Source organism: Leuresthes tenuis, unplaced genomic scaffold, assembly GCF_036924035.1.
Source record: "Leuresthes tenuis unplaced genomic scaffold, fLeuTen1.0.hap1 SCAF_3, whole genome shotgun sequence".
Classification (NCBI taxonomy): Eukaryota; Metazoa; Chordata; class Actinopteri; order Atheriniformes; family Atherinopsidae; genus Leuresthes; species Leuresthes tenuis.
The window spans coordinates 25,953,747-26,097,925 of NW_027325357.1; the positions used below are offsets into that span (position 1 = coordinate 25,953,747).

Sequence of the window (144,179 nt, forward strand, 5' to 3'; positions counted from 1 at the left end):
TACAGTACACTAAATACAAAGTAAGCTCATTTCCATGTGCTTCTCATTAACTGTGCGTTTGGGCCTGTGATGGTTCTGCGTGAGTGTAAACTTGTTAAACATAGCCCGTATTTAGACGCATAATAAATCCCCGCTGCTTGCATGTCTCTTTTCACCACTTGAAAGAGGTGTTGATGCAGTGAGCCTATAGGCGGACTAATTACCGCGCGTTGACTCCGCTGATTATAAGGCAACGGTTTCTGTGGCCTAGCTTCTGACATTTACTCTTTTCTTCTTGGTGTGCGCGGGGTCCTGTCCGCGGGGCGCTCCGGACTCATCACCGCGCCGCTCCTCCTCCTCCTCTTCCTCCTCCTCTTCCTCTCCTCCACACCGCGTCTGCTCGGCGCGCGCAGGCACAACAGATGGTACAGTACTACAGACTGCAGGAGCGGCAGAATTTCAGCGCAGAAGTACTTTCAACCCTCTAAACTTCACAGAAGCGTTCAGTTTGAGAGGAGCGGCGGGGTTCCCCGAGGATAAACTCGACTTTTGGACAGTCACTGGATCCTACACGTTTAGAGAGCGAATTTGCTGTCGAGGTAAGTTGTGATGTTTTTCAGAGCAGCCGTTCAGATTCCGACTCGGTGAAACTCTGTGCGCACAGAAAACAGGGTGAAAACGGCTGACAGTCGTTTTTTGCACCAAGGTATTTTTCTAACAAATTTATTTTCTAATTTAAGTATGTTATGTAGCTGGTATTTTGATGAGTGAAATTACATTACATCTAATGTGCGTTTAAATGGAATTTACATCACTTGTTTTTTTTTTTTAATAAAAGTTGAACCGTGGCATGCATTGACAAATGTGTTCAAAATAGTGCACATCCGCATTAATGATAATAATGACTTTAGAATAGCTTTTTTTTCTTTAATCACCTGACAAAGTTTTCTCGTTGCACTGTGGGGAATTCAGAATGACTTGAAACGTCAGCCCTCATTAATCCCGAATCCCGATCCGTTTTATCTGAAGACAGTAAGTTTTCAGCTCCACTGGCACCCGTCTTTTTTCTTTGAGAGGACACTGCTGTCACAACTCTGAAACTCATGCTCCGTTTCACTTGCTGTGGCTTCAGTGTCAATCTTTTGCAACAAAAAAAAATAAAAACCCAGACAAAGATTTCCATGTGAAAGGCTGCCACCGTGTCTGCTCATCATGGGTGCCTCACCGTGAGGAGTGATGACACAAGACCGTTGTTTCTGATGATAGTAAGAATTGGTGCTTGAGGGGAAACCCCCCCCCCCCCCCCCAAAAAAAAAAAAAAAACTAGCCTCAAATGTGTAATGACGTGAAAGCACTGAGAGGGATGTATTGCTTTTTGGGAAAGTATGGATTGTCTGCTGCAAATGCTGATTATAAAGAGAAAAACCAACAGCTTGAAATGGAACAATGAGCCGTTTTACTGTAAACCTGTGAGCCAGTGACACTCTCAATTTATGTCTTATATTTCATTATTATGAATCCACTTTTGTGACAAATCTTTGGCAGCCGAGTAAGCCATCTGAGCCACATATATATATATAAAAAAAAAAGTCAAATAAGCATTTCCATGATAGATCAATGCCATTCATCCAAGGTTTTCCCTTCAGGCCCTTTAACATGAGCGAGTTCCATTGGGTCACCACTGAGCTGTTCATAATCAATCTTAGCAGAGGTTTAGACCTCCCCCGGACCCCAGGTGGCCCCACAGCAGCAGCAGCAGCTACAGGAAAGAGCAGCGGATGGCCTCACAGCCTCGCATTTAGTACACAATTAGATCTCTGGGGAGAACCACTCCAACCTTGATTCTGTGTGCGCTGCTGGGAAGATAGTGATGCAAAACTGTGAGGACAGCTTTGTCAAGAAGACGGCAAAGCTAGAAACCTGCAAATGCTGGTGAAATAACGAGGGTGACAGGGATATTTTTCATTTATGGAAACAAATAGCCTAGAGGAGAGGGGAGTAGGTTTTGCACTGAATAAACAGCTGTGGGATCAATTTGCAGAAGTCTGCTTATTCACATTTAAGACACAAATACATCCAGCCACGTCTTCATCAGTGCTGTGGTTCTTTGTCTCTAATATGTTTTATTTGGGCTCATTTGAATATTTACAGATTAGAGAGAGCCACTAATGTGCAGGAGCAACATGGAAAGCTAACTCCACTGTGTGTGCTCTTAAAAAGTCAGTGTGTGGAGATCTAAACACACACTGAGCGGCAACATTGGGGCATACATTTTTGCTCACCACAGTGGAGATATCTTGCAGAGCACAACAAGAGACATTATCCAGTATCTAATATGAATATCCTTTATCAACCATGCAGACACTGTGGATGCAGTGATGCATCTCCAGAAGTTTACTCGTATGTTCATTTTTACTGTACGTTTGCCCGACTTGTGCGTGTCAGATGGGGAGGACAGGCTCTGTGTCACTCTCTGGAGGATGAACATTTCAACACAACAGCACAGGAGTTGTCACTTGGAGGAGGCCATGTTGCTGACAAAGATGCTCCCGAGTTGGTATTTTATTATATTTTTGCCAGTGGTGTGAGAAAATAAGTGGAGTAGGCTTTAGAGGAAGTGTGAGGGGACCTGTGTAATTCCTTACAAGGGAAGTTTAATGACTAGAGACAGGAAGTGTGGACGGGTTAGATCTACAGTAATAAGACAGGACTGGCTCTTTTTATGGTACTGTAGTGTGTGGACTGTGAGTGCAGTCTCTTGCTTTGAAGAGTGGAATCAAAAGTGTGTGGATACTCAGCCACTGCAGAGGCTGACTTCTATTGACTTTACATAACCACATGTAAAGTATATCTACATGCAATCTGTACACTTCATTTACCAGACTAAGTGGAAGATCTAAACTGCTACATTGCAGCAGAATAATGTAGTATGTGCTCATTAGAAGATATTTTCAAACAGCCTGCAGATGTATTCTGTCTAATAAATGCGTTGGCATGTAAAAATGATGTGACGCTCGCAAACATCTCACGCAAACCGCAGCCAGTAAACTAACAAATTAAATCATGTTGACTTCCAGTTCCACGCATGTTGAATTATGCCGCCATTATCTCTAATTCATTAGGGATTATTTTAATAAACAGGCTCCTTGTGATTGCTTTTCCGATTTCACTGCTGCTCCAGCCTTTCACCCATCAAATCGAGTCAAAGCTGTCCTCGCGTGACCCGAGCAGCCAAGCAAAAATAAGTGACACCATAAAATCTGAGAGTAACTGCACAGCGACAGGTGAGATTTTTTTTCTTTCTTTTTTGTAGCGTTGCTTGTAGCACTCCATTTACAGCGGATCGATACCCTGCTGTGTGAAGTGAGTGAGAGTAAAATGAGGGGGATTCGACGGTGAAAAACCCTGCAGTGATACCTGTGGCAGCCATAAAAACAGCCTTTCCATGCAGCATCTGGCTGTAAACCTGCTAATCTCCACATGAAAGAGAGAATGCACAGATAGTATATGTTGTGAATGAAGACTGCATTGAAATGGAGTTCCTCTCATTCAGGTATGACAGAACACAATATGAAACCGGATTATCCATTGGATATTGCCACACAATAGGAACTGCAACCCACGGTCATTAAAATATGTAACCCATAGCGATGTGTACTTTTCTGAGCATAACCATGTGTTTTTCATTCCTTATGCTCAAAACCATTCAAACCAAGCCTCTGTTTAATATGATCATATAGGTCATTTGTTCATACCCTGCACATAGCTTTCAATTATTCATGCATTCATGACAGGAGCAACACATACCCACATATGGGCTGCTTCACTTCTGAGTTCAGTTAACAAGACAACAACGCTTTACTGGTTAACTTTCTTTTGTTAAGAATTTGAAAAAAATCACGGTTAGAGCTAAAATACCTTATTTTCCCCCAGTGAGATTGTCACCCTCACGGATGCCATTTTGCTGGTTGCCATGGTGCCATGCCATGCCAAGCTTTGTCACTTCCAGGCTGGGTGGAGACAATGACTTCACTTGGTTAGGGTTAGAAATCAAAATGATCTGGTTAAAATAGAGTCGTGGTTGAGAGGGAAGCTCTTTTTACTTTTTATGAACTCCATCTCTACAATCCACTTGCAGCTGCCCTAATGACCATTAGAGCTCACATATTCTACAGGTGTAATTAGAGGCTGTTACAGCCTGCATGAAAAAATGCTCCGTGGAGTTGTAATTGGGCAGAGAACAGTCTCACTCTTTTGTGGGTGAGAGTGAGGAAGCAAAATAAGAAATCACAAGTTGGGAGGGAAGGAGGATTGAAATTGAGTGCTAATTTGACACTAGTTAGAGACTAGTAAGCTTACGCTTGCTAGTCTTGCGAACTAGTAGTTTCTACAAGCATACTTAGTTAGTCGTTTGCTCGATGGAAGTCAGTGGTTTAACGCCATCTACTGCCCCTTCTCCTCTAATAAACAACAAAACCAACAGTGTGCACAGCATTGTCACATGCAGGTGAGCAGTGTCATCATGCAGCAACATGAAGCAGCTGAGCGTACTCATGCAGCAATAACACGGGTAGACGCAGAATGCATATGCGTTCATCACACAAACTGCGTCAAGGCTGAGGGACCAAGAGGGAATGTGTTCATGAAGGAACCATTTTAGAGCCTTTTTCTTATGAAACGGTGATGTCCTCTGCTGTGGACCAACATCAGATTGCGAGAGGGTGCATTTGCAACAGCAAGCATCCTTCATGATCATCTATGAATCATCTGGCTCTGGATGAACACGTGCATTTCCCACAGAATCTGTGTTTAAAGTGGACCAGCTCCATTTGAAGACACTATTTTTGCCCACCAATCAGGATTCAGTAACACCTGAATTTAGGCTTTGATGACAACTGAGGGATATTAAAATGAAACACTGACCCATCAAATATTGGCAAAATCCAAATATTGTGTATCTGTGTCCTTTTTTTTTGTTTAGTTTCAAATAGAAACACACGTGGCAATTTTTTTTTTGTGTAAAAGTTGAACCAGTTTTCTCATGTTTCTCAGGGAGGTAAGACCTCAGGAAACGTTGACATCAGTGCGTCAGCGGAGGATCATCAGTCTCTCACCTTTGGACCAGGGGACTCTGTCGTCATTATGAAGTTGCACCAGGGGGCAGGATAGAACAACAGTTATCATTTAAACGACACGTCGGACTGCCAGTGCAGTTTATGAGAGGCAACAATTAAAGTTCTTTAAAATACACGGAGGCAGAAATGAGGAGGAACAAGAAATGTCTCTAAACAGAGGGCGTGTTTCAGACCTCATCTTTAGAGAAAGGGTTACTTATGGCACCAGGCTGCATGAAAGAGCCACCCTGTGTAGCGTCCACAAATAGAAAATTTGAAGGGGAATTTTAAATGGAAGTGGATTAATATTTCACCTCAGCATTGATTCATGCTGCCACTGTAGACATTTTCATCTGCAAGTGAGTCGCTTATACAAAAGCATGCGGCGACATCAGCGTGGTCTTGATCTGGCACATCCTCTCCTTTCCGCCGTGTGTTTGAAGGAATAAGCTTCCCACAGCTCTGTATGTGGAGCATTGCTGTCATCAGCACTTAGTTCCATCCCAACTGCCCGCTCTGTGTTTTCTTATTCACAACAGTAATAGAGTGAGGGGTCACTGTGATAATGGAAGGTATCATTACAGATATGGGATGTTTTCAGAAAAAAATAGAAATTTCAGTGATAACTGAGGTAATTTCTTGGTTGACATTTATAACGTGCTCAACACAAAACTGGTGGATATTCCAGTGACAGCAATATGGTCAGTGGACAGCTAACAGTTGTTTTCTGAGTGAAAAATAAGATTATTACCATGTTCCAGTGTTTGTCCTGTTTTGTGTGTCAGTCATGTTATTGGATTCTGAGTCTCTTAATATTGCCTGTTGAACTGGTCTCCATTGCAAGCAGCACAGGTTGAAGGATGGTGGAAATCAATTTTCATTAAAGTTGCATTACAAGGCTTGAAGACAATGTACTGTTCCATCACTACTGCCAATGGTGCTCTGCCACGCAGAGGTAGTTTGTTACTGTGGTGACATGGATGAACTTGTTTGGATTTGATCCATGAACTGAGACTCAAACGATCTGACATAAGCCTGAGGGATAGACAGCATTTTTTGATGTCGTGATCGATTCTGGCTTGTTTTCTGTGGTTGTTGGTCTTTTAAATGTAAAGGTAGAGCACAAGCTCAGGTTTAACAGCTGGTTATTTGCAAAAGTTCAACAAAGAACATTTTCAGCTGAAAAGGAGGAGAATAAAGGGGGAAAGTGCACAGTGATGTAAGTGGCAATTTTTCAGAAAGTGTGTGCAATTCAGAATGTTAAAGGAGGGCAGAGAAAGCAAAGAGAGTGCCTTTTTTTCTCTCTCCGAAGAAGAAAAATCTAATGCGCTGCATGCTATATGTTATAGAGTAGACTGCAGATGAGTTATTTGTGATGGCAACAGAATTTCAGTTTTCAGTTGCTGTTCAAATAGCACGGCAAAGCGATTTTAAACATTTCTGCAATGATCTTTGTTGCCCGTGTAGATAGACTGTTGACTGTGGAGTCTTTTTGTACACTTTGAGGTCACCAGAAACACATGTGCACACGTGTTTTCACATTTCATTACCCTGATAACCAGATGTAACATGTACGTAGCAGAACACTGAAATGCTGCTGCTTGCTTGGGACATCACTGATAAAGTTATGGCCTGGAAAAGTAAATTAATGAGGGGAAACTCACAACTATATAAACCTCTGAACAGTCAATTCTCAGGTTCTCAGATGAGGATTCTCTGTCGGTTCAACATGCACATGTATTCTTGTGCTGTTATTATTGTATGAATATGCAAACGATAGCTGGTTCGAGGGGACAACAACAACATCTTAATGATTCTCCGGCAATTACCTGGAATTGTAAATTAAGCTCTTTTCAAACATAAGTTCTGCCTCTGTCGGTACCACACCTGAACCCTCTGGGAGCCTGGAAGAAACTCTCAGTATTAAAAGTGTACTGTGGACTGTTCTGGGTACTCTCTCTGTATCTGCAGAAATGATTGCTTTTTAAATCCAAAGACGACAGATGAATGTTTCCTGGATACATGAAGACGCTTCACTAAAAAGCAACACTGTGGTTTGAATGAGATGGAGAAATTTCACATTGAATGAAATCGACTTTGCAAAATCTTTAAAAATACATTAAGGAGCAGGGAGACAGAGCTTGGGGTGCAGATGGAAGACATGAATGAGCAGCCTCACTAAAATCATTCAAAACAGCTCATTTCTGCTCATCTTGCATGAAGAATACAACAGATGCACTAATTCATATGATAATGTACCTCTGCTAAGTGACAAACCTCTTGGACAAAAGGAGAACCAGAACAATAAATCTTCTAAATTTAGCAATATGCAGCAAATGACATATACCCTCCTCCAAAGCCATGGTGCACTTCTCTGCATTGAGCAGGAATGGTACTGTACTATGATGCCACACTGGCTTTGTAACCACGGCAACCGACAACGGAGCAGTGAATGGTCAGATTAGCTGGTGAAGTGTGAAGAAGAAACATTTCACATAAAGCAAAACAGAAAAGCTGTCTTACATCTTTACAGTCCATTACAAACTGAAACTAACAATTTCCCCTTCTCGGTATATATATCACCTGCAGCCTTTGTGGTGTTTTGTGCACCTCATCAGGTTTTGCAGTTACATAAACAAATGCCACAGCTTTTCCTTGACAACCACATCTAAATATTTCTGAATAAATGGAGATTTTATGCAAAGTACAAAATTCACAAAGGAATATTTAAACACCAAGCTGAAGGGCTTAAAGCATGTAGCTGGCTGGAGATGAGCTAATCACAGGCCTCAGGATAGGAGCTGGGTGGAGGTGGATGCCTCCATCAGCAACAAGGATTCACACCTCTGTCATTCATCTCACTCCCTCCTACTGCACTGACCCCCTGTCACATGTTCTTAGTCACCTGGCTCCTCGCCATTCCTTCCTGCTCCTTCTCTCTGCGTGTTAAGTCAGATTCACTCTTACATGTTCCCCTCGTGGAGCGCAACACCACACCAAAAGCTGATTAACTGTATCAGTGCCTAGACAAAGCTAGAAAAGAGAGGAAAGTATATTTAGGTGCAGACTGCTACTATTGACTGGAGAAAGGCCTCAGAGATAGACTTTTTTCATTCACGTAGGAGGAAAAGAAGCATGAGTCCAGCTTTGTGGTGGATACAAGGTTTTTTTGTAGAGCAGTCAGCCTACTCTTCCAGCTGCATTAACTTATACGAGGAGGCCAAGCAAGCATCAGAGGACCAGTCCCATGGGTTTTCATGGTTAACACCTCTTATTTAGCACACATCTGTGATTTGGTTACTTGCGCGCTGCCACTTAGCGCATGTTTAAACTAATCCGTAAGTTCCGGCATGTGCCTTCACAGTTGCATGTTATTTCTGCCAAGAGCGTTGTCGTCATGAGGTCATCTCATTCTAATTCCCAGGGAGTCAAATGCTGTCATTTCTTCAAAGGCCGTGGCATCGCTGACGGACACATAAGGAGTGACTTGGCATTTTTAATCAGCAAAACAGTAGGATGTGCCTGATACTCATTGATACACAGGAAGAAGAAGAGTGTTTGGTCAGACGTAAAATAAGCATGTGCTGTAATGATGTAAGATGTAATATTTTGTGCTCTGTTTGTGAATATACAGCATGCAGGTTACATGACACTTTAAAAAACAGTTATTGTGTCAGTTAGGCCAAAACCAGATTTTTAAAATGCCCCAAAAAAGAAAGTGTGACCAAAATTGTCTCGAATTTAAGCTCTGCAAGCTGAACTAACACACCCAGATATTTCAGTCGGGGATCAGATCACTCCTTTCTGTATATGTTCAGCTGAACACACAGGGGCCTTGGTGCTCTGCACATGCTTCAAAATGTCATCCGTTGGCATCTCGTTGTAACAACGGTCAATTTTTCTCGAGTATAAATACAGCTAATTTCCCAGTAAAGCTGTTTCTTTTGACAGAAGGCTTAACACAGAGATTGTGACAGAAAAGCAACCCATTAAGTCTGCATGTAAATAGTCACTTAAAACATTTCCAGACTGTTGCTCTGCTTTAATAAAAGCTTGATTTTATAAGTGCAGCATCATGAGACAAAAAAAAAAAATCACCATTTAAGACATCTGGGCAGTGAATTCGGTGTGTACTTATATCTACGATGATCTCCCATAGACAAAGTTGGAGGTCCATAACTCTATCTCCTTCTTGTGCATTTTTAGCTTTGACAAAGACAGGGCTCAATTAAATGGCCAGGTTCAGCTATAACCGTGCCTCAAAGCAGTGTTCACAAAGAGGATATGTTTGCATTTGAAGTTGACACAAGGACAGCAGTACAAACTCAAAAATAAATTTAGAAATGTTCTTTAGCAGTTAATCACAATACTTTATCAGTAGCCTACAGCTATGCTAGCACGTCTAACGAGGAAGAAACTCTTGCTAACATCTTGCTATTCTTTGGAAGGCAGTTTGCTACGTATGTGCAGTACTTTCTTTTATCAAAGACAGAGTATAGTTGACATGGCAGAAATCTGATTAGTTTTACAGGAATTTGAAAAAATCAACTGAACTATTCTGGTGAATAGATTATCTTGACATCATTATCTTTCATAATTGCTATGAACACAATATTGCATGCGACTGTATATGCTTGAGGTGTTTACTGTTAAGTAACTTGAGCCCATATATGAATTATATATCAAGGCCATGAACATACACTCAGCCTGTGGACCAAATATGAATAATGTGTAACACTAGGAAACCAAGAATTAATAGCTGACATTCACTGTAAAATTCTACGAGCTATGTAATTGTCTTTTTCTGTGTATATGCCACAGAAAAAAGCAAGATGTCGACAGTTGTGTTTGATGTAGTGAGCATCACAGCGTTTTTTTGGAATTGGAGGATAATCTGCTGAAAGGGTGCATTTACACATCCTGCCTGAACTTTTGCTGAGCGGATGTGAAGCATTTGGGAGACAGACAACTTTGTCAGTACTTTTTCTCTTTTTCTCTCTTTTCTGGTTTTAGGCATGCTTTGCCTACAAAATTACAAGTTGTTGTGTGGCTCTTTCACCTAAGAGAAAAACAAGTCTACAAAAGGATATCTGCTGCAGGGATTTGTTAGGTAACATCCTTTAGAACAGACTGAATAAAGCAGCACACTAAGCTGTGTTGGAATGCTGTGTGGGACCTGTAAGGGTTGGACCATGCCCTTCTTCCTTTTTTCGACTGGACAAATGTGATCACACTGTGGGTGTGAAACAAGCATGAGTGCCTCGAACGATTTAAGCATTGCCTGAAATGCAAACTAGATGACGTTTTTTTTAGGAGGCCCGGTGTTTGCGTGTGTGCATCAGGAAATGTAGCCAGCATGGGGAGCGAGTTTTGCTTGGTCTGCTGATGAGCAGGTGGGCTAAACTGGTGGGCAGACGGTGCTGTGATTCCACCAGGACTGTCAGGGCCACAGGCGGGACAGCTCACTGCCCCTTGCTGGGTCAGTGCTTACAGTTGGCTGGAACACATGCACTTGCCTGGTTCTGAGGAGTGAAAGCACGCCCCCCCCCCACCTCGACGCAGTTCTTTCTCCATCACGAATGTGTCATCTGTTATAGATTCAGATCTCCTTCCGTTTTTTCCCATGTGACCACTGTGTAACCACAGAGACTGCACATATGCTCATTTGACACCAGACCGCAGTGCCATCCAGCTTTCCACTATATTTTTGGTGCGCCTATGGTCACCCAGCAGTGTCTCCTAAATCATTTCAATTTCATCGGCGCATCGTGAGAAATACAGCTGCTCAGATCTACTGTCATTTGTAAAGCAGCGAGGAAATTCTGGCTGTAAGTATTAAAAAGCACACATAGAAAATAAGCTTTAATATTCTCCAGACTGAATTATACTCACAGTTAATGACAGATAATGTCACTGTGTGATTGCAATCAGCAGATTATGACAATTTTTCAAATAAATTTGAATGTCCAGAAATCCAGGACATTGATGTTAGATGTCATCTGAGTTAGAGCACCTAATGTCTCGGCCTTATCCCATTAAAAAAGACAAATACCTATAAATATACTGTACATCACAGTACACACAAACAAATACAACAACTTTTTTTCCTTAAAAGTAATGCTGTCTTTCACTGGTTATGTTGAGTTATGTTAATCTCTACAGAGAGTTCTAATGAATCCTGTCAAGCATGCAGATATGCCTTGAAGGGGATATGCCTTCCTTTAAAATGCAGCGCTACCTTAAAAGAACCTCTCAGGCAATCATCATCAGAATGAAAATCAAATTATTGTGTATCTCCGGTTAAAATGCATGGACTTTTAAAATGCATGGAAACACGTCAGCCTGGCCAAAATCTAATCAAATTAGAAACAAAGTAAGACCAACATACCCTGATAACATGGTTTGGAAGAAAAAAAAAAAGGTAAAGCATACCTTGTGTTTGAAATATACAGAGATGAAAAGCTAACAAGCTAAACAGGTAATTGCTTTGATCTGAGAAATAATACAGCTGGTCAACTGGAAAAGCCCAAACCTTAACCAAATACCAAATCTGTTGTGGCACAGTTGGATATACTTCAGGTCAATAAATTGATTCTCATGCAGTGCTTGTGAACAAGGTGAGTAACCCAGTTAAGTGGTCTGTTGGAGCACAAGTTGTATTGATGAGTAAATACGTTTTAAATTTTAAAGCCTATTCTATTCTATTCTATATTCTAAAGCCTATTCATTTGATTTTAAAGCACCATCGATGCTGCCTGTATGTTTATTAAACAGCTCTCACTCAAAGAGTGAATGCAGTTACTGAGAAAAATTCCAAACTAAAAACGGAACACCAGCTTAAATATTATATTTGTGGATTTTTACAAAAAAAAAATCACAGATTGTTTTACTGTTGATTCAGATTAATTTCGATATTCCACTTTTGTTATTCATAATTAGCTTGAAATGTAATGCTTGCGTCAGCTTCTCTCTGTTAACAACGCATGTCGAGCCACAGGACACACTCTCACTCCCCCACACACAGCATTATTGTTCAGACGAGCCTACTCATTTTCTTTGGTTTATTAACCTTATCTCTTTCCAAATAGCACTGACTAGTAATGAGTATTTTCTGCATTCATTTTTCAGGATGTGCGTCTTCTTTCACGCATTATTTTTAATTTCACATTTCATAATTATGATAGCACCAACCAGAGTGACCCATTCAGTCATGAACAATAAATAACAAGTTACATTAAATCAGTAGATTGTATTTCTGTTGCTACACTATACCTGAGGGACTTTATGGATTATTGAAGAAAGCTTTAAAGCATGACCTACTAATTACACTTCCAAATCAGGCAGAGACTTCCCCGGATGTCAGTGTTTGCGTGCAGCAAATGTAAACAAAATTGAATAGTCGCAAGGCTTCAACTGTATGGCTTAATGCTGACCGTACTATGAGCATCTTTTAAAACAATAGCACTGAGATGATGTCATATTTGGAGCAGACATTGAAATTCACCAGCCAATTTGGCTGACATTTCATTTTTAACTTTAGTTGAATCAGAGCAGCATCAACATGCTGCCAAAATCTTTCACACCAGCCTGTTGTTTTTGTCTCTGAAATAAAAGCAGCGCCATTCAAAACTACTGCACTCTGACGACTGACTGAGAGCCTGCAAACTGAATGCACAGATGGAAATGTGTTCACTCTTTATGAAGCCGTTTCATGCTGAAGGATTGCCTGTGGTCGCAGCTAAGAGGCTGCGTACATTAGACTGACACAGCCCACATTAGACTGATACAGCCCAGTTGCAAACTGTTCATTAATTTCACCTTTTTTGTTTGATGTGAACACTTGAAGTAAGATTCAGAAAGTACACGACGTCACTATTCCTCATTCCAACAACTGTGCTGCAATTTTTAAATGTGCCATTGCACTAAATAAAACAGCAAGAGGAAGAGATGAACATCACATGAACTCAAACAAACCGATTAAATATCCATTTTTTTCAGCCATTTTCCTACACACAGAAACTTCTGTTTGATTTCACATCAAGCCCTCAGACTGCAGCAGATCAACTCATCGGTCTCTATCCCTTCCAAGAACCCCGTGACATACTTCTAACACGCGGCATGGTGCCCTAGCCATGAAGTCTCATGCTGCTCAGTTTTTTTCTTTTTTTCTTTTTCTGCTCCCTCCAAATGAAAGCGAATATAAATGCACACGTGGACAGATTTAAAGATTGGGCTCGGATGGACAGCAACAAGAAGTCTAAATTCTGAACAATAAGGAGGCCTGTGCATGAGACTGAATCAGTACCTCCTGACGGTTTTGCATGTTTTACACTGCATTGTGCTAATTTGATGACAATTTTCAACTGAGAAAGACAAAGGAACATTAAAATGTTCACTGCAGTATTGCTGATTTAGCTGACTCACTATTTTCTCTGCGAACCAAAGAGCTTGTTTTATGGCCGGTGGACAAACTGCTTTGCTGTGTAGTGGAGTATATTTTAAGTATTAGCTTTATATTATTTTTAGAGTTATAAAAATATATCAGAATTCTTGCATCCTATTTTATCTTTGGCAGTCTTTTCTCAACACCTGTATTCTAAGGTATTGGAATAAAATCTGCAGTCTTAGTTCTGCAGATTGAGGCTATTTTATGAGCAAAACACATCACACAGAATGAATTCAAACCATGCAGATACCCACACATGCGTTGCCTTTGAGCAATTTATTCATCATAGCGCATTCCGTTTTAGTTGTGCTGGACTTCAGATGAAACGCACTAGATCTGCTTTGTTTTAAGCATCAGGCTCTGGGTGAAGGAGAAGCCTCAGCCACCCTCTGTCAAAGGCTTTTTCAAGCTCTGAACTTCACTATTTTCAGCTCAGTGAAACAATGATATGAGAGTGCGTGTGTGTGTGGTGGTGGGCTTTACTCTCAGATGGAGAAAAGAGCTGCTTAAACTGACTGACAAGAGAGAATATGCAATGCTGTGTAGACATGAAGCACAGACTAATGAGAGCATTAGACGCAAAGTGTTTACTTTACGAAGAGGAGGGAAAAACAATAGATTATGTGAGAAGACAAGGAGATGGTGCAGGAAACATTTTGTTCTGGTAAAGCTAAGGAAAACTGTTGCCTTTTTGTGCCTGCAGTCTTGGTCTCTGCCGGGAACATGACGTCAGTTTCGTACAGACTACTATTTTCTTCCGTACAGGAAATCTTTTATTTTTTTTCCCCCCCATGTAACACTAATGATGCCACTACCTTGAATTAAATCTCTCAGCAATAATTTTTTTTTTTACAGCACTCTCATGGCAGTTTATGAAACTATCACCTAATACAATCTACGTATCTAGAAACGAAAAGGACTGAATGAAAAATGAAAGTGTCACAGAATCTTGTGAAACTGTCAAGTAAGGAAGGAGTGCTTACCAGTTTCAGCAGGCAGAAATGTCAGGATTATCTCTTTCAGACTGACAGTCGCAACATAGTTTAGAAGAAATTGATTTTTTTAAAAGTAGTGATAAACACAAAAGCAAAGTCAATGATTAACAATTAAATGATCATTAAATTAACTTCTTAAATGGTTTCTAGTCATTGTTCACTTTTTTTTAAAAAGAAAAAAAAAAGGCTGAGAAATGAACCCCTTAACAGTTTTTTGGAAAAAAAAAAAATATATATATATATATATACACACACACACACTCACATCTCCAAAGTAAATTGAAGGCGGTTCTTGAACCACTTGGTGAACAGGCTTGGTTGAAGTTTATTTTGAAAGAGAACACTCTTAATTTTCACCCACAGTAGTCAGAATCTCAGTAAGTGCTACTGTCAGAGTAACCAGCTTGAATACAATGAAAAAGATGGATTTTTATGACTGCCTAATTTTTCTTCCAAATATGCATCTTAAAAGGGATTTTAGTATAGGGCTGTGGACAGAAAAACAATGGGACTTCAGCCTGCAGTCTTACATCAACATACACTGTTGACTGGGACTGTCTTATCCCACATCCAAATCCTCTGTCAGTATTACTGACAAAGAGTAACAGAAGCACAAACACATTTGGTCTATAACCAGAGCTTTGTGCATGCAATAAAAGTCCAAACAAATATTATGGTCTGAATGCAATTGGTTTATGAACATAAATTACATCAGATCCTCACCGTCACTGATGTCTAGTCATGCATGTATAGCCAAGTTGTCTTTCATGTTGTATCAGGTTTGTTCTTGTCCATGCCAGGTTTTTCCCCTCATAGTCATGTTTTCGTTTGTTTCAAGTTTTGTCAGGTTCAATTTAGGGTTTGGGGTATTCCGGCTCAGCCGCCCTTTTCGTTCAGATCTTTGAATAAATCAAGGAAAGTGAAAACATGGCAAAACTCAAGACTAGACAGAAACCTAAAACATGACCAAAAAATGGAAAACATGATACCTCCGAGGTGTCTTCCTTTCTGTATTTTGTTTTTTGATGTCCGTTTAGCCATGTTGTAGAAAAATAAACTAATAAACCGCAGAATCTGAAATTATGCACAACCATGCGTAATTTGCTACTCAAGAAGCTAGACTACTATGCTTTTTTATGTGTTACATTTGTCATATATGGAAGAAGAGCCCACCCCTCAAGCAGCATATCGTTGTTTTCAGAATTTAATTAGCTAAATTCGCCGCAACTGGTTCAAGCCTCACACATAAGAAAAGGTGCATATACTTTTGACCTATCAGCGAGTAACTGACTATTGTGCCCCAGCAGACAGAGTAAATAGTCATCTAGTCAGATGTTAATCAAAAGTTTAAAGACCAGAGCTGTTTCGGTATCATGGTGTGGCTAATACATGCATGCTAACTGAAGTCATGATCAAGAATATGCGGAAAAATATGCATCTGACAGAAATTTTGGAAGACTATGTGTCTTTGTGGGCGTAAGACTTGCTCTCAACTGACTATTTTACTGTAGTACATTTACTGGAGCCAACGTAACAGGACCGTTTTTTGTTGGAGTTGTATCTGTTCCTAGAATACTGGAGGCTTTATAGGTGACTTTGACACTTTTTTGTATTTACGACTGGTTTGACATAAGTTTTTACTGTGTCCACAGTTCTGATTGTATCCTGGATTGGTATACATCATTCAAATGGCAAGATCCTTAGCTTTCCAACGGTATATAACATATTTCAATACATGTAAAGGGGGGCTGAGGAAAACCCCAGATTTGCCCCGAAGTATGCAACATCCTGCTGGCGGGACGTAAAAACGTTAAGGGGTTAAACGTGTTATTAGGCAGTTTTACTTTATCCAGAAAATGTTCAGCTTCTGTAAGGCGGCTTTGAATTAAGCCTTTGGCTAGAGGAGGCTGTTATGGAGATGCACACAATTACGATGCAGGATATCTGATTTTGTTCTGGCCATTTGACCCTCATTGCAAATCTCCTCTTTCTTGTATACCAGGTGATGAGTCACATCTCATTTGACTATAACTGAAATACATGCCTTTGAAAGTTGTGTTGAATGACACGAAAGAAAGTTACAATTTATTCATTTATTCATTAGCACTAAGATTTTCATTTTGTAGCTATATCACATTTTTCAGTGAGACCAGGTTGTCTCTAAACAATCAAATGGCTTGATTGTCTTGCTAATGTGGTACAAACATTATTTTGCTCAGCATCAAAAAGCTGTTAGCATACCTCAAGACACTTGAGGTTTGTTGAAACAAGAAAGTAAAAGGAACTTTTCCTACAGTCTGTGCTAAAGTGACATGTTCATTGTGCAATCTGGCCACTAAGTTTTGTTTTATTTTCTTTGGTGATAGCTAGCACATCAACTGTGCAAGCTAGCTGTAAGTGTAGCCTTTGACTGAACTCATAACTGAGCAGAACTGTGGCTTTTCTCCTGTTAATTTAAATTTAAATTAAACATCCATCCTTTTATATAATTTATCCAGCACAAGTCCCAGGTTTATGATTTGTTCAAATAAAAACTTTTTAACTCTTTAAAATTCCTCCGCACCTCAGTTTGTGTTGCCCTTAGCAAATTGGGTCTATGTGCACATGTTTTAGTGACTTTTTATTGACTTTGTTTACATCCTCTAATAATAAGTTGTAATAAGAGGATGCACACAATAAATCTTTTAAGTCTTGGTATAAGTTAAAACTTGAGGCTTCAATATGTGATTTAAAAAATGCATTAGCACAGATGCAATAGCAGGAGTAGAAAAATGAGAGGTTTTAGCTTGTCTGCCTTCCAGAGACTGGTGGAAGCAGATTTAGGAAGGGGATCAAATTAGAGTCAGTGTTGACAGTCACTGCAGGTCACAACCTGTAGGAACAACAAGGTGTTAGACAGACAGATAGAGACAGAGAATACAGTACAAGTGTTAGGGGCAAAGAACTTGGAGATTTCCCAATCAGATAATCTGATTTAGCATATTTTCAGTATCAAGAGATTGCTAATATTTTTCCAAAGTACTAGTATTCTGAAATCTCCCACACCAGCGCTCCGTATTTTGCAGCGAGCCATGCTGTAATTGAAGCAGCGTACTGTCAAATATAGCTGATAATGATTATTATCTTACAAGATATAATTAAAATTGATAATGACTTGAGATGCACGGTGATGTTGCATCACAGCAAGAGGTGTTCCTGGTTCCAATCCCAGCTGATGGCTTAATATGTGGAGTCTGCATGTTCTCCCCGTGCATGCGTGGGTTCACTTTGGGTACTCTGACTTCCTCAGACCATCCTAAAACATGCATATTAGGTTAATTGGTAGTTCTAAATTGATCATAAGAGTGAGTGTGAGTGTACATGGTTGTCTCTTTGTTGGCCCTGTGATTTACTGGCAATTATATCCAGGGTGTACCCTGCCTCTTGCCTGATGGAAGCTGGATGAGATACAGCCCCCAGATGTTACCTTGAATTGGATTAAGCGGCATAGAAAATGGATGGATGAATGTGCTGTGAGCTTAATTTGATCTCTAACTAGACAATGTAAGTGTAACACCAGATGTGCTAGAGAAATGTTATAAATGTGGGCAGGTGTGTACATATTGGAAGATGGAGTTGGACTATAGCCTAAGGTTGCCTTCTGCTATGTAGTGCAGTTTCTCTTGGCCACAGGAAATGGGCTATCCTACACACATACTGTGGTATAGAACTGTTCCCACTGAACGTTATCCACTTACTGTCTCCTCATAAATGGGATTTCTTGAATTTATTGCTCATAATTTGTCTGTCCTTTGCTCTATCAGTTCCGTGGTCAGCATTCTGAGGGGACTTTGAATTAGTGAGTGTTCGACATTAAAACCGTACTCGCTTTATTTATCCCCGCTTTTAGATAATCATTTTTCATGTAATGCCGATTTTATGCGTGGCAATTAAAGTTTCTGGCCACTGAAGCAGCATCGAGGAACAGAAAGTTAATGAGGTTGGCTCACACTCTGCAGAAGAGCTGTGTTTCTTAATGTACAAGCCTTTTTCCAAAAAATTTGAGACAATGTGAAAAATAAAAAAACAACATCTGAATGACTTGCAATTCATTGGAACAGTTTCTCTATTTATCAAATTGAAAGTAATACAAAGACAATCAAATATATGTCCTTTTACTAAATATCCATAATGTACTGATACTACAAAGAAAAGATTATACATAATATCATCAGTTTGTTATTTAATGATATTAAGTAATGTTCTGATATTTCGTCCAAACAAGTGAATTCTCATTTACTGCAAACATGATATTCAAAATACCTAAACAGGGAGAGTAATACATTGAATCATATTACTCCAAATTGATATTGACATTTCTTTTACTACTGATGTGAAGTCCCCTGCAGAATAATTTCTTATTGAACATTACACGGAAATATAGGTGCCATGCACAGTAAAAGATGTGAGAAGCGTATTCAGTCATGGTAAAAAAAAGAAAAAAAGTGCACCGTCTTTCAGTTGTCAGGTTTTACGTATCAGGGCATAATAAAAAATCACCTGGTCCTGATCAGCTTTTAAGATGAGGTAAATAAAACCTCACAACAGGAAAGTTTATGGTTTGGATCTTGGCGATGGCCTTTCTGCAGCAAGATTTGGGTTTGCAAATTTGCATCTGAACAAACCACAAGACTTCTGTGGTTCAGGGGAGGTCAAATTGGAGACATTTGGTTATAATTGGATGCACAATATTTGGTGGAAACTGAATACAGCATGTGAGTGTGAGCGTGCATGGTTGTTTGTCTCTATGTGGCCCTGTGATGAACTGGCGACCTGTCCAGGGTGTACCCCGCCTTTCGCCCGATGACTGCTGGGATAGGCTCCAGCTCACCCGCTACCCGATTAACGGATTGACGGTATAGAAGATGGATGGATGGATGAATACAGCATATCAGCACAAACACCTCATACCGACTGTCAAGCACGGTGCTAGGGGGCTGATTTCGACTTGTTCTGCAGCCACAGGACCTGGGCCCCTTGCAGTCATTGAGTCAAACTCCTCTGTATACCAAAATATTTTAGAATCAATTGTGAGGCCATCTGTCTGACAGATAAAGCTTGGTCGAAAGAGGGTCCTACGGTCTGAAGAAAAGAAAATAATCAATGTGTTGCAGTGGTCCATTTAAAGTCCAGACCTCAGTCTGATTGAAATACTGTGGAGGCATCTTAAGAGAGCTGTGCATAACACTCTTACACGGTGATGTGAGAGAGTAATGACATCATACAGAAAACAGTTACTTCAAGTTAACTCTGCTGCTAAAGGTGGTTCTACTAGCTATCAAAACATAGACTGTATAATTAGCTTAACGGATGTACTTTTGCTTTCATGTTTGAAGATGTCCTCATCTCTTTGTCCATATCTAATCAAGTCTAAGGGGTGTTCACCTTTGTCAGACTTATTCTGATGTACAAAGAGTCACAGAGTACTAGCAGCCTTTATTTAAATAAATTCATTACAAATACATTCAACAAATCAATAACTTGAATCACTCACTCATGTCACTTAATGCTGATCAGAGTTTCTTTACCTTTTGAACCTTGCACCCCTTTATCAGATATTCTTTTAACTGTATGTGTAAGTGGGACATCCAAACAGCGCTGCTACCTGCTTATGTTGCAGTTCACAAGGCTCCTGACACTTTAATGCCTCGGTCTGCAATGACGTGAAGGTACAGGGCTTTTGACAGCACAGACATTTCTGGGCCTAAAATTAGAAACAGTGGTTGTATTCTTCGCTAATAGGAAAGGACACGGCTGCTCAGAGTGCAGCACAATATGGATTCACTCCGCAATGCACACATGTATGTACGCATTAAGGCGTGTAGTCATGACCGCACACGAAACACACCGTTATTCTCCCTGAGGACCAATTGTCTGCAGCTGTTTCATAAAAATAGGCAGGCACTAACTCTCACGTTTTTGTTTATCTAAAGGAGAGACACTCAAAAGTCACTTTACTTGAAGAATAATATCCTTTATTTTCCCACTCTTCAGTGCAACATATATATGAAAAAACATTTATAGAAAAAAAATGCTATATAGATATTTACATATGTGTATTTGTATTTACAGCAAAGTGACCTCTATGTTGTAATGAACTGCAGAACCCCCAGGCAGCCATACTGGAGGTCAGCAGTGGCTGTGCAGTCATAGGTGGTTTGAACATAAACATACAGACTGGTCCTCTCAGCGGGAATCTGCTCCTGTTGCAATTATTTTCCTCTCTGTCTGCTGAGAACTGATTACTAAACTACATAGGGACTGAATCAGTTTTATTGCTTTTAGCTACTTTATAGCAATTGGTTCACTTTAATGGAACAGTTGCCATCAACACTGTTACAATCATATTTATGTGCAATAGATTTCAGTCTCATCAAGCTGAGAGTGAGTTTTTTTTAAAAAAAAGTTGAGGTCATTCTCTCATGTACATATATGATTGGTGCATTCTCAGAATAAGTCCAATGAACCACACTTACCCAAGCAAACTGCTTAGATGTGAAACCACAAATACTTATATTTAATGTTTTGGCCAAATTCCAGCTTTGGACTCAACATGGTTAGATAGTGTAACTTGCATTCTCATGGTGGATGTGTCCTGCTGAGGATTCAGCAGAAATACATCGGCCAGCAGGCGAAGGATTGGCTCATTCGGACAGCTCAAGAAATTTAGTGATTTTTCTGTTAATCCATGCTGATAAAGGTTTGTAAAAGCACCAGGTGAAAAATCTGATGGGTCTTCCTCGTGAGCCTCAACTCTCTATCACTGTTTCACCAAATCAAGCCACTGAGCGTCCAGTTGCCAGTTAGTTCTAAGACTTTGGTTCTAAGTTGGTGTGCAGCCCTCACACCTTTGCGCTGCTGGCTCTTCACATAAAGATCCAGTGTGCTGTAACTCAGTGAGCACATGCACATGTAGTCCCATGACAACTGCGGAATGAAATTGTTACCTTGGCTCTTAAATCTGAACATGTATTATTTATATTTACACCGCTATATGTCTGAACTATTACTGATAGAATTTGTGTACTTTTGGTATGTTTTGTTCATATTTAAATGACTTATTTCATGCTCTAGAGTCAGAGAAATTACAAACTAGTAGGAGATCATGTCCATTAGCAGCTTCCACTGAGCCAGGAAGAGCAATGAAAGTATAGTAAGAGATAATGCAATGTTTCCCTGCCTTGTACATTTCAGACATTTGCCTGCTCTAACAAACTGGATTCCAATGAAAAGGTCAGCCTGCCAGCCTATCCCATTCATCACATGGAGACAAACGAGACACACAACCATCCACGCTCATATTCACTCCTAAAGTCAATTTAGAATCCTAATGTGCTTTTTTTCAACATCTGTAGTTTCAGTATTCCAAGCCCATATAATATATATGTGCACGTTTGCATAACTCCTTATGAATGTCCCTTTTTCCCCTTTCCGTAACCTCACAATGAATTAAATCAAGGTTAAAGAAAAGTGTTAGGAAAAGATAAAATAGGTTTAAAAAGGATCAAAGAGACCCGTCACTTCGTTCTTTTACCCTTTCAGAACAGATTTGTTCAATGCATTAGACTTGTAAATTAACACTCATCATAAGCAAAATTATTCAAATCACATCCCCAAAAAATTCCGTATTGAAAACTTTTAAATGCCTTCTGGCAAACGAAGTACAGCCTAAAACAACTATTCAAACACTAGTGGCAGAGTCAGCTTATCTGTGAGCTTGAATCACTTTAATAATTGATGTGACCAAATCAGATTCACAGTCTCTGCATGACTTGCAGGCGGTACAGGCAAAATGCAGCAAAGAGCTGCAAAGAGTCAACACAGAACCTATTTAGGGGGTTCTGTTGGTGTATTGTATTGGTTTGACACTTGTGACATGACTCTTAAGTGACACAATTCACTTTAGAAGGGCTGTGAGGAACTGATGACACAGGAACACAGGAGGGAATGAAGGAAGTGAAGGGTTCACTCTGCCACCGCAGTGAGAACGATTCAGAAACAGCACAGCACTGTAAGTTAAATACAAAGTGGCCTTTTAAATGATAACTCTTTGTTTTTGATGTTTCTTTAAAGGTGACCAAATGATTCAGGTTCATGATTTTGAATAAGCCCTTGAAGAGTCTCCATTCCTCTGCGATGTCTGGCAAACAAATGAGAGATAATTATTCTTGAGAGATTTGCTCTGTGTGAGGCCCACACTGACACTGACAAAAAGCATAGCACACTGAGATGGGTTTCGACGAGGACGGGTAATTATTAGCACTCCCAAAGCTGCCGTGCTTCTGCTCCTAGCACACTGTTAAGCAAGCACACCCGGGACGCAGCGATTCTTCGATACAAGAAAAACATGAATCACAGGTCCAGTGAGACACTCTGTGGAAAAGGAGACTGCCAGCCATAGATAATTAACTGGATCACGTATGCACCCGCTTTTTGAAATGTTTTTATTCTGATCCCACCTCACACTTGCTGCTGATTGATGCAGCTTTGCATCTCTTCATGTGATGCTGTTGTTACCCCCCCCCCCCCCCCCCCCACATGCCTCTGCTGCCCCTCCAAAAGTTGAGCGAGCCTTATATGCTGCTTTGCAACTCTAATTAGTGCGATAAAAAAGCCCCAGAGACTTAGCTTACAAACTTTTATGTCAACATTTCCAAGAAGCCAATTCCCCTTAAAGTCAAAAGTAACAAGATCTAATTCTTATGAACTACTGTAATGAGGCAGAATGATGATGTCGTTGAATGTTATCTCCTCTTCCCCGGTGAGTTTTTGAGAAATGCTTCTATGAGTGCACTGAACAACCGCTGAAATAATGCATTTTACACCAGAATGTGTGGGAAAATGTACGTATAAAGGACAGATGTTTTCTGCCAGTGTCACATATTGACAGATTTATGTATTTCTCTCAGTCATTGTCAGACTTTACATTAAAGAATATGCTTGTTAGGCTTTTCCCTTACCTCCCATGTGTTGTATTGCATTCTGGGCTTGTAAAAAATCTGGAAAGTCACAAAACTCAAAGTTCTCAGAAAAGGTAAACGATGTGTCCTAGAAATGATTCTGTTCACTGGTGGCACTTCCAGATATTCTATCAAACCACATTTGACTTGGAAAGGATGTCTTACCTCTGATTTGTGTTTCACGTCATAAATCGGTTTTACTTTCTCTTAATGGCCGCCGTAATCCATATGATGGATGATGTCATCATTGCTTATAATTGTAAGCTGCTGAATTTTGAACTGATGATCGTCGACTGCGGTCACAAAATCTTCCTTTGCTACTGACAGAGATTATTTTCATGTTGATGGGATTTGAAAATTAATCTGAATCATATGCTGAAATTAATCTTAAAAGTCAATTCTGAACAATCAGATGAGATTTTTCTGCTGTCTAAACATAGATAAGCCTTCTGTTTGCAGCCGGACCACCACAGTATCTGGTTTGGACTTTCAGAGTTTACTTGCTGCATTCCGGTATTTACTCATTTATCTTCCCTTCCTTATGTTTGCCAGGAGTGCAATAATTACAGTACAGTTTTCTCGCACTATATAGTTGCAATAGCGGCGAGACGAAGGGAGCTGCCTCTCTTATAGCATCTTACAGCAGCTGTTAAGAATTGTACGATTGTTATGCACATCTGTGTTGACCTTATCTTCTTTCAACTGAGAGCAAAGTGTTATCATAGCCTCTGGGTAATACCAGGAGATCAGCAGGGATGAAAGAAAATGAATGTCAAGGATGTTCATTTTCTAATAGCTGGAGAGACTCTTCCTGTGGGGCTGAGGCTCAAACTAATCTCCGAGACAAAACTGTGAGAGAAAGAGAGGCGTTAAGATGATATTTAAGATGGCTGAGAGGGGGTCCATCAGATTACCAGCTCGTCCAAAACACTCCATAGTACTATGTGCTTAAAGGAATCCACACAGGGGGTTGTGTTCAGATTAGAATTGGAATATTTTTACCATTAACTTATAGTAATTACTACTCATCTTTACCATTTAAGTACTCCTTAAGACTCCTGCTGTGTTGGTGTATGCAGAGCTCAGCAGTAAATAGAACCAGTGACATATTTTTGAATGCAAGCAAACAGTTTAAGGGGTACATTAAACTCAGATTAGTTTAATGCAGCATTTTTAAATTGTTGGGCAAACTTCTGTCAGGCCAGCAGAAGTTCACGCATTTTTGGAACATTTAGGGGCAGCTCAGCTTTCGATGACACTTGCTTACTTACACATCCAACCGACTTGGGGAACCATTTATTCTGATTCTGATTCTGGTCTTTGGTTTTCACTAATCCATGAAGAAATTATTTGATTCTTCAGCTTCACTGTACTCACCAGTTAGTTGCTAACATTACGAGCTGTATCACGAGTGAGATTGGGAGCTGTAACTGCAGTTCACCACTTTCAGGCTATCGCAAACCAAGGCTATCTTTGAGCTAACATGAGCTCTAAGGATGGGACTTGAAGTACTGAGCCAAATACCTCTTAGCATTTCGAATGTGGGGCCACTGGAGTACTGTCGTAAGACCCACCCACAATATATTGCAAATTAGAATTTTCACACACAGACTTTAATTTGACAAATTTTGCTCCTGGCAAAACAAATTATAGGCAAAATAAATGGCACCTCTGCCACCCCAAACCTCACAGAATCGAAGTGAATCCAGTGGTAGATTCAGTCCCTTCTGTCCTCAAAATACCGAAACCCACTTTCAATTGCCATTGTGTTTTTAAACTGAAGAAAGGAAATAGCAGGTCAGTTCAGTGTGGCCCAAGGGTAATTGTTAGGCCAAAAAACGCTATTACCCCTGGCATGCACTCACTTGCCCACTTTTTTTCCGATAGTATAAACACAACCAGCCATCTTAAACCTCTGAAGCGACAGGAGAGACACTTTCGACTCTGGCTGGTGGTCATTCACTTTGTTTTGACACAATGATATAAATCTGCATGTGTGTCTGTTGTTGAAATGGAACAAAATAGTTGTGGGATCTAAAACTTAAAAAAAGAATGAGCGAAAGCAGAGGGAAACTTGGACACCATTTAAAGAAAGTGATCTGGAGGCTTCCTCCTGTGGCAATGCCCCACATCTCAGTCAAGTTGTAAGAAATATCACTTGATAGATGTGACACTATTATTGTTGCTAACTCATCTTCAGATTCAATAGAGGGTAACGTTTGTACCGAGGCTAATGCCCAATCTCTCATTTTTAAATGTTCGGCCCAAGACATTTGAAACCTTCAGTTAGCAGCAAACAATTATCTAATATGTGAAGATATGTAGGTGAAACTTTGTATTTATCAAGAAAGAAGTTACTGTTTCTCCACGTGTGTCCGAGCCCTTTTTCCATGTTTTGGCAGCTTGTCCGGCTGTACATGCATGTTAGCGTATGTGAGTACATGCAGTGTGGGATATATTAACTTTCCAGTATTTTTCCAGTGTATAAACCATGTTTTTCAGCTAAGAACTCTTTGACTCTCCCAAAATGGACGTACGTACAAACTGCTTGAAGGACTCCAGTCAAGGTTTTAGTTTTTGGTTTATTTTGGACTCAGTTACTTACAGCCTTAGTCTTACTTATCAAGAAATGGGATGATATGTATAAGCACATCAATGACAGAAAAGTAAGAAAATATGGTAAAGAATGATTTTCTTTTAGGTGTGTAAAGTTTATTTATTTTGTTCCTCAAATTAAATGGAGTTTATAAATATATACATAGAGTATTTGTCCAATAATGTGTATCAGGGAACAATGTTTTCATAGGTAAAAACTGTCTCCTGGTTTGCGTCAGTAAGTCTGTAAGTGCCTAGTCAGCACAAGTGCTATGCAAGGGCTGTGCTCTTTACAGTGTATCCTTATCTGCTGAGCCTGAGGCAAAAGCAATGAAAGAAAGACAGAATCACAAAGTAAACAGCAAATGAAATAGTTCCAAAAACAAGGAGAGACCCTTCTGTCCCTGAGGAATTTTATTCTCGGATTAGTGCAGATGGAAGCTCCGTCGCGTGGCAGCTTACCATACTAAAGAGGCACCAGTTATTTCTATGAGGCATAGCCCAACATTACACCACAGCTGCAGGTGAAATAATCCCCTTACTACTGCTTTAAAAAGTGATGACACAGGGCATATTTTGAACCGCATTTAACCTAATCTGAAACTTTGCAGAGCACTTCAAGGGTTTCTTTACTTGTTGTCAGCAGGCACAAAAATAAACCTGTTCATTTCTTTATTAAACATGAGAAATGCTGGAGGAGGGGCTGTGTTTGCCCAAAAAGCCTTCAATATTCCCCACCATCCACCCTCTGTCCTTTAAATCACCACTGCTCCTATAGAAATCCAGCCGTGATAAAGCCAGGAAGATCAAGCTGGCCCTGCTGGCAGACCAGGTGACACTGGGCCGTAAAGCATCACAAGCCATTGAATAATGCTCTTGAGGGTCAGATAGCAGTCAGAGCATGGGGTGATAATGGGGGAATATAGCTGATGATGGTTAGTCCAAATGGACCCATTACACTGCCTCCATTATCTGATATGGCCAGCATTCTGCTATAAGTACTCTAATTTTAACTGGCTTTATTTTGAAAAGGACAGAGTCTCTTTGCAGAGTTATCATATGTAGCTTTGGACTTTTATGTGGAAGTTTATGCTGTTATACTTCCTCTTTAAACCATCTTCAAAGAAGTTTGTGAATCTTAAAACGGTATGCTTTTGATGACAAGCTGACATACATTATGGACATTTCTGTGCCTGATACTGCCCTGGAGCATTTACTTACAGGAAGTATATCAGAGCAAAAACTGACTTGTTGATTTAGGCTCTCATCTGTTGCTGTAGTGGTTGGTTTCTATAATATAACATCTGGAAATAACGGAAGAGTGAAACTCTTGATGTCCATTTTGAATGCATAACAATGTTTTAATGTAAATGCAACATTTTGATTTACTCACAGATGATGCCTCAGTCAGCCACCTTAGTCCTGCCCCAGGCCTTCTTCTCATATAAAGCTGTTTGGTCACTTTTTGCACATTTCACGTGAAAATCTTTGAAGCTTCAGAGGGTTCTGTGCTTGTCTTCAGTGCACAATACAGTAATATATAGATTCTGAATTATGTTGCACAATGTCTTCGTTACATTCAAATACTTCAGCGATGTAAATCAGAAACAGCAAACTATTACAGAAAGACTAAAACATTTCAATTTTTTTCGTTGTTTTGTGAGGGTGTTCATCACTGATATCGTATATAAAAACAAGCAGTTTTAATCTTCCTAAGTGCTGTAACATTACCCTACAATGTCGCTTCTGGTGGCGTCTTTTCCAGCCTCTTCAGCATGACAATAGATTCACAAGAATGGCTGTTCCTGTGTAGGGCTCACCAAGAGATTTTTTTTTTTTTTTACAGGAATGTTACATCCCACCACTCTAGGGGGAGCCAAAGAGCAAACATTGCCCTGGCTAGTGCTGCTTTAACTTTACAGAATCATAGTAACCCTAAAGTCTTTGCTGAGCGGGTGTAGGTAGCTTTGCCAAAACCACAAAGATTCTGAAAATGTCTTCATCATTACATACAGCTTATCTGTTTTCATTGAATTACACTTTCATTCTCTTATTGTCTAAACTATTTCTGCAGTGCTTCTGTTCTGGTCAGTTAGAGTTCCTTGCTGATTATTGATGTCTTCAATCGCAATGCATTTGTTGATGTTCTCTAATGCATTACTCTGCCTGCCTGATCTACTCATAATTTCCCCCATTAGAACCACTAGCCATGCTGAACTCTCCTTTTGTCTTTGTAGAAAAAATTTGCAGACCCAACACATCTAACATCGAAAGACATGTATGTGTTGAAGAAATATCAGCTCCTCACTGACTGAACAACACAAATTTGTGCCTGATGTAAGAAAAGGAGTTTGATAGAAAGCGAGATCCTCTCTCTCAATAATCTGAGACTCTCCATGCTGAGCCTCGTTCATCAAGATTGGATTATGAGGCAGTTTGTGGAGGCCCAGTGAACAGATTGCCCCTCTTGCGCATTGTGCTGTATTCTCATGCTGGCTGTGCTCATCTACATGTGGGCATCCATCAGCAGGAGTGTAGTGTAGTGTCAGTGCTCGTGGTTGTTGTGAGACTAGTCATGAATATATTTATTTTACCCCATATTATTGTTGGTACATTTTGCTGTGAATTTATTTTCCCAGGATTCCCTGCTTTGAACTCACAGTTTTATATACAGAATATTCACACCTGTCCAGGATCTGTCAGCAAGGATGTTCTGCTGTGCTGTTGGCTCCTGAGCGGTGGGACTGGATCGATAGATTCTATACCGCCTCATTCAAGGAGATATTAGTTATATTTGATGGGAGCAACACAAGCGTTTTCCCACTGGATTTCATTAATATGTCCAGGGATTTGAACCAGATCAACACTGAATCACACCCTTGTTTGATGTAACTGATTCCACTCTCTTTAAGTTTTTGTGAGTTCAGATCTTCTAAAAACAGTACTAGTTGGTTATTCAGTGAGTGCAAAAGAATAACCGATTACAATGTGGATTAGAAAGATCACTATGTCTGAGCTGTATGAGGAGGTACACCACGATTTAACACAATTCAGAATCTTACTCTTTATATCATGCGGGACTGTTGTTTGGAGACGGTCTCGCCTTACAGGCCTTAGTTAGTGAATACTGCTCTTTTATTGAGCTATTAGATTTAATGTCTTAATTTGTGAGATATTTAAATCCCTAACAAAAAACAGTCCTTCCCACTTTATCTGTTCATGGTTTTTTAATTGCAACTCCGGGCTGTGGCCTTTCTGTGTGGAGTTTGCATGTTCTCCCCCTGTATGTGTAGGTTCTCTCTGGGTACTCCGGAGTACTAAATTGTCCTTAGGAGTGAAGGTGAGCGTGTGTGGTTGTTTGTTCCAATTTGTCTTTGTGTGGCCCTGTGATGGACTGGCGACCTGTCCAGGGTGTACCCCGCCTCTCGCCCAATGACTGCTGGGATAGGCTCCAGCCCCCCTGCGACCCGATCAATGGATTAAGCGGGTATAGAAAATAGATGGATGGATGGATGGTTGTTTAACTGTGTATCCAGAATTACTATTCAATGGTGTATGTAAAGAATTTGGTTCTGCTGGAACTGTATTCCGGTAAAAAGGGAGTTCACCTCTTCATTGTTACCTACATGCATGCTGAGGATGGCTGATTGAATCTAATGCTCAATCTGTGCATTGTGGAATATTTTACAGCAAGCTCACATTGAGTAAGTGAAGCAATCTTTTGATTTGTGAGTCTTTCTGAAGACATGGGAACTGATATATTAACTAATTTTCCATTATGGGATATTGCTGTGGTAATTGTTTAGCACCGTCTCCTCACAGTTGACGTTTTTGGGCCAGTTTTAGGACTGTTACCTTCATTCTTCATCTCTGGTTGTATTCACACCACAGAAGGAACTTTGAGCTCCAGCATTGGTCCTTTCTACCATGTTTTGTTGCAGATTTTAAGGCTCGATTATTACTCATATGGGAAATGTTTTACATGTATTTACAGCTTCTTTTTTTTCAGAGATATATATCTTCAAATTCATTTTTTCCTCTGGTAGCATTTGCACTGCAGGTATGAACTCTGAAGTGGCAAAAAGGCCATGTGGCAGATGCTAGATAACTCTAAATGCAACATAATTCCTCAGTCGCTTAAAAGCTTTATTAAGACCGGGCATTTTTGTTCAATCTATTCTTCTGTGTTTAATTTAATCATTCCAACTGATATGGACAACTTTTCACAGATGTTTATAGGATTTCATGTAATGGCAGCTTCCAGTGTCACATTTGTACGTTCGACCAGTCACCATACAGTTACGTCGCAGATGGTTCCCCACATGTTGGGAAAGCTATGGAGTGGGAGCTAAAAAAAGACCCTATAAAAGCCATTCCATGAACTAAGGTTGGCTGCTTTGCCTGAAATGCAGTTAAAAAAACAGAGGAAACTTTCTCAAGTAGTTAGAATTACTATGGAAAAGTTCCTGGCCTTTAAAGGAAACTAATATGAAGATTCCAGGTTCAAACTTCAGGGGGAGTTAGAGGTTAAGTTGAAAGCAGGAATAACTGAGTGAACCAAGAAGAAAGAAACTGTTAAGATGTCATTAATTTCTTCTTGTATTGGGTCAGTTGCCAGGAGAGCAGAATGCAAAACTGTGGCCTCAGATTTAACCTCCTCAAGCATATGCTCTCATGTAGCCCACAGCACACCTTGATAATCTATTACTATTTTTTGGACAATTTGCAGATTCATGCAGTCCATCTTATTGGTTTACAGAATAAACACAACAGATCCCAGGCTTCACACATACACAAGTCTGTGTCTATGGACATATATAAGAAAGCACTCTTCTGTCGTGTAGTCGACCACGGCAGGTATATTGTCACACAGTCCAAGAACAGTGAGATGTCTTCCTCTTTAGGATCAGGGCTTCTGATTGAGCTGCACATATAAACACACAGGAATGAAGAAAAAAAAAGTAATTACACAAAAATACCGACTCACCCATGAATGAAAATAAATCTTTAAAAAAAACAAAAAAAAAAACTGCACTATATGCTGTTAAAGAGATAAAACAGAGAGGCTGCAGCACAATTAGGTGCAGAGTGTTGATGCAGAGCTCATGTAGTACTTTAATTCCTCTTCCAGTCCCAGGGTGCTCAGCCTGTAATTGCTAAATCCCTCTTCTTGCATGGAAACGATCCATTGTTGCTGCTGTTACATCTCTGTGTTGTCTGTTCGTATTAGCCTGTGTTGTTCCTGCTCCCAGGCCCCGTGTGGTTTGTATCTCTGAGCCCACTAGAACATACTTGGGCCAGATTTTTGCGATTTAAAATCAGGTGATAGATAAAGCCCGAGACTGGTCCGTCTTTTTTTGGCGATTTCTTTAGTTAATATGGGATCATGAAAAGCTGTCGTACAGAGAGTGAAGTGAAACAACCTGCTGCACTCATACTGCCTCTGGTGGCTCTTAGCTCTCACATTTTAGGGCCACTCAGCATTACTGGAGGAATTCTTTATGACATATTTCTGCTAAGTCATCGTCCAGTCTAATATGACAACACTGTGGGAGGATAAATTGAAGAGATAATCAGATGGGACACATTGACAGATTAATGAAAGTGTTATGCCTGTCTTGTTTTTTATTACAATCTTCTGTCTCTGTGTTTTAATACAGTTCAGGAGTGGCCATGCCATTTGGCTGTTTAACGATCGGGGAAAAGAAGGATTACAACAGTCCTTCGGATGTGACAGATAAATATGACCTGGGTCAGATTGTTAAATCGTGAGTATCTGAATAGCTGAGCGTAAAGCTACTGTAAAGCAATGATCTATAGAACTGAATGATGCTTTGCGTTTTATTTTTTAATTGATTGAAGCTGAACTTCCACTAAATTCTTCTTTTTTTTCCAGGGAGGAGTTCTGTGAGATATTCAGGGCCAAGGACAAAACCACGATGAAAATGTACACGTGTAAAAAGTTTCTGAAAAAGGATGGGAGGAAAGTCCGCAAGGCTGCCAAAAATGAGATCCTCATCTTAAAGATGTGAGTCATTGTGCTTAATGATAAGTTCTGCAAAGAGACTGTCAAAATCTTTTTTATTTGCAACATTTTTCTCTCCTCCCCCGATAATCTTATTTTCAGTGAAACCGGCATTATCATAATCTTATCTAACAACTTGTTGCTGACAGCAGTGAGACGAAGGTGTGATTTCTGTCTAAGAAGCCTTCTGAAACACTTACTCATACTCCTCTGAAAAGAAACACCTCAGCTGCAGGGATGTTGCCCGCTCCTGCTTTTCAAGCTCTAAAACATCAAATGTGGATTTGAGTATAAAATCCTTGAATATAAGCAGAAAACAAACAAAAAATACTCATTCATGCATCACTATTTTAAAAAATGATTACTCAGTCGAAAAAAAGTCAGTCATTGGCAGTTCACATGCTTCTTAGTTTCAGTTTTTGAAACTACTGCAAATATCAATGGTTAGATATCACCTTGACTAAAAAAATGCATTTATTTATTGTGTGTGTGTGTGTGTGTGTGGTATTAGGGCTGTTTTCCTTCCCTTGAGCAATTACTCTGGAAGCCAGTTCTGATCCCACTAGTATAACATGGAACCCAGAAGTGATAAAGTAAACACACCCTGTGAAACAACAGTGTCTCGAACCATCTTTTAGCAACAATAAGTTAAAGCAATCATTCTCTGTATGATGTTATCAGTCTTCTCCCACTTTTCTTTCCATCACTGCTCTAGTTCATTGAAGTTTGCAGATCCATTTCAATCAGGTTGACGTCTGAACTTTGACTGGATCACTGCAACACCTTGATTTTTCTTATGTTATGTTAAAGATTTGTTGCTGTGCTTGGGATCACTGTCCGATTGCATGACCCAGTTTCAGCCGATCCGCACATTTGACTCTAGAATACTTTGGTATACAGAGGAGCTCGTGGTGGTCTCAATGACTGCAAGGTCTCCAGGTACAGTGGCCAGATGTCCAGATGATTTTTAATCCTGCCATGATGTGTCAAAATGTTGTGCAACGTTGTGCAGTAACTGTATGTGCTTTACACTTTCCTTGCTCCTGATGGGTCACACATGTAAATTTCAGTTCTGAAAAACTGCACCTGTTTGAGGTGACGCACAGCTATAATTGATATACATGTCCCATATCTCAGTTTTCTACTCACTAAATAACTCAGGCGTATTGAATGAAAAGGGAAGCAATTTTAGACTCTGCTTTAGTCCTTTTAGATAGCGTTTCGCAGTCACGAACTGACTGGTGAAAAACAACCCCTCTGTAGTCACTTCCCTCCAGGTGATGTTGTTTTGGAAGGAATGATTGGCTGCTCAGAGACATCCTGCATCTTGGTTTTCTTTATGCTTCAGTAAACATGCGATCACATGAACCTGCTCATCTGTAGAGGAGCAGAAGATCCGGTCCTTACTGTCAAAGGAAATTAAAATGTTTTTGGTTTTGTAATTTGATTTAATTTTCTTGTTGGTTGCTTCTTCTTTCAGCTTCCATGATCACCGTGGTGTGTTATTCGTGCTAGTGACATCACTTACTGCGTGACTCATGACATCAATCTCTTTCTGTCTTGTGTTTTCTGACACATCTTCCCCAGGGTGAAGCATCCCAATATTCTTCAGCTGGTTGACGTCTACGAGACCAAAAAAGAGTACTTCCTCTTCCTTGAACTGTGAGTTTAGATGTCTGATGAGCCGGGGGAAAAACCTTGTCTTTATTGTTGCTCGGGCCTGAACAGCCTCTGATGATTGTTCGCTCGTGGGGAATTAGGTGCAATTGATGCTCAAGGCCCTGCACATATGAGAACAGCTCAGAGCTCCGAGTTATTTGGTATTCAGATGCGATCACTCACAAGCTGCTCCAATCTCATCAGCATGTGCTCTTTGGGAATTTGATGCATTTCCATGGAAATTCTAAATGTAGAAATGTACATTTCTCCTCCTTTGAGCACATTTGATTTGTGGGTTTAGGGATTCTGGTTATTCTGAAACTCATTAAACACAAAAGAACTTTATATGGGGGAATTATAATCATTCTTTTCCTCATTATATTTACTATTCTTGGAAAGAATTTACATTTAAATGTAAATATACAGTGTTCAGCTTTTTGCCAAATTACAATCACTTGTCCCTACAGTATATTATAAATATATATATGTATGTGAATGTGTGTATGTGAATTAAATGATGCTGCCATTGGCTCTGTTGTCAAATTTAACAGCAAATTTCAAACATAATTCTCACCATTTTCACATTTCCACAGCGCAACAGGCAGAGAGGTGTTTGACTGGATCCTGGATCAAGGCTACTACTCAGAACGGGACACCAGCAATGTGGTGCGCCAAGTGTTGGAGGCCGTTGCCTATCTCCACTCCCTGCGCATCGTTCACAGAAACCTGAAGGTAGACCCAAATAACCCAAGCCACCTTTGCTTTGGTAGTATCACAGTAGTACACTTCTGCAAAAACACAGTGCTCCTTCATTTCTATTCACTTTTGCTGTAAATGATAGAGTCCACCGTAAGGAGAGTTAATATCATGTGATAACATGAACACAGTTACCATTCATAAGCCACTGCTACATTAAATCAATTGGCAGAGTCATTGCAAAGAGACTATTTAATTGTTTAAGAAAACTGAAAATTTTGTTAAAGTATCAAAAATGACTTCTAGGGAAAAGAAAAAAAACAGCACAATGGTCAAGCGAGAGACATTCCTCCATGTCAGTCTTTGGTGCAGATTGAAACCTGACTGATGCTATAGAATATCATACGGGCATGTGGCCTTGGGAGGAGATGATGGGCTCTAAACGTTACCAGTGACCAGTGGGGTTGCCCATTATCCCTGGCCCACATGCCTGATGACGGTGGCTAAGATACAGCTGATCAACATTAGCATGTTAGAATTGTCTTTGTTAGCATGTTAGCATGTTATGCTGGCATAAGTCCTGGTGCAGTCACCAAATGAATAGAAGCAAAGCGTGAAAAGTGTGGATGGCTCCACCAACACCCAGTTTTATTGCAAAGAGTGTTCAGGAATGGCTCTGAAGACTCAGAATAAGAGACCACCGTGTTAGGCAGGTGGTTTGAATGCTTGGTGCTGATCCTTGCGTGGTTACTGACGTTCAAGTATCTGCTATTACTGTAGGATTTTAATCTAATAAGCTTCCAAACCGAGCTGAAATGCCATGTATCATTTGAATGATATTCGACCACATTCACACAGAGAATAATTATTCTTAATTCTTAATAATTCCAGTTTTACTGTTGCCTTCTCATTTCTTTGTTAGATTATAATCTCACACTGAGGTTTAAACAGCACCTCCATCACCAATTTTCTGTAAATTGATGTAATTTTCATCAGCTGGAAAACTTGGTGTATTACAACCGCCTGAAGCACTCCAAAATCGTCATTAGTGACTTCCATCTTGCCAAGCTGGAGAACGGACTAATCAAAGACCCCTGTGGGACACCAGAGTACTTGGGTGAGATTACTTAATGTGGGAAAAAGAAGACAATGTCATGTGTCAGCATGTTCTGGCCTGTTGATGAAGTCTGTGATCTCATGTGCAGCTCCTGAGGTGGTTGGCAGGCAGCGATACGGCAGGCCTGTGGACTGCTGGGCAACAGGCGTCATCATGTACATCCTGTAAGTTGTGTGCATGAGATGCTGTAGTATTGTTCCAGTTATAATATAGGGGATGTTTCCATGGTTTAACTTGTAGTTTAAAGTCCCTTGATGGCATGTTTTGAGTTGGTTGATCTATTATTATCTTTCAAACTTTTACTTTTTGCTCCTTGTTTACCTCAGGCTGTCAGGCAACCCTCCTTTCTACGATGAAACCGATGATGACGACTATGAAAACCATGACAAGAACCTGTTCCGAAAGATCCTGGCAGGCGATTATGAGTTTGACTCTCCGTACTGGGATGAGATCTCTGACTCAGGTACCTCTGCTGTTCAGAAACATACTTCACTAAGTAAACATTTCAAGTTTGGATGACTTTTCCCCTTTTCCCCCCTTTTTGAGTGCTCAAACCCATTATATTAATCTTCTAATTCATCAGAGGAGTAAACCCTTCCTTGTTGAGTTTCCTCTGTATGATTTTTCTGACAGCTAAGAGTCTGGTTGCTCGTTTGATGGAGGTGGATCAAGACCAGAGACTGACAGCCCAGGAGGCTATAAATCATGAATGGTAGGCAGCAGAGCTTAGATATATTTAGCAGACTAAACTGAAATCAGAGCAATGATCAGACTGTGCTACTATGATCAGAAAGGCTGCCTTAAAGCGCTGTTTAAAACAAAGAAAAAAATGTTGCTTTAACAGGCGAATCACAGTTGGTCTTCAGGGAGAGCTTAGACTTTAGTTTGCCACAATTCCAGGGAGAAATGCACAAAATATCAAACAAATATTGGACTCATGCAACATTCAGTGTTGAGATGCATTATACTCAGATGACGCAGGTTTACTTTTTAACTCTGTTGAAATGTCAAATGTTTTCTGTTGTCAGCTTCCAACAAACTGTGTATGTAGAACATGAAGTGGCTGTAGATCATAGAGATTAGAAAATAACCTCAAAAGCCAATTTGTCCAGGCAAAAGTTTGACAACAAATACTGTTTGTCATGGGTAAGAAAGCACAGAAACACACTTGTTTTCTTTGTTTGTATGTTTCTACCAACAGGATCTCCGGAGGTGCTGCTTCAGATAAGAACATTAAGGAAAATGTGTGCGCGCAAATAGAGAAAAACTTTGCCAGAGCTAAGTGGAAGGTAAGCCCTTTAGTTCTCTTTTTCCAGAAGCTGGTCCTCTCACAGCTTAACTGTCCTGTCCTTGAACAGAGAGGTATCGCAGTACAGTCGAGCCATATTGCGGTAACAGTGAGTTTAGAGATAAGAAGTTGATCACTTTGTTCTGCCTTCTCCCACAGAAAGCTGTGCGGGTCACCACCATCATGAAGAGACTGAGAGCCCCCGAGCAGAGTGAGTCGAGGCCGGCCGGCCCTGTAGCCGGCGCCCCAACAGACCCTGCGGCTCCCCAGGCGGCCACCGACCCGCCCCCGTCATCTGCCGCCGCGCCTGAGGGTACCTCTGCTGTGGTAACAGAGCCACCTGCCGTAGGGGAGACAAGCAAACTGGCGCCAGAGGCCGAAGCCATGGTTGCAGCCCCAGCTGAGGAGCCGAGTCCTGATCCGCAGGGGGGCGAGCCTACAACGCGCTGCAACGGGGAAGCTTCGGCTGCGCTGCACACAGCTGCCCAGGATGGGGGTGAGCAGGGTTAAACATCCCCACATCACTGCCCCTGTATGACCTCTGCAGCCCCCACCGACTCCTGCACACTGTACATTAGCTGCTAGCATGGTGACACTGACTCTGCTTCTCTCACTTGCAGCATTAGTATCATCTCATGGAGCCTGTGTGCTATCTTTCCTGAGAGCTGCATTGCATTGGCTTTTTTTTTTCTAATATTGATGTATTGTATTTTCACTGACCCTCCAGTGTGTTAAACAATCAATCACATCTCTCTCCTCAAACTTGAGCTTTATGGGCAAAATAGATCTGCTGTCAAGCTTGTGTCCTACAGCTAAAGTCGACTTTTAGATTTCTGTCGTGGTGATGAGACAGTAAAGGAAGACAAAATTGTGGTGAAAATGGCTGTGATCACTTTTTAATAAGCCTACTTGGGGAACTTCTCTCTGCCAGTATTTCAATTACACCGTTTTTTCTTAGAATGGTTAGAACATTCTTACCATGTAGACTGCCATAATATTCTGTTAGAGCTGGTCCTCACACATGGAGATGATTAAATGTATTCCTTTTACATGGGAAATGTAATTTTACTATCTATTGTTGTATACACTAGCAGTTATTGTGTATTAAACCGTGCTGAGATTGGTTGAGATTTTTAAGTCTAGTACTGGACTTTTTTTGGAGGAGGCAGCTTCACACTTAAGCACACACAAACACTTTGTTCATTTGCTATGTTTCTGCTCAGGAAACAATCTCATAGCTGTATGTGTAAAGATTCTGTACATAGAGACCTTTATAGAAGTAGCTAAAAGAGCATGCGTTCTCACTTTTTGCTGTTCATCTAACACGTACTCCCACTTGGTGGATGAAGATGCGTTACTGCCAGTCTCGTCTTATCGTGGGCCACAGCACTCTCGCCTGTTGCCACAAGCCTCGTCGATCCTAATGTTCTTTTTCGAAAGCACAGTACACTACATCACCGCTGTTCTTTTAGTGCCCTTTCCCTAAATGTAAGTTATATGACGTGCTTTTCATTACATCGCACTTCTATGCATCCAAATTGATTTGTAGCTTTTCTTTTCAGATGCATCACAGCAGACGTCGTGACATCTTTATCCAACTCGTGAAAGATTTTTAGTTTTGTTTGGGTTATTTTTCCTGCTAGAATATCTGTCTGCCTGTGTCTACTTTGACTTAAACACAATATTTGAGTTCTGGTACTGACTCAGAGGCCGGTCATGTCTTAAGATTTGGTTGAGACTTCAAACAAAACGTGCATTAGCGGAACGTAGGCGGATTTTTAGGGGAAGGCAAGCACCGCCTGTGCTTTGAGGTAACTTTAAGGTTATCATTAGTCAGCCTTGTTGACCTTTCTAATACTGAAAAGAAAAATAAAGTTTTGATATTTTATGTCATTTATTTATTTGATAGCTTATTTAAATTTTTGTGTTTCTATCAGTTTATTTTTCCAGCTCTTTCAGTCATTTTTTTCGTTCATCACTGATGAACAGTAATAACCTTTTTGTTCCTGTCACCGTCCCCTTGAGCGTTGTTAATAATGAGCTACAGGTGGAGCTCGTCTCTGTAATCATTCTAGAAGAAATTTAGCAATATTTGACTGGCTGCAGAAACTGTGATTCCTGGTGTCCTTTCGATACAGTCCACGTACCTGTAAGTAGAAGTCTGTTCCTCGCCTACTGCCGGGCCCACCAGTGCCACTGATACACAAAGCCACCAACGTATGACTGACAAGTGTGTGTCTGTATTTGTGGTATACGTGTGTGTGTGTGTGTGTGTGTGTGTGTGTGTGTGTGTGTGGGTGGGTGGGTGGCCTGTTCTGACACTCACTAAAATGTGAGTTTTTATTCCCTGGCCAAATAAAGACAGCAGCCAGACTGTCAGCACAATTATCAGATTATTTATTAAAGTGTAATAGATCTGTGAATCTGTGAATTTTTAAGTAAAATAGAGAAAAATCATATTTATTCTCAAGTTTGACTTTATTGTTAAAGTATTTAATTTGTTGTTGTTTTTTTAAATTTATTTTGCATCAAATTATATCAGTCTCAACGCCAATCATTCAGACTATGTCGCTGCGTACTTTCCTACTATCAGAAATTAATGTGAGCAAATTTCACGGTCAGTTTTCTTTGTTTAGATGGCAAATAAATACTGTTACATTTCCAAGCAATGCTTTTTTCCAGTGCATTTCTCACTGTATTTATTATCTTGCGTCTGTTCATTTTTGACACGCACTTCCAGGTGTATTTGTTGATGTGATGTTTTCCAGGACCAGTGGTCACCTGTAGGTCCTGTCCTGCATTTGTGAGCTCTGTAACGTTACTCCTTGATCGAGTTGATGACTTTGATGGTAATAAAACTGAATTCATCTGTTTATTTCGTGTGGATTTGCTCTCATTTCTCTTTCACGCAGACGGAGGGTGCACAGAGTTTTTTCAAACCAATGAGGATTATTTTGAGAAAATGTGGGAAACAGCTTGCGTCATCCCGCTCTGCCTCTCCTTCTAACCTGGAGGAGAGCATCTGTGTTACACTCGCTCAATTAGCGCGAGCTTAGCAGCCACCCTCGTGGCGTGTGAACTCATGCTTCGAAAAAATCCCAGCAGTGCCGTTTGGTGACACTTTCCAGGATACTCGAATTGCACCACATTGGAATAGTAATGCAGAGACCTCACTTTGGAGGCTCTCTGGGGTTTGAATGGGCTTCCTCTCGGGATCTTGTCTTTTTTTCAAAGCCATTTTCATGGCAACCGTATGAAGCCATCCACACAGCAACCACAGCTCAGGGGGATCCTAACTCTCTCTGTCATCGGAGGACTTCATTAAGACTCCTAGGGTGAGCGTAGGGTCAGTTTTCTGTTTCTCCCAACAAGTTGCATAAAGATGAAAGACCAATGATCAGAGTCTGTCCTTGTCAAAAGGGAGAAGCAAACTTTACAGGGAACAGAAATATAGCTTATCCTGTGTGCACAGCTTACATTAACTATGCTAAAATAGTTCAAGTATATCATGTAAAAAGAGTTTCCTTTTTTTCCACTGATGCTCCTGTCCTTCACCCTGTCGTTCCCAAAGCCCACATATTATGAAAGGGTTCAGTGGATGTTTGGTAACGGTTCACTGACATGCTGGTGTTGAGAAGTAATTAAAAACAACAACTAATCCGGAATGCTTTCATTATCAGTTTACTGCCTCGTCGTACTGCATACCACTGAAATCCTGCAGACAACATGCATACTGAAAACACTTTGGTTCCTCACTAATTAACTTTAATCAGTGGCTCTAGCTGTGCACACAGCCTCACACACTCTGTAAAAAAACTTCACCATGAAACACAGACATGCCAGTGATTTGCTGTTATTCATTTTACAGCAAATTGCTGTATTTTGTACAGCACAGTAGATTTAACAGTGCAGGTTTTATGTATTTTCAGTTACAGAGGACGATAAATTATGTTTCTCGTCTCTCATTTTTTCATAAATCCCAATGAACTAACCAAAAAAAAGGAGAACAGGATGATCAGTTGCTGACATGCAGATTTCTAATTCAGTGTTGTCATTACAATGACTAAAATACTTACATGAAGGTAATACAGGCGGCACTTTGGCCAAAACCTGGTAGGGATGAACAAGAAAAAAAAATGCAGGATTTAAAATGCACAAGAAATAAAAGCTGTTTTATAGATGTTCGATGGGGAATTCAGTTCATTTGGGATGTTTGCATCCATCTGCAAGGCAGGAGCTGCAATTACTCCTGAAGTCTGTCAGGATACATTTAGAGAGGAGAGCTAAAGGAATGATCACCTAAAAAGGTTCACTTATGCATATTCAAAAAACAGAATACTCAAACATTCAAGGTGAAAACACAGAAAATTTCAATCCGAATCATATCAGACTAACTTGCAAATGCTAAATATATTAAATCTAAGAAATATTAATGCATAATAAATGGCTTTTTTAACAGAAGGTCAGTAATACAGATTCCACAACCTGCTTTTTAATAGCCAAGTGAGACAAGAGCTGACACTGCCCTCTGGTGGACAAGTTTGTGAACAACATCCTTCATTCATTTACAGTAACTAGAACTAATTGAGCGAGAATAAAAGTCTGTGAACATTTTTATTGTATGACTGTACCCTCACAATACATATTGGGAATAAATAAGCTTGTAACCTGAATATGCACAGTGCACAACACAGAGTAGCACAAGTCATTATTTCAACGCAGAGACCTCAGCTAAAAATTTAACTGCAATGAACAGGTCAGTTGGTTAATTTTCAGCTACATACAAAATGATCAGCCCAGGAAAGAATGACAAGCCATAATATCATCTATTCTGAGAAAGTGAAGCCCAGATGTCAGCTAACTTTTGCCAACTTTATTCAAACTTTTATTCACAAATGAGCGAATGGTAACAGAAAAACTACTCCTTGATGTGAAAGCTAGCTACTTTTCAGATTAAGACATGGATGTTTCACCTGTGCTATCTTTCAAACAATTCCTTGACAATGTAACTGTTTTTCTGTGGAACTTGTACTTTTTTAATTTTAGAATTATATTGTCGTACTGGATCTTTTACCAAAATGCAAGATATACACACTTCTTCCACTTTTTGAATGATTTACTGAATAAATATGTTTTAGATATTTTGCATTACAGTGTGAAGCATCACTGTATTACAAATTCTTACCTGTAGTTGTGTGTACTTTTCAGATTTATTCTGACAGCATAAAGCTGGTCCTTCTGCACGGCCAGCACAGCGGGCTTCTCTCCGTCTGCTGGTTAACAAGCTTATAATACAGCTGCAGTCTAGATGCCTCTCAGGAATGCATAGAGGCAGCAGAGAGCAGTGTTGCTCCCTTTTTTCCCTGCCTTACTTCGATGGTCACTGGTGGTCGATAACAGTTATTCCACACTTTCCCCTGAGCCTCATCAGTGCGTGGTTACCGCATGAGAAAGTCTGACAAAATGAAGATTCAAGTTTGTTGAGGCCCAAATGGGGTGTGATGCATAAAATAAAACTCCCAGTTACTTTTGGAGCTAAACTTTGTAACTCTGTTTGTGAACAATCCCAGGTGGAGTCGTTATGTCGGTGTCAGTTCATCATCTCTTTTATGGACTGACCTCAGTTCTTAACTCTGGCCAAGTCTGTGGGTCCTCAGAAGGAAGCCTCTGAACAAAGAGCTGACTTCATGCCAAAGTTCTGCCTTTCACTTACTGACTTCTAAGTCTCTCTACTCCAACAATGTGGTCAGTGTCAGACAGCTTCTTCTTGTGAGAGAGACAGAAAAGAAAGCCACGCAGAGCCCTTACTGCCTCTGAACACCAGATCGGACTCTGTGATAAAACAGAACGGAATTCCTAACTAAGAAGTCAGTAAAACGATGTTAGTGATGCCATTATGTGGCATGCTGCTATGTGTGACAATTCCCTACTGTAACACATTTCCATTGTGTTGCAAAGAATGGTGCACAGAAATGTCTGATCAGATTTGGATGGGACAACCTTTCTTGTGGGTCATTTTGCATTTCTGAACTGTGGATCAGCTTTTTGGTTTCAAGCCAGGTTCTGATTAGGGGGCAGAGGCAGCTAGATCTGAAGAGATCTGTATGATGATGACTGATGTCATGTTAACAGTCACTTTGAGAGAAGCTGAACATTAATTTTCTTTTACTTGGAATGGTCAGTCTCCCACTCTGACTGTTGTAGGAATCAGATAAAGAAAGCAACAGAGATTGGTCTATTGGGAGAAATAGAAAAGGAACAACCAAGTTCTCTAAAACCCGGCTGTCATCCAAAGTTCTGAAGGCCCTCTGATGACTTTCCAAACCATTTAGCAAACTGTCTCTAATGTCTTGAAATAAATCAATGCTGGGGTGAAGAGATGTCTGCAGACATGTTCTCATTGTCAAACTGAAAAATGTGTCAGTGAGGTCAAACCTAGCAGATAAAGCTCTCATTGTTGAATGACCAAGACTCCCTTTGTGACAGGCATCAAACAAAGTAAAGCTTAAATAAAGTAAAAGTAAAATAACTGCAGTAAAAGAACCCCTATGTTCTTTACTCTGACCTTATCTGATCCAAATTTTTTGCCTCACTGCTTTTTCCTCTTCTTCTACACTTATCTTTGGTTGAGTAAGTTTGCTGGAAACAGTTATCATGTGAACATAGTAATTATTTACTGTATTTTACAAATAAAAATTCATTTTTCAATGATGTACGTATTCTGTGACACAACATAAAGTCTCTGGGTATACTGATGCAAATCTGTCCAGGGACATCCATCTTTTTTCCCCCACTTATCCAACATGGTGTCTTTTATTTGTTCATTTTGATTTTTTACTATTATACACTGTATCAATGTTCATTGATTTTATTTGATTTTATTTATGATTTAATTGAGGTTTTATCCTCTTATAGTTGCACTACTGCACGTGTACTTTCCTCCCCTGCTCTTCCCCAGTGGCCTTTTGCCACTATCTCCCTCCTTTTCTTTCAGACACTTTTACTCCTGACCTAGATTGTTGTGGAAGAATGTGACTCACTCTTGGGCTGATCAAGGATCCGAGCGTAACGCTGCCATCTCGGTTCTTATGAGGTGCAAAGACTCTGAAATGACAGTGCTCTGACCAGACAACAGCTTGTTTCCCCTTGGTGCTGTGAGCTTGCCTTCATAAACATCCATCACCGGTTACATCTGGAAACAGTGCTGAATAAGGGGTCTGGAGAATAAAATGTTATTTGACAGATGAACATATGACATCAGAGACAGTCCATTTATGCAGAAAAGGATTGTAAGAGACTGGTGATAAAGTCTACATGAATTCTGATGTTGGGTGACATACCAGTGCTGATATTTGATAAATACTTTAATGTTACTGATTATATTTGTCTTAATAAAGAGAAATAACTAATAAAAAGTGGAGTAAATTCAATCTCAGTTGCAAAAAAAGAGGGGAAAATGTCAGTAAAATGTATGTAAATTAGTGTAGAACATAAATAAAAATAGGATCTCATAAACCAATATTCTATTCACAAAAGTACATAGAAAACATACAATTTTGAAAGTGAGATATTTACTATTCCGCTCAAAATATTGGCTAGTCTTTAATTTAATGACAGCAATGCACCTAAACAAAAGTTGGGCAAGAGCATCAGAAAGCTGGAAAACCAAGCAGAGCTAAAAAGAAACAGCTGGAGGAACATGTTGCAACTAATTAAGTGAAATGGTAACGAGTCAGTTACGTGGTATCATCACGAGTATTAAGAGAGTCACAAATTCATCCACAAAAGTAGGTTAAAGCTTTATTGTGCAAAGAAGAAGCATTGGGTGGACATGATCCAGAAATGCTGCGGTCTTTTCTGAGCCAAAGCACATTTCAATTGGCCGAGACAAAGTGGAAAACTGTTTTCTGATCAGACTAATCAAAATTAGAATTTTTTGGGGGAAATCCCAAATGCTACATTCTCTGGACTAAATGCAGCAACGTACCCAGAGAGAATCCACACATACACGGGGAAAACATCCAGACTCCACACAGAAAGTTCCCCAGCCAGGTTGTGAACCAGGAACCCCCGAAGCTGTGAGGCCACGGTGCTAACCACCATTTTCTGATCACTTCAAAAATGGATGACTTTCAGTTTCATCTGTGATTGTTTGATATGACCACAAAGTTATAATGATTTAAAATAAGTTAATAATTATAAATGATTTTAAATTAAATGAAAGCCGAGGAACCACTTCATATCCAAAGTATGCAGCCACTCTGTGTTTTTCCTATTTGTTACAATATGATACCTGGAACCAAAATGAATATTTTTGTATCTTGTGTTATAGAGGTAGAAAAAAAGCATACTTGACTCAAATGTTCCTGTATAATCACACAGGTGCTGGCCAAAGACCCTAACATGATAACCGCGAGTGCCCACAAATAAGTCTTACAATGACTTCGATATTTCAGGGCAACAAGAAAAGCCAGAAACACCTGCTTTGAAATATTGACATTGTTATTAACAGTATTCCTTTGTGTTATTAGTGTTAATTATTACTGTGACAGTGTCAGTATGGGGCTGCATGGCGGTGTGGTGGTTAGCACTGTCATCTCACCTGGGTTCCAGGTTCAACTCCCGCCTGGGACCTTTCTGTGTGGAGTCTGCATGTTCTCCCTGTGTATGCATGGGTTCTCTCCATGTACTCCGGCTTCCTCACACTGCCCAGAAACATGCATGTCAGGTTAATTGGTGTCTCTAAAATTGTCCTTAGGAGTGAGTGTGAGCGTGTGTACAGTTGTTTGTGGTCCTGTGATGGACTGATGAGCTGTCCAGTGTGTACCCTGCCTCTCGCCCAATGACCGCTGGGATAAGCTCCAGCCCCCCCGCGGCCCGAGTGACAGATTAAGCGGGTATAGGGAATGGATGGATGGAGTGTCAGCATGAAGTAACTACTAAAGTTTACTTGCGTAATAGCATTTTTTTTTTTAAATCTAAGTATTTACTAAAAAGCTTTCTAACAAGCTCAGAAGCCAAGTGACTTTTCACTAAAGTTTAAATAGGCGAGAAAATCTGCAACATTATCAGCTGTGCTGATAGAGTTAATTACCACATTAGTTTTTCATAGTATTAAAGACAGTATAAGAAACTCGAGTTTGAACTGTAAATAAACAAGTAACAAGTAAATAAAAAAGTGTTAATAACTCGTAAAAGAACAGTTTCATATAAATAATTTGGACAAAAATGCCAGACAGACCCCTGAAATTTCAGTTGTGACAAGTTACGGCACTATTACAAGTTGGAATTTGTCAGTTAATTTTGGTAATAAAGTGTTGAAGATGAATTCAGCGTCACGTTTGCACAGAACTGTCGCTTTTAGTATTTGTCATTCTTGACAGACCCTCTCTTTGCATTTCATATAAGCAGGTTTGTCTTCAGTCACTTTCCCTGTGGACTAAAAAAGCTTAAAGTCAGTGCCTGCGCCCAGTAGAACAGGGTTGTTTATCACCCAGCATTGTTGCACAATACAATATGAGATAATGAGCCTTTAAGATTTTCTCAAACCTGACCATACTAAACTGATAGCACTGCCTCATCTATACTTGTAAGGCCCTTAGCTTCAGATAACCTGACATGAGGCGAACACATCTTCTGTGTCCTTTCAATCTGCATTTAAAACAGTAGTTTCGCTGTAAAAACTAAAATGCGGTGTGGTTATTTTAGAAAAATGTGCATCCGTATCTCTTTAAACAAGTACAACTTTATTCCAAGGATCCAAAGGTTTCTGGGCAGAACATGGAAAACATTCAGCATCAAGTGATCCACAATGAAGGGGGAGCATTCCATTCTTATAAAATATAGAGCTTTAATATTTTTTTAGTCAGCAACAACAATGGAAAGGGAAGAAGGAGTCATTTACACAAGTCAATACAATAACATCACCTCTGTGCATTTTGTGTTTTCATTTTTAATAAAATCTGACGATGCAAAGAAAAAAAATACAAAACACTTAAAAACTTAAGACACGTTTTTAAAAATAACAACAAATTTTACAACCTTTCTTTGCTTTTCTTTATTTTTTTTTCTTTTTGCTCTAGGACCCTGGTCTCATTTGCACAAGACAATCAACGGCTTTGTTTGCTTCTGGGAATGCTGTGAATTCCACACAAAGGAGCAGATCCAAATCCCCCTGTATGAATTAAAGATGCATCTTCGCAGACACCTCCATGCTGTCCTTTAGTCAGCCCGAAAGGAAGCCTGGCAAGGTGCACCCAAAGCCCCCATTATATGAAAATCGACATTCATGTTTTTCCAAGTGGTTTGTTTTCTATCATACATTCTTACAAATAAAAGTGAAAAAACACTCATTTTATTTCCTGTAGCACTGCCATAATGATGTTTTAACTGCATGGCTTACTAAAAGGTGAGTTAAAGAGAAGGAAAAAAAAGGGGAAAAAACCCCAAAAGGGATTAATTTTGATCAGTTCTGATCTCACCCTTCTCTTTGTCCGTGTAATTATTATGTGCTGCTGTTTGTTTGTTTGTTTTGCATTTCTCTGACATTATGTCCTACCCAAACACAAAAGCAAGATCATTTCACTTTATACAAAAATCTGTATTCATGTCAATGGAAAGATGTATCATGCTTTACACACAGGAGATATTTGAAATTTTAAAGCATTTGTTTTCCCCATTTTTGCGCCATAAGAAAGTACGTCAGATCCTACTGTACACCCACAGAGATAAAAAAAGCAAAACAAAAACAGGGAAAAAAACAAACAAAACTACCACGCACTATCTTATTAGAATTACAGTACAAATACAGGTTCATGCACACAATGAAAGCCAGCTTCCCGATATTCAATATTTTGGTTAATGTCACGATATTGTTACAATGCTCTGTTGCGTATACGGGCCTTTTTTTTTCCACACAAGTCCAACAGGAAATAATAATTAAAAAAAAACATGTAATGTGTGCTCAGAACTGCTGACGCCTAGCAACTCTTTCATTGTAAACTGATTGTGTTCTCCCACAGAAATCCACTGCACTTCACCCAAGTGTGCTTGTTGCTTTTGGCCCCTGCCAATATCCCCTGAAAAGAAAAAAAAGAACAGAAAAATGCCCTTGTGTGCAAATATTTGACCCTTGTTGCACCTCAGTCTCAGTTCAAAGGATTTTTAAAAACAACTGACGCTATATTTCTAAGTAGATTTTAGAAAAACTAATCTGATGCTTCCTTTGTTCATCCACCCAATACAGATGGGTGCCCCGTGTTGCACTCTTGAGATAACAACCAGAAGAAGCTGTAGCCTACTAAGAGGGAACAGATCAAAAAGTTGCAATTCCTCTCATAATCAAATGTAAATCTCACTGATCATCATTAGTGTCTGGGCTGGCTTGTAGCAACAATGCTCATTATTTTATAATAAATCCTCCAATCGACGTGGACACAGAAGGAAAAAAAAACAAAACATAGGACTGTTTCCTCACAAAAACCGAGACCATATGTCGATGGTCCTCTTGTGATACAAAGTCTCTGTCCATCAGGAGGTTGCATCGCAGGTGCTTCTGGAGAGTCCAGAAATGAGTCCTGTTCTCCAGTCATTGTAAGCAAAGAAGAAAAAAAAGAAGAACAGAGATCCCCTCACCTCTTAACAAACACTCGCTACACTGACACCTCACTCCTTACAGCTTACATGCCTCTCAACACATTCCTGACAGTCAGTTTTACATGATGCTGACAAATGAGCTTCGTAATGACAGTAACAGCAACAATAAAATTAACAACAATAACAATATTTGCCCCAAAGGTACCTATACACAAAGAGCACGTTTTTTTCTATAAGTACAAAGGAATCCACAGAATGATACTATATACAACCTACAATAAATACTGTGTATCATATATTTTACTGTTTGAGGGGATGTATGTATGATTTTGTTTGCAAGCCTCTTTCTCTCAGTTTGCTTTTTTTTTGTTTTTTTTTTCAGGTTCCTACTCTCATCAAGTCTCTCCCAGTTTTCACGGGGTTGGGGAAGGATGGGGGAGGTTGTGTTGAAGGTGTTTCAGACACAAAGTCAGTGTCCTCATGTCTCTACTCCCTGCTGCTCCTCTTCCTCGTCCCCGTCCCCGTGATGCCGGCGGTTGCGAGGTTTCTTCTGCTCCTTGAGCTCCTTCAGGTCTTTGCCCTTGAGGGCGCCCAGCAGAGGGTCTCCGAACTGCCAGTAGTCCTGGCAGTACTGATTGATCAGGTTCATCTCTGGCTGGCTCAGAATGGTCAGCAAGTCCTTGTACTGGCCTGCGCTGGGGGTCCACTGGGTGCTGCTGGAGTGGAGAGATGATGACACCAGTCCTCCGCCGCCATCCACCAGCGCGTTGTTGACGGCCCGGTTTGACAACACCACGAGCTGCAGCTTAACCAGTGTGTGTTTGAAATTCTTTTCTGTGGCCGTGCATTGATACATGCCAGAGTCCGAGGGCTGGAGAGACCGCAATAGCAAACCCTGCTCTGTTTTCAAAATCCGGCCATCAGAGCGCATCTGTAAAGACAGAAAAACAGCTCATGAGCCATATGTACCTGGAAGTAACAGATGAAGACTGTCCAGTGAAATAAAAGATGTTGGTAACAGCAGAGAATTACCACAAGGGAAAGCCTGTGTTGGTTGTTGCTGATAGTTTAGCATTCTGCATGTCAGGTCAAGGCTATGCTGCATTTAGCTAACATCCGAGCTGATCAACAGCATTCCATGTAAAATTCCAGAAACTATCTAAAGTATCTCAAAACAGCTTGACAATATTTATATGGGAGTTCTCCTATGTAACTTGTAACGAGCAGGTCTCCTGTACCAGTTTAGTCATCCGAGGCTGCAGTTTGCATAATCATATGTCGGCATGATGTACGAGAAATTAAACAAGACAAGTAAAAGCTTTTTTATCTTGTGCTTTATAAGGACCAACTCCATTAATAGACAGCTTGCATGTGAGCCTGAGCCACGTGGAAGAGCTACGGGAGACAGGCTTTGTTATCAAAATTCTGGCTTTTTCTCTGGTTTCCAGGATCTTTATTGCAGGAGTACATGTTCTTGTAATCATTACATGTTGGTATAAACCATTTGAACCATTTGCTCTTTTCTTCTAATAAACCTTTAATGTGGTATGTAGAGGTCAGTGTCTCATGATCCACAATACACCTCAATCCACTCCCACATCAGTCTGACTTTCTGCAACAATTGGCAGACCTTTTGGAGCTATCGAGTAATAGCAATACGTTCTTCTTCACGGGACTACAAAATAATAATATTACATATTTGGCACCACAAATATAAATATTAAATGTACCGTATGCCTTTGTCAAAGTTCCTGAGAAACAGGCTTCACTCTTAATATTGTTTTTGGACAGAAGCAGTTCAAATTATATGTTGGTCTATTTTATGCACAGCCGACCTACAAGTTTCTGTGCATCCACACCCAGGAATCTGACTGGGTGATGACAGCCTTTTTTGCTCAGAATCCAGCAGCAAAGTCGATTCTGCCTGTGGGAATAGAGACCATCCAACAGAATAGTAAATAAAAGAGAGGCAGCGGTGTTACATTGCTTCACAATAAAACTTTAACTTGGGCCTCAGGGTTGTATATCAGGGCAGAGGGCTTTCTCACAACTTCCCTTTATGTGTTCTTCCCTTGGGCCTGAGGACAGTCGGAGGTCTGAGTGAGTATTCAGCCGTCATCCAATCACAGCCTGAATCACCTAATCATGCTCGCAGATACTCAGGAATGATATGCAATGAAACAGAGTGTTGGGTATGTCCATATGTCTCATCTTATATGAGTTTATGGAGTTACTTGTGTGTCACATTCTCCATTTATTTTTTAGTGAATGATTTAGCCACACTTTTAAAACCAGAAACTTTGAGAAAAGCAGTTGGGCGGGTCACCTCTCTCCTGCGTTCACTGTTGTCTCTCTGCAGATGCCATTTGATGACAGCATGTGGAGAGCGGGCCTGACACTCCAGGAAGGTGCTGCTTCCCTCCACCCCATACTGCACCATCTCCAGAGTGTTCTTATTAACTGCAAGGGCAGAGACAGAGAGATTTCCATGGCAACCAAAACACATTACCTTGAGCTCCTCAGAACCAAAATCTCATTCATGTCAAACTAAAACTTTCCATGTTTTTTTTTTTTTGCAATATGACTTGCACAGAATATAGTTATTGCAGCTCTAATTGTCTGTAGCAGAAACAAAAAAGACAACAACTGCCTCAGTTAATTAATGCACAAGTAGTGGCTGAATTACCATTAGAGTTGAAGCCCCTGCACTGTCGGATGGGGTTTCCGTACTTGACGTCCTGCCTCCGGCTACGTCTAAAGGGGTCAGACCAGTGTTGCCAAATAAGGAGAGAAAAACATCATAAAGCAACTGCAAGCCATTCGAAGCCATTCAACAATACATGAAGCCGCTAAAGACGTTAATATAAACAGACAGAATCAAAAGCCACCACTCTGTTATCTTGCTGTCACTGCATCATGTAATTTTACAATTTTTACTTGTTAGAAGTGTAAATCTTAGTGTCATCAAGCTCAGTTCACCCAAACCCCATCAGGATTTGACCTGATTTAGTCATTCGAACAGCCACTCAGCCATTCAGGCAGTCAGATTTGAGCATTATTCATCACACCAATTAAAACGTTGGGTTAGTTGAGATGTTAACGTAGCTCAAGCTAACACTGCTGTTGGTGCTTACCTCTTCTGTGAGGCTGAGTACCGGGAACATGACTTGCCATCCCAGGCGCAGTAAGGATCTCTGGCCAGACAGCAGTCAGCGCAGGCCTCACCGTACATGTCGCAGCGATGGAGAGCCAACTGGGTCAGGCCCACAGCAGACGATACATACAGCTGTTGCTGTTGAAAAAGAAGAGGATGGAAAATAAAGTTCCACACAATGTTGGACAGCACGATTTCAAACTGAGGCAGAAGCCTTTTCAGGACAACTCACTGAGCCAGGCTGAACATATGGAGGGATGAAGCAACTACTTTAGAAATGATCACATCGATGTGAAATTGTGCAATTTAAATAGGTTTATGAGAGGTGCATCTTTTTTAAGTTCACCCATCAAGATGGAAAATTAAAGTGACTACGTTCTTAACACATGATCAAGTTGTCTAATTTTGATAGACACAAATTAGATGTTAAAATTGACCTTGAATAAAATCCAAATCTAAATTATTATTCAGACACGGGCAACAGAATAGTGCTAGTCTCTCTGCGATTTTGAAATATCAGCAGTTGCCTTGGCTGCCATCTGTTGGATGGAGCACCACCGTAGCATGCCAAGTTTATGTTAGCAGGTGTTCAAAATCAAAAAGTAAAAACTGTTGACTAAAACTTGACTGTAACGCAACTGTTGTCAATAAAACACATGGTCTTTTTACAAGATGACTAAGTCACATGATGACTAAGTCACATGACTAAGATCAGCAGGTTTTGTACACAATACTTCATTTAACTTTAAATATATGTGGAATCAAAAACTCTCAAAAGATTAACCTGTTTCAAACATTCTCTTCTTTCCATGCTCATATTCTTGTAATTTTCTTAAGACCACTTATATTACTTTTATTATAATGATCATTTTTATAATTATTATTATCTAATTATTGGTTGCTCCAGGTAATTACTGATAAATAATTCCAAATTGGAATTGTGAACCTGAAATTTCACCCGAAGATTTTTTTTCTTGTCTTTTTTGACTGTCTTTCATGTTAAAATGTTACTAACCCATATAGGCATAATGAACTAATTACTAATGAGGTAAGCACAGATCTGGGCTGTGGACCTGTGGCGGAGGCTGTGGCTCATTTGGGAGAAAACTGATTTCTTATGAGGCTGCCATCCGAATTTTCTGATCAGCTCTTCAAGATTCATCAGTCTGGCAGGCTGTGTGTAATCCTAACTCTCAGTCTGCAGACTGATGTCATGACTTGCGGAGGAGGCCAAGTATTTTAATCACTTTAAAAGACGACTCAGAGCTTTTGATGTCTTTTCCATATTTCTCTCTTGATTGTCTCTTTGACTTATGGCTTTTCTATGAATTATGAGGAAGGAAGCAACAGGGAGATACAGCTGCGCACATGTAGCTTGTGACCTTTTCCAAACTTTATCATGGATTCTTTGGTGGGAGGTTTCTTTCCTGCCTGTGTTGAGCAAAGGTTAAGAAAACCTCTTGTGCGGATAAGCTTACCCTTTTGGATGAGATCTTCATCGTTGTTATAGGAGTGGGGACCTTGACGGAGAAAAATAAGGATTGTGAGGACAGGAGGCAAGCGGTACAACAGACACATTAGCAAAAGTGAAAATGAGGAATGTAATAGAAAGGGGAAGGGGTGTAAAAGGAGGAAAGTAATAAAACGCTTACCTTGAAAACCTCAACCTCCTCCAGGACCAGCTCCTCAGTTTGCAGGTCATCTCTGGGCAGCACAATCACTTTCTGAACTGTTCCCTTGTCTGTGGATCACAACACACACCTGTCAGCTACACACCTGCAACCACACATCCCTCCACCCGTCAACAGCCCCTTGGATTCTTCTTTGACTCTCTCAGCGGCCTCAAACAAAGATAATCCTCATATCAACAGGCCGCACTGTACTCTTCATCTCTATCGCACGCTTCTCTCCAGTTTAACCTTTCCTCAATGACACGAGGCCCCGCTCCACTTTGTGTGCACACGGCCGCTCTCCGTGACAAACCTTTTCTGTCACTCTTGCCTTGACCTATTCGTTTGGATGCCATAAGACATTCTCTGGCCTCTCCCTGTGATTTCTGTAAAGAATTCCTGTGAGCGGGATACCTGAGATTTATTATGTCTTCTGAATTGCGCCGTGCAGGGCTGAATAGCCGCTTCTGACAGCAGCTGAAAGGACACGCATTCCTCCACAGTGGCCGCTGTCGTACACAAGCCCATTAGCCTCCTCCCCGTGATGCACAGATGAACAAAGAAGCCGGTTAAGAGGCGTCATATGCAACATGTGAGTGCTGCATACTGTGCAGTGGTTGCTGTCACACAGGGGCCTTATTAGAGGTTCAAGGTATGCAGGCAAACAGATAATCTCCCTTACACCAGTGGACAAGATTAAGGTGATAGATATGCTAACTATAACCCTCCTTCCTCCTCCGCTGTTTCTCTTCTCTCCCCCCTGCTGCTGATCCACCCTTGCCCTCCAGGTACAAATCTCCTGTTGTTTACTTCAACAGAGCAGAGCGAAGCTCAGACCCTTTGATTGGTTAAATTTCCACTCTAGCACAAAAGGAAAGAATGCTTTTCTCCTGATGATAAATGATTGCAGTGGAGACAAGTCCACCACTTACATGGGATTTATTTCCACAGGGGGATTCTGTCCTCCATTATTCAGCTGCCCACTGACACTGTCACTCAGCGTGCGGACTCTGATCAAAGGGTTCATGAGTTCAGACTGACTTCATGCACTCACCTTATTAGATAAAAAGGACCTTAGTGAAGCTGTGAAGAGTGCTGGCTCTGTTTGTACGTTCTATCACACATTCTATCAAATAAAAATCACATTTAAAGTTTGAAAAACAGAAAAACACTGACCCGTTCCTAAGAAGAGCACTTCATAGCTGCCATCTGCAGCTGTCACCTGGTCCACTGTGACGGTAGTGAACTCATAGTCCACATTAGTCCGAACCACCAGGGGGCGCTTGTGCACTGGGTACACTGCATTATTCATGGCAGGGTGATTCCGCATGAAGTTAATCACTTCATCTGGGTAGTCCTTTGTGGACTTCATGTTGGGGGTGAAAGTTCCTCCGGGGCACTGGGAGGGAAACATCAACATTCTTGAGCATGGGTGCTGGATGAAATCACATAAAAGTCTAGCAGTAATGTTTTTTAGCTTGGTTATGCTGATGCCTGGATCTTGTTCAGGTGGTTTCTGTTTGAGGTTTAAATCAGGGAGAAGCCCCTGTTGTGTCAGCTCTCTGTGGGATTCACGCATGAGGTCAGAGCGGGGTGAGGCTCACCGTGCCGGGGCGAGGATAGGGGATCTTCCCGGTGTAGGCCACCCACTGGTAATTGGGACCCTCCTTGTGGGCGAAGGGTCCATTGAAGACCATGCGGATGTCGGCCATGGAGTACACACAAACCGCTGAGCCTTTGAACACAGAACTGTGGGGTAAATGTACAAATGGGTCAATTCATCACACAGGTACAAAGGCAGAAAATTCACAATCTGTTCATGTGGTGAACGTACCCGGACACAGAGAAGACTCCATATATCACAGGATTTTTTATATCCTGAGTTGGCTGTATGTAAACATCTCCTATAGAGGAGAACAGAGAAGTCAGATCAGTGTACAAAGAATGAGTGAATGATACGACACACTCCCTGGAAGCAAGAACACACAAAAAAAAACACCTACACCCTACTGGATAATGATGAACGGGGGAATCTCATCTTTCTCTGCTTTTATGAACGTTCTTGAAATCCATACATACACCCAGAGAATAAAGGTTGGGGTCCATATCAGAATTTCTGTGCTTATTATTAGATCTCATGTGAATTTGGGTAACTTCAGTTTGGGTATAATTAGTAATAAGATCAAAGCTGTGACCAAATGACCCCCTTCTTCCCTCATACACCACTCCTCTTCTGAGACAATAGTTTACGTAATCATAAGAAAATCTTTTGTGTCATTACAGTTATTTGTGTCATTACAGTTATTTTTAGATGTACAAATTGCATCTTGAAAAGCATGATAGTATAACTGTGTTCATGCAAATTCTTTAATCCTACTTTGGAGGCTTAGTATGCACCTTATAGACTATAACACCCTTATATGGGACTTTATGTAGAATAGAGTTACTTTACTTATTGTAACAGTAAGACACTTCACTGACCAGCTGTAACGTTATCCAGCCTTCTGTCATATCACACCAGTCGTATGGCACTAGTTGTACTACTGGGCTTCCTTTAAATATTCATAGGGGGACACTCTCAGAGCTGGGTAAAACTGCTTTCTCCTTTTTATGCTTCTTATGGATAAGACGCTTCATATTGTGAATAGCTCTCAAACACTACCATCTTTACATACTTTTAAGAAGTGCCACACAAAAAAACCTGTTGCTGTTTCATTTAACTAGAGAAAAAATGGTCTAGATTTAGTTGGTTTGGTCAATGCTTTACAGTTGCAGCCTCCCCCCATCAAGACAGCAGTGGGCCCCTAAAAATCTGCTTAGGAAGGATACAAATGACAAGACAAAGTTGTTTAGCCGTCCCTTAAAACTATAGATATCAATCTGAGGGAATGTTATGACATCTGTGGGAAGTAAGCTCAGTTCACTAAGACCCCACCCGACATCCCACAGGGCCTGACGAATGTATTGCTATTGTCCTGGTTCCACACTCCAAGAGAACCCCCAGATGTTCCTTGTCCACGCTTTGAATGGTCAGAGCTCTTTTTGTGGCATGAAAAGAGACCAACACAATATCAAAGCAGTGGTGATAATGTTAAGGCTGATGGGATGTTGGAAAATTCCCCAAATGAATTTACTGATGAAAAGTAAATCAATTTGAAGAGGAACATGACATGAACGGTTGGAGAGCCATGGATAACCTTTCAACTAGCCATTCTAAAGGAAACAACCCAGGCGCCAGACAAGCGCAGTGAAATGTTGAGCTGTTAAATCAAACCTTTTGGCTAAACTCCTTGAGATTTCGCAAAAATTTCAAATGTAGTGTGCAGGGATTCTCCTCTTCCTGCACCCATATTTCATGTCTTGCACTTTGGAGGGACAGGAAATATCTCTTCTTTCCCCGAAGGAGAACTGCATCATATACTTTTAAGTCAGGTCTTGAGGTCTTTAAATCACAAACACTCCCATTAGTTGTCCTGCAGCGGCTCTGACAACAACACTCCCTGATTTAGATTATCCTTCGGTTGATGCCAAGCACAGGTGATAAGTCTTTCTGCTGCCAGTACCTGACCTAAATACTAGTCCCAGGAGACATGTTCACTGCCTACAACAAGACAAGGGCCATCACCATGAAATACTGTAGAGAATGAGCTCCAAACCTAATTGCGAAGGGGAATGACGAGGAAAATGTGATCGGTTAGAAAATCAATAAGAAAAAGATGAAGAAAGAAAAGCTAAAAATACACTAACAGAGTTTAGAAAGTGTGGAAACAAAAGGTGAACTGATCAAATGCTGGAAAATAGTTAGCATACCAATTAAGATTTATGTGCCCACAGTCCCATATAGCATATAGACCAGCATGAGAAATTAGCTGTCAAGTTGCAATGCAGATATTATGATACATGCTTGGAGTGAGAATTGTCTTTGAATTTGAACTGCTGGGTTATGGTCCGTCCACATTAGTGAGGCTGTGTAAGTCTTCCTCTGGGGACTGTCTGCAGTCTTAAGCTCATCCCCAGAGGATTCAGCTCACAGGAAGAAGGCACGTTGACTGTACTCTTGAGTGGCAACCAGGTTCACTCTTGCATTTGCATTTACACACCAGCATGCCATCTCCCACAGCTGCCACGAACCGGAGCGGCGGAACGGTCACGGGTTAGCATGGGCACAGCCTAATGGGCGGCTGCCATGGATGTCACCTAACATATGATCCTTGTCATGACATACAGCTGTTGTACCACAAATACAAGAGATTTGCACGCATGAAGACACAAGTGTACACTTCCAGACTTGCAGTACTGCAGATATGAGATATCTGCAATCAAGAAAACACAAGTGTACTCTTATAGAGAAGACCTGGAGGACGACTAAGAAAAGATCCCAATTCAACTATCTTTCTTATGTTTTACGGCCATAAAATTTTGGTAGCCATACATCCCATTCCCTTAAAAAAGAATTCTCTGCTTAATCAACCTTTGCTTTTTAAGATTAGCCTATTTCTCTTTGGACGCCCTCCTCTTTCTGCACTTGACTCTTCTCTTTCAAGTCTTTTAGCGATTTGTCGCAAATGCATATAATTTTGTATCCCTCTTACAAAATATCTTACTCATACAAAAGATCTCTTACTATTTTTTCTTATGTAACTGCATAAAACAGTTTTTTTTTTAAGGTATAAGCTGTCACGTAGGGCCAATGCTACACACTGCAAAGCGCTGCAATCTATCTTTTCTAGAAACTCTACAAGTGTTTGGGAACTGAGGACAACTGCTAAAACAAAGATGACGCAAAAGAGATGATGCAACACAGCTTTAAACATGTCACTGCTACAACTTTTTAGTGTTGCAAGTGTGAAGCTCAAAAAGAGCAGCACAAAACTAGTGCATATTTGAAAAAAAGAAACAATCCTATTTCTGAGCTTTGATATATTCACAGTCTATTTTTGCATTTTAAAGAACATTTCACTTTTTTTTCTTTTTAAACTTGAGTTGCACAGTGGAAATTAGATCAGATCAGAACATTGAAACCACTCTACAGTCTGTACAGTAGGGGAGAGTAGTATAAGCCATTCTTTACATATGTGATCCTTAAGATAAGGCCAGATTAGGAAGAAGTAGAGAGCAAGCATCTAGCCAAATTTCAAAATGTTTCCTGTAAATGTAAACGATCAAAGGATGACTTTTTAATAAGTTTGATAATTATCACTCCTCATTTGTGCATTTACCTTTCACAGTCTAAAATTTACAGATCCCCAGAACAGATACAACATTTTAGATAGGTGCTAGAAGGTGTATTTGTTATCAGACGAGCCATTTCTTTGTTTTACCAGCATCTATGCAAAGTTAAACTCCTGGCTGTAGCTTCGGGTCTAATAAACAGATATGAGAGGTTTTCATATGCTCTTATGTAACTCTCAGTTAAGGCTACCTTTAGATACCCAAAATTCAGTGTCCTCTGTAGTGTCAAACGCTCCTGAAAAAGAGCTTTTCAAACATTCAAACCAGACAGCAAATGTGAGGCTATTAGCATCAAACACAATCTTATTCACTTCAGTCCCTAATAGGAGACCTTGGCAGGGATTGCTGCTTTGCAATCTGGCATGTGTACTCTTTTCTTCTCTCTCCCCCAGAATGCCTATTCCTGCTCATTCACCAGCCCACACCACTACACATCTACAGCCTCATTCAAGCAATATCCCTAAATTCATCAAAGGTGCCAAATGCTGGCGAATATTGAGTCTTCTCACAGAATAATACTGCACTGCTGTGTCTATGTCAACACTGACCTTACCAGTACAGACCAAACCCTTATTTGCAAAAGCCAAAGCCAGCCCATTCCCACTCGGATCTGCCTTCTCATCATTTATGTGAAGTTGCTGTACACGGACGAGCAATGCGGTTTTTAAGTGTGTGTCACTTTTCACCTTGTTCAATTTTGGATGAAATATTCCTCACCTATGAAAAACAAAATTGGTGCTTTTAGAGCTGAAAGCAGGCACAGAAAAAGTAAAGTATGTCTCAGTGAGATAAATGAGACAACAAAATCTGTTACAGCAAGCCACTTTTCATTCTTAAGATTAGTTCAAGAGCAACAGTAGCCTCATGCATCAGTCCTCTATCACTTTTTGTCTCTATTTTAAACCAATGGAGTCAGGGAGGGAAAGAGCTGTCCCCAAAGAGCCAAAAAGTCTCACAGTCGCATACATTCCAGCTTGGCGATCTGATCTGTCCACCATCAGGCCACCTCCTCACATACATGCATGTGAAAAGAAACCGACTTTTTTGTTCTTGAAAGATCATGACACTGCTGGGATTATATGAGTCTTTCACATTACAATATGCTGCACAAACTGTGTGAAGGGAGTGGGTTGAGCTTTACTGTACCATGTGTGTACATGTGTGTTTTTACTCTTGGCAGGTGCTACAGTCAACTGCTCTCTTCTTAATATTTCAGATGAGATCATACATAAAAAAGAAAAATAAATAAATCCAGTGTATGTGTGTGTGTGTGAATGACAACAATATTCAATTATCTACAATATACTATATATCAGCTTTTAAAATCCAGCTCTTGACATTCTGAGGACATATCAAATAGCTGTATAAATGTCCTGTTATCACAGGATTAAGTCTCTCCCTCCACCACTGGTGGATGTTTGGTAAATGTTTGGTAGTCAGGACTTACTCGCCATGGGAATGTAAGTTGCACAACTGAACAATATTGATTTGTCTGCAGCTGGAAGTTGGTTGAAATATTCAATAGCTGCACTGTGTATTAGTGTTTTATATCTGAATAGTTTAGTTTAGTTAAAACCAGGTCTGCTTTAACTGTCATATAGTGTGGTGGATTTGCGCTGATCTTCAGTGCACATGGCCCCCCTTTATTTTATTTTTTTTTTACTTAGTGATTCTTTTTATTATTAATATTTGGCTGATTTTTTTTAACCACGAAAAGACTGATTTTTGACTGAAAACTGAAGTTCTTTCCTTTATACCATGTCAGCAGATATCTGCATTTATTCATATGTAGAAGTTGGCTTGGAGTGTGGATTTCTTTCTTTTATAGTTTTTCCTCTTCCACATTCCTTTATATGTCATAGTGAAAATGATCTGCTGTATAGTCAGTAATAAATCAAATAATTTAGCCAATTCTCCACATTCGTTGGATGGAATCTGGCAATAAAGGGTTGATGTACCACCCACAGAAAATGCATCACACCTCCGCCAAGGACAAGGAAGTCTATAAAACACCACCCCACCCCCACTAAGTAACCTAGACATTACCATATCAATTAAAAACAGTGGAAGGAACCCCAGCAAGATCTTAGTTTACAGGTGTTAAGGCCTTTATACTCACTGAGCTCGTCAAAGTGCGTTTCCATGCCGTCGGCCCCAGGCACTGAGCAGATGAGCCTGGCCTTCAGGAAGGTGCTCCACTTGTTGACCAGACAGCAGTGGCCTCCATCGTCGTTCTGTTTTTGAGAAACACAGTTTCTCCATCAATTGCATCCTCCTCAATCCTCCCTTATAAAACAAACTAAGGTGGAGCCACCCACACACACACATATCCACTTGCGCACAGCTGCACTACAAAGTATATAACTTTGCAAATCCAGGACCATATAAAGGGGGTGAGGGTCGGCTTGATAAACACTACTTCATTCCATCTGTGATGGAGTGACGCCAGAATCTGTCCTAGAAAGGATGAGCTAGGACCAGCCTGTGCTTCTCCAAAATCTGCATCTCTAAAAGAAGAGTTGCAATTTAATTTTCTTTTCATTTGAGATTTCTTTTCAAAAGGTGGTTTTCACATTCTTCATGCAGTCCCATTTGGGGAGTTGAAATGTTTTCATAATTTTCAGCGTGATTACAGCGAGTGTATTCTTGGGGGTGTGCAGGGTGCAAAGAACGACAATAAGAGCATCCAGATGTGCAGCGAAGCAGGAATGACAGGACTGCATCTCTGGAGGGCTGCGATGGAGCCCACTGGGAGGGGGATGAGCGTTTGTGTGGCAGGTCAGCAACTGACCCCCTCGAATAAATACAACAGTGAACAGCTGAGACGACAAGCACACGTACGCAACTTTTTCTCACTCACTGGCTGTTCTCATATCCCCGCTGTTATGAATGTACAAGCACGCAAACCTGCAGAGGAAAGCCACACACGCAACATATAAGCACGATCAGTTAAGAAAAATGCCCCCACAAGCTTTTGGTGACATTCATTATGATTTATTTTTATCTTGCACAGTTTACTTTAGATTTCTGGGGTGCACAGGGTGTATGTGCAGAAGGCAGGAAATCTAATTTCACTCGGAGGGATGTTTTTTTGTTTTCTTTGGGGGGGACACTTTTTAGCCACACCATACACCCAAAGCTTTTAGTATTTCAGGACTACCAGGGATAGAAGGCCACGAGATCACAGGGTCAGAGGTTAGAGAGCAATCTCTCAGACAGAGGGATGCATTGTAGACAGGAAGGTTAAAGACACATGTGGATTCCAGCATGTTAGCGTTAGCCAAATACTAGTCCTGAGCGCGTAAATATTCAAACACAGTGGGTGACTTGCCTCGGGACACTCCAGCCTTTTCATATAGATGCTGTAGGTTTTCTTTTCACTAAACAAAGCAAAACACTCCTCACTGTGTACACACCAGGCAGATGCGTCCTATGCGGGACTGGGTCACAGGACTTTGGCCCATCTCTGAGGACTTCTCCCGGAAAAAAAAATACAGCTTGTCATCATTTCTCTCCGCACTATCAGGGATAAGGTGCACGTGGATGAAGGTGGGGTCTGTGAAGAGAAGAGATGTTGAGATGTTTAGGTGGAAGAACGAAACATCTGGTTGAAACGTTTTCTTAAACTTTAGTGTTTCCTGTCGATCGATTGCTTGTTGATTCTAAACTTATGGAAGAACCAGAAGTTATTTCAGCCATATTACACAGTTTTAACCCTGGTTTGTTTTGTGCACAGAGAAGTTATAAAAGAGAGATACATGAAAATAAAATTCATAGGGCTAAAGACAATGTTACCGTTCAGCCATCTGGAGTTGTACTGATCTGTTCGCATAGCAGTCTTTGTCCCTAAAGTACGGAAAATGGCAGAGTCTGTTCCCATGAAGTCAACATAAACCCCAGCATACAGTTCGCCATCTAAGGAAGAAAGAAAACAGTTAAATTGAGTAAAATTGCTTGACTTTGACATTATTCTAGCACCGCCCTTGGCATAAAACACAGACTTTTAAAAACAGGATATTTAGAACCATCTCAGGGGTTGTCGCTCTGCTATACAGCAGCTCAGCTACCTATTTGTCTTCCTGCATACCAGTAGACAGGACATGATTATGTCTTAAATTGCAAGTAATTGCATTTTAAATAGCAATTACTAACTGAACTACCTTGGAATCTAACATGTTCAAATCCAGATATGGGGCTACACTTTATTGCTGAAACTATTTTGGATCTACACTTTATTAGTAACAAAGTGTTACTTAAAAATTCTGAATGAAGAAATGTACATTTGTGCCTTTCTGTGATTTGCTACATGTTATCATGTTTCTTCCTGGGTCTAAATTCTGATTAATCTGTCAGATCATTAATTTGTTTTCTATAATCGCCTCATTATACAGTGTCACCAGGGGGTGGGGTCTATTCCAGCTCCACCCCCAGCTGTCATCAGGCGAGAGGCAGGGTACACCCTGGACAGGTCACAGTCCATCACATTACCACATGGCCATTTGCTAAAATGCCAGTGGTTGTAATTCAGTAGAAGAAACAGTAGAAGCAGAAAAAAAAAACAACTAGAATGGAAATCCACAAAAGAAACATGAAAAGAGTCCTTTATTCACTTTCACATCTGGGAATAACAGATATTGTATGATATCTGGGAAGAAGTTATTGTTTGCTCTGTTATCATAATCATACCATCAGACTCACCTGCATATTTAAACATAAGTATCTTAAAAGGAACAAGGTAAAAAAAAAACATCATAAATGGTTCCATTTTCAGAAAAAGCTGCACAAACTGGCTCCAACTATACAACCACTGTAATTTTCTAATCTCGTTTAAAAACTCAAACAAACCTAGATTGTGTATGGTTCCAGAGCAATTACTGTCCTAGGAAGCTTCCTGAGAGGAATCATAAAGGAATTATATAACACATAAAAAACAACAGCACTCAAATGTCCTCAAAAAGTCTTCACATGCACTTCATGAAGACAAAAAATATGAGCACATCCATGTGTGCAGCCTGAAAATATGTACACAACAGTCTTGTTAAGCCACAGGAAGGCAAGGTGTCGGTCTTCCAGCTGTCATATGGGCCCCACAAGACAGCAGGTGTGACTCTGAGCATGGAGACAGCAGGAACAAGAGACACTCTTCTACCACCATTATAGTCAATGTCATGGTCTCCGGCAGAGCTGCCAGGAGATTGATGATATATCATTAAAATGTCCACGCATGATTGGATGTTTAATGTGGTGAGGAACTGAGCACTCAGTGGTCAATGGTAAATCTCCTGTTGTGACACAGGATTCCAAATCCTAATCTCCCTTGGATGATGCTAACTGTTTGAGGTGGGAGGTAAATCCATCTTGGATGACAGTCTTGGTTCCATACTGGTCAGCTGGCACCGCGCTAATGTGGGAAAGCAGCGCCAGTGATTCACACCCACTGTCTTACCCCACAGAGAGAAGATCACCTTTCACTGGTGGCATCTGTGTGGCCTGAACTTGACTAAGAGACCTTGAGTAAAAGGACAGAGGACTCTGGCTTCATGAGTGCTGTGACAGATGATATGATATGACATCCAGACTGAACCTTATTAGAAATTTACAACAACCAGAGGGCTGGATACTTAATAATGATAGGAGGATACAAACAGTACTGACGCATTCATGTCATAATAAAACCCACTGTACAATCAGGTCCAGGTAAATGAGTGTTAATTCCTAAATGATAATAGAAACATTCTTCTGAACATTCACTTCACATTCATTCACTTAATTTCACTCAGTACTTTACAAGCCCCTAACTCATCAGTGGAGGATTCCCATATCAATATGCACATGTAACTGCACCCGTCACCACCTTAACAAGGCAAAGTTCTAGGAGGATTTTTGACTCTGTGATGGACTGTGATCTGTCCAGGGTGTACCCTGCCTCTGACTTGATGAGTGAGTGCTAAAATGTCAAATGTAGACTAGGCATCAATGGCCAAGGGTAAAATACATTTTGCCTTGAAATTATGACAAATTCATAAACTGTGAAAGGACATGAGCACACAAAGAGAGAATGGTGAAAAGATGACAGATTCAGACAGTATACATATCTGCTGTTGTAAGGCTCTGGGCTGGACTGTACCAATGTCTACACTCCTACGTGACCAAACCATATAATACTCACTAATCAAAGCTGACACACTGTTGAGCTTCGGGTCGTAGGAGCACTTTCCCTTCCCAGATTCCACTTTGCCCGGCTCCAAGTGGAAGATTTCTTCCTGAAATGGAAAAATCATATGGAGATGGCAATAAATTCAGTACTCTTCATCTTGTCACTGTGAGTCCCTTGTGTTGGGAAAATGAGGGAGCATATGTGCTGCCTCTGACTCCTGTGGGACCTAAAGGGCTTGATGGGGGATGAAGTATTAGAATAATGAGCGTATGTTCATACAGAAAAATACATGCGGGGAAAGCGGGGAATTTCTAATCCATCTCCATGCCACTCTACAGCGGGAAACAATGTGTCATGGGCTGTGTCTCTCTGAATAATAAGTTGCAGGCCAGATATCTCTCAGCTTCTTGGTGCCTATGGGTGTGCAGGCTGACTGCTGACACCTGTAATCCAGCAGAGCGAAAACAAGCCAAGGATGGAGGCTGAATGACTGATGCTCACTGCTTGTGGCGTCCCAGCACACAAGCTCTGAAAGGCGCTTGGCAGGAATTTGCGCATGAGAGTAGGGAAAATGAAACAGTGGCATGCAATGACATGTCCTGTGGTCCTGCCTCATAGACCGGAGCGTGTCCAATCCTCATTTTTCATTCCCAGCGGGGACAGAAATGAAGACATCTCTGTCACTGTCCATCAGCACTTAAGCAGGAGAGACTATGGCGCTCTGCCAAACTCACTTCACTGGATCACACATGCACTCTTTTGAAATTCCCTACTCATCTTTGATTAAAATCACCACTCATGCAAATAAGAAGGTGCTGGCAGTTGACTCAAAGCCATGCCAGACAGTGACGTGTTAAGAAAACGTCACAAACATTTATGTGTACCAGAGGGAAACTGTGCCCGAAATGTTCTTTTACGACCCTGCCATGAAATATGACTCTTCAGAAAAGTAGCAACATGTAGATAAAAAATTCTAAGTGCAACAAAACAAAAAAAGAATTTACCATTTTCAAAGTGCCCCACTTCACACAAACTCCTAACATCCTTCAAAGGTTCCTTTCCTCAAATAGAGGAGACATGTTCAAGTATGTGGCCCTTTTCTTCCCTTTGCGTCACAGCTAGTTGGCTGCAGATGGCTGGTGTTTGCGCTGGGCTAACAGAGCCTGCTGTGGGAGAGGGTCAGATGCTGACTAGTCCTGCCGCCTCTGTGGGAGAGCCTGTACCACATTCCTATAAAGGGTGGGGGGTGTTTGGAGGCTCTGGCTGATGAGTGGGAAAAGCCACACTGACTCAGATAAGCAAGACGAACGATTTGAATATGAGTGGTTCATGGTGCATCTGAATATATGCGAACAAAAAAAATGTCATGCATTTTTGATTAAATTAAATTTGCGTCTTGCACTTTTTAGCAACCTAATATGCCCTTTCCATGTGATAACCCAGCTCTCATGCAAAACATGGCATTTAGCACACATACAAAGCACCAAAATAACAATGAGGAATAGGACAGGGTGCTCAGACGATGAGATTAACACAAAGAGAATATAAATGAAACACTGAAAAAAAAAATCAAATGACAAAGCATTTCCAACTCACACAACACTACAAGACTGTGCACGGACTGAGAAAGATGCATGCCAAATGTTACAGAGATAAATTAATGATGGCCTCATTAAAGATGGGGTTGACAAAACTGTGACAATAATGTGCACAGACACAAAGAATGGGAGCATGCTGCTGATGACCACGAGCCTGGGCAGAACGCAGGGCTGCGGTGCAGACAGGGCCCACATCGCACCTTCAGTCCAAGTGTCTCGTGCACCGCACTGGGTTCAGCTGCGCGGCTAGCCCTTCCTCTGGCCTGGGCCATCTGCAGATACATGGATGTCTAAAACAGGAAACAGCAATACAGTCTGGATGTTACGCTGCTGAGGAGGAAGGATCAAGGCCTTTCCTGACCCTGATGCAGGTTGCATCATCCTGCTTTGATTCCCAGACATGATCAGAAACTGCTCAAAGCAAAACCGTTGAGGTAAATATAATGCATACGTAATATAAAAACCCCACTTCCATAAAAGTTTGGAAATGCTTTGGAATGTTGGAACTTTCTGGTCTACACTGAGCAACTTCATTATATCTAGAGAATAAAATTTAAAAATTTGATGGAAGTAACAGACACACAAATTGATAAACATTTAAAAACAAAACTGGGAGAGAGTTTACTCCTGTGTTACATCAGCCTTTCTTTTAATTACATTTTTAATACTGACTGTTGCAGTTTTTCAGAGGCATATCCACACTTGCTGAATAAAAGTTTTTAGCCGATCGATAGTCTGAGGTTGTAGTTTTCAGATTGTCCTCTTCATAATGCACCATACATTATCAACAGGTAACAGATTAGAGCTGCCGGCAGGCCAGACAAGCGCACGCACTCTGTGACTCTGAAGCCATGCTGTTGTAAATCTGCAGAATGAGGTCTGGCATTGTCCTTCTGAATAACCAAAGACCTCCTGTGGAAAGAGGTCACCTTGATGGCAGCATATCTCGCACCTTTGATAGCTTTCAAATGTGCAGACTACACTTCATCCATGCCATGGGCACTAACACACCTCCATACCATCACAGACACCAGAATTTGCTCATTTTGCTTATAACAGCCTGGATGGTCTTTCTCATTTTGCTGTATTTAATTAACTTGAATATAATACTTTGTCCTTTTGGATACACTCAATTTTCAAACATCAAACTTAATTTAAGCTGGGTTTTTTTAAGTGTACACCCAGACCTTAGTAATTCCCCTTAAAGGAGGGGAAACATGGACTCATCGACTTTCTTTGCCTCACTCCCAACCTTTTTTCAGTTTGTTACCAGCAGAATCTTTTTTAATTTTGATTATATTTTCTAACTTAAGTTCTGTCAGTGAAGACAATAAGAATAATTTCTTTGGACTTGTGTCTGTTAAAATTCATTGCACATGTATATATATATATATATATATACATATATATATGTATGTGTGAATGCAAGATTATTCAGGGAATGTGTGTAGTTTTATTTAACCAGATGGTGGAAAAGGCAACAATAACAGTCCTCTCTCCTGCTGTTGAGTCAATAAAGGCTGTCACAGTATGGTGGATACTGTACATAGCCCTAAAACCTGCAGCCAAGCAAAACGTTTTACTATTACAGTTTACAAAAAGCCACAAGACTCATACTTGAAGCAAAACACATTTCCAAATTTACACTGCACTTCTGAAATAATAAAAAAAGTCCAAATTTCAAATGACACAGGGTGTGTATTTATGCATTTGTGCGTCTTTTATCGTTTCGTGTCTTTTGTCTTATAGTTAAAACCCCGGCCTGTCTGAAAAAGGTGTTATCGGGGGTACGACTCGGACATGTCTGTTCAGCGTTAGAGAGAAAATAACAGCTGTCTCATTAATGGACTAGAACTGGAGCATTCCACTTGCACCCCATAACTAGAGCTCCCACTTCCAATTACCCGACGTCTTACATGGTGGATTCTGGCGGGTAGCCTGGATGGATGCATGAAGGGGTGGACGGATAGGTGAGTGAAGGCTCTGGATGGAAGCCCTTCGTTAGTAGGTGGGGGGGGGGGTCACAGAGGACCAGCGAAGGACTGGTGCCAGCAGCGCTTGGCTTTGAAATCTCTCTGCGACCTCGAGGGAGAGCAGCAACGTGATATTACCTCTTTATTTATTGCTCTTTATAAAAGTCCCCTGATCATCATTAGGGAACAAGTGTGATATTTAAAAAAGAGTGAGGTGCTAAAGGGGAGTGTGGCAAGGTAGTTATGCCTAGCTTGGGAAATTCAAGAGGTCCCATTAACAGTTGAGACTAAACAGAGTAGAATTAACCGTTCACTGGGGACAACAGCTGTGTGTTGGTGAGGCTGGTGTGCTGGCTGCTTTGCCATATGAAGACACATGGTGCCACAAGCAAGCTTAATGATGGAGGAAAGAAAGTCATCATCATAAAGGGAGGCGAATGTAAGGCGGGTGGAAGGCAAAAACTTGGGTAGGTGAGAGAAAAAGCAAAGGCAAGCTATGCTGCTAATGATGCAGGTGGAGGAAGCAGTCTGTTCAATCAGCACCTAATTGGCTTACATATTCTTCACGTAGAGTGTTTTCTAACCTGAGGTTTGCGCCCACGGTTGACAAAGGTACAGACTGGATTGTAAGCTCCTGTTCCACAGACGTACAGTTGAGTCCGGTTCCATGGCTCTATTAGGCGGATGAAGTTTGCGCACTCCTCCTGGAAACAAGATGACTGCGATAAATGAAACTGCCACTTACATCCAAATAAAAAGAAATCCACTGTCTTATTTTACTGCTGTATCTCCTGAAGATTTACCAAATGTGGACTGAATCAAATAAAAAAAAAAATATATATATTTGGGTTTGTTTATCAAAAATAACAGCCCATGGTGTTGTGCTCTCCACCTGGCGCTGGCAGACAAGAGGATAGTTAGACTAACTGGGCTGCTCTGCTCCAGTACACTTCTGTGTTCTTGGCTAGACAGGAGGGAACCAGTGTTTTACTGGGCCAAGTTCAAACCTACAGGTGACTGCTTTTTGAACAAGTTCTCCACATTGAAACCAGAAGGAACAATAGAGGGAATTGTGTACTTGTGCAATACATAAAAAATAAAATGAAAAATGGGAAAAAAAAGAAAAATCAAGCTGAACGACCCTGCTGAGGTCTTCATGCATACTTACATTGGCATCTTTCCCACTCACAAGGCATTCCATCCTTCTTCGTTCAGACACTGGCCAGTGGATCTGTGAGGAGAGAAACAGAGGACACTTTATTGCTACAATCCAACCTGCTATACATCAGTGGCATTTATTGGATTTTGGGGCTAAAACTGGGAAAGGAATATCAACCCAGGATAATATTAGTCCTTTTGGGATTGTTACAACCCAGTTACAGGGTTTTAATGAACCGACACCAGGAATCCAACAAAAACTACATGTGAACGAACCGAAATAGGTGGTGCAGGGGCCACAGAACAGAACATTTTGCCCTGGGGTGCAGCTGCTGCGACTGCTGAGGTAAAGGCGTCTGCTTCATCCCACTCTAACAGCCTATTTTAGAGGTGAGGGGTCACAGCGAGGGGAGACAAGAGAAGTCTTACAATATGTGGGCTCTTGTTGATGTCATGGAGGTCCAGAGACAGGATGTGGTCCTTGCTGCCAATGTACATTCGATCATGGTCCTCATCCATACGAAGGATCCGGTAGTCGGATGTGTTGAGCAGGTAGGCGAAGTGATGAGCAGTACCGGTAGATCTCAGTTCTGTGTGGGGACAGAAATGTATCCGTTAATGGCAGCTGCATCTACAAATGCATGTTCTCACACACATACACACAACTGACATATTACTCATGCCACTCCTGCATACCAGTGTAGACTTATCTGATGGTTTTCCACCTACACTGCTGTAACTCAACACCATACATTAGAGACTGTGTTGATGGCTTAATACCTCCTGAGTAGATCAAAAGGGGGGGGTGGGGTTCTCATCAGTGGCAGTCTTCCAGTGGAAAGTCAGGAAACATGGACACAGAAGTTTGATTGATATGGCACTCAAAAGTAATTCATACCACATATGCAGTAAGGTTGGAGGGTTACGCAGAGTTTTCTTTCATTCCCTGCTTGGACACCACCCTCTAAAGGTCAGAGGAGTTTTCGCCTTTGGTAACACAATGCAGCTGACACGTCTTCACATGTCGAGAGTTACCCAGTCTCCTGTCAACTCTGTGTTGGAGTGTTTGTTTGATATGTTCTTCTCGGTTCAGGAGCCACGTTCAGGCGGAGCAGAGAGGCCACCGCTCCAACAGCAAAGGTCACATGCCCCACCATAGACAAACACACTCCTTCGCAATCCATAGGGCTGAGGCATTAACGGGTGGCATTTACACATTGTTGGACAAACAGAGCATTAACTTAAGGAGCAGGAAAGTCCCATTTCACAGCTTAGATTTACTCTACAGCCAACATTGAACCACACTTTGAGGTAAGTCAGAGTCCTTTAGGGCTGATTGTGCAGCCAAAATGTGGTGGAGCGAAACCAGAGGATAAACTGTCAAATACAGTTAGCTGTGTTTGACTCTTGCGTACATATCCGAACAGCGGTCTGCCAGAGTATAATGAAAGGAGCCAAGCAGGAAATGTAGTCAATGTGGGGTGTCAGGTCTGAAGGGCACCCCCTCAGAGTCTTACACGTAGAGGTTATTTCCAGATTTGAAAATGTTTCAAAGCAGAATTTTTTTGCAAGCTCTGTATGTGCAGTCATCCTTCATGCATTTAAAGTTACTTAAAAACATTCCTGTGAGGCTGTAAGGTGTTTCTGAGGAAGAGGTCTGGACACCCAAGCATGCAAAGCCATCAACATGTCCAACATTGGGCCTTAAAATAAACACCATCTCCGGCCTTTTTTAAACAGACTCCCTATGGAATCTGATATTACCAGTCTTTCCAGCCAGATCCAAATTTAACATGGGGTTACGTCAATAAGCAGAGATTAATAGCATTAGATTTGCTATATTTGTATAATTTGATTTAATAACTGTGACCACCGAGGGAATGTTTACAGGTCAGCAGAGTGATAGGCAGCTGTCACGAGTTCTGCAAAGAGAAGCTGCAACATGTGGTTGTACCCTGTGATTATTTGTGTTGGAGACTTAAGCTGAATGATGAGTCCCCGTGTGCACAAATAAGAATGCATTGTACTCGCACACGCTTCCCGAGGGCCAGTTGAAGCCCTTCCTGAAACAGGTTGTCAGCAGCTCCTCAGTGTTTGTTGTCAGAGAGAAGCTGGATGGAGCCATCTGTCAACTGAGGAGGGAATGTAAGCATAGCAAAGCAACAGCACGCCCCGTAGAGGGCTGTGTATTAAGAAACAAACATGTGTAATCTAATCTCATGGTCATCTGATAATATACAGACAGTGTGGTTTACATGTACTCCGCAGCGTGTCCGAATTTTATGCCATGGCTAAAACATGAATAATGGCCTCTAATGATACATCTTTCCTCACAACTTAAACCACTTGCAATGCAGACTACACCACAGAGAACCCCTCCTTTTAGATAATGGCATTGCCAAGGAAATCAACCCCTGCAGGTTGTTCATGACAACTGAATCAGAGCTCTGCACAGGATTTACATATCCTTTATTTAACTGTAATAATAAATCTGTCAAAATTTCTAAAAGAAATCTGCTGCAAAGAAAGTGAAGTCATTCCAGCTATTAGACGTCATTTCCTATTCTGTCAGCTTTTTCTCTGCTCAACCCCAGAGTCAACCTTCACCTCAGGTGCGCCCTATGGTGTTGAGCTCATTCAAAACGTTGACCAGGGATGTACAGCAGCAGCAGTCTGAGCTTGGCTGCTGCTCTGCTCCGGAGTCAACCTGCCCAGGAGGTTCACAGGCTGACATTGGTCCCAAATCACTCACTCTTTTCTATAAAGAGGACTTCATAGTGAGCTTGCCACTTTGTAGAGCTGGCCAAATTATCATCTTTAACATCAGTATCGGCCCAGAATTTCACATCCTTAGTATACATTACAGAAGTAAGAAGCTTTCCTGAAAAAAAATAACAGATTAATCAGTTTGTTTTTCCTTTAAACAGCGGAGATGCACATGAGCAAGTTGGGGGGAGGGGAGGTGTTAATTTAATACGCTTAATGTTAACAGAGGCATTCTGTGTTTGCTTACGTGGGGGGAAGAGTGTTGAAATGCACATAAAGTACATCACATAAATGCATACTGGTATAGCTGTGGTCCTTTTGTGTCCTAAAAGACCAAATGACCTGAGTAGTGTCCAAAATATTCTTTCACTATGATGAAGAGCTGATGAATATAGTACTCTGCATACAACTTCCTGAGTAGTTATTACGTATAAGTGAGTGAGTGTGCGAGAGACATGCAGGGGGACTATGCTCCTCAATAATGAGACAACAAATAATGAGACAACAAATTTTCCAAGTTGCAAAGATGATAAAATAGTTTGTGGGGTTGTGTTAAAGTGTCTTGTTATTCCTGAAGGGTAGCAGAGGCATATCTTTGCTATGTGGATACTTTGAAATGCTGGCAGGTTAAATCAAATTTGCAAGTGATCCCTCCTCTGTTCAGCAAGTTACATTTTATTAAGGTTGACATATTAGGCTGCACACTGAATCCACTGTTTCCCAACCTCATCTACTAACTTGTAGAAGCAGATTAGAATTACAGGAAAAGCTCAGAGAGGTTGTACTGCTGTGCTCTTTGTCAGCCACATTAGAGCATGACAGGACACAGAGACTTATCCTGGAGATTTAAAGGCTGGAAGCAGAGTACCAGTGTGTCTATTAAAGCCAGATAAACTCTTAAAGTAGCCCATTACTGTTTGTAGGTTCACTCTGGGGGGTCTGCACACACACAGCAGGAGCTTTGTTTCAGGAACACATTGCTTCTTTCCCTTGAGGAATGGCAATGGCTCTATTAGAGGTGAAAGTAAGCCAGTAAGGGAACATGATCCCCACTCTCTGAGTCTCCAACTTTCCTCATTCACTTTTCTTTATTCACCCAAGCTCTGCAGGCATAAAAGAACATTTGTTTCATAACATTTTACACATGTTTACTCTTTCTATGTAGCTAAGTAGTGCAGGTGAATCTGTGCAAAGAAAAGTAAGCGATTACACAGAAGTGAGGAGTGAGTGGCGATCTGGTCTTAAGATGCTAAATACAGACAGTCCTCTCTCCCACCATCTCAAGGTGATGTTGTCTGACACAGCCCACAGCCTGTTCCCACAGCTCGACACTCTGCTCACAAGAAAGGTGTTCGCTGATGTTTGAGAACAGCTGGATGAGTTCTGCAGACATTCTAGCTTAATGCTAGCATCAGAGCCACATGCTACATGTTGTAAAGACCTGCACATAACAACATGTGGGTGACTGAAATATAGCAGCTTCACATGGGCAGGAAATAAAATGTACTCTATTCTCAAATAGATCAAACTTTCTTGTTGAACTCTTTTTCAGGAAATGTACTTTTAACTCAATATATAAGTCTTATCTTAAAGGCCAACACCATGGCAACCATTTTAGGGTTGATTTTTTTTCAGACGTTGTCATTGAGCATTGTTAATACTTGCTTGCTTCAAGAGGATCATCATGAGTCTCTCTGCAAACTTTAACCTACAAAAAGCTATTTATCCCCCCAGACACACACCATCACAGCTAGTTAGAGGTTGCAAGGATGCTTATATTATTTCTCAGCCTCTGTGCACATCTGTTACATATCAACAAACAGACGTTTTACATAAATTCAAAGACTTATCCTGAAACAAGAAGTCCAATAGCAAAGAGAACACAGATGGTTTATCTTATACCGTATTCAAGCCAAAAAGTTTTCATTGCATGATAATTCTTTCCTGAAATACAATACAAGGTGCTATGACTAACTACCTAAGTTCCTTATTCACAGAGAAACAAGACAAATAAGTGCAACACAAGTAAGGTTTCCATCCACAAAACCAAGTCAGTCTGAAGCAATCGTTTGAAAAGCTGCAAAAAGAAATGCAAACATTCACCAGACCAGGATTTACATGATTTTAGGATTAATACAACAAAAAAAACAATGTGTTATCAGCTTTACAGCCTATCAAGTAAACACGTTTTTTGTTTCACATTAGAAAGGCATGGCAGTTTTTTTTAAGCACCTTTAAACAGAGATGGCATTCAAAATTTGGTACAGAAAACATTAAAAGCATTAAGAGGAATCACAAGAAGTTACCTGAAATCATGTTCTACATAATCTTGTGGCTCTGGATAGTTAATAACAATTAATTCACCCCATCAGAAATGTATTCTGAGGTGTAAACCAGTCAGTACCGCGTTAACCAGCAGTAGCATTTTTAAAAGGAGTTCTTTAACAAACGTCGGGCGAGTAGAAAGACCTGAGAGCTGGACTGATATGATCTTCTTTTTTTATCTTAGTGAGAACAGCATTCTGATTCAGCTGCAGTACAACGCAACTGTTGAACTGGAGGGTCATGAACGCATTCTGTCATCCAAATGCAAACCTTTTCTAACACCATTACAAGCATGAATTTTAGTATACTATTAGGTTTAAATTGGATATAGAAACATAGGAAAGACACATGTCTCACTGTCAGACTGAGCCAGCCCCCCTTCATTCTGAGAGAATACTTGGCTGCTGACGATGATCTCCGGGACTGCAGGCCTGCATGTTATAGCATATCTCTCCATCTTAAATTAATAGCCAACGGGCCGAGTTTACTTTAGAAATATGTTTGGACAGGAAACTTTACTGGCACAGAGCGTGCTCTCAAGAACACATATGCAGAAATAAGAAAGCGCACTGCATTACAGTCTTATATGAAATTATTTCCCACCATGCATTTACACAAGGGAAAGAGTAGACTGGATTTTATGTATCACATTTAGCTGTTAATGCATCCTGCCCCACGGTGTGCATCGGTAATAGCAGAACTTCCTCTCATTAAGGAAAGATTACTGCATCCAGCGTGGTTTAACAACACACGGCCCATCCCACTCAGAGCTCTCTTGGCAATTTTTCAAGAAGCATCGGGTTGGATCACAGAGATTTTTAGACTTTGTGTTTAAACAACTCACAAGCACTTTTCATGCTATCCGTTAAAGGTGAAACTGTTATGCCTTTATCTCGCCTCACTGCTCTATTTGCTCTATTGTGGAGTGTGTGTAAGAGAGAAAGAGCACTGGTGATATAACATGGGCGTCTTCTTTGCAGCATTAGTGTACGGATAGGCCCACTGACAGAGAGAATCAAGAGGCAAATGCACATCTTGGCACTCAACAGTGCGGTGTGCACTCGCTACATGACACTGATATGGGTGTTCCACCCCACTGCATATTTCTCTGGTTTCAAATTGGGTAAATTAAAAGTGCAGGCCACTGCCAGAGTCAGTGCAGAGCATGCCCCTGCTTGCTGTACTCCCTATGGAGAAGTATGGAGGGTAAAGAAGGGGGGGTGGGAGCAGAAGTTTGTGGTCTGTTTCTTTGACTCTCAGCAGGAAGGGAGCAATGAGCAAAGTGGATGAGTAGAATGTGTAGCAAATATCTTCTCAGTTCACGGCTCTGTGGTTTTCAATTGTGGGCTGTGTGGCTTAGAGTCAGATCCTGACAGAAGATCAAAAACAGCCTACGATCCATTCAACTGACACAACAATTCTAAATTATAGGCTGCTCTGGTAAATAAGGTTAGAATCATTGTTACAAGGTCGAGTAATAAAGAGATAAAAATACCCTGTTAGCCTCTGGCACGTCACAAACAAGCTGCTCTACCTGAGCAGTGCCCCGAGGCACTTTCCAACCTGTCAGAAAGAGGTGTGTGAGCTCTCACACACACCAGAGTGGCAGGAGTGATAATTAGGGTGTTTAAGAGAAGGCAGGAGAGGTGACATGCTGTCACACATCAAAGGCAGCACTTGTCAGGAATCCTCGCCAAATATTTTGAACGCTGTCAATGCAAAGAAGCAAAACTCTACTTAAGTGAAGACTTATTACTCGTCTGAAGGTCTGAGGACACACTTCACTGCAACAGCACTGATGGAGCAGCACAAAACAGCTTCTGAGACTGTTGGGGGAAAACTGCAATGCTGGCAGTTGGGTCAACTTTTAATAAGGTGGAGTAATGAATTGAGGCGCCACAGGCGACAGTGCCACAGGTTTAACAGACTTGCTCAACATGACACAACTCTCATTAATTCGTGTGAGCCTCAGTCACTGAAATATTCATAAGTGTCTGCCGCATGTGAACCTGTGCAAAGGTGCATTTATTATCTTGGGTACATGTTTGCCTATAAAGTGGAGATTGAGTTGGGGGATACAGATGGCTGCAATCTGCGGTGTTATCTGAAAGAACTATTTAAATATCTCTTCATTCATTCTCTATCATAGTCTTTTAATATCACAAAAAAAAAACGATGTGCTTTTTTATTACAAATGTGCCAATTCTATTCTGTCACAATAATTCTTGGTTTGTCAGCACGTTACGTTTGGGTGTAATTTCAATATGTGCAGCAATTTACTGCTCAAGACAAGCAAAATACTTTTTATTTGAGCATTAACTCTTTAAGATGCAACATAAATACTTTACTTTTGACTTGCCGCGTGGTATTTCACCGATGGGTGTCAATGGTTGTGTGTTTTCTGACAAAGTAGCCTGACAAAGCCAAGAGAAACTATACTATAAACGTTGGGAAATTTTCTTAATGCAATAAAAACTTATATCCGTGGTCTGCTCATTTATTTGAATTTAACAGACACAGGTCCAATAAATTATTTCAGTGACAGTTTCAGTGTCTTCAGTGACAAACTTCACAGTCCTTAGAAAATATAAACAAATTCATCAAAGTGATGCCAGCAACACTTTCAAAAAAGCTTGGAAAGAAAAGTTTATAGAATTTGCAAGTGACAGTGTGCTGGGAGATCCTACAGTCAGCAGAATAATTAGTAACAGGTGGGGGTGTCAGGATTGGGTATAAAAGGAGCATCCACCAACGGTTAAGTCTTTCCAAGGAAGCATGGGTTGTGGTTCACCACTTTGTGCCAAACACCATCAGATTTTCCTCAAAAAGTTCCACCCAAAAAAATTATTTTAAATTAAAAAAAATTCTTAATGCAATATTGCAAAGAGGTTTAGTTTTCAAATATATACCATGCATGATATTGTGAAAAGATTCAACAAGTTTGGAGAATTTCAGTAGGTAAAGGCCAAAGATACCTTGGAAAACCATTTTCACCAAGTACAGTCCACCATCCAGAAATGGAACCTGAATCTATGCAAGAAGGATGCCATAACACAACACTGCACAGAAACACTGCTGAATTCTCGGGACATGAGCTCATGTTAGATGACAGAGGACAGTGGACACGTGTTCTGTGGTAAGAAGACTTCCTGTTTTAGCTGCTTTAAGGAAAAAATTGATGCTTGGTAATATGTGTCAAAGATGAGAAAGAATAAACAGGCTGTTATCAGTGAATAGCATCAGTCCACAGTAGGAGTGACCTCATATGTTCATGCTTATGTTTATGCATTTAGCAGACGCTTTTATCCAAAGCGACTTACAAATGAGGATATAACATTACAGCTAACATCAAAGCTAACAATAAACTCATATGTGTGAAGGTACCACTGATGCAGACATGTATATTGGGATTTTCAAACAGATGTATGCAACCATGAAGACAAAGACAGTGAAGTTCATCATTAACAAAGTCAGTTATACCTTGAACTTGTGTTTATTAAATAAAGGTTCAAACAATTTTTTTTAAATTTCCAGACTTTTCTGCAAATGAGGTTTATATCTTTTTGAGTCTTAGTTAAAATGTGGCAATGTTTTTCTCCAATGAGCTTTCTGCATGCCAAAAAGTGCATGCCATGAATTACTATATGAAATCAGGTACTGTATCTTCACAGTAGGAGTGGCACTGGCCTATATTCAGACGCCTCTATCTGAAAGCGGTTGTTTTTCCTTTCTTATCTTAATCTAACACAACTTTCTCACAACAACTTCCTGTATAAGCAGGATAAGGAAGCACCTGATATAGGGGCAATCACTGAGCACACCAACAGGCAGGGAGATTAAAGAATCCTCTTGTGCTCGTGGACAAGTGTGTGCCCGCTGGATGCCTGAGTTACCACCTGCACTGCTTTCTTGTTTAGCAGAGCCACTTCTAATCAGCGACTTTCGGGGCCCACAGCGTCTTTCCTTCGCTCTCATTCAACAGGTTCTTTCAACACGACTTGTCCTCATGTCAAACATTTACAAGAGTTATTTGGGTTTGTATAAGCTGTACGCTTCAAAGCCAGCGGATAAGTGACAGAGTTGCTAAAGAATGCCTGTGTGATTACTGGAGAGTGGGCATGGGGTTAGCTGTGCTGCTAAATGAGAAGGAACGATAACGGCGTGAGAACGCAGCAGCTGTTTGCCTCAGTTTAGTCACTTCGTGGGGTGGAGGAAAATAAAAAGTGGGCAGCAGCTCGACGTCAGCGGATAAGGACGAGTCACTCAGCAGATAATAAATATGTGAGGGCACGCGATTCAGAGTTGTGGTCTGACCTGCTGGTAATGCCAAAAGGCTTGACCTCCAGGCGAATGGTATTCTATTGTGATGTGCTCCAAGCTTTGCCACTTGTGTGTGTGTGTGTGTGCGCGTGTGTGCGTGTGTGTGTGTGTGTGAGGCTTGGTAGAGCGACAAGCTCGATAGCTTAGCGCTTTCAAAGTAAACACAGACATAACAGCATGCCTATACCAACACCTGCCCCATGTGTACAAAAGCATCAAACTTTGCTTGCTGTCATTGCACTTCAAACTGACAAGGCTTACAGTGGGATATTAACACAAAACACAGTTGTTGGAAAACTATCTCATTACCAGCAATGATGATCTGCTATGTCATTCAATGCATTTTTTAAAATGTAGAGCCAAGCTTGGTTGCAACGATAGATAACAACAAACCAGTTTACATGATGTATCATCCATCCTTGTTGACATAAGATGGCCGAGGTGAAACTATTGTTAAAGAAGAGATAACACAGGAATTGATTTTTCATAAAGGCATTTTACTTCAAGCGCAGTATTAAGGCATCACGAAAGGAAAAAAATAATAAGAATAGGTCATTTTTTTTCTGTTTTCAGATTTCAAGAATAAAATCAGTTTGTAGAGAAAATAGCTGAAATGTTGTGAATAAAGTTGAAAATGCGATGAAAAAGTTACAGGTTTTAGTGACAAAGCTGATTCTCTTTTAGCACACAAACACAGTGCAGTAATAAAAATGAGTGCTTGGAGGAGGTTGTGCTGTAAATTGCATCTGTTCTGAGGAAACCACACTCAGTGGGGTTACATGAGTGCCGTCGGGTCGGATTAATGGCTAAATTACAATAAGACTGAACTCAGTCTTATTGTAATTTAGCCATTAAACTCGATCCAAACGTACACTAAACGTGCATGTAGACGACAGAAGCACGTGGTGGATTGGATTGAGCGTTCTGCTCATGCTCAAGACTTTTTTCCAGGCTCATCTCCCGGAAATCAAAGGAGACGATATTACTGTTGTTGTCGCCGCCGTCGGAAAGAAATAAACAACGCGATGGAGAATGCACCATTCGTTCGCCATCTTTCTCGAATACCTGAGTTTGTTGTTGTTGGTGGTGGTGAAGAGGTCAACCGGAAGTGGCTCTATTAGCGATAGTTGAAATGGGTACAGCGCCACCTATCGTACTGGGGTATGACATGCTGTGTGCCAGTGATTCAATTCATTCACCGCCATATATCCAAAGATAATTATCCTTGCTCAGATAAGGAGCATAACCCAACTATAGCTAAAATCGAGTTCATTTCATCATGCAATCCCACTGACTGACTTGGAGGACAGGACTGCATTCCTGCAAGCTCAAATAGCTGTTAAAGGAAAGATACAATGACACAGATGGTCACACCTGGGTGCGATACACAGAATATGTAAACAAGATACAACAAGACAGCTCACAGTTGCTTCCTAAACTCTTTTCTGTATATTGTGGGGTTTTGGCAGCTGGCATAAAGCCAATCTATTAAATTGATCTGACAGATCAAAGGAGTTTATTCTTGACATTTACCTTTAGTCTCATCATTTTGACTGCATTCTTGACAAAACAAGGTTATTCTTGAAAATACTAAATATATATATATCTTTCTCTTTGATGCCAATACTCTTTCATAAATACAATCATCTGAAGTTGTAGAAAAAAAAGAGAGCTTTGGACTGAAATTCAAACTTCTGCCTACCTGATGAATCATTGCATCATACTAATATTACCATGCACAACCCTCACCAGTAAAACAACAAAAGGAGAGGGTGTGAATGCTATAAGAGTCACAAAAACAATCAATCTACCCTGTGGTAGATGTGATCATCTAACTGATGATTGCCCATGTTGAGAAACAAAGAGCATTTGAAAGTTCCCTCTTTTGTGTAGCGCTTTTTACAAAAACATGGTGTCAGACGCCATGTGGAATCATCATATATTCATAATCACATATGAATAGAAAGAGAGATAAGTGTATGTGATTTTCAATGCTAAACCATAATAAAGTAAAGCTTCTTGGCTATTTATGACCTACTGTTTGTGCTTCGTCACCCTGAGTTTACACATTGGGGGAAAGGCGTGACCTTCTCTTGTCTCAGCTCGTGTTAAATGTAAGCCGTCATAATGGATACGCACTGAAAGTGCTCCTATATCACACATCATTAACCAGCACATTTGTCCTCACAGTATCCACGATGCTCTGTGTCAACGTGAGACACGACGCCTTGCTGTTCACCACCGCCGCCACCTCGTTACCACTGCATCCCGTGCCCTTACACTCTCACTGCCGACCTGGGGGGGCTCACCCACTCTATAATTAGGAGCCACTGTAGCGCCCCACCCTGCCTGCATCTACTCCCCCTCCTCGCTAATGGCACCAATTTGTATTCACTGTCAGCTCCGATGAGCTTTCATGCGGAGAGATGGCCTTATCACAGGGGCCTCTGGCTCCCATCAACTAAGCCTTCTCCTGTTGTCTACAAAGTCCAGCGCGCTGATGGACAGGCAGAGAGGGTGAGGGGGAGGAGGCACACATTTGTCTCCATTTTCATGTAAACCCTTGTAACAGCAGACAGATGTGCTTTGGTGAAAGGGGCAACAAAGAATCAAAATATTAAGTCTATCAACCCTTACATTGCTGTATCTTCATCAAAATAAGACCATCAATATATTTAAGGTCAGTAACGTGCACTGTTGGATCTGCGGTCATTTGTCAAAACAAATGAATGTCCTCCTCTCTAAGTCTGCTAGAAACATATAAAAGCAGACATCCAGCTGTAGAGGATGTGAAATGTGGAGAACTGGTAGGGAAGGAGATCCTCCCTTGGGAGTCTTGATCTAATAGCACACATCTGCACAAACATGACTCTGTTTTAATGGACATGTGTTTTATTAACAGTCTGCACCTCAACAGTGACACGCCTTGCCCCATTCCCATCCCACATGTCTATTCCTGCAATTCTTCTCGTCAGACCTGCCATTATGTTTGAGTCTCCCTGAGGCCCTAAGAAATGGCACAGATGCCATTACATTCTCTGGATGGCACTTTTTTTTTTGCAAGTGCTGGACAGCGGGGTTAGTCAGACCTGAGCTGGGAGACACGGGAAGGTTGCAGGTTACTGGTCAGCAGTGGCAGTGCTTAATGTTCTGGTTTAATCTGGGATTAGCGGAGGGTCAGGGTTATCTCTCCTCAGCCTGAGTGGAATCAGGAAACAGGGATTGCCTTAGGTAAAGTGGCATTACTGGCTGGTCTGTCCAGAATCGCAATGAGCCCATGTTCAGTAAGGGTAAAAGGAATTAGGGAGAGCATACGTTGAACGTGGCTGACTGGGTTTATAACTTCTCTTCCATTGCTCCATCGCTTCCAAACCGAGTTCCAGCTCAGCAGAGATCCACATGAACTTCAACTGTAAATTACAACACCACATTACTCAATGAATCACTGGTATTTCTCTCTAGCCATAGTTATGTGCAAACCTTCTGGTTTCCTGAGTACATTTAGTATGGTTAATTCATTTTAAAGCTGATTTTATACAGTTTGGAGGAGATAGCGGAGCACTCCAAAAAGACTAAACATAAAACCTGGCTCAAAGAGCTGTGATACCTTTAGCCTCTCTTATCTTAACCTGGCATGCTTAAGCCTCATGTCAGACTATAATCCGCACGTACTGGACGCACTTAAGAGGAAGACACACACTCTACCATTGACCAGATAGTGTGTGCACATGGGAGAAACAGTCAGCAATGAGAACAGGATTGTAATGAAGTGGACCTCTCTCACTCTCAGTCTCTGTTAAATGTCAGAGAAAGTCTCTGTGAGAATGCTGAGAATGCTTACTTAAACCTTATTGTGCTTCACCTAAAAAGAAAATCAAACAAATAAACCAAAAAAAAAAAAACTTGCTATAAAATGTAGGTAAAGTAGGCTACTAAATGTCTCCAAGGGTTGATGGTATGAGATTTGCTGGTAGTGGTTGTAAATCAGTAGAAGAAACAAACCTTGATTAGGCAAAAAACACAACCACTGCAGTGGACATCCACAAGAGGAAAATTGAGCTCTTCTTCAAAATTACTTTCATCTCTGGGATTATCTGGCATATAATATTATATCTACTAAAATGCTGGTCAGTCATGTGAGTTAACCGCTTCCCCACCTCAAACCAGAAACAGCTGGTGAGTCACATCATTTTAATCTTTGTAAAGCATGTATGTGCATTAAGTCTTCAAAATGACTTAGTGAGTTGTATTTTTAGATGCATTTTTTCTCACAAGGTGACAGTAGCCAATTAAAGCTCATGAAATCCAACAAAAAAATTGTGCCTTTTGGTTCAAAGCCGTTGTCAAATTCCAGCCACAAAGGGATTTTTTTAATACCAGAAATGACTGTGGATCTGTCATTTTTATGGGAATCTCCCATGAAAAGATTTACTTTTCATCATGAAAGACACAGCATCTCATGAATACTGCTAAATGCTTACCTTTGTGATATTCCTGGTGTAATAGCCACAATCACTTGCATCAAAGGGCATCAAAATGAGGTTTTAAGCTGCAATGAGTTTAACTCTACAGCAGGTTTGAAGTTTCCTTTAAATTATAGTGACTTTATGTTGACAGATTTTGATGGGGGGGGGGGTGCTGTCTTGGCAGCATGGGTCCACCACTGAAAAAAGCAAGTCAGGAAAGTATTTCAGGACAACAATACATCTCTGTGTTTCTCAGGTGAATCCTGACAGGCCGTCGGTAGATTTACAGTTGAAGAGACACCGGATATGGCAACCGAATGTAGCTGACACCAGTGGCCTACTATCGTGCCCCATGGTTATGAATGCCTTATTTGTTAAACTGGCGTGGGGTCACAGTGTGGGAGGCCAGTTGTTCAAGCCCCTTCCTGAGAATGACACGGAGGCACAACAGATTGTGACAGCAGCCATTGTGGCTCAACTCCAGGTCTCTTCCTCCCACCAGTCTCCCACTGCTCTCTCATCCTGGCTAAGTGTGCACAGTGCCACCTCAGCACTCATCTTCCTGTTTCTTGGGTGGGCAAGGTAAAGGAGAAGTTGTGGGCAGGAAAGCCATATTTGTCATGTGGAGACTCTGTGGTCATCAGTCACACCTGACATGAGGCAGATGATGTTGACAGAAGTAGAAGGTCCCTCTTCTCTTCACCCCCTTTTTGAAGGGGCAGCCAATCAGCTGAGTTCCAAAGCTTCCCCGATTTCCCAGGCCTCGGGGACAGGAAGTAAGATTAGAAGACAAATCCCATTTTTTCGTGTGTTTGTCAGCAGCTTCATTGCATTTTGCCTCATCACTTACTTTCTCTATTCAGAGGGCGCTCATCTGAAATGAAGATGATTAGCCTTTTACAAACAGCTTTGTGTTTTTGGCTGCTACCGCCTCGCTGAGCCCGTCTGCCACGGTAAGCTTGAAAGGAGTCACATCCAAAACATGTTCACCCATGGGAACAAAGGGTCACATGACCAATTTCTTCTAAACACCACCAGTACAGCTCTACAACTACTATGGATGGCCCATTTCAAAGAAGATGGCAAAGAGTAAAAAAGTCACAGATTCCATCACAATCTCTGATGCCATAAGCCTGCTGTCTGTAAACTGTGGTTGCTTTAAAGGGTCTTCTAGGGCTCTGCAATCATATCCTCTTTCTGAGTAAGAATGACATAATAGGTTCCCCTAAGAACCGAGGAATCAATCCAGTGGGGTGGGTTGTCCCCACTGGACCAATTTAAGGTTTGTATCTCTTTAAAAGTTTTGCTTTAGTGGATGTCAAAGAAAAGAACAAACAGAAACAAGAGAAAAAGAGATCAAGAACATTAACTGCATGTTTTCTATTAATTTAACCATGAAAAGTGGCATTCGCATCCAAGTCCAGTTATTTCCACTACGCAGCAGTTCAATTTGTTCTGTGTAGTGTAAAGTTTGGCCTAACTGAGTTTTTTTGAATATCTGCTACTATGCAGTCCTCTCCCTGATAGCTCCTCAGAGCTTTATCTGTGTTAAGACTGTTATTTTGGACGACCACACGCTATGCCCATGTAAGGTGGCGATAAGGAGATATAATGGCTCAGGGGGTGGGTGGCGGTTAGCAGGGTCAGCGAGTTTACCGAGCCGATTTAGCCATCCCTGTTTGTCACTGGTAATCTCCTGGCAGCTAATAGGGTGATAGAATCAGCCTGATAACAGCAGGAGATGGATAGAGAGAAACAGACAGAGAGGGTGAGAGTGAGATGTGTTTGTGCGCAGGCCCTCTTACACCTCATCTCTGTCTCACACAAATACTGATAATATGCACAGCATGCATGTATACACAAGCAAGTGGCTGTGATGGTTTAGACATTTGGGCGCACAGTCATGGGATGCAACATGTGTCCATTAACAGAAGTGCCTCCACGTGCAAATTAAGCAGACATGAGGTAACTCCGGATGGAAGGTAGAGAATAGGTGAAAGCAAGAACCCTGTGAAAGGTTCACATTGGTTCCTCTGAGGTGGAATATGGAGGTGTTTGCTTTGGCAGAGACAACCAAAACTTTAGCCCTCCAAGAAAAAGAAGAGAGATGTGCAGCCAAAGCATCCCCTCTCTTCCTCTCTAACCCTCCAGTCCGGCCTCTTTTGGCCCCACCATAAACACTTAATTTCTTTCCAAAGTCAGGAAATGTGCTTTCTATATCATCAGAGTCCACTCCTGTTTCTCTCACATTCCCAGCCCAACAGAATTAATCTAAAGAGGTGGAATGTTTATGAACAAAGCTCTACCGGCATGTCACCTTCAGTAAGGAGCATATAAAGGTGAACTTTAAGGGTTTTACGTTTCGCTCACAGCCCCGCAGGACCTCATTTAGCAACTACCTTTTATTCAAATATGTAAGAGGGAAATGTGCATGTCAGACTGTATTTATTGAGTTCAGGTGCAACCAGGTCGAACAGTAACATGTAGCAACTTCTGAAGGCAAAATTCAAGCCCACAGGTAATTTTAGCTGAGCTCTGACGAGATGGTTATCCATCTTCTTTTCAACAATGAGTATGCATTCCAGGAATCAAATGGCTATGAAAAACATACTCAGAGTGCAATTGACTTACTTTGACTGAATTTAAGTGCAAAATATTGCTGTGACTGTGTCCCACCTGTAGCTACAATTGCATGTCGAAAAAGCACATACCAGCATCGTCTAGAGCAAAAATCCTTTTTTCCTCTTATCCTTTTGGACATGTTCTGTTGTCCTCTAAGAGCTGAAGTACTGCTGTGCTTCAAAGTCATTCTTACAGCTTAACCTCCCTCTGGTGCAGCTAAATCTGAGGAGACAAAACAAACGCTCTGTCGAGCTCATCACTTGAGTGTCCTGCAGCTCTGCAACACGCTGAAATTGGCAAGGTGACCTCTGTGAGGGAAATAATAACTGCCAATCAATGATTACCAGGACTTTTTACACATTCACTCAGGGGCTCCCCTTTCAACTTTGATCAATATCAGCTAAAATGTAGTCAGGGACTCACAAAGAGGAGTGGCGATTAAGGGAACAGTATGCCTCTGGAAAGAAAGGGCATTTTAAATGTGTAGCCTATGAAGCAGAATGAGACTGAGGATAGTCTATAAATAAAAACAAAATACTCTTTTCTTGAGTTTTCTTGAGTCTAAATGAAATCATAGTCAACGTTTTGAATTTTAGCAGAACTGGCATGAGATTGTGGGCAGGGCCTGATCAGGCCATTGTCACCGACCTATCAGAGCAAACTGGGCCTTTTGGGAAAGAGGGTTTGCCTCCCTTGCTTCTGTTTTACAGGAAATTTGAAATGTGCTTCGGCAACAAGCACCTGCGATTCCATGGAGACATGGAATGAAAAGAAGCATATGAAGTATAGTAACTGCAATACTAATTGTGTTGCTTTAATATTTTCATATGCACTCAAGGAGGAAATTCAGCTATTAATAAGACTAAACTAGGAGTAAAAAAAATAGTAAAAGAAAAAAAAATTGTTGTTTGTTTACATTTTACTTATTCTATGTGATGTCTTGTTTATCAGTTGGACCTTGAATCTGTAAGAAAGTATTCAAACTGAATTGAACTGAACAGGTTTCATACAAACTTATGGCAAATTAAACTTTTTTTGGGGGGGTACAGGGAATAGATCATATATAGGCAGTTTAAGTTACTATTTTACATTTGTACTGTAACTGTGAGCACCCATGATTTCCAGTGAACCAATGGGAATGCGCTAATTCTTTGTTTTACATTCAAATAAAGTGACTGTTCGAGATCTCAGCAAAATCCTGATCAAATTGTTCTCACGACTTAATGGCCAAATCCACAAAAACTAGACGTGGATAGCAGTAAACAGGAATTATCCCTCAAAATCCCATTAGAAGGGTCTCAGAGAGGTGAAAGCGCTTGTTAAGTATCTATTATTTAGCAGACAGTTTTCTTTTCGGTGGAAGCTAAATCCTCTTCACATGAAAGAACACCTGACACCATGGAGTAAAGGAGACTGCCAATCCTCATGTGCAACTACTACATTCCATTGAAGAGCAGAATCCACAAATGGGAAATAAAGTAAACCACATGAAGGAAATAAACCTACTGAATGTCAGGTAAGAGGGTTGATGCCCTGTCTTGTTATTCATGGATGGTGTATTTGACATGGACTCAACAGTAATCCAGAGAAAATCCTGCTGGGTTTTTCTATTGGGATGGCCTCGCCATGGGTTGGTGGGTAGCAGCTGAAGGATTGCTGGGCGGTATTGCTGCTAAGCCATGACTGTAGGCATCCAGCTCTGGCCGCAAACACTCTGCGCTCCCCATAATTACTCATTGATCTGAGCTTCTCAATCCCTGCCTGTCTTATCTCAGATAATGTGACGGCATCATGGTATGTCACAGGCTGCAATCTGCCTCAGACACTGAGTGCACATAGAGGTCAGTGCTGTTGCTGTTCGGTAGTTTTGCACTATAACCAAGTTAGAAAAAAAAAATCTATATCTAGACATTTTTCCTCCTTATTTGACAAGTCCACACTCCCTCTAACACACATTCTTTTGCTTTTTGTGGAGGGCTATCTTTGACATACCATCCCTAAAAGACTTCCTTTTATCATTTCAATAACAAACTCGCACTTCACACATCCATAATTCTTCTGGGTGTATGATAGCCTGGCTTTGACACTAAACATTTGAAGCTTACAATGGGACTCCCCAAAACAAACCAACAAACAGCCTCCCAAATCCACAGTAATTTATAACTTTTGAGGCTGGCATGACAGCAGACACAGCAGGCAGTAGGTGGCTGGGGAGGTGGAGAGCGTGAAAAGAAAAGCCTAAGTCGAGGAAATAAGGTCACTGTACCACAAAACATGCCCTTTAGCAGCGTTGGTTTGTCAGTTTTCTCCCTTGACAAACACGAACAAAACACAGGATTATAGGATGTGTGATTTAAGATAAAAACCCTGTTATATTTTTTTCTCTCAAGATGTTAAATGTCACACAAATCACTTCATTTACTCGATTCAATTTTGTTTCATACCACGTTCATAAGGGTCTTATGACCCTTGACTGAACTTGACAGAAGAAAAGTGGTACATCCCCAGAAAGTCTTATCTTTCACTCTAAATCATGTGGTTCATCTTCTCTGAGAAAGCTGATTCATTTAAAGGTCTCAGCATTCACCCAAAGTCAGAATCAATCCCATAAACTAGAATGAGCACTGGGTCACAAGCTTGACAAAGTCAACTAAAGTTTACCAAAACAAACAAACAAAAAAAACCCACAGAAAAGATCACATTCTACCTACAACTCCACATCTCTGTCCCTCCATCATTATTCCTCATTAATCCAGGGGAAACATACCTCTCTCGACTCAGTCATGCCTGAGGTGACATCTGTACATGGCAGCAGACATACAGATACTCTGACAGCTGAGGAAATACACTCACACTTGGTAAAATTCTAAACTTGACCTCCTGGAGAGATTTTAATGACCAGTGAGTCTCTGCACTTGGGTTTAAATCCGACATACCTGACAGCCCTGACGTTTGACTGACAGGCAGGATATCCCATTCTGTGACCCAGAAGCCCTCCTCCTGAGTAGCTCTGGCAGAAGGTAATGAGCTAAAGGAGAGGTCAGAAGTATAGATTGCAAAGTGGCTAAAATACCTCTTTTGTCCAGAGTGAAAACCTAGATGGTTAAGACAAGAAAGACGAGGGAAAGGAGGTACCCACAGCAAAACGATTGTTTTCCTCAGCAAAAAGGCAGATAATTTATTCCCACAAAAGAGACTGTACAACTTTTGGAATATTTCATCCGTTGTACTGAGACAAAAATAACAGATAAAGATTTAGGGTTGAGTAAAGAAAAAAAGTATATAATATAGGAAAAATACATTTTGGTGCTCAGTTTAACAGACATCATTACAGTTACTTCCAGTTTGAGGGATTGTCAGAAGTGTATTTTGGGTCTAGACGAGTATTTGGTTTTAGTGTTATCACTGATCTTTGAGTTTGAAGGTTTAATCAGCTGTGGGGCACCTTAGGCTAATGTACTGTGACCGGTGTGTTGCACTACATAGAAAGTTCATAATACCAACCATAACTATTCAGCCAGTTTTGAGTTTAATATTCTGGGTTCTGCCATTATGGTAGAAGGCACAGAGACCCAACACATGGTCAGTGAAGAAAGTTAAGTGGAGGAAAAAGTGACATGACTGTGCAAGCATTTGATTAATAGTAAATCTAGCAAAGTGATAGTTAACTTGTTGTTAACTAGTTCTAAACTTAAGCCAAGTTAGTCCACTTTAGCTGCAAGCTTCTTGTTGTAATGATAGCAAACTTGCTGGACAGCAAGACATCATTTGTGACTAATTTTTGCCAGTTTCAAATCCTTAATTCTTTATAAAAGCATGTTTGAAATGGTCCATGAGGATAAGGTGTGAAGCCATTATTGGTATTTAGGACAGTACAGTTAAAAAGAAACAGTTCATTGCAATAGCAGGAATGAAAAAGTCTGACATGACATAGGCTTTCTGGATAATTATTGTCATCAAAGTTTTGAATAATCATTACGTGGTGAAGGTTAGAGAAGGTTAGGAGGTTAATTCAAGCTTTAAGAAACTACAATGAGTCTGAGTTTGAAATGAAAACTAAGCAATGTTCTCCGCCCATCCGTCCTCACTTCCTCCAAACAACTTTAAGTAGCTGTTTAATATCCAACTTTCATTGTTGTTCTAAATATAGTTAGAACAACTACTTGAGGGCTATGTAATATGTTATTTGGGGGAATTAGTGTAGCTCTTTTTGTGACTGCAGACTTAGCAAACTCCTTTATTGGATGGAATTGTGCTGTTCCCACAATCTTCTGTGGTCATGTAGCCCCTGGCAGTTATCATTTTGGTTTGTAAACCATGAGGTTAAGTACTTTATGCCCCAAAGGAGACTATATTAATAGATAACACATTGCCAAAGAGAACAAAACTTAGTTCCACTCTGAGAGCTTTTGATCTTGCATGTTATCGTTCGCCACATAGGGTGAAGGTGATAACAGTCACAATTTAACATTATCATAACAATCTTCAATCAGGGAACTCGAGGTCAGCTTGTAAAGGCATGTCACACACTCTCCATGTGCCTAAGAGACTTTTTCTTCTACATTTTGGATTTATAATCCAAAATTGCTCTGCCACTATTATTGTCTATAAAAGCCATCACACTTGAGTGGAGAGCTACATTAAATACCCAATTCCAGCCTCATTTTATACCATATTTTACAGTGTTTATCAAATCTTGATAAAGGTACCAGTCACAGAAACCCTACGTCTTATGCGCTTGGTTGGCTGCTAACTTTAGCTCCTTAGCAACTGAGCCTCACTGTCTCTTACTGTCCTCATCAACACTGCGGCACAACGCACAGCAGCGAACAAGCCACAGCATCTTGCAATTCCCTGCCCCCACATCTCTGAAAAACATTTTAATTGACACAGCAATTAAGCAAGACAAGTCAAAACAGAGCGCTTCTGGAACCTCTGTGTGATGAGAGAATATTGTACGTCCCCAGGCAAGTTTATCTTGAGTATGTGGAGCATTCATCTGAGATGTATAGCTTGTCTCTCTGTCAGAGAGAGTTCACTGCAAGGAAAATATTTGGAAATACTGTGCGATTAACTTCAGTATATCAACACTGGGAGTAGCAGAAGATTAATTGGTGTGTTTCTCTACAAAGTCAGTCCATTTGTAGCACATTCAATATGAATCATGTAAATGTTAGATTGATGTAGACAATTTAGAAAACGACAGATTATTAATTCTCTGGACTTCTTATTTCTTTTTAAACTCTAGTTTTTTTTTTGGGGGGGGGTTGTATTACCTCTGAGCTCGATGTGGAATTATTTCAAGCAAGTTTAAACTTTTCTCACTTTGTTTTAAAGGAACTTCCAACTTCCAGACAAACCATGAATAAAAACTATGGATTCAAATAATATTTCTTAAAAAACAAATTACACGTAAAAAAACAAAGAAGAAAAGCACCTTTCACTTCTACAGTTATTTCTTTATTCTCAAATGTATTCCTATGCAACAGAAAATAAGGGTGAAATGATCCTAAAACAACTTTCCAGTCTCTGCAATTTGATCTTCACATCCCATTTATTCTGGCAACTGGCTGGACATTAACAGGCCTTGAATACATACGTACACGTTTATTTGATAAATCATAGCCTTCTCCAATCATTTCTGCCTTTCATTCACATTTAAACTGAGTTTTCAGTGACTCAAAATGGACCTTTTAGAAATCTCCCTTCAGAGCGAAGATGCTCAGAAAAATCGATTTGCATTAAACCAGAGACGAAGATACAATTTGCAACCAGATTGGGTGTTATCAATCACCATGTCCCAAGTGTCCTCCATTGTCCCGTCCCTGCACATGGCTATCACCACTACAAAGCTAACCCTTTGCCATGTGCATTTTCAGGCATGTTACTATGGAAAGCAATTATTTCTCAAAAGGTTCAAAAACTCTTTATCTGAGCAGATACATCTATTCAAATCAATGTTTAAAAACAAAAAGGACAAAAGGCTGAAGACAAGTGCAGTAAAAACCACAACACATCAATGTTAGAATTATGAGCTGCAGTAAAATACATGCAATTTGTAAGTAAGAGACACGTGATATTGGAATTTTTTTCCTAAAAAAACATTCAGTATATTTTAGAGATGGACAATAATATCAGTGTGCTGGATATACATATATATATATGTGAATATGAATAGTGAATTAATTCAATGAATGAATAGAAACTATATCTATTTTTATCTATATATAGATACATATATCATTCAATCCTCTACAGAGGATCTACAAAGATCAGTTTTGGCATCTAGTTGGAAAACAACAGCATATCATCCATCCTTACTTGGTTTGGCAGAAATATGATGTAGGTCAGCTGCTATGTATTAGAGAGGGGGTCTGAGAATACTCACTGTTAGAATGCAGACCACGAGTTAAAATTTCAACACATTAACATTATTACATTTTCATTTGACTTTATATTGCCAAGGTAAGACAGAACATAAAATTTGTGGTGTCATTCTTTCCAAGTGGTTTTCCTGACACGACAGAGAGATAAGCTATAAATATCTGCTCGCTCCACAGCCCAATGAGGTTAACAGTGATGTATTGCTGGCAAGGTCTAGTTTTTTTTCAGGTGATATTTATCACAATCAGCCTCAAGGCCTTTTTATTTCCTAACAAGCATGACTCGGAACCAAGGCTTGCATGTTCAACCTCAACTGAAATGGAGCATTTAACAGGGACGCATCATTTCATAACATTCATCTGCTTCAACTCTGATTAAACCTGTGTACCACACTAAACAGTGTGCGTTTTTAAGGTATACTACTGCAGTGTTGTAGCTCTTTTGGATTGCATTCAATTAAATCTAGATGACTTTATTTGAAATTGCTCATCATAGACCTTTGAGAGCAATTATCACCACAGACATATCAACAGACATTTACCATCACATGAAAGCATCCATTAAAATAAACTCCAGAATTATAAAGGAAAATTAAAAAGGAGTGGAAACTCACTGACGAGTAAATCATCAGGTGTCTCACCAGTTGTCTGGGGTCATGACAGTTCTTTTCAGGGCTGGCTCAGACTTCCTCCTTTATTCAACAGATTAAAGGGAATTTTCTCGACATCTCAAGGGGCAGTCATTGCCAGGCAGCTGAACAACATCGCTAGGAGAGAGAACTGGGAATGTGTTAAACCTGGAAGGCAGAGGTGAAAAAGCTCAGTGCTGCATCTATCAGCAACTCTGGTGTCTGCGTGTTAAAAAGCTTTGTCAGAACTTGACACAACTTGGTTGTTGGACCCAATACAATGTTCTTTTCTGCCTCTCATGTTTTGACAAGGTGAAAACAGCAAGCTGAGATTATGCACTCAAAGTGTGTATGATTTCAAATTGTCACGGTCATGCTCCTGTGTTGATTTTATTTCATAGAGCTTACGTGTACTGCTGCTTCAGCTCCAGTGGGAAAGCACTCTTGTGTTTCCAGCAAGCAGGCAAATCATATTAAATGAAGTCATCAAATAATTTTAATCTGATTTTGTAATGGAAAAACTTAAATATATTTTTGCTGAGAGCAGCATCATACACACTGTCACGTGCAACAAGTGAATTTAATGTGCAAACTGCAGGGTATCTTTTGTGTGTTTTTGTCGCCCCCAAGACCAAAGCTCTAGATGGAAATAGCCATTCTTAACATTTTTGTCCTTTTTTTTTTTTTACATAACATGGAAGAATGTCTCTGTTCGATCAACATCTAAAGTGTAGGTAACAGTGAGGTTTTTGCAGATTTGACAGTTAAATGGTCTTTTTTTGAGATTTTAAAAGAAAAAATTTTCCTACACTTTACGTCACTGCAGATGTTAACTTGAAGGTTGCACTTTCCAACTAAAAGCACCTGCCTAATTACTGTCCAAGCACTATGCTAGCAGTGTTTACTCAAAAGTTACCTTGGAAGATGAAGTTAGCTCAAAAATAACTTTCACACACTCAAGTCCTTAGTGCCTTAGAGATTAACCCACAAGCACAAACCCATGATTGAGCTCTACAATAGGCTTGTGGCCCCAACAGCCGCTCTAGAGTTAATTCCGCCGAGCATTCCAGTGTGTCATTAAAACCCCTACATCTCACCTAACCATCTTTTATCTCTCCGCTGCTAATTAGTTCCGATCAATTACCTTTAGTCAATGCGGCTTCCTCATTTAAGAAAACAGGAAGGGCTGCTTATTCATTACTGCTCTTTTTGACGGTCTTTTAAATACTCCCTCGGGTTGATTCTACTAGCTCTTTTTTTCTGATGGGAGGCTTCCATTAAAAAGCCATTGGTCACCATGGGGTCCAGCGTGTGACAGAGGTGGGCGCAGGGACCCTCTGGAACCCCTCCCTCGTTGTGTGCCAGGACGTGAAAAAAGGGTCGGTTAACTGACTTAATTACAGGCTTTAAAACAGCAAACAATCTTCACAGTTGAGCTGCAGCTCTGAGTTCTGCCTGACACAGAGTTATGAGCAGCAGAGGAGAAACACTTTAAAAGGTGGGTGACTGTATCAGTCATGAACCACCTGAGGTGGCGTTTGGTAAGTTTGCTCTGGCATAAACACAAGCACAGAGATGACAAAGGCATGGATGGCTGCCTAATCACACACTGAACTACAGTGAAGTGACAGAGTACGGACGTCTCCAAGAGCGCTCAGTTACTGACAGGAATTTCTGTGCACTTGGCTTTCTACCCTGGAAAGCTCATCCAACAAACCGGCTATTCTGTGCCCTCCTTCCCTCTTACCATGTGTCTTTTATTTCCACCCTGGAAGATATAGCATAAGCATGTCAAAACAGGAAGGTGAAAGAAGACGAGTGGAAGTAAAACCTGATCCACACTGTAGCCCATGAGAGAGACTTATTCACAGCTCGGAGGGAAAGAGGTAGGAGTGAAATCCAAGCCTGCACTCTGCTTCTCCCTCATCCTCTCATTCTCCTCTGTCTCGCCCTCCCTCTGTCAGAGAGCTTCATCTTGGACTCTCGGCCCGTTTGTCTTCTAACAGAAAGGAAATGCAAAGTAGGCTGCTTCGAAACTCTGGGAAACGCCACAGGACGTCCCAAGGGGGGAAATTAAATAAGGCCACTAAGATCCACAAAGTAAAGTGGCAATAAAGTATTCATTAACCCTCTGTTGAAGGGTTAAGCAGGAAAACAAGCAACTGAATTAAGAAGTCAAACAGGGATTTAACACAGACAGTAACACCCCCCCCCCGTCCATCTCATCTGAAGATTTACAAAACAATGAGAGACTCAGAGAGCTTGAGAGCATGTACATCTTGCTCAGACAAGCAGGGAGATCAGAGAATTAACAAAGGCATGTGTGTGACTGAACAATCTCAAAAACATTAGGGCATTACTAAATAGTTTGACAAACATCCCTAATGATACTCATAATCCTCAGTGCTTTCATATTGCAACACATCAACCACTATTTGTTTGGCAGCATGCCAGCCTCGACTGGAAGATGTAAACAGTTCCCTCTGCTCCTCTTGACTTTCATTCTTTCTCCATCCGAAGACCTCATTTTTCACCTCTACTCTAAACCTCTGTCTTCCACAGCAGTGATCCTCAGATCCGGACTGAGGAATCTATAGGCAGCGCAGAGAAAGGCCAGCGGGAGGCTGTGTGCTGTATTCATTGACAAAAAAAGGTCCGATGCCAGTTTGACTCCCACCCCCAGATCTCCCAGAATGTGAATAAACTTCTGTGAATAGGAGGCAAACCTACACAAACGCCCCCGCAGCTATAGGACCCTAATGGGGCAAGAGTGTGTGGGCAACACCAAACAGCAACATCAACACAGGGAATTGCATTGCATGCCAGGGTTCCCCCTTTTTTAACCCCTTTACCAATCAGGAGGAGGCTCCACCGCAGGAGGGATCCTAAAAGGATGGGCCGTTTACAAAAACAGCCTGTTGGGGGGTCACTGTTGGCTCCGGCCGGGCCTCATGGGTGAGTCCATCCCTTCACACTGCAATTAACACCTACTCCACCAACATGCAGGAGGCAGCAAAAGATGAATATCCAAATCAGCATTTCAAAACCACACTACTACAAAGACATCAAAGTGCATGCATTGTATAATGCCCGAGTGCTATTATGGGGTAAACTCCTCTTGTGTCTTCCAAACAGCCTCATTTCCCCTCATGCAAGTGGAATAGCGCATGACCAGATGAGGAGGTGGGAAGCTGATAATGGTAAATATTCTGTGCTTTCAGTGTAAACAGATTTCCCTCCAAATTTCCAACAAACCACTGCATTGACTCTCCAGTAATTTGATTTTCAGTATTAGCAGGTCCAAAAGACTACTTTAATGTTAATCCATTACAGTAGAAGCACTCCAAGCTCTGTGAAAGTATTTTACCATATGCAATAGATAGAAATGTTCCAAATCTGTAATAGAGAGCAAAATCCCATCAGCTCTGGCTCCGATAAGTCTCCATTTCACTTTTTCATCTGATACGCAAGCCAGCTTAATCAATGCAACCAACTGTGCTGATTAACTACTGATTAGCAGCAGCCAGATACATCATACATGGAGCACAAGCTGCAGCTTATTCATGCATGCATTCATTGCTCTGTTCTGTGTTTGGAACACACTCAGCCGTTCCAATGGGGACTTAAAACGCATGTCAGCGTATTACTTCGGTCACTCGTATGACATAATGTTTGTTTAACTTCTGTAATCAGCATTTTCAGAAACTATTATCAAGATTTTCATGACAAAGATTAATTATTGCATGTGATTTATTTACAAACCATTTTATCCGGTTAAAACCTTCCATCCGCTTAAAATTCCACAGATCTTTTTATAAGCACTCTAACTAAACCAGTGACGTTATATATACGAAGTTATATGGTGGAATAATATGGAACAAGTGGTGGAGAGTAGGAGATTATATTCAAATAACTTTTGCTCTAATTGAGAATTATCAGTTACTTTCATTTCTGTGTTTATTTAAGTAATTTCCAAACAAAACCTTAATCGACCTTACAATATACGATGCTTATTATGTATCAGACTGCTCAACGATCCAACACAGCTGAAAATAAATCAGTAACATATTTTGATATCTTTTAGCTGTCCCCTGCTCAACATTGAATTGCACTGTTTTTTTTAAATGTGAGGTGATGTGATGTCAACTAACTACAAGAGTAGGATGGCTTAAAAACTAACATAATGACTCATAATAATCCAGTGATATAATATATAACAGTTAAAGGGGCCATTTTCCTGCATTGATCTGTTTTCCTTTAAGTACTTTAAGAACTTTTCCTGATCATACTTAGAAATCTTCACGTAGCCTTTCAACCCTGTAGGTTCAGTCCTTGTTATAAAATGTTCCCAGCTCATTCTCTCAGTTTGATAAGTGACAGAAGAAGCCGTCTAGTACAACTATGAATAATATGTAACAATTGCTGTGTTACAGTTCTGTTGTATTAAATTTGGTACAATAAGGATTTTTAGAACAGGGTCAATGACATCAACGTTTCGCGACTCAATGCAGTGGCAAAACAAATTTGGAGCTAACTTGTGAAAACAGGCTCATTTCATTTAAGTGGCTTGAAGTGAATAAACCAGGCTGTGTGGTGTCGTTGGTAGTGGTTAAGTTGAGCACGGCTGTAATGAACAGCGAAGAGGAAACAAAACTCACTGGAAACAAAACTCTGGGGAAGAAGACTCAAACACAAGTCGTTGCCTTGGCCACATTCAAGAAAAAATGGAGAGAGGTCTTAAAGAAGTCTTCTCATTATGGATATGTTGTACCTGTTCTTTTTATATTGACAAGTATTTTCCTTGGTTTGTTGTGTGGAGACAGAAACAGCTGATCGCTCATATGATCCTCATATCAGACATATGAGTAACACATTTGGTAAGTCACAGCTGATTTGCATTAGGCATTCCCATTTCCCATTCCCAAAATTATTTGCAATTTTCAGCACAATTTTAAATGTACATCAGAAATATTAAATGGAACCTGACTCGTCTGATAAGGTTGTTCTTTCTTCTCTTGTTTACAGTTTTGATGCTGTACAATTGAAAATTTCAAATCTCACTCCTGTGGGCAACACAATAACGGCAAGGTGATATAGTTAGGGCACTCACAACAATTCACTTTCATTAAACGATTAACTGTCATAAAAATGCCTGTGATTAACAATCTAACGTCTTTCTCTTTCATAATATTAACATTGTATAAGCATGCTATCGATTTAATGGTTGACATAACCCTTGGAAAGGATAAAAGCTATTTTTGGAAATGAAAACAGGAACATGAATTACACAAATGTGTCTGTGTGCCTCTTAGGCTTTCCAAACAATAGCTGCACATGGCAAGCATCAATTTCTGTTGCACATTAAAAGAATATAAACTCTATCAGTCATTCAGCTGTATCGAATGGAGGAAAATAAAGTGGACATTTCTGTTAGTTTCATCCAGCTGTTTAAAAACAGGTGAACAAAGATGATTAGAACAATTATTCATGCATGATCACAATCATCTAAAAAAAAAAAAACTGAGATTATTGGCTAAATTGATAACTGGGACAGTCTACTCGTTGTACTTCAAGTGTTTCCTTAAAGATTTTCAGCTGTTAACGTGTGTTTTTATAGTCAGAAATCAAAGTCACAGCCTTGTGCTTTAAGGATGTTTAACTTGTAACTTAAGTGCGGTATTTATTGGACATGTATTTTAACATTTGCCATCCACGAACACATAGCACCATCCGAGCCATGGTGTATTTCCTGTCAGCTTTAAATACAAGGGGTCATAATAGTGTGTACGAGCAGTGAAGGCAGCAAGACGCATCTGAAACTCAATCCCCTAGTGACAGGGGGTGAGAAATTACTTTGAGGTTGGGGGAAAGCTGGGGGCTGTGGCCTTGACCTCACCAGTCAGATTCATGCCCTCCCACTTGACCTTTCAGAGAAACTCTCATATACTTAATGTCTTTAGGGATCTACGCATGCATGGAGCTGGGGCTTAAACAAACTTTAAAAAGCACTTCTATTGGTCAGGGAGTACACTATCCACAGGCAATAATTCCCATGTAATAGTGACGCTGCATAAATAACAAATACTTCTGGACCATAATGTGCTGGGTCTGACTGTATTGGTCATAAATGTGTGACAGAAAAGCGTAGTTTCATTTGAGAACTTTTTAGAAAAGGATCAGTTACACCATCAGCTTGTTTTCACACATGAACAAGAGTGCTGAAATGTTCTAGAGACGTTCTGGAGCAGTGGCGTGTGAGAATGCAAATATCCAAAACATTCACTCAGGCAGACATTTTACAACCAGCCAATAAAATCTCTGGAGCATCAGCAGTTGAGACAATCTCCAAATGCCACAACAAGAGGCCTCTTTTTTCCCTTTCCCTCACATCTCCAGCCCTGAGAGCACATCTTCAGCAGAAAGCGTCATACAGTGAAGCTCATGTGTGAACAGCAGCTGCGTAAAAAGTCTCGAACCCAATTCTCCACACTTTCCCCTGAAAATATCCAGTGTTTATCTGCAAAAAAATGTTGTTGTCATCAGCTCACTCTTTTGAGGCTGTTGTTTACTCATAAATTTACAGTTTTGATCTGACTAAACTATGAGAATGTTAATATTTGCTGGAGTTTTTGGCAATAAGGACAAGAACAGTTGGTGTATTTCAGAATCCTCCTAAGTGTCTCTTATAAGAGCCCAAGGCTGTTTAGTTTACCCTTACAGTTGTGGAACTGACAGACTTTGAGGATGTTTTTTAGTTGAAAATGAAAAAAAACAGGCTTATGGAGTTAAAGCTTTTCTACAGTCTGAATAAAATCCAATCTAAAGTGACAAAAAAAAGTCCTTGCACTCTGCAAACAGTGTTGAGCGGATATGGTTGAGAAAGAACGGTGTTAAGGTGAGGGTGATGCAAGCTACAGCACTTCTTGAGCAGATATCTTAAAAGCCTCCAACTGCAGAAAGGGAGTGTCTCCACTGTTCAGGCTGGAACTAGGTTCGAAACATTTGGGTGCCGAAAGGAAGGAACAAGAGTGAACAAGCGAGGACTTGACTATTTGAAGGAAAGAGTGAGCCAAGTATATTCTTGCATCTTAGCGGAGAGCAGGGCTGGAGCCACAGGGTGGAGTGGGGGCGAGAGGGTGGGCATACACCTTCAAAGGATAACATGGCAGCTCTGGGCTTTGAATATGATATGGACAGCTAGTGAAGAGAGGGAGGTCATAGGGGAGAATTTGAGGAGGTTGTAGACAAGGTGGTTTGCTGGAAGCCGGATTAGTTGCACTGGGATTGAAAGGAGCTTTGACAGGTTGACTTCAAGTGAAGTGCTGCGGCCCAAACAAAAGATGAAAATTTTATTATCATCCACAATTTCATGCCCCTAAAAGTAAAAGCAATTTCTTATCTAACCTTGTAAGACAACACTATCTCTTTAGCTCAGTTCTGATGTGTTCTGATTGTCATCCAGACAGTAGTATGACAAGGGCAAGAAGCACTGCATAATAAGGGCTCAATTTAGATCTTCACATCACCTTTACACAATATTTCCTTTCTTTTCTACCAATTCATCCTGTGTCTCTTGAGGATTACCTTTATGTAAGAGATCACACAATACTGCTCTCTACAGTATCTGGATCCAGTAACTCATCTATATTATTCAGTCTAGACCATTATTCTACCTGACACCCTAATCTGCCGCAAGAGAAACACAAGTGCTAAGAATACACAATGTTAAACCCCAGCGGTAGTGCGGAGACAAAGCTAGTCCGAGTCCTCAACCTGTTCATCAAGTCTCCACTAATGCCCTGTTTTCACAGGTGAGAAAAGATACTAAGTCCCAGAGGAAGTCTTAATTATGCCACCAAGAAAAAAAGGACAGGCAGGTGTGCTAGATACCGACCTGGTCACTGATAGTTGAGCCTGAGAACGCTGCGACATTATCTAATAACAGCTTCCTGAACAAAGGAAAGGAGTTCAACAGTAGAGAGTGACTGACAGTTTCCGCCACATACCTGAGAACTTTCAGAAAGTTTAATTGTAAGTGACAGTGCTCCTTTGATGTGACAGACATTGTCGTAAGCTACGACACTGAGAAACAACCAAACAGTGGTGGCTTCTTTTAAAAAAAAAAAAAGTAACATATGTTGAGTAACATGGTATTGTATAAGGTTGGGAATAGACATAACTGTAACTTTCAATGCAAAAAAACAAAGCAGGAAAAGATGCAGCACTGGTGGACAGAAAGCTATTCACGGTATCTGGACAATTTGGCTGGTATTTTCCAGTCTGGTTAATGGAGAGGGGTTGCAGATGCAACAACATGCCCGTGACAGACAAGACAGACAACACTGGGTCTTCTGTGTTTTTGAGAGACGGTCTCGGTTTCACCGGCGAGCCACTGACAGAGCCAGTAACCCGACTCAGGAGGCTATTCCACAGGTGAAACCCTCACCAAACAGGGAACATCACGCTCTCAACACAACACATCCCTCTTTCTGCAGATGCTAAAAGAGAGCATTGCTGCCATGTCGGGAATCCTAAACACTGATCCCTGTGCTCCTCTGCCAGTGGAAGAAAAAAATGGATTGGAGAAGGAGGACAAACAGCATTGCTGAAAACATTCAAGCAGCAATGATAAGCCAATTCATCTATCAATTCATTTTTGACAACTGAGTAATTGTAATCATGTTTGGTGCTCAGCTTCTGTCATGTTTGACTGAAAATTGAAAGTCATTAGATTTTGGACCACAGTGGGGCTTTTCACTGCTCGTATTTTAAATTGTTTTACATAAAATAATTAATTCATTAAGAGAATAATGATAAACATAATAGTTAAAAGTAATTTTAGTAAGACTATCTCTGTACAGCACTTTTCAGTTTTCCATGCCCACAATAATACCCAGGAGATCTATAAAACAATTATCTGCTAACACTCTCACACACACACCCAATATACAGATCAACGACTGGCCATATGCTTGGGAAAGAGAATCCCAGCACTGATACCGCTTCCTCTTTTATCAATCAGTAAGACCACCCAAGCAGCCAGTGATACACTTTACAACCTCGCCGCCATATGGCATGAGAATCAAGTGGAGCAATGTGCCAAGTGACTATATTCTATAACACTGAAACACAATGTCTCAATTCATGGACCATCATAAAGAAAGGCTTGTGTGACGGCACCGGCAGGGAGAAAATAAAACAGATATTCCAGGAGCAGCAGCCTTAGGGCCAGGAGGGAGGCGCAGACAGTGCTAATGGTTGGCTGAGGTTTTATTCCCTAAAAGAAACCAGAACCGTTTGACACTGGAGGTGAGATTACTGCTTAACACAGATGCGAAAAGATGAGTACCAACACACCCATCACACTTGTCCAACAACAATATATGAGAGTGGTAACAGTGCTGCCTTAATACTTAAATATAAGTTAATTGTATTACTATTTTCCATGGAGATGAAAATATGTCAGTGCAACCATATATTCCACCGAAAACGTTGTCTTTAATAATCTGATGTGGGTTTATTATTGATAAGTCAAAGCTGCATTCTGTATGATAAGTAGCTTTTATACCTGCAAGCAACAATAATAGGTTTGCATAAAACATATAGATGCACCAATTGTATGATGCTCACATTGAAATGATGGGATGGAGTCCCACAAGTGTTAATAAAGTGACCTACCACCATATCAAAGGCATTGCTACTTTTCATTTTTAGTGCTTGCTAATCGAGACAATGTACTTACTGGTCTTGAAATAAAATGTAATCACAATCCTATCAGTCTTCCACCAAGAAGGGGCAGAGTTAAGGTCACACGGGCTCAGAGACAGACAGATAATCAATCCCCGAGTACTGACCTGTCCGTCTGAGGCTATTGGTCATATATAGCAAAACATTCAGAGATTACCTCTGACTATCTGATTAAATAACCATTCATGCTTAAACCTGAGTGAAAATTTTCACAGTCCAACGATCACATTTTATTTGAACGTGATTTGAGTGAAAATTAATCAAGTAAAAAAATATTCCACTATGTGCTCTGAAATTAAAAGTAATGAATTGAGCTGCATTCTGACAAGAATGCAACATATAACGCTTTTCAAACACAAACACCTCCTCTCATATTATGTAGGAAAGACTATTTTCATGCTCTACCTTGGAGGATTAACACTGTTTCTGGAAGAGGGCACAGTCTAGAAGTCAAAACACAGCTTCCTCTTTTCTTCAAGCGCACAATTCTTAACACCCACTCAAATGTAAATTATTTCAGACAGTTAAGAAGTTAAGTTGGCACAGTTGGCCTTAGTCCAACCAAGACCTTACAATTAAGACAGCTGGGTCACAGCAGAGTGCAAGTTGCTCCAGACCAAGCTGCGTTTGCACTTAAACCATCATCACCACCCTGCCGATTGTGTTCAGTGGTAAACCACGGCGCTCCAAATGACTTCTGTGTGCCTGTTGAAGGAGAAGAAAGTTTTACACTAAATATAACTGGGCTTAGCTGCTGTGGAGACAAGCTGAGGTCTGGGACATGGCCAAAGTAATGGTGGTTTTCAATGCTTTCAGTTCATTACTCAGCTGCCGTGGGGACATACAGAATCAGCCCTACAAATAGTAATTAGAGATCACAGCCAAACATCAGCTGCAGTGCCAGACTGCTGTGGCAGCGGTTTCACGGCTTCCACATGTGGTTAGACAATAGTGCAATATTATTAACATAGTGAAAGTCTGCCAGGTAGTAACAGAATTCTGTGAGATTCTACCGTAAGCACATTAATTGGTGACAGGTGAGGGTGTCAGAATTGGGTATACAAGGAGCATCCACCTATGATTTAGTCTTTCCAAACCAGGATGGGTCATGGCTCCCCACTTTGTGCCAATCTTGGTCGAACAATCATCTCTAAGTTCCAAAACAACTTCCCACTGCAAGATTGCAATGGTTTTTCAACGCCAACATGTATAATATTGTGTGAACGGATAAAAGAGTCTGTGGAAATCTCTGTTCTTAAAGGCTTAAGATGGAAACTGCTGTTTGATGTGCGTGATCTTTAGAGCCCTCAGGCAGAACTACGTGAGAAACCATCACGCCAATGGGATCAATACAGCCACATGGAATCAGGAGTACCTTGGTAAAAATGTTCACTGTCCACTGCTGCGTCCAGAAATGTAACCTGAAACTATATTAGACAACTAGGAAGCCATTTATCAACTCCGTGCAGAAACATCGCAAAGTTCTCTGGACACAAGCTCATTGTGTTCTGTTGTCGGATGAGTCCATGTTTCAACTGCTTTTGAGAAAGAAAAAACATCTGAATCTAAGTGTAAAAGGTGAGAAAGACCTTCCAGGTTGGTATCACAGAAAGGTGCAAAAAAAATCTATTTTTGACTTTTTTGTCTGTTAAATAAAAAGTTCAGATGAAAGAATAAATTTCAGATTTAAGTTTTTATTGCATTTAAAAAATTCCCCAACATGTCTGAAAATGGGGTTTATAAATTAGACACGCAACAAGAAACAAAACGAAAAGTCTAAGTGAGTTTTCATTAATGGGTTTGCATTTACTTCACTGTGCAGCAAAGGGAGATGGACGCATATCTGTCAAAAATACAGACACAAAGTTAGGCTTCTCAGTCAGACAGTCAAAGGCTCAGGCCTCAAAAAGCATGCTGTCATGTCCAATCAGGTCAACAAAAGAGTAACCTTATTCACAGCACTAATGTGTACCTCTGCACAAAGAAAAAAGTGACAACACAGTGGTATTGTGTGAATAACAGTTTAAACATTGACTAGTATGTCACAAAGTGGCAGTAACAGGGCAAACCCAAAGCTGAGCGCACTGCAAATCGCTGATTTATCAGCAGCTACTCCCTGCCTCTTCAAACATATCTTAAGATTTAATCTTCATTTGTGGCTGTTCTTCAAAATTACAAGATCCAAAAACACAGCAGAAACACAACTACTGCATAACAGGGGCCAACACACTGGCATGCACGGCATTTAAACCCCAACGGGGAGTTTCTAACCCTCTACACTGCCACCCACCCAAACACACTTGCACCCGATATAGACTAACGACTTTCCAGAGGAGTAAAAATAGTTGCCGGCCATTCACAGGAGGACGTGCAGATGAGAAATTTTTGGAATAATGACAAGCGAAAGCTGCTTTCTCTCACTGCCACCTGCACTGCCTGCAGTGAGCTTGTGTATCGTAGCGAAGCTGACCCACATTCTTGTGTCATCCCGGTGGATTTGGCCGCGCACACAGAGCGGTGAGGAGGAGGAGGAAGCGTGCTGTAATCATTATGATGTTATGGCATTTAAAGGACTTTTCCTTTGTACCGACACACCGTAACTCTGTTGCTGTGGTTGTTGGCAGTAGCCATTTCAAATTTCATTAACACCAAACTGAGAAAAGGTGAGAGGTGCACCGTGTTAAATCTCTTGTGCTCTTTGTGGAGAAAAACTGGGCTCCACCTTCGGCTGTAGATCAAGTCTGCAGTCTTCAGGGGAAAAATGTACAGTTGTGCGGACTGTTGTTGAATCTATGCTTCTGTTTACTCTGAACTGGTTTACCTGTAGTCTGCTTATCTAAGCAGAGTGTGCACTAAAGGCAGCTCCACCCTCCATGTAAACTGCTACACAAGGAAAAAAGCATGGACAGGACACAGCACAGACAAAGTGATGCTTTGGGATTATTTCAAGTGAGTAAAGTTACAGCAGTCCAGATGAGGTTCATGTGAGGTACAAACCCTGAAATAGCAAAGCCATAATAATGGATTTAGATTTGGATCTACTTAATGCATGAAGTCATGTCATATCTGGAATGTGGGCCAAGAGGAGTAATGTTACACTCCACACAAAACATGGCAAAAACTTCCCTAGGGTGTTTTGTCCATTTCTGTCATGTTTTCTCGACTTCACAGTGTGATCTATGGAGAGGAATGTTTTAAAACGAAGAAAAAAGAAAAACTGCACATGTAAATCAGTAGACTCTGGAATGGCTTTATGTCACTGCAGTACTTGTATGACTCGGGAGTCCTGGAGAGGCAAAGCAGTTTAACAAGTCTTTCACATGTTAATTCACAGTTTCACTGAGGTGATGGGTGCCTTAACAAAATGGGACGATCTAGTGGCACTAAACTTGAACAGAATTAAAACAAGAATGATGTCTTTACTGTGCTACAACTCTGATTCAGTGCACAAAACATTTACATGGCTACGAGGAGCTCAGAGAACTGAACAACGCTCAGTAAAAGCCAGAATGTGATTAATGCAACAGGCAGGTTTCCACCCGAACTTACTGTAAATCCAAGTTTCCAGGCAATCAATAAAGTGAAAGAGAAAAACCCACATTAATATGTTCTGATGAATTATATGAGTTGAGTATACTGCGATAAACTTGTGGTGCTAATTCTTAACTTAAAATGCCTTCAACCAAACCATAAATGATTCTGTTGCCAAATTACAAACTACAGTATGGTTTCCATGGATGGGTGGCCATCAAGAAAAGGCCGAGCTATGCCAAATGACACCAGAAGTGGACTGAAAATCAGTGGCAGCAGCTCTTATGGAGGAATGAATCCTCCCCAGAGCCCGGACCTCAACATTATTGAAGCAGTGTGGGATCATCTTAAGAGAGAACACAGTAAAGGGCAGCCAACAGCCAAAGAAGAGCTTTGGAATGTCCTTAAAAAATCCTGGAGAACTATTCCTGCAGACTACTCAAAGAAATCACAAGAAAGCTTGTCAGGGAGGGTTCAGGCTGCACTGAAGAACAAAGGTGCTCATATCAAATATTGACTTTCAAGCTTGTTAGAATTGTATAAACTCTGTTTTTGTACAGACAGAATTTCCATTTAAGTTTGCACATTTCAATAAATAACTACATCTATTTCCAGATTTCCTGACAGTATATAAAGAAATGAGGGCTGGATTAATTCTTTTGCACAGTACTGATTTTTTAAAATATTTCCTTTTGGAAGAAAGATTAGCTCCAGGTAGACTGTCTGATATGAACTTCTCTTGGGGTTTGCTGGCGACAGCAGTCTTGTCTGTGCCAACCTTAAAATGTCAACTGATTATGTACGGTGGATTTGCTTCAGTCCCTCTGGTCTTTCTTCAAAGGACTCAGATTTCTCATCTGACGCTGACTGTGACTACTTGTTGTTCAAACAACAAATGGCTTTTTTAGCCTTGCTACCTCTGCCCTTTCTCCTCAGCTTACCAGCAGAGAAGACATGATAAGCCTGAACAAAGTCTACCTTAAGCTTCATCTATAACACTTTACAAACACTAATCCTCATTAAAATGTGTGTAAACAGACACGTTTCTCAGCTCCTTACATCTGCTGAGTGTTTAATAGTGTTGGCTTTTATATATAAACATATCATAGGGACTGTTTTCCTAAAAATAAAGCCATGCAGACACCGTGGAGCAAAAGTAACGTAATTAGGTCTCATGATTTACTCTACCTGCTTTAATAGGGAAGTGAGGCCCTCCCAGATGGAGGTCATAGTTCTTAACCTCACGCCTCAGCTACTGAGTTAATCAGTTTGGAACATGTGTTCAGTCCAACACTGAGTGGCACATGCAGCTTTTTCAGAGCTACAATTTGAGTTTTTCTTCCTTGTTTGACAGGCCGGCATCATGATCAATAATCATAAACCTGGACCTGATGATAAAACAGTTCCTTTCTGCTGTCGCACAATAAAAACATACATGAAGTTTGCACTGATCTTCGTGCTGTGTTCCATTAAAGCTGCAAACTTCCTTCCCAAACAGCTCAACCAAGAAAAAAAAAAAAAAAAAAGAAAAGAAAGAAGAAAAAAACGTAACACATCACCAGCGCATCAGGGGAAGTGCAGCAAGCTTGCCGAGGTAAGAACTACACGGGCCTCTCAAAAAGCAATTAAAGCAGAGAGAGTCATAATATTGAATGGAGAGGGGGGAGCATTCCTCTGAGAGAGGCAGCAGCAGCAGACTGTGAAATTCATATTGACTGGAGAAGCAAACACACACACACACACACAGGTAAGCAGCAGAACCCAAGCTTTTTCCTCGTCAGCCAAAGGAGTCTGTCCACTGCTTTCAAAGACATTTTGGATGAGTTTTAGACATCCACTTAAACACAAGCTTTACTCATCAAAAAGCTTATAGATTAGAAAAGAAGAAAAAAAACAACACACACTTGCACAGTTTCTCCAAAAACAACACAGCCTCAGACTAAAATCATATCTGGAAAATGAAAGAACTGCTGAGCTCAGGACACGAGCGCACTGATGTGTTAAATCCCACTTGATTAAAGCAGGAAAACGCCGTCAACAATGAGCTGTGCCAGTCCACTTAATTAAGTCAACTTGTACTACCAGGGAGCGCTGGGAAACGGAAAGCAAAGCAAACAGGGGCGCTGCCGCTCGCTCCCTCTGCTTCTCTTTGGATGCTAATCAAAGACTTGATCTGGGAGCAGGACAGGCCCCAGGGACGCCGCTCTGCTCGGCTGATCCTGGCAATTTGCTCTCAATAATACCGTCCCTCACTCTGCGCCCCGGAGAACCCAGCAACCCATCTCACCTAATCTGTGTGGCCGCTGAAACGCATAAATGGAACCCCCTAAAGTACACATCTCCCTCACCAGGGAATAATCACATAATGGCCATACAGTTATTACATGCTCCTTATTACCCCGTCTCTTTTTGTAGCACCGATTTAGAGTTTCTATTACAAAGATGCCTGAGGATAAAGATGTTGCATTTAATTAAAAAAAAAAAGACAACAATGAGGTATGTGTACTTTTTCAAAATGAGTATAAACAAGACAATCTTCATCAACTCTGACACAGTTTGTGTCTTTAATTGTTTGTGCAATCTAGGCCAGTGGAAGCATCTGGTGGTTATTAAAAGACCTGGAGGTATGAAGGGGAGGGGCAGCATATGAGAATCTCATGATTCTTTGGGGGCTTCTCAGTATGGCTCTGGCGATGCCGTATGTTCCATCTTTGCAAAATCCTCCAGCCCTTATCAAGGCTACAATCGCTGAGGTTACACAACTGTTGTGCCATCAGTCACTGAGAAACAAAGCAACAATGTGACAAAGAGTGGGTAGAGCATAGAGGAGTGGGAAGCTCGGGTTCTTACCTTTGAAGGAGATGAAGACGCGGGGTGCAGCAAGAGGGTCGCTGCTCACTTGATTCCCCAGAGCCGAGCTGGACAGCGCCAGGAGGGCGTGGAGCATCCACAGACCGTCCAGCTGCATGTTGGACCAGCCTCCGATAGCACCCAGAGAGTGTTTTGTTTTTTTTTATTTATATCTGCAAGGATAAAAAGAAACATATGTGACTAAGCTGCCCTCCCCCAAGAAACAGAAAGTCTGTTTTTGTTTACTGATTTATGCAACATGTCAAATCAGTGGCTCCCAAGGGCCCCGTGACTGGGAGTTTTTGGGCGACGCAGCACTGAAGTGTAGACATTAAGCCCAGATTTTTGGGAGCATCATAAAAACCGATGAGCCCCGACAGAGGAGCCAAGCTTTTAGCCATGTGTACACACCTCCATTTGGTAAAAATTCTGTTAGTTTTTTAGAGTGTGACTAACTGATGGAAAGACAGCGCTGACTCCTCTCCGAGGAGCTTTTCTCCTGCTCCTTTCCACGCATCCAGAACACATTCCTCCTTCATGACACCACACGTGTACACTGCTGCTCTGTAATTATGATTCACCTAATACCAGGTTAAACGCCTCATACTAGAGAGAGAGACCCAAAAAACAACATTGCGATTGGCGCAACTGAGAGCAAAGTTAATAAATGATAGAAACCAGGGAGCAACCAATGATTCACACGTTATTAATGGATCCTAAAAAAGACTCTTCCTGCTCATGAAATTTATTTCTCACTTTCCTATACAGAACCCTCACCTCACTGATTGGGCTCACCCCCCCCAAGACTGGATATTGGGGCTCAGCCTTCATTTCAAAAGCACCTTTGGAGACCTCAGACCCGTAGGCTGGAGCCGATTTATGAGCATATTGCAGCTGTTTAAACCTCACACTGTTTACTGACAATTTGTTAACCATCCAGCTGTTTATTCTGAGACAGAGGCCAGGTCCTTCACACAAGCTCATGAAATCAAACAAGGCACTGCTCACAAACGACACTGAGGATTGTGAAACACACATTAAACCCCCGAGCTAAATATGCCGACTCAACATGAGGCATTTGGAATTCATAAGCTCAACTTTACAAAAGGTACATGAACCTACAATCATCTTACTTCATCACATTAATCCAAAGAGCCTGAATAAGTCACTGATGCAAGGTGATGGACAAATGCAATGTGATCATTTATAGACAAAAACATAAGGGTGGGCATGTAAATAAAGTCCCATGCCCTTGTGTTCAGAGACAATTCAATAGATATATTTACATTTCACAACATCCAAGACATAAAAAGTCCTGGTTAAGTATGGAAATGTATAAATTAAAACAATAGAAGACAGAAACAAAAAAAATTTTAAAAAAATACATGCAGAAAATGTTAACGTTGCTGAGACTTGCTATAGACTGAAATCAGCGTGTAACAGCCTGGCAGTCTTGGCTACACATGGAAAACAGAACTGTAAACAGTCTGGTGTGGTATTACAGCGCACAGTAAACAGCATTTCTATTCAGTACACACTGATAATGAACCATGTAAGAATCAAGGCTGTGATCAGTCGGAAATTAATCAGAATCTGGTATTTTTACTATCATTTTTATGGGGAAAAATTGTAAAGAGGCATGTCGGGGGGACAAAATAGGATATTAAAATATCTCAGTAGCAAACAGGTTATCTTTTTTATTTGCACAATATTAGATTAACTTGAAAACAATGAGAAACAATAAAAACAGTCTTACCTGACTGCTTTCCGAATACAAGTTCAGATCCAACCTTGCAAGCCACTGAATAACCCAATTCCAACAGATCGATTACTGTCTCTGTCTAAGTTGGAATCAATATTAATAGAAAATCCCGGCGCGGCTCTCACACAGCCCGTGTGGTGCTCAGGGTGGGGTGCAGGGGTCGTCTGTACCTGAGCACGCTGCGCGTGTGCTGGCCCCGGAGGTGTCAACTGGACGGTGAGGAAATTACAGTCGAGAGAAATGCAGAAAATGTTTCTCTAATTCAACACTGGAAGAACGCGCGAGGCGAACAAATGCTGTCGCCGCACGAGCGCAGTCAACATCTCGAGGGGAAAGAGTGAAAAAAAAAATAAAAAAGCAATAGGAAACAAAAAGTCCCCGCGGTGTGAAAAGGTCCAAGAGCGCAACGCGTGCTCCGCTGGAAAGTTGGGAGCTCCTGACTGTAAAGAGAGGCAGGGTGCGAGCAGGTGGATGCAGGGGCCCATTTGACTTAAACACACCCACGGGGCGGGCAGGAACGAGCCGAGCCGCCCATCACAGACAGCCGGGCAGCCATGATTTACTGCTGGAGAGCAGAGAACGCACAGGTCGTCCACATCTGACGGAGTTGCTGTGAGTTTATCTTCACAGTCGTCCCACATTTATGCTTACAAAGAGAGAAAAAAGCTAAATTAATTAATGTCTTAAGTTTAAGATGCACTTATCTGTAGGTTTCGCCATAATAAAAAAAAAGGCTGTTTAATCCAGTTTGCAGGTGAAAATGTCATTTTTCAAACCAAAGGCTGTTCTTTGGAACGGTTTGGAAATTATTTAATAACCATTTTCACAAAGTGGGGATTATGGTGCTTGCCTGTTTGAGCACATTTTAATCTTCTACTATTAACTGACTGCTACATATGAGCTTTACTGAGTCTTTTGAAAATGAGGCAGAAGTGCTGAAAGTCATCAAAAGACGAGCATTGTTGCTTATTGTGCCTTTTGTTGATTCACATGATTTAAGCTGAAATAAATAAAGTAAAAATTCCATGTTTGTCACTAAAAGGAAAATCACTTGATCAACTATAAGATAAAGGTTAAAGCAACTTTAATGACAGATTTGTGTGGTGTGATACAGCATAGAAATGATGGTGGTAGAAATACTTTAAAACAAAACCAATGTCAGTGACACCAATAGTTACAAAGACCTCAAACAGTCTTGTAAAAAAAGAAGTACATCTTCTTTCAATGCTGAGTTGTTGTTTTTTTTATAAATCATGGGTTATTATTAGGTCTTAATATTGAGTAGATACAGCATCTGAACAACAACCCTTGACTTACTATGTTTTTTTCATTACTACTGAACACAAATAAGCCAAAACATAGAAGTAGTATCTGTAAAATTAAGAACACCTTACGGTTCAGTAGCTTTTAGAACCAACAATAACAGCAATAACTTGAAGTAATTGTTTTCTTCATGAAGTTATGAGTCGGTCATATTTTTGTGGTCTGCTCTTTACAACTTTGTTTCAGTTCATTGGTGTTTGAGGGCATTTTGTTAATGCACAACTCTCTTCAGTTTGCAGGTCTGAACCATGATTCTTTTCATTTTTGTAGATTTTGACACAATAACTGCAAGATGTCCAGGTCCTATAGCCCAAAGCCCAGCCATCATCAGCCACTGTGATGGTATGAGGTGTTTGTGTGGATATGCTGTGTTTGGTTTTAACCTAATGTAGTGCTGAGTATTATGGATAAACATATCCTCACAGTCTCAGAACTTATGTTTATCCAAAGCAATTTACAGGTAGGCAGATAGGGTAAGGGGGTATTGCCTAAGGACCCCTAATGGAGGCAGTACCTTTCATGCGGGGGAGTTGAACCCAGGTCTCCCACACAAAAGGTGGTAATGATACCACTACACTATCCAGTTCTAGAAGTCTTCAAGGTTGCTGACTGACACCAGTGGTCTGACAAGTAGCTCTTTTAGGTAGGCTCCTGGGAAGACTGACAACTGTCCTGAATGTTTTCCACTTGTGAACAATCTTTCTCTCTGTAAAATGATGGACTCTAAATAGTTTGGAAATGGCTTTATAACCCTTCCCAGATTAATGGGCAGCAACAATTGCTTCTCTAAGATAATTACTTCTTTTATTACTTATTTCTTTCCTCCTTGGCATTATGTTAACACACACCCGTAAGACTGTACTTATATTGATATTTGCCAAATCAGAAGACCTAGAAAGGAGTATATGTTTTTTTTATGATATCATGAAATGTAAAACCTTAGAAAATAAAGAGGGTGTACATACTTTTTCACATGACTGTTAGTGGCATTGTGTAGGCCAGTTTTTTTTTTTTTTTATGCCACGGCTGTTTTTAACATGCATATCAAACTACCACAGAATTAGTCATTAGTGTTTTGATGCAGAGTGATAAAAGAGAAAACCACTGACGTGTGAATATATGCGTTAATCATCTTCATGTAAGGTCTTTTATCCTTTTTCTCTAGAGTCTTTCATAGAGGAGTTGTTTGCTTGCTTTAAATCGCTTGCCTGGATTTCCATCGTCTATCTCTGTGACAACCAGCGAGCCACCATCTGCCACCCACACATGAGGTGCGGAGGGAAAATTTTGAGCAGGAATTGACTTAAACGATGCCTGCATGTGTTCCTTTTCTCACAACAAGCGAGCAAATTCAAATGAAACCATTTTCTTTACATGCTGACAATTTCCCATTTACCAATATTAGTTGTAATTTAAGCGTGTTAAAGAGTATATTAAAGGGATCAGAAAATCACTTCTGTTAACTTAAAAATCTTTGAGTGTGACAACTTTTTAATGCACTTCTTTGACTTCTCTTTCAGTTGAACATTTGACCTTTAAAGTTCAATTTAGTGACTTAAAGCACTGACAAGCTATTGTATTGTAGCTATTGTTGGGTCCGACTTATCAGAAATGAAAAGTCTTATCTCAGTTATGTACCCAGTGATTTAATAAAAGGGTGAGAAGTGTAATTCATTTGATAGTATTTGAAAATTACATGAAAATGCTTAATTTTGCTCACCTATTCAAACATTGATTGGAGACTTCAAAGTCACAGAGTTACTGTCTGGGAAGAGATTCTAAAGCTCATTGAGGAAATTAAACATTTTGTCCATTTTTTTAATCACATTCTGTTCAGTGTCCTTTCACACCAGAATTATCTGCCATTCGTTCAGTCTGGAGCTTTAATGGTGGAGAAAAAGTTTGAGGCGTTCAGCTGTCAGCTCAGTGAGGTCAAAAGAAGCTGCCTTGCTTGACTTTTCTTCTATGTGAAGCCATGATGTTGGCTCTGTAGCCAGCATCCCGCAGCCTCACTCGACATAAGGGTTCTTCTTTAAATAGTGACTTGGCAATGGTTAAATAGAAAAAGATGAGTGTGATGAGCCCGAATGGACCTCTTCCTCTTCAGAACAGTTTATCTATTCAGTTGGGACACAGCTGATTTTCTAAGAGGGCCTTCAGCTTCCACAAACACACTCCTCACCCCATCCAGTTTTCTTAAAGGAACAAAAAAAACCTGCTGTCAGTTCTGATTTGATGTGGGCGACCTTATGCTTATGTTTTTCTGGTTGATGGGAATCCGAGGTGAGTTGTGTGCATTACAGAGGAGGACTTCATGCTCCTAAGTGGGCCCGAACTGTTATATTCGTGATAAAAATCAGCCCAGTGTGTGATTCCGAGCCGTTGTTGACATCTATCTAAGTGGTGTATGAAGTTGTTCTGTAGAAGAACCTGCATTCCAGCTGAGGTGTCAACTGTGCTCTTTGTGGCTCTGCCTGCAGAGCGCAAACGGGTGCCAGGTGTGTGCACACCACAGTGCACGAGATCATCGGCAACACAATCCAAATCAGTGTGTGTGGAGAGATGTGTCACACTGCATGCTTTGTGATTTTGTGTTGCGCTGAACCATTAAACATATCGGAGATTCAACATGAGATAAAAATGATGGGACGTGCTTCTGTTTTGTCTGTTTCCCAGTTCTTCTTGGATTATCCCTCTTTCTACTTCTTTTTAGGCTGTGTTACCTTGTGCTTTATCATTGCTCAACTTGACTTTGTCAGAGTTTCCTGAAAGCCTTTTTAAGTCTCCAAAATGTAGTGTGGGCCATATTCAGATCCTTTACTTCCAGTGAAAGTAACAATGCGACATTCTGAAATGACTCAATTACATGTAAAAATATAGGAGTTTTAACAATGAAATGATACAGTATGCAAGGAAAATAACTAATTATGCAGAGTAAACTTTTTATATTTAATACTAGTAATTTGTACAGTGTGATACAAAAATTTATGAGCAAATTCTATGTTTTGGATTTGAAAATCTGTATGAGTGAAGTACTTTAATTTAGTGGCAAAAAAGAACATTGTTGCTCTCTGAAATGTTGAAGTACTGACTGGTATGAAATAGAAATGCTCATAAGATATCTCAACATACCTATGTACTATACTCACAAACCACCACTTTAGAAAACATGGCATTGTAATATAAGAACCAGGCACCCTTGAATTGGAAATTACTTGCTAGCTTGATAACAAATATTCAACATTTGCTTAACTCTAGTGAATTATTATTAACAACATCTCTAAGGAGGACAGGACTCCTCAGAAGACAGTATGGTAAAATTATAGCATTGAATAATAAGTAAAAACAACAAACTATTTATAGAAAAAACTCAATTATAACATATAATTATCTCTGCATGAATCATGATAAGCTTTCAAAAATGTCTAAACTCAAATTTTTAAAGAGACTGATTGTTACTTGGATTAGAAATTATGATCTGATAGCATCTTTACCACTCGATGGGATGTTATTAAGTTAAGCTTGTCCGACAATATGACATGCTTTATCTATCGCAGACATAGAAAAAGCGGGGCATATAAATCACAATTCGCTCTTTGTTTCACATTGGCATCTATTACATCATTGCCAGCCACAAATCTAATTCCTGAAAGTATTAGGTCTGCAGCAAACAGACACTCGCAAACACACCCAAATGCTTGTGCTTTCACATGCACAAAGCCTTTAAACAAAGCTGTAACTGCCTTGCCTCTTGAACAAGATTTAGCTGCTTTTCAAATTTAGCAGGCAGGTTCTCACCTTGTGCTGCAGCCAGATAGGAGAAAAGCTTTGCTCACAGCACTTTCCGCAGAGAATGTCCTCAAAGTTATTAGCATTTAAATGAGAAAAGAAAAGTGTCATATCAAGATCACAGAACAACTCTCACAAGTATAAAAGTACTTCAACACTTCAAGAGTGTTTAGAACAAACTTTTCTCATCTCCTGAGGTGGGGGATTGAGTGTGAGAGAGTTATAGTCAGTTTAACAAGCAAATTAGGTAGAAGTTAAGGGACGAAGTGGATTTCAGGCTCCCTTATCATAGTAAATGGAAATATGTGACTTCTTGGAGCGAAAATTGCAGCTGAGTGCTTGGACCACCTTTTTTTTTTTTTGTCCCTACCTGTGGTTGGTGGTTTTGAGCAACAGTTTCCTCTGTTGTTTTTGGCAGTGTGCAGAACTCTGTCTACTTCCCAGACTCTGAGGGCCAAACGATACTTCAGTGCCAATGTTGCCTCTGTTGCCGGAGGGAACCATAACCAACTGCAGCCAAAATGAAGGAAATGGCTTTGATTTCCTTCCACTTTTCACACATCAGATGGGCAAGAGATTGAGGTCCTTACAATGGTCTTGACAGAGCTGCATAAAGAAACTCATGCCACACTATGTGCGAGTGTGTTTTTGCACATGTATTTCAGGTGAATTGCTTGCACATTGAGCACAGCGTGATGTGTGTGTTGAGGAAAGGGTGAGTTCATTTTTACCCACCGCTGCTATACATCAGTGTTGACATTATGTGAAAGGTAAATACTTTGTAATTGAATAAAATCACAAACCGCAACATCAGCCTGGGAAGAAAAAGCCAAACCACTTTCAGATTCTCAATGCGCCTCTGTTCTCTGTAAGTGGCTGTCTGGGGTCTTATTTGGCCGTCACTGTAAAGTTGAGTGACAAAATCCGAACAAGTGATCCATCTAACAAAGTCTGAATGGGAATTCTATTCAGCAGAGGAATGGCCGTAATTATTTATATATATATATATAAAAAAACCTCAACCAAGTTCTTGTGGTTGGTCATAGATGATTCATTCTCAGTATGTGTCATACTTCCTTTAAACACCAACTTTCTGGGAGGTACCAGACCAGCACATAGTTGACGTTGTGTGGCTATCACCCAAGGGAGAGTTAACAAATGGATTACATCACTGAACACTGAAGTATTAGTATTTAAATATGTATGTAGTAGGAATTATTTTTACACATACAGTGTAGCGATTATGTTCTTTAGTTGAACATAGGTTCTCAAGGTGCAGCCCACTGGCTAATGATTGCTCTTGGAAACATTTACCCTGCAACTTTCACCTGTCTGTCATGTGTCTGTAACAGCTCAGATGGTCTGAGAGATACTGCATGATGTAAACCTGCATGGATGGTGTCCAAAAAAAAAAGGAAAAAGAAAACCTTGCTTGCTCTTTGGCACAAAACTGTAAGATTAAACTTTGCTCAAGAACATGAGCATACAACCCCAATGAATACAGGGAGTGCATTCTTTAGTCAGATCAGACCAAGATAAACGTGTGTGGCTCAGATGGGTTCCAGCAAATATGGTGTGAACCTCCCCAGGACTACCACAGTGCATGAATAGTGTTGACAGTGAGGTACAGAGGTGTGAATGAGTCACGGTTTGTTCAGGCAAACAATGAATGAAGACTCAAATGCAGAACCATGACGGACAGTACTTATAGACTTGAATTTGTATTTTGCACAAGGAAATAACTGAGATGAGAGTTGGCACGAAGGAGGTTCAAGGGAGCAGGTCTCACTAGGGGATGGGAGGAGGGTTTTCTGGGAGAGAGCAGTGAGTAATTAGTCCAAGTGATTCTGATGAAGAGTTTTTCCATAGGAATGGAAGATGTCGGAGGGTGAGTGGGTAAGTAACTTGGTAGGGTAACTGTTCCAGAAAAGGTTTTCAAGAGAAGTGGACCAGCTTGATGAAATATAACTGGTAAGTACTCCACTCTTCAGCCAAGGAAAATTACATTGGAAGCGGTGAGATGAAGCCGTTAGCACAGGGAATCGACAAGTTCACGGGGGAGATGAGCCTGATTACCACACAGATGAGGCAAATAATCTGGCAGAGAATGATTCCTGGAGATGGTCCTTAAGCACTGGCTGGTGATGAGGAGACACAGGTGGTCTACCTAAAGAACGGGAACTCCAGACTCCACCCGAAAGAAACGCCTGCCTAACCCAACCTGAACTCAGAAAATGTTAATGGCTCCATAATAAAAACAAACCAGTGCCTGACTATGACAGAGTGTGATGTCAGTTCCACAGCAACATGTAAAATTGCCATGACAATTCATATTAGTCTAACAAGAGCATACCCATACCTGCAGATATATTTAAGCTTGTGGTTGTTCTTTGGCTTCTTTATCAAGGTGGTTTTATTACACTTCATTACTGTAACAACAGTAGCTGATGTCAACATTAAAATTGTCATATGTCACTTAAGCACAGCTGTCCACCACTGCTGTCCGCTGTGAGTGTGTCCAGCTCTATTTTGAATACTGAATGTTTACAATAGGCTTTCCCTTGCTCTGCAGGCCCCTGATGAGACCAGCAAAGTTCATCATTCATCGATGCCATAGCAGATCTACAATATTTCATATTGCTGTCTGAGTTCATACAGCAGGATCTGTCTCACCTTTTTCTCTATACATCACAAACAGGACTGTTTTAGATGAGCCACATGACCTAGAATTATTCATAACAATATCAACAAATTTCTGTGACCTTGTCGCTGGATTGTTTTTTGGTTTCTTTGTAGCTCTAAGGTTTCTGTCAAACTCCTGTTTGATGTTCACTTCCTGTGTTACATTGAAATCTTTTGTCCTTTGAGGGTCTCTGCTACTTTTGTTTCATGTCTGGGTTCTATTCTGATTGCCTCACCTGCATCTTGGTCGTGATTCTTGTCTTTCGTATGTATTTGTTTCCTTTGCGCTTTGAAAGATCTTCATGATCGTTACCCCGTCTTCTTGTGTATGTTTCATCATTGTCTTCTGATCTGTACCAGTTCTGTCTCAGATTTACCTTTAATTTGGATTTATGTTCTCAGAATTAATCAATTTCCACCCTGTGCAGCGCCTTCTGTTTTTGTAGGTTTACTGAAAGACTTTTTGTTCTTTATTCACCTGCCTCTTGTGTCCTGCATTTGGGTCTTTATCCAGTGCGAACATCATTACAGATGGACAAACAAGTCTGAAAGTGTGACTAAAAGGGGCCCATTAGGACTACATGCCAGAGCAAAGTTACAACCAGAGCATTTCATCCCGTTGCTGTGTTCCTAAGTCTGTAACCACCACTGCAAAACAACTTGTGTCTTGCCTCTGATAACATTTCCACTCTTGTCATGACATGACAACGTTGAAGCTTGCAATGTAATGACATTGACAGTTGCCACCCTTAAGTAGGACAAAAATGCTGTAGGGGGAAGGAAGGTCAGTGGGTGGCATTAAAGCCCTGAACTTTGCCATAGAGCATTGCTTTAAATCCTGAGCTGCTTTTCCACAGTCCTCTCAATTTCTTGTATTTCTTTTTGCTCCCACATGCCAATGGTTAGAGTTAAGATTAATGTACATGATCAGATGTATATGTCTAAAAATACATAAATTCTACATTGTCACAGAGCACACAGTTTAATACTTACTGGTTGTGGTTTCAGTCACTTGACGTAGCATGTTGTTATCTCAATATTTTTAAGCCTGGATTATGAAATTACTACATATTGGGTATGTGGACAAACATTCCTATTTAAAAATTTCTGGTGAGATTGGGCTGCATGAACACATGTCTGTTCAGATAGGAATGACAAGGGCTACTAGCGAGAGATAGAGAGTGACCATATTGATCACATTTTTGAGAAGACAGAGTGTAAACGTTGACATAACTCGCCAGATAGATTTGAGCTGCATTAAGTTTATTTTAAGAACTTTAAGTTAAATGTCGTTGTGAGATCAGTCATAAATTAATTTGTTTGCAAATTTCAGTTTTTGCCTATAAATGTCACAACATCCCACACTCAAACTCCTGCTATGTCAGCATTAAACCATATTACAAGCACTTTCATACAAATAAATATACATATCTGATCAGGTTTACTTGTTGTTCCCAGAGTTTCTAAAAGTAGAACGGGAGGCAGAGCCTTCAGTTATCAGGCCCCTCTCTTGTGGAATAAGCTGCCAGTAAATGTCCGGGAAGCAGACACCCTTTCCACTTTTAAGATTAGGCTTAAAACTTTCCTTTTTGATAAAGCTTATAGTTAGGGATGGCTCAGGTAATCCTGAAACATCCCATAGTTAAGCTGCTATAGGCTTAGAATGCTAGGGGGCCTCATCTGTCACACCTTTCCTCACTTTGCTCTCTTTTTCCCACTGTTTAATTTCTCAAATGATATTATGTACATGTGACATTATGGTGGTTATTAACTTGTGTTTCCCTGTTCCAACAGGTATCCTTTGAATGGCGTTACGGTGTTTTTCCCCCCTCTTTTCCCTCTTTTCTGTCTTCTCAAACCCCAGCTGGTCGAGGCAGATGGCCACCCTTCCTGAGTCTGGTTCTGCCAGAGGTTTCTTCTTGTTAAAAGGGAGTTGTTCCTTTCCACAGTCGCCACAGGCACGCTCAGGGCGGGAGATTGGACTGAAGACACGTTTAAGTGCAATCTGTTGGTTTCCTTAGCTAGGATATTATTTTTTGAATTGGCTCTATATGAATTAATTGGATTATGATTACAATGAATTGAATTCCAATTGGCTTGAATTGGACTATATTATTTAAGTGCCTTGAGATGACAATTGTTGTAATTTGGCGCTATATAAATAAAATGTAATTGAATTGAATTGAATCAGCTTCATAGCATTTATACATTTGTATGATAAATATGTGGCTCAAGTCAGTGGCCAGTTAGCTTAGCTTAAGGTGAAAGCAAAAGCTTGGCTCTGTTCAAAAGAATAAACTCACTTTCTTATTTAAGAAGCAAAAAGTCTATTAGCTCTTTAACAAGAGTTTTTGTGTGTACCTAACTGTTATTTTGACAAAGTGCACTAATATCTTGGAGTCAACTGGATACTCAGAAAATGATTCGAGCCAAGTGATACTTTTCATTTTTTGTGTTTAAATTTTGTGGCTTTGGTTGAGTCATCAGCCACACTCAGGACAAGGTCGGTTCATTCTCTGTTTCTGGTGCCTTATCTTTTGCAATTGACATTAAAAAGCAGACCATATGACAGTCATGTTGTTCCTATTGCAGCATTTTTTTGTTACCATAACCCTAAAACACCAAACAACAATCACAAAACCATCTCACTACAAATGGCCACCAGCCTTTTAGCTTCAGTCAGGATTTCTGGCCCTCTTTGACAGCCTCCTCTGAAAAGTCTTTATCTAGCCAAAAAGATACCTGATGATGAGTGTTCCCGGTAACAATGTTATTAGAGGAAGAGCAGAAAAGCTTACAGAGGGAGAGACCAGAGATATGAAGAACAATCTGAGCTCTGTGCTCTCTCTCTGTAGCTTTCTATCTATTGTGCTGTTGACTTGGCACTGCTGTGTGCGATGGAGCTTCCTGAGGATGTCGCGGTACTTCTAATGTGTGAGAGTACAATACTTTGTCTGGAATCTCATTCACTTCCTGCCTTTCGATAGGACACCGAGGTCCTGACCTCATCTATTGAAACCATTCAGGTTTGACCGAGTTGACTGAACTCTTGCTGTTATTTTTCAGTTGAGGGAATGAGTAACTTTTCAAACCTGCTGGGTAAGTTTCACCTTTGCTGCATGTCATGATTTGTTATAGAGATCATACCTGAAGTCATACGAGTTCACAAGAATGTCAACATTGGTCCTTGAAAGGAAATGAAACACATTCAGATGATGAATGGCAAAATTAATCCAAATGTCTAAATAGGCATTTATGATTACGTTGTTTAAAAGGCAAACCTGAATATTATATATGGTTCAACTCAGTTTTACACATGTATTTCAAGACCCAACAAAGTGAAGCTGAGAAGAAAATATATATCTACTCTTACACAAGGCAACAACCATCAGTGAGATCAATCCTCCCACTGGAACTACAAAGTGGTGCCACTTTTCCTTTCCTAAGCTGATGCACTTTTTATGTCTCTATTTCCATGCCAACCATGTAAACTTGCCTGCTTTAGGAGCTGGGAGTTGCCTCCACCAGAATTCAAAGGCTATCATGAAGTCTCTGAGGGAACAAATCCTACAAACTCTCAATACTGGCCTGTACAACTATTGTTTCAGTAGGGACAGGAAACTCCCTTCCTCTCCCACACCCTCATCCATCCCATGATGTCAAAAACACTTTTAAAATATCAAACTATTTAACTATATTCAAACAAATATAACATATTATTGCTAATACTTCTTGGGATATTTCTTCAGCTACTATGTTATGGCAACATTGACTGACAATATTTGAACAAATAAAAGGCATAAAAAAAAATTTAAATTGTATCTTTTGGAAAAGATGCATTCATTTGTTACTCTCTCCTTAAGAGTACCAACGAAAAATGCCAAAGAGAAAACATAACATGAAATAATGAAATAAAATAATATTTGTCCCCCAACAAGGTGATGTTCAAAGAGCCATTAGGTGGAAACTTTGGAATATCTCTGCATGGTGTGTAGTCTGCGGTAAAATATTTGAGGACACTGGATAAGTGGAGGACAAAATAAGTGTCAGGCCTAAAAACTATCAGCAGCTGATGAACAGTAATTGAGAATGATATCTTTAAGAAATAGTAAAACAATCCGGCAAAGACCTGACACGGGACATGAGAGATGCATCTGGACCTTCACCTGATCGATCTACTGTTCACTGAAGTCTCAAGATGTTATTCTTAAGGAAGGGAAACAGGGAGAAAAGGCTGAGGTACGTCAAATGACAAGAATTTGACTGAAAATCAGTGGCAACAGGTCTTATGGAGGGATGGATCCTCCCCAGAGCCCAGACCTCAACATTATTGAAGCAGTGTTGACAGGGAACTGAACAAAAGAAGAAAGAAGAGCTTTGGGATGTCCTTTAAGAAGCCTGGGGAACTATTCCTGAGGACTACTTAAAGAAATGACAAGCTTTGGCCTTATACATGTGTGTCCATTTATGTTTGAACATTTAAATAAGTCGCTGGCCCTGCTGCAATAGCAATGTTAGCAAACAATGCTAACTGCAATGCACCCAGAGTGGCTTTTGACCTGTTTTGGTAGAAAAACAAATTCAAACTATAATTTATTGTGAACTACTTACCATCCATCCATAACTGCTTTTACCTGTTAGGTGTCATGATTTCTAAAGCCTGTCCCTGCTGCCACAGAGCTAACACAGATACACCATGTAGCCTACAAAATGCGTTCACAGTCATTCCTACAGTCAGTTTGGAAAACAATTAATCTAACATTCGTGTCTTTGGACTGTGGAGAGGAAACCAAAGAACCTGTAGAAAACTAACTCAAACATATGAAAAACATAAAACTGTGCAGAAGGAACCTCCAGCTGAGGCAACAGTGCAACTTACTACACCATCATGCTGTCTTTCACCCATTAGGTGACAAGAATTTTCAACAAAACACAAGTCACAACCTACACAAAGGATATGTGTATCCCATAGCAAATCTTACATATTCAATCTTTTGGGTCAACTTTGATATAAAGTGCCAACTCAAAAAGTGACACTCAGGTGTCCATTACTGCTGTTCATTGAGGCCAGAGGTATTTTTGAGACATGTACAATGTGTCCTGTTGTCACACAAGGAGGTTCTGTAGTAGAGGTTGTGGTAGAAAAAGTCTTGAGACTTCTGTCTTGGCGATGCAGGTTAATGCCATGTGTGTAACTTTCTTTTTTTAATCCTTTTTTAACTCAGAGGTCTTTGTCTCAAAAATACTTTGTAGGTTTTTGGAAAGCTAACCCTACAACAACTTTAACTCTGCATATTGACAGTTATGTTACAGAGTGTGCTGTGAGGCTGTTAACAAAGCACCATTATGTGACAAATTGCAAATAAGCCTGAGGTAAAAGTGCATTTTACGCACTATCAGGTCATATATTATGGATCTGCAAGATCTTTATGAAGACAAAATGACACAGAGGGATTAAACTCTTTCAGAAAGATATTCAATCCAGGAAAACACAAAGGAAGGATGCCACAACACTCCTCTTGTTTCTGTCCTCCCTGCAGATGTGTTACTCGCTTCACCAGCTCATAGGATACCACTGCCATAGTTACAGTTGCTGGTGAAGGGTGTGGCTTATACACATAGGTGGATGAAACTTGGGTACACACCACCTAGTATTGATGTAAATTAATTTTTGTTGACATGACATTGCATCCCAAAACCTGTTATTAACCACTATGTCATGTCCATGGCATGCTGACTCGTGTTATGTTTCTGTTGCTGTGCTGCCATACAGTAGGTATGAGCCTGAACAAACCCACACATACCTGCACTTTATCATCCACAAATATCTTGGCAATATTACAGAATAGACTGACAGGCTGGATAGCCAAACCATTCTCAATATTATCTTAAAACCATCTGCAACTGTAGCATTTCAGGATGTAAGGATGCTTTGAAATCCTTCCCTGTAAGTACAGTACAATAACCCCCCATTCCCTGAAGTGGACAACAAAGTGCAGATACATGCCTGCATAAGAGTTCTGAGCAACAAGTTCTGAAAGGACACCTTGTAACCTTCTGTTTCAAGTGCTGTGAAAAACTCTTGGTCTCTATGTGAGATGCTTGTGTTGTCTGCCATAATGCTGGAGGGGCTGTGGGCCTTGCATGTCTGGGCTGCTCAGCCTCTCAGATTGTAGACTACACAGCACCAATAGCACTAAAAGCCAAAGCATGGACTGAATTTATTCTTTTGGGGAATTGAGAAACAATGTCAACATCAAGAAGTGACACATACTTTAAAAAGTTTCAAGTGTGGGTTTATCGTTAATCAGTAGAATGAACTTAATATATCACTAACATTTCCGTGTTTGGATATGAACTTAACCAAGTGAGATTGTATGATGTCATGGGAGTGGCTGCTAGGCTGAACATTGTGTGCCCTTGGAAGTCTCCAACAACACTTTGCTCACTTTTCTATTTTGATGTGACAAGTACCAAGGAAGCATAGGCCAAAAAACCCCAGCATAATGCTGAAATAAAAGCAAAGAGCTGCCATAAAACACAGGAGGAATGAGGGGTACCATGATACCGTAAGCAACTCTGTAAGCAGTAAATGACAAATTTATACTGAAGAATATTCCAAATGAAACTTGTGAAAGTGTGAATATTATTATTTCTAACAGTGCAGCTTAGTCTGTCTCAGTCTGTTTTTCGTGGTTTCAGAAAAACCTGCAAGAAATATGATACATTTTATGAAGCGATGTCAGCAGAATCATTGCTTGTTATAATATGGAAAGGGACTTGCGGTTGCCTTTAATCTTATGACTTCACTGACTCATAAAATGGTTAAAATCGCACAATGTGAAGCTGCCATTAGTGACAAACAGCAAAATCATCAAATCCCCAATTGTACTGTTGGCTGATGGATAGCATTTTGAGTAATGCAATTCTAAATATTTTCATGAAGGATTCTGTCTTTTTTACTTTACTTATCCCAAGGGGCAATTCTATTTTTGCAGTAATTTTTTTTCTTTAATCAAACAATTATCATAAGCTTTCATAATGAACAAGTGTTGCTTCTGGCAGGAAGGACCTCCTGTATCTTTCTGTATTGCTGAAGAAGCCTCAAACTGCTTTAATAATGTGCAACCACTAGTGAGGTTGATAATTGTTATTTTCAAACCCATACCATGTAATATTACTGTGTAAACTCAACCACAAAGTGTTTTGGTAAAGTATTGTCATGGTATTAACTGAAAGCTGGTCTCAATCTCATTTCCCACAAGGACCAGGGATTAAGAGCGAAAATTTGTTCTGATGTGAGCTGAAGATCCAACAGACAGCTGAAGGAGTCATTGTGATCAGATTTCATCCAACAGTCGCATTGTACAGATGTTATACCCATATCTCCAGGTGACCAAGTCATTAGGTTTTATGCACTTTTAAGTACTGGTGGTGATGGGTGCCAACGTCGCATTCTACCCAGATGATATATGAGCAGATAATGTGAAGTGAAGTGCTCGTTACTAAAAAGGCCCCTGTACTCTTCTAAATACCACCTGTCATGTCCTGTAATAGTTTTCAATTCGGCATTAGCACAGCAGTCCTGTCAGTAACACACTATTGGAAATTATGCTGGCTTTCACTGCCTTGATCCAAGAGCAGGAGACTTCAACCAACAGACCTCTGCATGAACCTCCTGAACCACAAACTGTTTTGGTTTCTTGGCCTCGCTGGATTTCTGTCCTTCTTGTGCTCTCCTTATTCAATCTATTGAAAGTGTCACCTCAAGAGGATTTTCCACCACAGATCTCCCCTGGCATCAAACATTAGCTAAAAGCATGAAATTTGCTTTTGGCACATTAGAATGACTCACAAAAAAGAGAGAGAGAAAAAGAAAATCACCCTTTCACCCACAGTTAGAAAATACTTGCTAACTTCAAAGCAGCTTCTTTTGTTTTGCACAATGAAAAAAAAATGCAAAGCTGCCTCAGGAGTTTCTGTTTGATTATGTTATGCAGTGTAAAGGGAGGACAATGTATACGTGCAATGCCAGGTCATTAAACCAAGTCTTATTTCCAAGGGTGGATCTGTTGCTGTTAGTTCTCTCCAAGCCATATTTATGACAGGGTTAGCTGGCTTCATAAACACTTCATAAAAAGTAAAGCAAGAGGGACAAAAATAAATCCACTGTGTGGCGAGACTGTCCCAATCCCAAAGTTAAGTCATTACAGTATGATGGATGAGCAGCTCACAACATCACAGAATGGAGTCAGTGAGTGTCGGACTGGTTCTCAATGATGGGGCAGAGCACTGTTTGCCTGCCCTGGGGTGGGAGTTTCAGAGAACAGCAGCTTGGACAAAAATGTATATAGCATCACTTTGGCATATCATACATAGATATAAAGGTCAGTACTTTTGTCAGGACTAATGGAACAGTGTGCCATCTGGCTGTATTGTTTATACCACTAGCTCATCTTAACTGCAATTACTACAATAGGAAATGACCTGCTACAGGAACATGTTGGCAAATATCCCCAGGCCACAAAGACTATTTTCCTCATGAATTAGAAAGGGTGAAAGGGTATTTTTCTGAATACTAGGGTAACAATTCTGCCCCTGTAGGGACATCTTGCCTTCAGCATCTAAAGTCTTCTCGTGAGAAATACCTGCAGAGGTTCGAGGAACTTTATAGTGTTATTAGTGACCCCAAATGGTAAGTATTTGGAAAGTTGTCCCTGCTTAAGCAGGTGACAATAAGAAATGAGGAAAAATGCAACAGAGAGAGAACTGATTGGGAAAAACAACACCTGCAACTACAACCTGCAGCCCTGTCAGATAAAGCAAGGGAATGCAGTGTGCAGCAGGTGATCAGATAATCCCCCTATCCCAGCAGGGCGGCCTGACAGTGCACTCAAGTATTAGCAAGCACCTCTTTGATGGAGGTCTGGATAGAGACACAGCTCAGTGATGACAGAGGACAGATAGAGGAGATTAAACATTCTGTGTCACGACAAAAGTGGTGGAAGACGAAGATATATTTTGACGTAAAGGCACCACATTGTTGTTTTTTTCTGTTATCACATGCAAATCACTACCTAACTGGTTTGAACAAACACGCGAAAGCCATAAAAAAACAATGCTTTTATTTGGAACTCTGATAAAGTTCATATTTGTGAATGTAAGTGTGTGATCTAGAAAATTTTTAAAGAAACAGTTCTAATGATTCATAAACATGACAGAAAACAATAATGACACAAGATAAGATTAATATTACCATGGCAGTAGTTCTATGAGGTCGTTTCAAAATAGAAAAATAAGCTTGCAATGCTCAGACAAACTGTAATGAACTCAGTTAGCATTTCAAATGTTGAAGTTCATGACAGTACAGTTAGAAAAACACTGAACAAGTATGGCTTGTTTGGAAGGGTTGCAGGAGAAAGTCTCTTTACTCTAAAATGAACATGACAGCACAGCTAAGGTTTGCAAAGTTCCATCTGAACAAACCACAACACGTCGAGAACAATGTGCTTTGGACGGGATAAAGCCACAGTCAACATGTTGGTCAGATCCCTCTGTCACAAAATCAGAGGTATATGGTGTAGAGGACCCAAATGTGGAAGAGTAGCAGGCCCGAGACAATGAATGAGTGGCTAAAGTATTTATTGAGAAAAAACACAAAAAGCACAGCTGAGCCAGAAAACCAATAACTACACTTAAGATACAACTGACTAAACAATACAACAAGGGAAAAATGTAGAGCAGCAAAGAAACCAGAAAACAGGGATGAGGAGAATGGTAATGATGACTAAATGGCAATGATCTGACAAAGACGGAGATAAATCAAGGGTAGTATAATGAGGAAGTGACTGCAGCCGTGGCTGATTGAGTTGTGGGCAGGTGTGGAAATGAAGCTGAGAGCCAAGCAGGGAAACTGAGGACACTAAGAGTAATGACAGGATTTAAACAAAGGACTGAAAGCAGGGATAATTGCACATTACAACAAAATGAACGGCAAAAAAATACAGTTGCAGTTTATCAAAAAATTGAAGTTTAAGCAGCAATGGCCAATATGCTCATGCTCAGCATAGAAATAACCATGACCTCCAAACACCATATTATGTGATGACGGCCACATGGAAAACATCTATCTTCTTCTTGATTATTCATGACCAGTCTTTTAAAAATATACATCATTCAGGTGACTGTCATCACTCAACTTGTTGTTTTTTGACTACTTTTATGAAAAATCTGGTGAGTTTAAAATCATGAGCTTAAACCTAACCACGTACACTAATTTTGATGACTTAACCGAACCAAAAACAAAACAAAAACACATTTCAAACATGCACTTCATTACATATAATAATGCTTGAAATAATTTCCCCCCAGATTGTCAGAGAGGGAAAATTACAAGCGTTTACAGAGACATTTTGAAGTGAGCAAGCTGCTTAGTGAACTTACAACCAGCCTGCCTGATAGAGGTCTGTGCTGTCTCTCCCCTTTTTCTTCTTTTGCTCACTTTCTTATTCACATTTATTTACACAAAAAACCGACCTGCCCTGGCAGAGCACGCACACACTCTCATATCTGTAACCCAGCCTTTAAGGTTGGCCACGGTGGGTATTTACATCACAAGTTGGAAGGCAGTGGTGGTCCATTGTTAGGGAAATGTATCCGTCTGTAGGAAATTATGTATTAGTTACAGAAACAAACAGAGACAATGCCCTTCAGCCTCTAGGTGTCTGGGCCATGCCTATTGGCTTTTACTGCTGCCACATAGTGAGTTTTATTTGAAAGGCAAAAAATGTAAATTATCCTGAGAATGGTTTTTTTTCTTCTTAGCCACTGAATGGCATCTTTAAATTGAACTCATTACTTACTTAGTTTTGCATTGTAAAATGTCCAGTATTTAACAAATGAGGCACAACAACTTTTTTCATCTCCTAAATCCTCATCTGCCAGTTAAGGCAAATTATCTGATGCTTCAGGAAACAACCCATCCAAGCAACTTGCATGCAGTGACCCCCAGCTTTTACTTTGTTTAGGCCACCTAGGGCTGAAAATATGTAATTTGGGGAGCTGCTCAGATTTGGCAGCTATTGTTAAGTCACACTCCCAGCTCAATTCTCCATTTTCACATCTCCATCCAAATTCAAGTTAAAGTTCAAATCATGTTGGATTGCTGTACATTGCAAGTAGCTTTTTGTTTTGCTATAAAGAGCAATTTTTCATCAGCAATTATGTAATTAATCTAACTTAAGAAAGATATAAGCTAATAAAGCTCTGCCAATACTTCAATTCGTGTTTTATATCCTTATTGGTGCCCCCCCCCCCCCCCCCCCCCCCTTTCAGGATTTGGAAACTCCAACTTATTATCCTGTCAATGAACGCATCATCATGAAGGGCAGCAAATATTTTGCTGTTACAAAATTAAACATGTATGTGCTGATGAGACTTTGCCAATTTAACCAACAGTTCTTAAGTAACCCTCTAAAAACTTAAAACACAGATGAACAGACTGACAGGAAATCACAGGTTTTATCAAGCCATTTTGAAACAAATTACTTACAATGTTAATCTGATTAGTGTTTAACTGGCCAGATGGCAGCTTGTTATTACAGCGTTTCTATCCATGGTGCAGTGTCAACACACGACTTGCCATGAAATTAGGTCTAAGGGCCAAACTGCAGAAAACAAACATAAGTGTTTGAGAATAGACTTTTAAGTCTAGCATTTTTTTTTCAGTTCATCTGTGTATCAATCAATTTCCTGTGCTTGCAAGTGTGAGCTCTAGCTAAGTACTCTTGTTTTCTTTGAAATGCAAATAAAAATTAAAAATAAATAAATAAAAATAGAAATTTAACGGGAAGTAAGGTGATTTTGTGCTGACAAAATTATAGTATTTTATCCAGGTTTACATGGAGATGGAAAGGCTACAAGATGAGTAAAGTAGACTGAAAATCTCCTGTCTTGCACTATTCATCCCATGAGAACAACCAGACAAAAAGAATTTCTGATAAAAACGGAGGCAGGCAGAGAAGATTTGGTCTGAATTATTGAAGGATTCTAAAGTTGTAATGTAGGCATACGACTGTGTTTATGCTCAGAGACTCCATGAATTTATATTTAGGATTGTCTGAAGAATGTGTCTGATTAAGTCAAATTCAAATATCTTCAGTTTCAGTCAATCATATACCCTCAGGCTCAGTTTCTTTATGTGTGTCTCATGTATGCCAACATAAGGTTAATAACAGTCAGTTTGATTATTATCTCAATGCTGTGACATTTCACTAAGCAAGAAGAGTCCTAGCTTTAATTTCTGAGGCTTTGTGTTGGATTTCTGAGGTGGTGTGGCCTTCACACAGTGCCATGTGGAGTCTAATAGAAATTGGTGTTGAGTATGTGGTATCCATGGTGACCACCCCATAGTTAAAGGGAGGGATTCTCTGCCAGTATTGTGCGTCTAGACCGTGGAAGTGTCTGCAGTCGGTGAAGCAAGTCTGGTGTGTCTCACTTTCATGTCCTAGATCAGAGGCATGCTAATGCTACTTTCAGCAGATCTCAGCTCATCCTCCATTTAATTGTGAGGTGTCCATAGCAACCAGTGATTGTGAATGAAACTGTTTTTTTGTTTTTTTTTGTTTGTCTTTGGAAAGAGTGTTGCTCAAATCATCTAAAACTGCAGCTTTATTTGTTTTTATCATGTTTAAATTGTGATTTCCAGAATCAAATAAGCTCACCTGTTATCTCTAGAAAATAACCTATTTGTTTGTGAGTGACTTCCATGCATTAATTCTGAGCAGCTACTTCTTACAGCATAGATTAAGACATTTTGATTTGCCTACTAAAGCCCCCTTCTACTGCCAGGTGTGCTGTTATGACTGAACAACACATTACTGAATTAAACTTGAATTATTAAAGACGGATTCAAACATGTTAATCCATCTTCAAAGGTGAAAAGAAACTGCTCTAATAAATAACTGGTCCCTCTTTGTGGGCATGAAGTAGTAATCAGAGAGGGTTAATGGGTATTTATGAATGTCTTCATGAAGATGCCTAGTTTGATTATGTGTACGCTTATAACGCCCTTGATATAACAATAATTTACAGATTCTAAGCTATGGAGCTGATTTATCTGTCTCATAAATTAATACGCTTATTCATAACCGTTTTGTCTCTGGACAGTATGCATAAAAATCTCCAGTCAAACTTTATACATACATTATGTTTACATGACTATGATATATTTTTGTCACAGTTCGATGGTGGAGGCGAGGACGGAGGACCCAGGTGCAGACACGGAACGAGAGCCAGGAAGCAAAAATGTATCGAAAACGATTGATTTTAAAACAAAGCTGGAAAAAAACCCCATGAAAAAACAAAATCAAAACGCTGAATTACAGGAACTAACAGACTGAGACAAACCAACAGAATGAATGCAAGCATAAAAAAACCCATCAAAACAACACGGATCATGACAATTTTAGGAAATGTTACAATATCATTGAATCTGCAACTATATATTTTGGACACTTGAGCGAGGATGGATGGATGGATGGATGGATGGATGGATGGATGGATGGATGGATGGATGGATGGATGGATGGATGGATGGATGGATGGATGGATGGATGGATGGATGGATGGATGGATGGATATATTATTTTACAAATTAAACTGCTGTGGGATTTGAAAACTTCTAAATCATGCAGTGCTTGTAAGAAACCATTTGAGATAAACCTATATTCTCTTGTATATTAAAGTCCCACTCTGGCAGTTCCTAAAAATAGTTCCTTATAAAATTTAGATTAAGACGCGTTTGCCTTCAGACAAACTTTAATTGCCTGAAGATGGTTTTGGTAAGAATTCACCTTTTTCCTCATTCAGGGACTTACTACAGACTACAGACCCAAACAGTTACAGCAGTCACACTCAGGTCTGTAAGGTACCTGTACACCATAAGTGCTTATTTGTTTCTGACGTTTGCAAGTTATTTCAAATTTTGAACGTGAATTGAACGTGAAGGCAACAGATCTGTGCTTTTATTCACATTATGGCCCATTGCAGGGTTTTTGAAAGCTTCAGAGGTGTCTGGTGTTGGGGAAGGTCTGCCGGGGGTCTGATAATTATTTACCACCTGTTCCCCAGAGCCAAAGATCCTGGCATTTGATAGCAGCTCAATCAACATGGTATTGCTGGTATTTGGCAACGTTATCAAGTGACAGATAATCACTTCATTGTCCTGCAGCCATGCTCTGCCATTGCTCAGGACCAGAGCTGGACTGGAATCATCCAACCAGCGATGGCCCGTAATGAAATACTGTATTCCAGCATCCCTCTGCTTATCCAGTCAGGTATCTCATTAGCAGTCTGGTTGTGTGGTATTTCGAGCAGGTGGGCAGCCTTGTTGCAGATGATGAGTGACATCCTCTTTTATCTCAGGCTGTTCCTTTAATGTGTCTCAGCCTCACACAGAGAGCTGCAGAAAAAGGGAGATTGAGACTCACTCCTATCTCAGCTGCACTGTTGGCATTTTACTCAGACGTTTTTTTCTGCTAAAGCAGAAGCACGTGATGTTTATCATTCAATTTTAGCCAAGATAAATACACACATACAAGTACATAAAACATGAATCAAACTATGATTTATGGATGTGCTAAAATGCTGCTTGTCAGGGTTATGACACGTTACACACAAACTGACATGCTTTACCACACACTGACCTCACAGTTGGCACATGTGTTACTGTCTTTTATTACAATGTCTGCACGCCAGATGACAGCTGGGGACCACCAGCAGCTCTGTCAAGTCCAGCAGCAGTAATGAGGACAACTGATATTAAGTTGTTTTTTTCTTTTACTTTTTTGGAAAAAATGTGCATATGTTGCATAGTCATAGTGGTCAGTTTGATTAATAAAAATCATTACATAATCATTCAGTTAATACCGTCACAAATGTTCTTTTCATGCACACGTGAAACACTCACTTAACTGGATATTCATCAGTGACTTCTGCATACAGTATCATCATCGGATTTATTCCTGACTAGATCCTCTGACTGACAGAATGAAATACAAATACAACTGCATATCTCATCTGAACTGATTATTAATCAATACAAAGTTAATTTTTTGAGTTTAATCATTGACTACTGGCATGCATACCTTTAAATGTTTTGACTGTAACCAAATATGTGATATATTAAACTGAATTGTACGCCTATGTTCTCCTGTAGTCTTTAACTGTCTTTGGTGGAGAAAAAAATCAAAAACTGGGGATTTATAGCTATGAGTTCATCGTTAGAGAAGCTATCCATTAACATGAGCTTTGAACCCTCTTTTGGAGGAAATGGTTGAAAATGTAGAGCAGCTGTCAGGGATAAGAAAGATGTTTCCAAAAATATGTTAACCATTTATAAAAGAATGTTGTACTTGTAACCGTATAATGTCCAGTTGTAATACTGGGGTAATTCAGCCTTAACCAATGAGTGACTCTGAACAAAATAGAAACTAAACCACATAAGGTCACCTGCAAGTGTAAAACCCCTTTCACACTTGCACTGCTTTCCATTTATCTGGTGACAATTGAATGTGTTGGTGTCAATTACCCTCTTGTTGTTTTTCCCGAACATTTCTGTTTGATAATCTCCATTTGAACATGCCACAAATGTGAACTGCTGCTGTCACATTAATAGACAGAAAGAAGCAATGAGTTGATTTGTCATATGATCAGCTGTTCAGAGGAAACCCAACAGGTTGCAATATTAAGTAAATAAGTAACAGTGTGGCCCAAACTTTCCTCCACCATAGTTTTATCTGCAATACTTAGCTTCTGCACCAAGTTGTTTTTTCTCAGAATCTGAGATAAATGAATGAGAGTTAATTATTTGAACTGCTGCTGTTCTCTGTCTGACCAGATATCAATATGTCCTCTGCTCCCATTCTTCACCGTTTTGTTTATCGCAATTCTCCAAGTCTGTTATCTTGTTTTTGCTAAATGAAAACTGTAACTCTAGAAGGACTGATATGTGGGATGATGCAGCTTATCTTTTTGACAACCTGCTATGATATGTGTTTATGGTTCTCAGATGAAATAACAGCACATATTTCCCAGCTGATTATAGCTATGCTGTCACTGCAGTGCAATTACCCTAATGAGTACAACACTGACAGTTCATAAACATGTAGGTTAGTGATATTTGCAGTTGCTTTCATCCAACACTGCTTTGTTATACACAACCACTGCGTCCTTCGCACGCTAATATGAATTGTTACAGCAACATGTTATGTTGTCAGAAAACTGAAGAACCATTGTATCATGAAGAATGTGAAGGGACATTTTGCATGTTGGGACATAGCACCATCTTGTAAGGACTGCTTACCCATTACCTCTGCTTACCTCCATTGTTGCCTAGTTCATTTTGTTTTGTTGGCTAAAAATAGAAAAATCAAAGGAGAGATGGTCTTTACAGAGAGTAACTGAATTGCACAGTTGAATTCAAGATCTGCTAATGAATAAGCCAATATAATAAGACAAGATACTTATTATAAAAGTGTGTTTAAATCTTTAAATTCATTGTAAACATGTTTTTTTTTTACTTGCAGTGGACAGATGGGTTTAATATTTTGTTATGAAGAGTAGAAATGGTCCGAAATATAAGTTTTGAGGCTGTTCCTCCAGGTGGACTGTAGAAACATTATCCTGAAGTTAGAATTCAGGCTCTGCGTACACAAAGGACACCCTCAGAGCAAGCTGGAGCACAATGTGGCATCTAAAAAGACTGACAGGTGAGGCCAACTTCACATTCTTTACAGTCTTATAGCCATAGCCCATCAAAAGTCACACAAATAGAAAATATTACTCTCCCACCATGGCTTTTTTACATTAACAGAAAATTGAACAGTGTGTGAATGAGCAAATACCATCGATGTAACAGATGCCAGTAATGCACCCTGTCTCATTTGTTAAAAAAGGGCTTAAGTATCAGAATGGTAATGCTTTCACTTTCTATCATTTTCAACAAAGTTTGAAACGTCACACTAATGGATTTTATGAGCCTATGGCTTGATAACAGTTATCAGCGGGTAATAAGACACAACTGGTAATGGCCATAAATCACAGAGTTTTGTGTAATCCACGGTTGATATAACTTGAAGTGAAGACATGAAATATGTTCAAACTGTAATTAATAAGTCACTGCAACTGTTGAAATACTAAGAAAATCAGTCAACATCACTATGACATATTGCTTAGACACTGAAGCTAGAGATACAATGCTGCTGCTATGAGGTCAAAATGATGACCAACAAATGTTTTAGCTGTGCATTTTAGGAAGAACCACTTTAATAATGCTCATGTATAAAAACAGGCACCACACTGAAACACATGGCGCTGCAGTCTCTGAGCTAATGTGGACGGCATAATCTGTTAACATTTGAACCAAAACATTTCGCCATTGCCACACACACACCCCTCTCCCAGCGCAAAGCTAGCCTGAGTCGTTCGGTGGCCCATATTGTAAGGACCAAACAACTAAAAATGATCAGGGCTGTTAACTCACATGCGATGAGCACGAAACTCAAAGGCTTTTCACATGAGATGCAACACTGAGAGCGAGATGTGCGCAGTGGGTGGCTGTCAGGCTGTTTGGGTCCGCCCACCTTCTGCAACGCTACCATGACCCCATGTACTTCTGCAAATTAGCTCTACAACTAAACAAAAACAACCTATGGATGTGTAAAGAAGTTTCAAAACTTTTTTACATAAGATGGGGGTCTTCAATAAGAGTGCACCATAATCATGATTGAAAGACAGGCAAAACTTGAAACAAGTACCAAAGGTTTTCTTCACATTGTTAAAGAACACTAAATCATCTTAAACACTCTTTTAACACAGAGAGTGACTTCCAGTATTAACAGTAACCTTTGGAGGGCAGTCACACAGTAGCAGGTAGTAATTTGAGGCCATTCCAAGCACTTATTGACTTCTTTCCTCTTGCAAGACTGTAATTACCTTGACCTGGGATGACTAAATGGCTATACCCTTAACACTTCAAAAGGGAGAATCCCACACGTGTTCCCTCTGAAGATGAACACAGCTGTTAAGGTATCATGTGGGGACAACGCCTTCAGGGCCAAAGTCCCACTTACCACGGAACTTTGTATGCTTTCTCTGTTTCTTCCCTAATACAGGCCTTTTTTTTTCCTCTGTGAGTTCCAGGGTTTAAAGAGAAGAAGTTGCAGATGGTGTCAGTTGATAAGCGAAGAATAGTATGGCTTTTGTTGAAATTGTCACACCTTTTGGAGATTCGACCACTTGACGGTGAATTTTCATAAAAAAAACTTAATATACAATCATTTTGTCGGCTTATCATTATGAAGCTAAGTCAGGGAGCTTTTATACTTCAAACCTCAGTAGCTACTGTGCATAGTATGCTATGACAGATTAGAACCAGAACTCCTTCACATCACCAGCTGTAACAGCAGGAATACATCTATTAATAAAAAGAACTGCTTTAGTCAATGTTTCCATGACATTCTAATAGCAGGCAATCACATGGCTAGCCTGGTGGGGATTTCCTATCTACTTTCTGTATACACATTAGCTCATTGGCAAGGCAATGAAGCAAATTTGTCTAGTTGCATGATCCTTGAGTTTTAAACCAAATAAAATCAATCAAATCCAAATTTATAAACCCAATAAGTATTCTGCTATAGCCAATAAATGTATTTCTACTCATTACCTGCATAAATAGCCGTTACCTCTTTATGTTTGCTCTGGAAATGAGTGGGTAATGGGTAATGATCCCCACACTAGATTAAGATTGCATGCATATGCACAGAAAATCAGAAAACCATGCATGCAAGTTGCTGGATGAAATTCAAAAGACAAGAGGTGGGATAGTGCATTCAATTTACAATGTACATATTCTTCATTCCTTCTATTTCTTTTTGACTGAATTGTAACAATATAATGAACGCAATCCTCTCAGTCTGGAGTTTGGATGCAGTATAAGCTCAAAAAGTACATACAGTTTATGTTTAAGAACGCTTATAACAGACATAAGGCTGCTCAGCTACCTGAGTGGCTGGTGGTGACAAAGCAGAAGACATCCACATGTTCTTAAAAAAACATTTTTGAATTGGGGTACACTAAAACTTAGCTAAAGGTACACAGCTAAAGCAAAGCTAAAATACATTTAGGCTACTCCATTTCATTCCAAATGAAAACTAAAGTTGTTCTTGTTCTTGCCCTAACTATATAGTGCTTTTCCTGACCACTATAACACATATTATTTATGTATATCATTTTTATATATTATATATATTATTTTATATATTCTACACAGAAGTAAAGCACAAAAAAAATTGGGAGAATTGACTGTTCCAAACATAAATTCTAACATATAACAAAAACAAAGTCATTTAAACATCATGCGTATGTCAAAATGTAGGAGTACATGTGCTGAGGAGAGCCATTACTCTTCTGTGTAATAAATGCTTTTACTGGGGTAACCTGATACCAAAATCTTTATATCTCAATTACCATTTCCCTCTAAATCTTTACTGATAGAGATTCATTTATTATCCCACTTCCTTCGCGAGGAATAAGAAACAGATGTAGAGAAACATTACCACCGGCTTAACGACACTGCATGTTCAGGAAAAAAGGTATAAATGACAACATTAGGGGTCCCAAAACCTACAAATGGATACTTTGCATTCAGAGTCACTAATGAATTAAGTAAAAAGTGCAGGACAGGCCACACTGTGTGATGTGAGGCAGAGGTTCAACCGACCCACGCCAGCAACTCTCAGCTCAATGGGGCTTTTTAAAGAGGGGAACTTAAAGAAAGTGCCAGGTCACTCTGAGGGAATGGGTGGAAAAACAGCCCTGACGGTGAAGGCCTGACCTAGCATTTAGATGAGTTAGCCCCTACATCCTTTTTTCATCAGGGAGTAAGCATGAGTTCCTCACCACAGAACTAAAAAGAAACACAGAAGCGGTTTATTGGTTTAAGTTCACACAGACGGTGGTTGCATACTTTTTTAGGTCATCGTATTACAATGTGGTGGATATCTGCCCTTCAGACATTGACCTTTAGCTGTAGCCTGAAGGGTTAAATTTGGAGGATGTAGAGCAGAGTTCAGCTGATTTTGTAAGCTGGTGACACCTAAATAAGCCTTCATCCCTTTCCTTTTTTTTTTCAGGGTGAGACTGCACTCTCACCCATTAATGCAAATACACACACTCATACACAGAAAACAGTGGCAAACAGAGACCTTTTCACTCTGTGGAAATATAAATCACTCACCATGCTCTTCAAGCTAAACAAATCTTATAGTCCCCTAATATTTGCCAAGGATTACATATAAGATGTTCTTTTAAATAACGAAGACTTCTATCACAGATAAAGTAATGATAGCAAACACAAACTCATCTCAGTGTGTGGTCAGTTGTGTGGGTTATTGTCTTCTGTAGAACTTCAGCAACACTAAGAAATACTTAAGACTTTTTGATTAGTTTTGATCTTCACTTCTCTCCATAATGAAAAGAATGTAAAGCAGTATTTCAGAAGAGTAGAAGCAGTCTGCTACTAAACAGAAAGCCTCCAGACAGGATGGTGGTTAAATCAACGAAAACTTTAATGAGAAATTTAAACTTTTAGTAACCCATAGCCCTACCATCTGTATATAATGTGACTTTTGCTGCCTTTCAGGAAAAACAATTGGCTGGAAAGCAAGTGACGCTCCCAGTTTGCCCAGATGACTCTGCCAAATTGTAAACTGGGAATACAGGACTGCAGCTATCATGGTTTTCATCTCTCAGTTCTTATCGGTCAGACATGCCCTGAAGGCAAAACAATTTCCTCCTAAATCCAAGGCACGCCAGTATGTTTATGATGCTCAGCATACAAAGTTCCCTTAGTCTCTTTTAATTCTTCTAAAGAAATAGATAAAAATGTCATTTTGCTCCAGTTTTTCAAAGCTGAGCCAAGAGTTTGTGTACAGGGAGGCTGGCTCTGTCATTTCATCAGCTGAAGCTTTCAAGGCTTCAAAAGGGAAGGTGGTAAACATTTATTGAAGCTTTTAACTGCAGTTGATAAGAATATTTATACTGTTCAGAATAGAGTATGTCATTAGGCCTGTTACAATTAACAATCACTCCTGTAATTACGGTCAGATGATCGTAAACATTTGTATAGTCTCACTTGTACAGTTGCCATAATTGTCTTCATTCACCTGTGTGAAAATCAGCAAGGTGAAGCTCACAGATAATATCATATTTCCAAATTTTATTCTACCATTTAGTAAAGTTGACCGACTGACCATCAGCTTTTTATATACCTGTTTTCTGCGGTATCTACAAAAGCTTGTTCGATGAGCTTTTGCTTAAAAAGCTTAAAAGCTATAATGTACATGACCCGTTTACAATAAACCAATTTGGCCTCATGTTATTAAAACTAGATGGTGCTCTTGTAAAGCGGGTTTGCCGAATAAGACCATGACCAGAAACAGACCTCTGCTTTCATTACAGTACAGTTCTGTTGTTTTTTTTCTGTCTGTTTAATCCAGCAGTTCCAGCAGATTCAGAACTCATTCCGTCAAAATCCAGTTTCTTAGTTAAGCATTTCCATATTATGTTCTCGTAGACATATCACAGCTATCAATACCATAGCTGAGTTATTCTCTCTTTGAGCTGCAGTGGAGCAATGACAGTCTCAAAGATACTGATCCAGTTCGAGTACCAATCCATCCATTCTCAGCCTGCCTTATTCTGCTTGTGTTAGGCCTACACGAAAAACAAGCAAACTCAAACTCATACCCACATAGATGAACTTTAACTGCTTGTGTCGTACAAGAAGCACAATTCTACCAGCAAGACTGTCTAACTGTGTTGTCTTTAAAAGACTCTTCAGCAGAGGGGTGCTCACTTCGGTGCATTAAATGAGAGGGACTGTAAAGGTGTATGGATTTATTCAGATTTTTTCCAGTGATTTGGTTGAGCTAACCCTGTAAAAAGCTCAGAATAAGCAGTGGAATGTGTGGAAAGAGCACTGTTTGAGCCCCAAGTCTCTTAAAAAAAACAATTTCCTAAATAATTCATTCATGTGGTACATACTGAACAAATCTACCGTCTGGGTTAATAACACAACAATTTGATTGTTTTGCTTTTTTATTTTGGAAAAATGTTGCTACTGTGAGAAAATAAACCAAAGTTCAGCTATATAAGATACAATAAGCTGTGCTTTATTCATTTCTAGGCTGTTTGCCCCAGTTTTTATGTTGCTTTAATTCTAAGAGGGATTGAATCTTTTACAGAAAACAATCATACACACAGTGATAATGCTCTAATCACCTCTGTGAACAATGACTTCCAATTTCAGCACTTTACCAGAAATAATTAAATTTTTTTCTTTTCTTTTCTTTTTTTTTTTGCATATCTGTGCTGTGTGTTAACGATGAGCTCTTGGGCTTTGAAGATAGGAAGCCCATCAGTCCAGCCTTCACTTCTATAAACTTTCATGATTCTTAACTCCTACACAAAGAGCACACTAATCCCTGCATTGGCCATAACTCTTCTGAAAACTGGCTTTACCAGGAGCAGTCCCTCCTTTCAGTTAAGCCTCACCAAATGTGAATGTTTGCACAACGTCTGGTTAAAGCAAGTATGCAATCTACTTTACGTCTGAGCTCTGCACAATGTCAAAACACTGTGATTTCAGCTCGTTTGAGTGAATGAACAAAACACAGCTCCATTTGAGCGTGACTCCCGTGTGACTGCTTGGTGTTTACACCCATCATGCCCTGTTAATTACCTGCATGCTTCCAGAGCCTTCAGTTATGTCCCCTGCGATAACTGGCATTAAACAACCATACTTCATAAATTGATCTTATCATTTAATCGCCTTAATTGCCTGTATTGCTTTGAGGATTACCTGCCTTGTTCACAGTGAGCCTTAATCTCTGGACTTCAAAACAAAAGGCAGACATATGTAAAACAACGGCAGATCTAAAAGAGGGGGAGGCTTCACCCTCGCTGTGGGTTGAGACATCTTCACGCGAGTTCTCCGCACGGAATACCGAGTGGCTGCTGGGAAAACTTTTGTTGTGCCATTATGGTGAATAGGGGTATTTGACTTAGATCTACACGATTGCTTGTGGCCGGTGGCTGCACCTCTCAGTCGCTTTCTGCAGTGGAATGCATGGACCAGCATTGTTTTCATGCAATCAAATGCAGGATAGAATCATGAGAAAATGGTTGTAGAAATGATTTCTATATGCATCTTCTAAACTCTTTATTTTAAAAAAAAAATCAAGAAAGATCACTGCATAGAGTTTTTTAAGTTCTGTTGTAACTTACTCGGATTGAGTTGACCCAAGTTTGTTAGATTCTGGCTCAGGGCCACAGGGGAAAAGGGGTTATCATTACTGTGAGGTCCTCTCACATAGAAATGTCATCTCATATGCCGTTTTGTTTGGAAAGTTTCACGCTTTTACCACTTACACGTGTAGCAGATCTGAGCAAAGCCCTCATGTACAGATTTTAGGCCTTCCATAACCTCTCAGCCTCTCAGTTATTTGCCTCAGAGGCTAACTGTATGTCAGTGAGATGGGGCATATGACCACAAGGGTTTAGCCACATAGTACATCATCTTTACAGCTTACTTTGTTTTGTTTCTTTACATCTGCTTTCCATCAGACAACTGTTTGTGCTTGATTTTTCACAGACGTCTGCTGTATCAGGTCTCCATTCAGTCTCCAAATGACTTGTTGCTTAGCAGATTATCAGGTGAAAATAGAATTCATATGGTGCTTATGATTAGAAATGTGTGCTTCAGAGCAAACTGCTTATGAGATTTGGCTTCTAAGCAAGAGAAAAATATTTCTTTTGGATAGTTCCAATACAACATGCAAAGGAAGTTGGGAAGATGATAGATGTCTGTTTCCCTCTTGCTGTTAAAGCATACACATGTGTTCACAGACTTAATGGTGAACAGTCATCATTGTAATTGTAGTACATTATAAGACAGGAAAAACATGTTCGTCTAGTCTCACACTGATTAGCTCATTCAAAATATAGCTTTAATGACAGTACATGGATATTTTCTATGTATTTGTAAGACTCAGTATAATCTTAACTAAAACTTAACAAGAAAGTTTGGATTTCTAGTGTCGCATTTTACACTCCACCACTTCCAAAAATGTTTCTGTAAAGGCTGTGCAAGATATTTGCATGTCACACTACACAAGATGGAAGTTTTGGCTGCTCCACAACCTCTACACAACATACTGATTAAACAATTAAATTACTTCAGACAGAGGCTGCTTCAGCTCCACTGCAATAAAAACCAGCACAGGTGGTCATTCTTATTCACTGCAGTGTAATGACTAATCTCTTAGTTCATCCTACATTCATTCACCATGTTATATGCTGCAATAACATAATTGACCTTTAAGGATAAATACAAGATTATTCTATCTAACAATCTCCTTTAGAAGCAATTAGAGGTATATTGTTTTTATCTTTTGAAGTCTAACTATTTGTGTGTGTTGTCATATTAAAATGTGCTTCTGATGACACCTGCTGTACCATGTTGCATTTTTAAGCAAGGCATTTTTACTTATAGGTGCTTATATGATGGTTTGGATGTTCGGAGCCATTTTAAACAACACAATAGTATACATTGGAACAGTCACAAAAGATTTCAGATGTATAAATAGTTTCTATGACGATGAAGGGCAAACAAGGGTGTTTTCTAACTCATGAGAGTTGGCAAATTTTCAAAAAGTTTAATTCAATTGACTAAGCATTATCTTTAGGTCACTTATTGTTTTTCATCCTTTGAATATTAACCATCTTGGAGATCCTTGTACCATAAAATAGGTGGTTTCTGTCATTAACATGTTACTAGTGCCATTTTTCATCTCACTGTCTCACTCTGTGATCTTCCAGAGATATTATTTCTAGGAAACTGGCAGGAAAATCTCCCAAGTGGAAATACCAGAAAATGAATGTCTGTGCAAAATTCAGTCAGTCTGTCTCAGTTGTAATGTTTCAGTCTGAACTGCATTGTTGCTCCGACTAATGTTGGGATCCACAGAGATGCGTCCTTATGGCTAAAAAAGGAACAGATGTTCAGTTTTTTTTAATGCTTTGATTTTCTTGGCTGACTTTGATGGACCAGTGTTTTAGCGTTTTAATCTTATGACCATGTCTAAAACAAGTTCAAATCCAGATTGTAACTCAGCTCTCATGCCGTTTTTATATTGAGGGGTTTTTGCCCCGGACAACAGTGTGTGATTTATTATACACTATTGCGACTGGACCATCTTCAAATAACATATTAGATAATCAAAGTTTCAAACTGGCCATTAAACATCATTTCAAAAGTCCATTTAGGGGTTCCATTTGTAGCCATGATGTTGGTCCTGAGGCCTGCACCAGGCAGTGGCGATAACATAGTCCTGATAAATCCACCGCTGATTGAAAGCAGTGAACCCTACACCTCTGCTTGTTGTCTGGAAATGGAGAGCCATGAAGCTTGTTT

The 144,179-nt window shown here is 40.3% G+C and overlaps 2 protein-coding genes across 6 annotated transcripts; one reads left to right on the forward strand and one right to left on the reverse strand.

The window, feature by feature from the left end:
- Positions 1–381: 381 nt before the first annotated feature.
- On the forward strand, positions 382–39,775 carry LOC140303883 (caM kinase-like vesicle-associated protein). Its single transcript, XM_072382838.1, has 11 exons — positions 382–578; positions 31,789–31,896; positions 32,025–32,156; positions 33,741–33,815; positions 34,406–34,544; positions 35,505–35,625; positions 35,714–35,789; positions 35,952–36,088; positions 36,259–36,337; positions 36,827–36,914; positions 37,073–39,775. The coding sequence occupies exons 2-11, from the start codon at positions 31,802–31,804 to the stop codon at positions 37,421–37,423; spliced, it is 1,293 nt and encodes a 430-aa protein (XP_072238939.1). The 5' UTR covers positions 382–578; positions 31,789–31,801; the 3' UTR covers positions 37,424–39,775.
- Positions 39,776–46,638: 6,863 nt separating this feature from the next.
- LOC140303869 (semaphorin-3F-like) lies at positions 46,639–109,252 on the reverse strand. Of its 5 annotated transcripts, none has more exons than XM_072382814.1 (18): positions 109,090–109,252; positions 69,880–70,040; positions 69,461–69,523; positions 68,877–68,996; positions 66,520–66,609; positions 64,734–64,827; positions 62,360–62,479; positions 61,981–62,120; positions 60,684–60,798; positions 55,167–55,236; positions 54,937–55,081; positions 54,509–54,731; positions 53,315–53,403; positions 53,141–53,182; positions 51,643–51,800; positions 51,195–51,262; positions 50,835–50,968; positions 46,639–49,439 (listed from the first exon to the last, which is right to left on the reverse strand). In XM_072382814.1, exons 1-18 carry the CDS (start codon positions 109,205–109,207, stop codon positions 48,987–48,989), a joined length of 2,403 nt encoding a protein of 800 aa, XP_072238915.1. In that variant the 5' UTR covers positions 109,208–109,252; the 3' UTR covers positions 46,639–48,986. The 5 variants fall into 5 exon arrangements, with proteins under 5 accessions (XP_072238915.1, XP_072238913.1, XP_072238914.1 ...); XM_072382812.1 differs by having other exon boundaries at positions 51,195–51,285; positions 51,642–51,800; XM_072382813.1 differs by having other exon boundaries at positions 51,195–51,275; positions 51,641–51,800.
- Positions 109,253–144,179: the final 34,927 nt, after the last annotated feature.

Bases quoted from the DNA above. Each gene is read 5' to 3' on its own strand.
- LOC140303869 (XM_072382812.1), bottom strand. From the start codon at position 109,207: ATGCAGCTGGACGGTCTGTGGATGCTCCACGCCCTCCTGGCGCTGTCC. The intron at 64,828-66,519 runs GTGCGATGTGGG...TTTCCATTTCAG, and splicing joins ACGAGACACTTGGACTGAAG to GAAGAAATCTTCCACTTGGA. The intron at 53,183-53,314 runs GTAAGCGTTTTA...TTCTCCGTCAAG, and splicing joins AGGAGGTTGAGGTTTTCAAG to GTCCCCACTCCTATAACAAC.
- LOC140303883 (XM_072382838.1), top strand. From the start codon at position 31,802: ATGCCATTTGGCTGTTTAACGATCGGGGAAAAGAAGGATTACAACAGT. The intron at 33,816-34,405 runs GTGAGTTTAGAT...ACATTTCCACAG, and splicing joins TACTTCCTCTTCCTTGAACT to CGCAACAGGCAGAGAGGTGT. The intron at 35,626-35,713 runs GTGAGATTACTT...TCTCATGTGCAG, and splicing joins TGGGACACCAGAGTACTTGG to CTCCTGAGGTGGTTGGCAGG.